Source organism: Sycon ciliatum, chromosome 7 (assembly GCF_964019385.1).
Source record: "Sycon ciliatum chromosome 7, ocSycCili1.1, whole genome shotgun sequence".
Classification (NCBI taxonomy): domain Eukaryota; kingdom Metazoa; phylum Porifera; class Calcarea; order Leucosolenida; family Sycettidae; genus Sycon; species Sycon ciliatum.
Window position 1 is genome coordinate 13,988,635 of NC_088649.1, and position 144,179 is coordinate 14,132,813.

At 47.7% G+C, this 144,179-nt stretch overlaps 7 protein-coding genes, 2 long non-coding RNA genes and 1 other non-coding gene across 12 annotated transcripts in view; 4 read left to right on the forward strand and 6 right to left on the reverse strand.

The window, feature by feature from the left end:
- Positions 1 to 3,906: 3,906 nt before the first annotated feature.
- Positions 3,907 to 16,414, reverse strand: LOC135821054 (uncharacterized). The gene is made up of 7 exons (XM_065334117.1): positions 15,727 to 16,414; positions 12,721 to 12,803; positions 9,402 to 9,678; positions 7,373 to 7,543; positions 6,187 to 6,240; positions 5,558 to 5,740; positions 3,907 to 5,122 (listed from the first exon to the last, which is right to left on the reverse strand). The coding sequence occupies exons 1-7, from the start codon at positions 15,913 to 15,915 to the stop codon at positions 4,430 to 4,432; spliced, it is 1,650 nt and encodes a 549-aa protein (XP_065190189.1). The 5' UTR covers positions 15,916 to 16,414; the 3' UTR covers positions 3,907 to 4,429.
- Trnan-guu (transfer RNA asparagine (anticodon GUU)) lies at positions 6,650 to 6,723 on the reverse strand. The gene has a single exon. It is a non-coding gene; the product is annotated as a tRNA-Asn (tRNA).
- Positions 16,415 to 28,608: 12,194 nt separating the features above from the next.
- On the reverse strand, positions 28,609 to 46,102 carry LOC135821051 (histone-lysine N-methyltransferase PRDM9-like). Of its 2 annotated transcripts, none has more exons than XM_065334115.1 (9): positions 45,461 to 46,102; positions 43,595 to 43,721; positions 41,842 to 41,994; positions 40,850 to 40,911; positions 39,391 to 39,482; positions 38,011 to 38,210; positions 34,462 to 34,745; positions 31,981 to 32,260; positions 28,609 to 30,231 (listed from the first exon to the last, which is right to left on the reverse strand). In XM_065334115.1, exons 2-9 carry the CDS (start codon positions 43,698 to 43,700, stop codon positions 29,069 to 29,071), a joined length of 2,340 nt encoding a protein of 779 aa, XP_065190187.1. In that variant the 5' UTR covers positions 43,701 to 43,721; positions 45,461 to 46,102; the 3' UTR covers positions 28,609 to 29,068. The 2 variants fall into 2 exon arrangements, with proteins under 2 accessions (XP_065190187.1, XP_065190186.1); XM_065334114.1 differs by having other exon boundaries at positions 43,595 to 43,724.
- Positions 46,103 to 50,723: 4,621 nt separating this feature from the next.
- Positions 50,724 to 53,996, reverse strand: LOC135821058 (uncharacterized). Its single transcript, XM_065334120.1, has one exon. The coding sequence runs from the start codon at positions 53,277 to 53,279 to the stop codon at positions 51,543 to 51,545; it is 1,737 nt and encodes a 578-aa protein (XP_065190192.1). The 5' UTR covers positions 53,280 to 53,996; the 3' UTR covers positions 50,724 to 51,542.
- Positions 53,997 to 65,602: 11,606 nt separating this feature from the next.
- Positions 65,603 to 68,810, forward strand: LOC135821920 (uncharacterized). Its single transcript, XR_010554416.1, has 2 exons — positions 65,603 to 66,103; positions 68,129 to 68,810. It is a non-coding gene; the product is annotated as an uncharacterized LOC135821920 (long non-coding RNA).
- Positions 68,811 to 70,187: 1,377 nt separating this feature from the next.
- LOC135821921 (uncharacterized) lies at positions 70,188 to 73,151 on the reverse strand. The gene is made up of 2 exons (XR_010554417.1): positions 72,520 to 73,151; positions 70,188 to 70,659 (listed from the first exon to the last, which is right to left on the reverse strand). It is a non-coding gene; the product is annotated as an uncharacterized LOC135821921 (long non-coding RNA).
- Positions 73,152 to 73,906: 755 nt separating this feature from the next.
- LOC135821059 (mucin-4-like) lies at positions 73,907 to 87,980 on the reverse strand. The gene is made up of 6 exons (XM_065334121.1): positions 87,576 to 87,980; positions 85,194 to 85,317; positions 82,866 to 83,069; positions 81,800 to 81,988; positions 77,012 to 81,094; positions 73,907 to 75,744 (listed from the first exon to the last, which is right to left on the reverse strand). Exons 2-5 carry the CDS (start codon positions 85,297 to 85,299, stop codon positions 77,049 to 77,051), a joined length of 4,545 nt encoding a protein of 1,514 aa, XP_065190193.1. The 5' UTR covers positions 85,300 to 85,317; positions 87,576 to 87,980; the 3' UTR covers positions 73,907 to 75,744; positions 77,012 to 77,048.
- Positions 87,981 to 100,280: 12,300 nt separating this feature from the next.
- Positions 100,281 to 103,085, forward strand: LOC135821060 (uncharacterized). The gene is made up of 2 exons (XM_065334122.1): positions 100,281 to 101,399; positions 102,090 to 103,085. Exons 1-2 carry the CDS (start codon positions 100,995 to 100,997, stop codon positions 102,657 to 102,659), a joined length of 975 nt encoding a protein of 324 aa, XP_065190194.1. The 5' UTR covers positions 100,281 to 100,994; the 3' UTR covers positions 102,660 to 103,085.
- Positions 103,086 to 106,859: 3,774 nt separating this feature from the next.
- LOC135821061 (serine/arginine repetitive matrix protein 2-like) lies at positions 106,860 to 121,965 on the forward strand. Its single transcript, XM_065334123.1, has 6 exons — positions 106,860 to 107,038; positions 107,164 to 107,265; positions 112,339 to 112,505; positions 114,506 to 114,572; positions 116,665 to 116,835; positions 117,190 to 121,965. The coding sequence occupies exons 2-6, from the start codon at positions 107,202 to 107,204 to the stop codon at positions 121,554 to 121,556; spliced, it is 4,836 nt and encodes a 1,611-aa protein (XP_065190195.1). The 5' UTR covers positions 106,860 to 107,038; positions 107,164 to 107,201; the 3' UTR covers positions 121,557 to 121,965.
- Positions 121,966 to 133,761: 11,796 nt separating this feature from the next.
- LOC135821062 (uncharacterized) overlaps positions 133,762 to 144,179 on the forward strand; it is a 21,976-nt gene continuing 11,558 nt past the window's right edge. Inside the window, exons 1-3 of one of the 2 annotated variants that reach the window (XM_065334124.1) lie at positions 133,762 to 133,947; positions 139,057 to 139,159; positions 141,244 to 141,537. In XM_065334124.1, coding sequence (XP_065190196.1) covers positions 133,903 to 133,947; positions 139,057 to 139,159; positions 141,244 to 141,537 — 442 coding nt within the window. In that variant the 5' untranslated portion in view covers positions 133,762 to 133,902. The remainder of the gene's footprint in view (positions 133,948 to 139,056; positions 139,160 to 141,243; positions 141,538 to 144,179) is intronic. The other variant, XM_065334125.1, reaches the window with a different exon arrangement.

The following is a 144,179-nucleotide window of genomic DNA, read 5'->3' on the forward strand; positions in this document are numbered from 1 at the left end:
ATAATTACTCAATCTGCGGACAGAACTGACAGGCTTTGTGGACTCACAAGCGCAGCGCAGAAATTAATTATAATGATGTGTTTTGTACGTGTGAACTTTAACATGCGGTCGGCGTAATCTCTCTACATACTTAGTAATATCTGTACAACCTCGCCGCAGGAACCGGAGTTATGAATCCGCGGCAAACCCGGCTTCTGTTGAAGCTCTGTTTGACGTCCCGTCCAAAACAGGCGAGCGTCCGTCCAGTCGTGTAGGATCGTGGTATACTCTTGTAAAACAAGTAGCAGAGTGGTTATACCAAGAGTACATGCACATGTACTAGTTTGCCCTCTTGATAATACTAACAGCGCACAATAGGGCAGTGTGCAGGACACAATGCATAATGCCGCACAAGCACGTGTAGTAGTATTGTCCGACGTCCAGACCTATTGTAATGCGAATGAGCTTGATAATAATTATTACGGTACATGTACATGAACATTGAACAGTACAATCATGTATGGCACATTGAGAATACCCAGACCTTGCTCGCAGCAGGGAGCCATCAACGCTGCGTCGCCAACGGCATACAGTGACAAGTAATACATGGATCACACAGCAATGAAGCAAACAAATCTGTTTCCGCCATTACTCGGAGTTTCGTGTGAAAACACTCATCAGACAGCATATAACCAAGACTAACAATCACTAGAATTATAATAATAATTATATTATACGGAGGACATGTACATGTAGAATCAGTAGTACTACCTAGTAGCTTGCGACTCAGCTGCTTTGCTGCAAAGGAAATAATGGTAGACCGTTTAGTGTTCGACCGTCTCTGTTCGGAAGGTGCGTGTGGATAGCGACCACTGATAATACTAGCCACTGTAGCGTCACTGGCGTCGCTACTAAACCACTACAAATGGTAAAATGTAAATCAATAATAGAAACAAAGCGATGACACGAGGTTTAGCCCCCCTCTAGCTCTGGGAACGAACTACTACATGACTTGTAGTAATGTAGTCACACCAGGGAGTAATAAAATACACTACTCCCTGGTCACATCGGATGCACAATGAACAGCACCCCCAGTCATACATGTACGTTGCAAGACAGTGCTGTCGCGGAACTATTATTACTTTAAAAATCTTTAAAAAAAATAGTGTTAACGGTGATTGACTTACATGTACATGTACATGTACATGATTGTACCTTTCAAATGCCCCGCCGAGTGTCGTTATTCGCAAAGTTGACTGTACACGTGCATTGTAGCAAGAGTGTACAGTCATGTAACCCTCTCGCATATTATACTCTTGATTGTAGTATTATTATTAATTTTTGTACAATGCCATGTACATCAGAATTGATTTTGAATTGATTTTGATGTCAAAAGGGGATTAGCGATTCTTGGATCTTTCCTCTACCAAATGGTACCGTTTACACATACAATTGTTTTTATTTTTTTGGTGTTGTGTTCTAATCATTCGCCATGCCACTGTCAATTGTATTCTGTTTGCCCGTAAAAGAGGCCTTTTCTCTTTGTGTGCTAGAGAAATCTTCCCCCCAAAAAAATAGTTGCCTGGATTGTCTACATGATACTACACGTGGTAAGTTTCAGACGTCGGATTTGTCTAGGTGTCCGTGAGACTCTGAGGATGGCTTCAAGCACCATCAGTGCCATGTGGTGCTAGCCGCGGTGCTTGGTGACTTCGTGAAATCCCAAAATACAATGATTGTACAGCACCTGGATTGGCCATTCCACGTTTCGGACGTCGGGCTGTCTCCGTTACATTATCCATGACTGACATCAGTGCAGTTGTCCGAGGATTTCCTTAGGTTTGCTATGTGCGCGGAACGCAGCGTTACAACAATGACCTAGCCAGGTGTCTCTGTTCTCTTCTGCCGTTGTGTTAATGCTCCATCCTTGTGGTGTTGAGCACTCTTGGTAATCTGGGAACTCTGGCTATTGTGCCAGATGAGGGTGGCAATCTGTGCCATGTGGTATGCTGTCGACAGTTTGGTGAGGACGAGTGATGTCGGGTGATTATAGTCTTATGAATGCTACCACTAAGATACTGACACAGGTGAAGGACTTGGTGTGGAGGGCGATCATACTTCGAAGCAGGCTGTTGCAATGCTGTACATGTACGAACTACTTCAGTACATGGACTAAGTGTACAATGCGAAGAATGTAGCTTGGTGGTGACCGTGTTCGAGAGCAGATCAACAAAACACTGTGTGGTCCCTTGTGCAAGTACTACGTATCTACGTTTGTAGCCATGAGTGACATGATTCTTTATATCGGATAAGCGCAAACCAACAAATGTTTGTTTTTGAAGTCATTGTTTTGATGACTGAGTCTGTACCCGGGGGGGAGGGGTGCTGGCAAGTAACTGTAGTTGATATCGTACAGGTGTGTAGCACTGAACATCATTCAGTACAATGCACTGCGATCAAGTGATGCCACGGGGTTTAGCGTGAGAGACTGTGCTAGGCTGCTTACACAACGCGTTCTGGACTCGCCGCTTTGAGGAATTGGCAACTGACATACATGTGCAATGCAACAAGCACGAGGAAATCAGGAGTCACCCGTCCTTCCCGGCTTCCGGCTGTGATGAAGACAGTGGATCACTCAGGACAGTTTCCGGATAGGAAATAGGCACGACATGTCATTGAATTTCAAGTGCGGAGTCCATCCGCTTGCCTGCAGGACAGTGTATTGTAAAGCCTCAGTGAAAGGATAACACCGGAAACAAATTGAGAGTTGTGCTACAGTGCTGGCAACTGAAATCCGACCCCTGAGCGGTGCGCTCACATCGCAAAGACTCAACACGGGATCGTAAAACTACGAAATACTAGTAGAGACCGCTAGAATGTGAACGCACCGCTGAGGGGTCGGATTTCAGTTGCCAGCACTGTACATTGTACTTGCCTGGCGGAGAACATACGAGCATACGCACATACATGTAACCTAAACTGCTCTTTATCGCCGTCACCGCCACCATCACAGTCTCCTACATGTACTTCGATTTCAACGGTTATAATCTCCAAACAAGCTCTTTGGTGTAACAACTGATATACAAAGTCATGCACATAGTGTAGACATTCACTACAATCACTGAGACGAAGTGAATACTGTAGGAGTCATACTAGTACAGTGTAGCGAGCAGCACTGTAGTCTGTACGGGCAAGGTACCAGGGAGTCGTAAAATACCGGTATTTTACGACTCCCTGCTAGGTACCTACATGTACATGTACATTACATGTACATCTCGCTTATCCGGAGCCGGCCGGCCTTTGCTTTGCTGCGTGCTAACATCATGTGTCTGCGGGGGGCTCGCTCACCATTTCCCTGGCATAGGGGGATGGATGACGCCTCTCCAGATGTTCCTGTTGCTGAAGCCTGCCTTGTTGGCAACTAGCTAACACGGGTAACGGATACTGACTGATCAACAGAGACTATCTCAAAAATGGAGTTGTCATTGTGTGCAGATTGTAAAGTTTCATTTTATTTTTATTTACATTTTTTTGTTTTGTTTTGCTTTGCAGTTGTTGCCGCGGTCAGATCAGGCCAGTGAAATCATGTTCTGTGATTGCCCGTATAAGAGGCTTAGCCATTAACTGGGAGGGGAAAAAACATGTACATGTACTTGTAGATGTACAGTGCCTCTCAGGCAGTGCAATCTGATCAAGAAAAGTGAATGCCACACCGGGCGCTATGCCATCCCAGACCTGCAACCCGTGACTGGGATGTGAACTGGCGTGGACCATGGGGGTGAAAAACAATGCACGGTTCATTTTAACTCTATTTCAATCTCCATGCATTACTTAGACAGAAGCAAGCCAGTACACAAGATCGAAGGGTCAGAACCTATCAACTAAACTTGCAAGCGCACACACACAAAACACACACACACACACATCTCTGAATGCGGCCATACCGTTATGTGTCTTTCCTACCATACCATTCAACCATAAATACAGCTGCAGTGTCATCTTGAGACTTATTGAGTTCGTAGCTATAATGATAGTGATGGGTCTCCTTGCATTTCTGTGCCTATGAACAAACTGCAGGCCCAGCATCGCGCGTGCATAGTCAGAAATAGGCCAGCAAAAATGCGAATCCATCACTTCCTTTCGAGTTGGACTTCTCAGTACACTTGTCCTGGGGAATTGTAGAGTCAACTTCCTAGCTGCTACAGTAACATACACGGCTGCTCTTGTTCACATTGACCGGTCACACACACACACACAGTACATGTACAGGGAATGATGATAAGCGGAAGCAGACACAGACTCAACATGCATGATACAGTACTATTATTTATCACAATGTTTTTATCAGCACAAGAACCTGTTCCAAATTGCTTTGGAAAATGGTGACGTCATCAGTGACATCACCGTCGGATACTGTGACATCATTGGTGACATCATCATCAATTCATCATCATTTTTCGTGCATGTGGACGTGCACCACCATCTGACGGCCGCCGTGTTGGTCTTGTATGTGCTCCAGGAAGACGGCCAGGTCGCGCAGTGTGCTGGGCGTGAGCGTGGTGTTCACGTTTACTTCGATCGGGTCACTCTGGCTGTCGTCGTCCTCTTGTGACGAGATGGCGGAGTCGACCTGAGGAGGGCTGTTAGCGTCGTATGTCACCTCCTCTTCGGGTGCACTGCTCGGATTGTAGAGAACTTCCACTGAGCTGGCGCGGCCAACGGAGAGCTTCTTGAACGCGGGGATGGGGTTTGGGAGGTCTTCACTCAACTGAAGGTGGCCAACTCTTGTGCCTTCTCTCGCGTCGTCTTCTTCTGCCTCCTCTCCGGCACTATCCACCTCCTCTCCGTGATCCGGCTGTGAAAGATCCTCCGTTTCCTCCTCTTCCAGCACGCTCCGCTCATCCACTCGATCCAAGGCCAAGCCATGCGTCTGAACCGTCTCAGGAGCTTCAGTGGTGGTGACGTCATGTGTGATGTCATCAGAGTAGAGTTGATGTGAGTCTTGACTGGCCTTGCGTCGAAGGTAGCTGTTGGTGCAAGGTGATGACCCGGAGGATGAGGACGACAATGGTGCCGGGTTGTAGAGAGATCGGCTGCGAGCCTGGCGCATCTCAGCAAGTTGAAGGTCCTCCAGTGTTGGTGGCTGAGTTGGGAACAATAATTATTATAGGAAAAAAAGTATTCATTAGAAACCAAATAAGTCAGTGTATGTAGTGGGGTTTAACTTATGAGAAGTAGGGGAGGGGATTTGCTAGCATGAGGACATCATATTTTTAATTTGTTTTCCCGAAAAACTTATTCTAATAATTCAATATATTTGTTCGCATCAGCATGAGGACTGCCGGGGCTTTGCCTAAGTCGGCTCTTCCTACCTTGTTTGGCTGTTTTTGTTTTTACTTCACCAAATATGGACATCACGGAGAATTTCAAAGTATTACTGAAGTAGGAAATTGGAGGCCACATGCCTCATACTGCTCTTTTCTCTCCGAAGCTCAACACTTGCACCAGATACAGAGGCATGTCTGCCTTCTCGTCTAAGCCTAGCGTATGGCTAGACTCTCAATAAAAGATGAAGTACCTTGATGGTCTGTATGTTGCCGTCTGAAGCGCCTCTCTCCTGTCGACTCTGCCGGCCCATGGCCAAGAAGAGGCTGGTTTGGCCGATACCCTTGACCAACGTCTCCATGGCCTTGGAAGGACGGCGGTGACGGGCGCGGCTTTGCTTGGTGTTGACAAACATTGGTTGGAGGCTATCCCTGCGCTGTATGTCAACACACGGTGGAAGACAATGAAATGTCAGTATCACACACCTCCCTGGGCTGTAAAATCTGTACTTTACTCGTTTAGCCGAGATAATGCAAAATCATGGTCAAGATATATCCACTCGTATAGCTCAATTGCTGCTATGTTGGTATGTATACTTGCGCTGTATGTCAGCACAGTAAAAAAACGAGAATTATCGGTGTAACACATTATCTCAATACAAAAAGAATTGATCAAAACGCCAAGAATCTGAAGAAAACGACTCAATCCTGTGTTGCCATAACGGGAACTGAAACCCAACACAAATCTAAACAGGTAATATACACTCGTCATCTCTGACATCACACAAAACCCCTATCCCGCATTTCTTTCCAGTTGTCGGCCACATGCACCGTGAGCGGTACTGAATGTGACGTACATGTACATGCACTACGAGGAACTTACGATTCTGCCCTCGAACCCCACTTCATGATGATGTCCCGGGCGGCCATACAGTAGCTGCACAAGCACAACATGAAACCCGGTTAGTACGAACGCCGGTCCTAAAATCATTCGCAAACATCACATTTTGCATGGTTTGGTTCACGGTGCATGGAGCAAACATCTAGCAGCATGTTACTTGGGGATGGCGACCTCCCTACAGATGCGGAACAGTCACTCCAGCTGAAAAAACACACGAACATTTATAAAATATTTCGGAAACAGTAGAAGTGAAATGATCCAGTGGAGAGCCCAGACCAGAAAGTACAAATTTTCTTGGCTGTACCTTCTGGTGGCACGTGAAATGCCGCACAACTGAGAAAAAATGGGATCAGTTCTCACTCTGTTGTTACTAGCCTATTCCTAAGGTTCACTTCCTTTTCTTTTCCGAAAAAAGCTAGATAGAAAGACAAAAAAATAATATGCCCGTCCCCGGGTGGGCTTGAACCACCAACCTTTCGGTTAACAGCCGAACGCGCTAACCGATTGCGCCACGGAGACAAGTCGAGAATGCCAGCGCAAGCATAGGTAAAGTTGCTGAGAGAATCGAATCTTTCAATGTGATTTTTCCGTATGAAGGCAGAAGGGCGGGGGGGGGGGGAAGGGGGGATTCACTTTTGCGTCCTCTCCATTTCTCTTGCTGACCAACATAACCAGCTTCTGGCTGTGATCAAGCACAAGTACAAGGCAGAAAAAGAGAAAGAGAGAGCCTAACAGAAACTGACACTGAAACAGACACATAGAGACAGCGAAAGAGAGAGAGTGAGTGAGTGAGTGAGTAAGTGAGAAAGAGATAGAGAAATAGAGAGAGAGAGAGAGAGAGAGAGAGAGAGAGAGAGAGCGAGCGAGCGAGCGAGCGAGAGAGAGAGAGAGAGAGAGAGAGAGAGAGAGAGAGAGAGAGAGAGAGAGAGAGAGAGAGAGAGAGAGAGAGAGAGAGAGAGAGAGAGAGGGGGAGAGAGAGAGAGAGAGAGAGAGAGAGAGAGAGAGAGAGAGAAAGAGAGAGAGAGAGAGAGAGAGAGAGAGAGAGAGAGAGAAAGAGAGAGAGAGAGAGAGAGAGAGAGAGAGAGAAAGAGAGAGAGAGAGAGAGAGAGAGGGAGAGAGAGAGAGAGAGAGAAAGAGAAAGCTGCCAACTACATTGTTCCAAACTCACTGTTGCTTTATCCAAAGTAATTGAACTGCGCTTCCTGTTGAGTATATCCGACACCAGACCATGCGGTTTGTATATAGTCAGTCTGGGAACCTTGATGAGCGGACATGTACCGACGTTGTGTGACATTCGGCATGGCTCCACCGTAAGGTCAGTTAGGGCTGGGAGTGAGATCTGCAGAAGATGAACAACATGTCGTGTAATGTTAATTTTATTTTTGGTTTGAATCGCAGTGAAGAGACCGTTTGTTGGAGTTGAGAAGTGAAGTTTGCTGAATGTGTAAGTAGCTGCGTTGGAGTTTGCGGACAATAAGAAAAGAACAACATAATATCTGTTGTCTAACCCCGTGTGTCGTGAAAGTTATGATGATTCTTGGTTCAGTGTTGTTCGTTCTGCAAGTAGTTTCAAGCAGTTGAAAGTTCTAGAAGCAGTCTACATTCGCATTCGTGATCCAAATCTTTGTAAACAAAAAGAAAATGTCACCGCACTTACGCTATTCCAGTAAATTCGCACTCACACACACTTGCACATGCATGTCCATTGTCACACTGCACTTGCTGAATTTCCTATCATTTCTCACCTCACCTATAGTTTATTACCTGTGCAAATTGTTCCTAGGTTTGTGCTATTTTTCTTACTATGCTTGTATCCTCGCTGTTTCACTCCAAGTGTATAAATCCTATTGTAGTTTCATCATTCTCTTTAGTCACGAATTCCATTGATAATTGTGACAAGAAAACGTTCTGGAATACATTATTCGTCCCCATGGTTGTGATATGAGTGCGCATTTAGTTAACTGTCAGTATATAAAATGCATTACTCTTCTCCTCTTCACCTCCTGAATTTCGATCATCCATCAAGACTTTCTTAGGGTTCCCTGTAAAAAGGTGATGACGTTTGTTGGGAATTCCCTAGTAAATAAGAATAAAAATTAAAAAATGCATTACAGCAAGTTGACTTTTGCCGGCCGGGTACATGACTATATCTACTTTGCGAATGACTGGAACGTAATTTTGTTGGAGAAAGACAAAACACACACGTAGTACAGAACCTGGTTCGAGTCCTGATGGTGACAGTCACTCTTTTTCTTCAGACTTTTCCCGTTTGTGTCTTTCTCTCAAACCAGTGAATAGTACAGAACCCACTCGCAATTCAGATGAGGCTTTTTGCGCCATCGCTCTTCATACTCAGTATATTGGTGATATGATCAAAAAAAGAAGAAGAAGGAAAACAAGTCCTTTATCCAGCTCTCTTCGCAATCCAAGTAGTGACAGAGCAATTCCAAACCAAGACTGTGACTGGGAGGGAGGGAGGGAGGAAGAAAGAGAGGTAGCTTGATAGAAAGGTAGGTCGGAGATAAGTACAAAGGAGTTCTGCCGGAAAGTGCTCGACGCACAAAATGCAGAGCGCTTCAAACGAGAAAGAGGGCCAGTTTGGATTCGTCGTAACTCAAAGTTTACCTTATCCCTCACATCATCCATACCATCTGTGTGATACTGGCCTTTCTTCGTGAATCGCGTAGAGCAATGTTGAATATGTCAATTTAAGCACCAAGTATCACGCATGATCATATCCATGATGATTAGTCTCGGGTTTTAGTATCAGTCGTCTGATGATTGCAGTAGCATGAATCTTTGAGTTACTGCGACGAATCCAAACTGGCCCTCTTTCTCTTTGAGAGATACCGCATTTCCCCGATTATAAGTCGCACCCCCATTTTCAGGTTTGAGCCATATTTTTCGACATATTCACTTCAGTAGTAAGTCATGCTCGACTGTAAGACGTACCCCCAATTTTACCCCCAATTTTACCCCCAATTTTACCCCCAATTTTACCCCCAATTTTACCCCCAATTTTACCCTTGTTTTTTAATGTAACAAGGTGCTACTTATAATCGGGAAAACACGATAAGTAGATTGAGAGCAACAGAGAAAAGGATAGATGTGATGTAGGGACAGACTGGCATACAGAAAGAGAGACAGAGTGCATAGAAGGGGATGCTAAAAAGAAGACAATTATCATTTCCACTCACTTGCAGCTGGTCGAGTGTGGCACTGTGTTTAGCTATGTGAATGTCGGCATCGGTGCGTTCCTTTGACTCCTTCTCCATGCTTGCTTTCGTTGCGAGAGCCGTCTTGTACATGTCCCGTGCCATCTGCTGAAGACCCAGCAGTTGCTGGACGGCTGCCAGGTTAAACTCAACATGATGTCGGCATAGCACAAAGTCCAGTCCGAGTGTGGAGTAATTGATATACAGACCACGCATCAGCTGCAGACACTTCTGAAAGTCCTGCATAGCCTGCTCGTTTCTGAGGGATCAGAAGTCAGTGATTCATGTACGCATGACCACGCGCACAAGCACACACACACACACGAGTGCACACATGCACATACACACACGTACACACACACACACACAAACACATGCACAAGCACACACACACACACACACACACACACACACACACACACACACACACCATGTACCATGTTTACACCCGTCGCAAGAGAAGCACGCAAATCTGCAAATGCACTGGATGTGCACCCACAGATTTTCTCTTATAGCAACAATAGCGAACAAGATCTGAATGAGACAGATCAAGACTAGCCCCAGATAACTGTCTAATCCACACAACTGGCGAAGCCATGTGAATCGACCACCAATGCACACCTGGTCTACACCACACGGAGTACATCGGCATAAAACGGCCAAGACAGTTACCTATGCACACCCTACACTTGCTGGGGTAACCAGTATAGACAGCATGCTGCTTTGATAGAAGCAGACACTAGATGCACTGGTACCTTGAAGTGAAATTGGAGTTACTTTACCAACCAGCCTCGGCTACTGAGTACTGGGAACCCAGAGTCAACAGACATACCAACAACCTCAGCCATGAAAGCTATTAGGCCATCATTTTTTATATCTATGTTTCGCGTCAGTTCAACTTCCAGAATCATATGCGAGAGGTGGAAAAAAATAAAAAGTTGCAAAATAATAAAAAGGCTCATCAGAGGTGTATAGAACTGTACACAGCACAATAGCTCGTGCATGGTGTACATCCGAAAGAAAAATCGAACATCGAAGCACAAAATCTGCATCACTTTGGACAGAGGAGGCAACCGTTGGTGCCCTTGCTTCTCTGGATTATTGTACTCAGCCTTCAGCAGCGGTGCAAAGAGCTCCGGAACGACGCATCCTCTCAGCTTGAGGCGATCGATGCGGTCTGTTGTAATATTAATGTTGTAAGCTCATAGAATACTGGTCGCAGATGCCGAACAAACGATTTACCAACGCTGGTGGCCGGCCTCGAGGCCATTTCTGAATCCCAGCTTCGCCGTATGCAACCAGTTAACAATGATGACTCGCACGATCGTACACTAACTGTGCATGGTTGATTTTTTGATTTTTTTCCGAAAAAAATCAAAACGTATGCGTGCAGACGACGCGAAACATAGATATAAAAAATGATGGCCTTATAGTAACGACACACTGGATTGTGGAGCCGAAACTAGTCCAACTTCCAAATGCTTTGGCAAGAAGGTAGCCTTCCGACATCCGACACACACAAGCACATGGACATACATTATGGTATATCAAACAATTTGTGCTGCCTAGCACATTAAATCCCCTGCATTGAAATCTGATGCTATTAGACATGCAGAGGGAAAGTCTTAATCACTCCGGATTCTGCGTTACTTGATTTTCAGCACTCAGCTGCCACCACTCAGGCTGAGGTATGGACCATGGAATCTGTGTCATTACATCAGTGTTTGTAATGGTACAGTCCATGGGTAATGATAGATACAGTCCATGGGTCATGATAGGTATTGCCTGCTAGTGGCATGCAACCTCACTGCTTTGTGGCCGGGAACTCATCATCGGCGCTGTCACCGTGTCATCTATTGTGAGATGCTGTGACGTTTCAGAGGACCCACTTTCAGATAGTAACTTTTCAGTCAATGGACACGTCCATTGGTCATATCAGCCACCTGTGCACTTAACATAATGCCCAACCTACAAATCCCTTGATCCCGAGCTGCAGAGAGTGCTATAATTATGTCAAAGACAGAGTTTAGAACATAACGGACTCGGCGGAGGACATTAATGTTGTAACTCTGAGTTGCAGGCGGCTAGTTTGTCATCCGACAACTGGTGATGACCTGATAAAAACAGTTGCCTGCTGATTGCCCAGCAGGATGAAACTGAGAGTTACAAGTTACAACTAACGTGACGTCTTCCGCTGTGTCTGCTATAGTACCCATCCTACATAATATACGGAAACTTCTAAGAATGTCACTGGGGTTTATGCCACGACTTCTTGTTAACAGTTACCTTAAGAGGTGGTTTGGTACAGGGCAATTTTAGGAATGCATACAAGTCATCTACTCATTGGAGAACTCATTCCACCGATCAACCGGCCACCACACTCAACTATTCAGCTGTCTGGGGGTTGATGTTGACAATCTGCGTGGGTAACCGGTTTGCAATCACTTATAGAGAGACCTTGACTTATGCGCAGTGCGGGATAGTGGAGTGGGAAGTGCTAACCTTGAGAAGGCATTCCTATTGGCATTGTTTTGTGAATGCCATCACGAGTGCACTCAAGTTAATACTGTGTAAAAGCCATACGTGTATATATAGCGAAGTGCTAACTCTAACGAGTTAGCGAGGAGAAATCTGTTGTTGAAATAGAAATCGTTATACAGAAATCGACAAGTGTACTGTTCAATTGAGCGTTGAGAATGGGTGAGAATCGTCACCTTTGGTACACGTAAACCAGTCGATTTTGGGAAATCGTTATATATGCGCCTCGTTAGAATAATGGCTTTTACGGTAGGCTGTTGCTTTTTTTATATTCAACAGTGCGGTCATTCATACTACATGTACTGTGTACAGTGTTTGCAAGGGGTGTTGCGCAACAGAGATGCTTTCTTTCTTGGAAATAATGAACTGCAAGGGAAGAACACATGATTCTAATACAGCATGTTTTGATAGGACCTCAAGTTGTTGTCAAGAAGTGAAATCAAACAAACCATGCCATACAGTAAGTTTAAATAAAGGGAAAGCAGCAGCATTTGGCCCTGTAAGGATTATTCACCAGCTACCACACCACACCATAACTGTGCTCTCCAGCCGAACTCGACACGACATTCCCACAGCACACCACAGGCAAAGCGGCACGAGTTCAGCTGGAGAGCGCAGTTATGGTGCAGTGGTCCATGACAAATCTTTTCAATAAGTTTACCTTTCTTCCTGCTGGTATCCCCTCCCCTCCCCTCCCCTCCCCAGATAATTATATACTCACATGCCGCTGGGCATGCGAAATCAGCTGAAATTCACCTCATACCTTTGCAGCCTGTGTGCCACAAGACCCCGCTGAAACCTAGCCACGACCAGGTATGCATCCTGGCTCAGTGCTTCCGTCAACAGCTGAACAGGAAAAAGTCAAGAGTAGCAAATGCCACACAAAGAATAATTATTACCAACATGTCAAGGACTGTAACTCGCTGCAAACTAAGAACCTCTTCTGTGTACTTGTACTAGTATTATGTATTATGTATATGACTGCAGATTAAACTTTCTCATAATTATCAACCTGGAGTAGATTTGCATGTATGCAGACGGGAAAGTGCTAGCATGTACATGTACATGTACAATGTAGCAATGTAGCGGATTACTCTGGTTAGTGATCACCATGCAGCAGAGCACAGTCATTTTCGATACACGACTTTGCGTATTTGCTACCGATTTCTGGCTGCTTGCAGGCAGCTCTGGTGTCCGCTGTCATCGCCACTGGCTTCTGGGATTCCACACTGTTCCTGTCAATGTGATAGGTTGTACATGTAGCTGAAATCCAACAACACTGCTGCACGGCAGACTAGAGAACTCAGTAGTTCATCTCTCTCTCTTCACTGCACACCGTGGCTATCGACGATTCAGACTTTTAGTTTCAGGCCTTTCCTCAGACCACAGCCGCCCCACTGATAAATCTGCCACAGGCCCAGGCCAGGGACAGCGAATGATGAAGCGAGCTCCAATCAAGTCAACTCCAATTAAACAGCCACTCATGTCTCAAGTCCAAATCACAACAAGTGCTCGAAAGGAGGAAATGCAACAGACATCCACCGTGCGTAATGAGCGACTTGCATACTCTACAAACTAACTTCTCGATGAATGCCATCCACGCCCTGAGTGCGTGCCCCCTTCACTAGTGCACTGCCAGTGTACATAGCGCGGCGTCCTGTCTTTGGACATGTACTCCTATTTTACCCTTAGTCGTGTCAGCGTTGTGAATCGCTATCAGTCTGACGTTACCCTCCCTGATATGGCCACATTTGTTGAGGGTTCGCAACATGTTGAACAATACATCTTTAGACTGCAGTCATGTGCAATGATTACAGTAAAACCTGTCAAGGCGACCACTCGGATAAGGCGACCACCTGTCCTAGAAGACCACTTCAACCAGGACCAAGGGATGCTGTTCCAGTCAAATGACCCTGGATAAGGAGACCACCTGGTTCACTGTATCGGCCACTTCAGCAGCAACCTTGCAGTACGTTACCGGTTACCATGGTTACGGGTAGGCGGTAGCTAGTGTATCTGTACTATTACTAGGCTGTAGTCTGTACAGTCAGTTGTGGCCAAAAGAAATCCGACGCCTGAGTGCCGGACAGCGGACAGCAGTCAGCAGTACCAAGGCTCATGCCGACCCTGCTTCCCTCGTACGGGATTTCGGACCGTGAATAAAGCAGAAACGCGGCGCTGCTCTTGACTGACGGGCTGGATTTCTTTGTTCACGACTGACTTCATACGTTCATAGAGAGTAGATCTACATGTACGTGTACTGTCGTGGCCAGATCATGGCAAACCTGATTGTACAAGGCTAGAGCCCGCGGCTATTGTACATGTATTTACTTCAACGGCATCATTGGACATCCCGGAGCACTTGTAGCGACCTCGCTGCATGACGTCAGCTCCCTCACCAGATATACGCATGCGCATGACACATTTCTTCCTCTTTGCTCTAAAATAAACAACAACAATTAGACAAAGTTGCCCTCTCCTCGGAGTTGTAATTTATTAGGCCCCAGGGTGGTATGTCCCGGGATTCATCTGTCTCCCCCGTGAACAGATACGACCTCTGCCATCCTGGGTGCCTAAATTGGTGACCCCTGACGCTGCGCTCGCGGAGTATTTGTATACAGTAGATTTGACTTTCCGGATTTGGGAATTTGTGGTGCCTCTCGCCGCCCACCCGCCCTCGGCACACCTGGAGCTGCTGCGGACTACGCCCTCCTGCCGCCGCCATCCGTCGTCATGCTGCTTCCGCCCGTCAGCCTGCCAGCCATCACTGGTTTTCGCCGCAGTCCGTTCCTGCGTGCACCGCATTCTGGCTGCCTGTCAATCACCGGCTGTTGACATTAAACTTGAGCCTCAACATCCGCACCTCACCGCCTGGACCTGGAGCAGCTGTGGAGCAACCACCCTCCAACCACCGTCCAGTGTGCGCCGGCCACAAGCTGGAGCTTGGCCCCCTCCCACCCGCAAAGCCTCCCCAGTCGTGGAGCCAGCACTGCTGCTACCTACTACAAACTTGTATTGCTGACATGTTCCGTACCTGGATCGGCTGCCGACTACCCAGTCGCCGCCTCGCCACATTGATACACGGCTACATGGGCTGTTCATCGGCAAGTTTTCCCGCAACTTATTACTGCGCGTCTTTGCCTCTGCCTTCACAGCATGTATACAGTTTTTTTTCTCTCTCTCTCTTTCTGCCTCTGACATGCTCTCCACCTCTGTCACGTTAATCCACCTCTGACATGTTAACCCGCCTCTGTCACGCATCTCTTTTCGCTTCCTGCATTTTTCCCTCTGTTTCGGCCTTTGTTAGCCTCGTTAACAAACATTGGGTACGCCACATGCAGCGCTCTTGCTATTTCCTTGTTTTTTCTCTGTCGTTCTCTGCGCTCCGCTTGTTCTCTGGTGGGGGAGTACTGTAGCGACCTCGCTGCATGACGTCAGCTCCCTCACCAGATATACGCATGCGCATGACACATTTCTTCCTCTTTGCTCTAAAATAAACAACAACAATTAGACAAAGTTGCCCTCTCCTCGGAGTTGTAATTTATTAGGCCCCAGGGTGGTATGTCCCGGGATTCATCTGTCTCCCCCGTGAACAGATACGACCTCTGCCATCCTGGGTGCCTAAACACTACAGCTATGAAGCAAACCGCAAAGATAATATCACCTACTTGTACAAGTAGGTGAAATTCTTTAAACACATCATCACAATCGCCATCATCAAATACAAAGAGTATAAGGTTTTTACTCTTGATAACACGGTGTTACTCACCAAATAAGCCTCGTTGAAGTTACAAGCAGCAGCCAGTATCATAGCTTTGTTGAACACGATGGGAGCAGGCGTTTCGTACATGTCACACAGACGCTCTATGGCTAGTTGCAGGTCATTGCTGTTGACAGCGTCCGTACTCTCATCGAACTTGAGGAGATCCTCGCGACCAAGCTGTGCAAGTGCCGCCATTGCTTACGGATTACTGATAAACACACGCTAATCACACTAACTTTCTTGTCGGGGGAAGGCCACGTCACTCGAGACTGCTCGTGGATTTCTCAAGTCGCAGATAGCTCAGTCAATTGGAGATACAATGTACTGGTCTGGGAGGTGAGGCAACGACTATAGCGGATCAAGGAGCTACGACAGGTTTCCTTCAGCGCAGGTACGAGTTTGTAGCGCTCCACGTGATAATGAATAGAGATACCAAGTACGACTGTGTGCTGAAGACAGCACCGGCCTGCCTGAGATCCTGCAATTCATATAATAATATTAATTACACGCTTTCAAGGTGTCCTGCAGTCGTAACTGTTGTGGTCATCACTTGGTGTGAGTACACCGATCTAGAGTAGAATCAGAAGTAGCCGCCACCTCTGCGGTTATACCCGCTTAGCGTCAACAGCACAAGTAGAAGCTTCACTTTCCTCTACCTTCTTTCACAAAGAGTAACAACTCTCTCTACACATGGCGATTAGAGGTTGGTGCTGAGAGCGATGTTGCTTTTATGCAAGTCTTCAGCCCTGCAAGAAAAACTTGGTCATAAGGTTGGGTTTAGCTAAGCTCTGCCAGCTGTTTTCCTCGTGCACCGTGTGTGCGGAGTACGTGGTGTTGGTCTACTTCATGCGAGCGGCGGGTTCTCTTGCGCAAGTAACAGTTCATCACTCTAGACTCTGTACTGAGTGACATCATGAGTCAGGATCATGGGCTGTCTACATCTCTAAAAGGTAGCATTGCCTGTTGGCATAGGCAGGGTGTCCCCCAGTGGCCCATCCGGGAAGTCTTAATTGACGTGGCACGCAGCACGCATCACGCAGCAGTCCCATGCCACCATCATGTTTAAGCCAAAGTTTGAAGTCACCTCAGCATGCACTCGCGGTACAGTCAGGCGGATATACCCGCCCTCTAGGCGTTATACGGTTAAGTTATGCCACGAACAAGCCAACACATGGCTACAAGGTAAAGCGGTAGGAATTGGACCACGAACAGACATGATGTCGCTATCTACTTACTACAACAACTTACGGTGAGGAACAACAGACCGGTTTGTTTGATGGCTTCAGACTTCAATGTCCAAAGTGCCGAAGAAAATGAGCACTTCAAATCATGAAGCCACCTTCAGTTTTGGAAAGAATGCTCTGAATGATGAATTCTAAGACACGATATCTCTCGTATACATGATATGAATCAGTTCAATCAAGAGTACTCTTGGTTCAATATTTCCAGGCTCAGGGTGGTATCCTGTATTGTCTGATTGTCGGATGAGCACTACCGGTAGCAGTAGTACCAGCAGTGTGTTGTCATAACAACAAGCCCCGATTACATTTGAATCCGCTGAGTTCTTTGTCCATTGTTGTTCTCACATTTTGCTGATTGTAATAAAAAGTTTGTGTCGAGGAGTGTGCAGATGAAACTTTCAAACGCATAGAATGGATACAATTAGGTTGTGACCATTGTCTGCAGAACATGTCTGCTGTTCTATATCCACGGTGTGTATGCTCGTGCTCGCGCGCGCGCGTGTGTGTGTGTGTGGTACATGGGGTACTGTGTGCGTGTGTGTTTGTGTCAACTGGGACTACTTGTAATTGTACATTCCCACATCATGTCACGACTAGATCGGTTCGGGTCTCGCCATCCTTCTCAACTTACCTCTACTCTCCCGGAAAGCCACTTTCAATGTTTCACGAACACGCACACGCCAGCACTTTGCAGTATCACCTGCGGTGTCGGTACATGCGACAAAAGTGCTGGAGCGTGGAGAGCGCTTTTAACAAACTCTTCATCTCCTTGCTGACCTTAGCCATTCTGCATCCTGTACGCATATGACACGTGTCGGGAACGTGCTACAAAGTTACTTCAATGACCATAATGCATTGGGTACTTAACTACAGGATCCAGGATGCCATGAATGGACAGAAAATTAGTTTTAAATTAATTAACCAAAAGCGTTATGGCGTTCCGAAGATACAATGTACATGTACATGTACATGACGTCATGTACTAGCCTACGAGTCGTACTAGGTATTCTAAGTACATAACAGAATGAAGATGGTCATGTGACTGAAACGTTGACGCGACGCGCAGCTTCTGATCGACTGTATTGAAGCTACAGTGTGACCGAGCGTCGGTATACCCAATTATGTTGTACGCAACGATACTGGCCATAAATCTTCACAGCGCTCTCCAAACGGTCTCTGGGCTACATGATCAATCACTGCAAGAAAGAGAATCTGATGATCATGCGAATGTTCGGGTAAGGCCCATCTTCAGTTTGGACAGTATTGTGAGGATGTATGGATATACTGGATAGCTACATGTACAGTCAACTTCGCGACACTCGGCGGGGCATCAGAAAAGTGTCCTTATTCGCGAAGTGTCGTTATACCCGAAGTCTCATTATAATAATTATGTGTCACAGTTGGATGGGACTTTGCTCTGGGCATGAAAATTATGTCGTTATTCGCGAATTGTCGTGTTATCCGCAGTCGTTATTAGCGAAGTTGACTGGACAGTGGAGTCTTCGCATGTTGACCAATGAGAACACAAGTAAAGTTCACACGTTCGCGTTACCACCGGTTGTATTCTTGTGTTGAAGAACACGACCAGCTTAGGAAGTTTCGCATGTGTCAGGCCCGACTGATAATGGTAAGCGAGTATACTGTACTGGCGGCGGTGTAATGCAGCAGGGTGACTGAGTGAATTGTATCTAGAGTACATAACGGTGTACATGTACAGTATATCTAGTGTAACCCCCCTGGAGATTATGACTGTACAGTGTACTACTCCTGATCGTAGTTTGTACATGTACATGTACATGTACATGTACATGTACATGTTTGTCTAGCATACCGTCTCAAGTGCATGACTGTAGAGATTGCAGACAAACTCAATCAGTTTTACATCACCAGCACCTCGTCCGACTGGCAGCACAAGCTACTTACCTTGTACATGTGTCAGCGCAGCTGCAAAGCGCAAAATGGACTTTCTTTCTCGAGATCTCTGGGCTGCTTCTTTTACCCCCCCCCCACCCAGTCGAATTTCTCGCGGGCTGGGGGTCACGTGTTCCCTGCTGGTAATTCGCCTATGATCTACTAACTGTCATGGATGTCAGGGATGTGGCAAATGAGATTTCGGCCTTGGCCTCTGGTTGGCGGATCTGATCTATCCTACCCTACCGTTTAGGAGGCGCATCTGACGCCTGGTCATGGGCTGGTGGCGTCCCACGGAAGCGGAAAGATGTTTCTTGACCCGCCCTGTCCACGAACCCGCACATTTTTTTATTATCTGTCATACCAAGAAAACATAACCCGGGTTATGTATTCTTGGCCATACATGTACCTCCTGTGATCGATGCTTGGAAATAATCGCGTTCAAGTGTCAGCTGGCGTAAGCACTGTTTAAGTAACAACCAGGGAGTTGGCAACAACTGGCAACTGGTCGGTATCATGCTTGTCAAGTACATGTACATGTACAGGCTGTTCATATTACACAATAATGCATTATGTACAATTATGTAGTCCTGTTTGCTACATGCACATGATTGTACAATGTATAATGTGCGTCTTGGTGTTGCGTGCGTGCACTCGATTTGAGAGGGGTAGACTGGGAGACGAGAGCCACTCAGAATAAATAATTAATTCGTCCTCTTGGACGTTATCTCTTTTCGTGCTCTCTCAGCACTCTGTACAGTAGGCAGAGAGGTCACGGAAAACACTGTGTACATGTATTACAGACTAGGTGTTACTAGTATACCTGAAGAGGAATGTTCGGAGGATGTACTGGTCGTGGACCGTTCCACTTCACCGCCAAACCAAGCACATAAGAGTACATACATAGCAGACTCTGCGGAGGACGTTCAGGTTGGTTGTAACTCTGAGTTTCATGCCGCTAGGCAATCATCAGACAACTGATACTCGGGTCTACCCAACAGTATGCTTATAAACATAGAGCCACAAGCATAAACAAATTTAGCGCTAAATCTGGTGTGAGGTATGGGGAGAAAGCGGGCGCGGGCCAAGGCGCGACAGGGGAAGTGCCAGGATGGTGGCGGGCAACAGGCAGGTGTGAGCATGAAAGCGCGGAAAGAGGCGATGGGGAGGCAGTGCACAGCAGATGGGTGGAGGTGCCAGGAGGGTGGCGGGCAATGGGCCAGTGAGATCGCTACAAGTAGGGAGTCGTTTGGTGACGGGCAGGCGTGAGCAGAGTGGCATCGCCGACTACAGGCCAAGGGATTTTGTTATTAATAATAATGGGTGCTCAGGCAAAGTGCAGTACAGTACTTGGTCAGTTCATTTGATAGGTGTGAAATTTGCGAGGCGGAACTTATTCTCGTGCCTGCATTTCGAGACCATCTCAGACCGCTTGTTGAGTAGGAGCTTCTTGGGTGTAGTCAGGATGTGGAATTTTTCCGCGGTACAAAGATTCCGCGGAAAAATGGTAATTTAATTAAGGTAATTATGGTATTGAAAAAAGGAGAAGGACAAACTGTTACAAGTTATGACTAACTGTCCACCGACGTAACCAGATCATAGAGTCATAGAGTGCGACATTGTGGCACAAAACATAACTCGTAACATTTTGTCCACCTCCTTTTTTACCAAAATTAAATTGGCTCACCATCCGAGTTCGCCAACAGGTAATACCAAAATTAAAGTTGTATTTTCTTTCGTTTTTCGGCCCTCCAGATTGCTATACATGTAGATCCGACGAACTGAATTACCCAAATGTCATACCAAGAATACATAGTATTATTTACTCTGGAACAAACCAATTGTGTGTTGCTCCCTACGTGGGAGCTTGCGCTATTCCTGCCGACTTGAATTCTCACTTGACTGACTCACGACTGCCATCCAGAGCACACGAGAAGTCCATCGAACCTTCCACTCGGAAACCTGCAAGCTGGACAGCACTATAATTATAACTTATAAGTGGTGCTCTTCAGGCACAATCTTCCTCAGCCTACTCAACCTCAACTGATGAGGGGTGAATTCCCCGAAACACTGTGTATTGAGCAGGGAGTGGTGCTTTCTTGCAGGTTTGCAGAGTGGAAGGTTCGATGGACTTCTCGTGTGCTCTGGATGGCAGTCGTGACTCGTGAGTCAGTCAAGTGAGAATTCAAGTCGGCAGGAATAGCGCAAGCTCCCACGTAGGGAGCAGGCATTCAGAAGCGAAACGTCGGTGTGTGTGTGTGTGTGTGTGTGTGTGTGTGTGTGTGTGTGTATGTGGAGGGCGGGGGGGGGGGGGGGGGGGGAGCAAAAAATTGCTACGACCCAGCGGTCATGTGGGTGACTACTACTTCAGTGAGGACAAGAAATAGATGGAGTAACGTTATCGCGAAAAGTATCAAATCGACGATTTTGTAAATATAGAAGGAACCTCTTCGGGTCAGTCGTACCAAAATGTGTACGACACCAGAAATTACCAAATTCTGCTGGTTCTTCTGCAGCTACTATCCAGCAAAGGCTGCACTTGCTCGATAGGCTTTTCCTTCCTGCTGGTTATTCATGCAGGGCGCATCATGGCCGCTGTATCTGAACCTCTATCCAAATGTTCCTCACCCGGTTTCTCACCTCCCTAAATCCAGACCATACTTGAGATAGAAGAAGAAAGTGAGCTACTAGCAGTAAGAAAGTGAGCTACTAGCAGTAAGAAAGTGAGCTACTACTAGCAGTAAGAAAGTGAGCTACTAGCACAGTCATGTATTCTTTTCAGGGGCAGGTCCAGGAGGGGCGGGGTAGCCCTTTCCCAAAGATGCTCGCCCTTTTTTCGCCCTTTTTGGCCCTTTTTGGAAAAGCCCGTTTCGTTCGCCCTTTATTGCGTTTTTTGGTGAATATCGCCCTTTTTGAGCTTTTTTAGCTGAAAAAGTGTTAAAATCTGTTTGCTCATGCATGCGATCACAGTTTGAGCAGTTTCCGAGTGCTCGATGGGCCTTGGCACGCCGATTTTTTGGTGGGCAACAAGTATTAGCAAGAGTACATAACCCCCCAGAGTGTGCAACGCCGATCCAGCTCTGTGTAGGGTCTTGGTCGAGCGGAATCGGATCTTCTGATGTCATGCGTACACTTCACACCAGCGCAAGGCCGGTCTCGAGGCAGGGCACCATTGTTTTTGATCCAAGAGTACCCGCGACTCCCCGGGTTCCCCTCAGATGTGTACGGTATTATGACGCAAAGATCCGATTCCGCTCGACCAAGACCCTATGCAGAGCTGGATCAGGCGTTGCACACTCTGGGGGGTTATGTACTCTTGGTATTAGTTGGTGAAACTTGTGACATGCTGTAAAAGCTTGCACAATGCTGTAAAAAGTGGGGGTTTGAACTTTACTTCCTGGTTTGCCTTTCGTGGACCCATGAATGGAAGAGTGCGTATGCATTTCTCAGCTTGGGTTCATATCTGAACATGTATCATGGCTATGCTTCACTGAAAAAGAGCACTTTTTGCCTGCTTTCACTGAAAAAAGAGCACTTTTTCAGCATATTTTGAGGGACGCGAAAAGAACTAAGTGCGAATTAAAAGAGCACCTTTGGGAAAGGGCTACTCAGCACTTGTGCCAGTGATTGTGAGACGTATCCCCTCACCCCCCACCATTTTAAAAGAGCTGCATCTGCCGCTAGGGTTAAACGGGTGTTAGCGGCAGTCGTGAGTTCTCTTCGGGGGTGGACATGATAATTTACTTTATCCAGCTTTTCCTTTTTTCTTTTTTTTCTGTGTGTGAATCAGGGAGTCCTGCACAAAAGTGGTTTTGGGTTGATCCGAGGTGTACATTGCACGCACACAGCAGTGTGGAAGTGCATGGTTGTGTTTGCATGACGCTGTCCTCCAGCAAAAGCCCTTACACTTTTTTTACTTTTAGAGATAAATATTGTAATTGCCTGGTTTATCACTGGTTTCATACAAACAATTCACACCGTGCGGACACACATCACTTACCTACTAGTACATACCCAATGCTGTACCTACGCTCTGCCTCCACGGTGTTGAGCACTGTCGGCTAGCCCTTTCCCAAAGATGCCAACATATTTCGCAACTTATGCTTTTCGCAACCATGCCAAAACAAGCGAAAGTTGCTGAAAAAGCATCAATATTTTCAGAAAAAGCTCGAAAGTTGCTGATATCGCCACTCAAAATGAGCGAGTTCTTGTGCATGATATTATAGTATCATTGCTCAGTGCTTACTACAACCACCCACGGTTGGCAGAGCCGGTTCATATGGTCACAAGACTGGGGCTCTGCCAACCGTGGATGGTTGTGGTAAGGTCACTGTTTCCAAACACAGTGGTCCTCCGCCTTGTAACATGTTTTTGTTGTTGACTTATATTTTACTTCACCAATGGCACAGGCATGGTTGCCTTCTCACCGTCCCGTAGGCCCGGTTCTCATAGAAAGATGAAGGATGCTGTCAACCAACAATGTACTTCAAGAAGAGAAGGATGTATACAGATGTACATGACTTTTGTTACATTTTGAATATGTACATCATGTACATGTTCTTCGAGAAGTACTCTTGTTATGTGGATTTGATGCAATTTTTCAGCGCTTCTTGTTGAAGCGGAGCATCACGGACACTTCAATGGTTTCCTACAAGGCGCTTCTCTGCTCACGGCTGCGGAAAGTTGCGAATCAGTTCACCAAAAAGAAGAAAGTTGCGAAAGTTGCGATCTCTTCCAAAACAACCAAAAGTTGCTAAAAAGTGGCGAGCATCTTTGGGAAAGGGCTACTGTCGGCACACTGGGTACATCCTCCGGTATGTAAATACATAATGTACAGTGCTGGCAACTGAAATCCGACCCCCTGAACGGTGCCTTCACATTCTAGCGGTCTCTGTTTCGTAGTTTTATCATCCCGTGTTGGGTCTTTGCGATGTGAGCGCACAGCTCGGGGGTCGGATTTCAGTTACCAGCACTGTACATACATGTATGTATTTATACCGGAGGATGTAGATCTACCCAGTGTGCTGACAGTGCTCAACACCGTGGAGACAGAGCGTAATACACAGAACAACATTCTGTTCTGTATCAGGGCCTGCTGGAGAGCCGGGTCAGCCGGGTCACGCGCCCGGCTGGGGAACTGCACGACCTGGCTGGACAGATAACACCGGGTCCAGTCTGACCCGGCTGAAAAATGTCTCAAACTGACAATGGATTCCTAAAATACCGGCATTTTACGACTCGCGGACCCCATCTGTTGCAAATCTAGCGCAACCGTACACCAGGTACACACTACAGTACAAGCGACAGAAACTCGGCTAGGGTAGGGTCAACCGGTTCGAGCACGATCAGCTCTAACATGTGAACGTGTTCGTCCTGCTACTAGCACTAATTAGAAAACAGAATCCTTTTTTTTCAAATTGTTAAATCAGAATCCAATGGAACTGCTTTGCATTCTTCACGTAATGTCGTTTACCTTCTACGTTTGCGGACTTTGATAGTTCACCTTGTTTTTTTTTTTATGCTACGTAACTTTCTACGTAAGGTGCTCGGTATTTTTTTTTTTTTTTTTTTCTACCGAGAGAAAATGAGCTGAAATGGCTGTGAAAACAGTCTTATACGGAGGAAGCTACAATGGCTGTGAAAACAGTCCAATAAGGAGGAAGCTAAAATGGCTGTGAAGACAGTCTAATGCGTAGCAAGGCGAGCCTCAGCCTGGACGAGGTCGACAGGCACAAGGTTGATGTGACGGCGGCGAACGGAGCGTGATCCTCGAACGCACCGGATCGCAGACCTAGCAAGAGAGAAAGCCAAGCAGCAGCGCATCCAGCAAACGACTTTGCTGTAGCTCTCCTTGCGCTTAGAAGCCAGAGCATCAGCAATCCGCTTGACGACGATGGCTGCCTCTGGACCCATTCCGCCGCAAGAGGAGAAGACCAGTGGTGTGAACGAGCCATGTTCAACTTGGTTAACTCTTTCGCCATACTCCCGCTTCTTGGCACCTTCCAACTTGCGATAAATAGATGCAATGGGCTGGGACCGATAGCTCGCTGCGTGGGGATAGAACACCCTCGTATCGAAAAATGCATTGCGGCTATGGTTCCAAAAGCCCCGCACCCGGATGTCCGCTCGCGCATCGGGCTCAACATTGGCAGTACGATAGCGAAAGGCTTCACCGGTGATGGGTTGGAGTGTCGGCTCAACTTCCACATCGTTGTGGATCTCTTTCATGCATGAGGCTAGGAAATTGGTGACCTCATCATGGCGCATGTGAATGAAGCCCGACAGCTTACATATCTGGGCATGGTCCCCAGTGAACCGCTCTCCACAGGGACAGGTATCCGGCAGCCTATCCAAGGGCCAGCCATAGCGCAGGTGGACATGATCATGGAAATCGGCTTTCGCGTCGAAACACAGCCCATGTTCCGATACTGGGATGGACGTGAGCGTACTAGAGCCCTTGTTCTCTAAAATTTCCGATTTCCGGTAATAAATTCCCCTTTCTGTTTTCTTGCGTTTTGAGAAGGCTTTTTGGTTGTTTTTCTGCCGGATGATCTGACCCGGCTGGCCTGCATGCGCCAGGTACACTCTGACCGGGCTGTGTTGAATGTCTAGAGCAGGCCCTGTGTATGTATTTATAGTTTATACCACAATGATGATCCCACAGCAATGACGCAACCAAGTCCTTTTCCGTCGTTACCCTGAGCTTTGTGTGAAACACTTATCAGACAGCATGATATGACCAGGGAGTCATACCCAAAAAATGGCTTGGGTAGTTGGCACGACTCCCTGGCACATATTCATTCTTGAAGAATTTCACTCCATAAGCAAAAATAGTACTATTGTAATACTACTACTAGAACCAAGAGTAGATAAACAAGAGTGTGCAACTCCGGATCTCTCCTGCATAATCTGCAGATACCCCCGCCCACGGCGGAATTTTTTGTTGACGTCACCTTTTTTCAGAAGAACGCGCATTTTGCCGCAGAGCATGTGAGCGCACGTGCTGGGCACCGACCTTGTAGTGTAAAGCCGGCCAAGAGCACGAGGGAAAACTTTCCGAAACGACTCGCAGCGCGTGCGTCGTCGAAAAGATTACGTCAACAAAAAATTCCGCCGTGGCCGGGCCAACCCATCGCGGAGTTGCACACTCTTGTTTATCTACTCTTGCTAGAACCAATAGCAGGCTTGGAGTATGAATTATCTCCTCACCCTGGCCACTATTCCCAATTCACTTCTCCCACTTCTATGCTCGCTCATAAACGACACTTTCCGATCTTTATGAGCTCCCCTCACCCAAGCAGTGACCATCAGGAATACTAGAAAAAGGTGTTTTAGACTTTTAGCGCATTCGAATTGCCACTCTTTGACTTTTCGAGGAGTTTCGTTTCTGAAGAGGTGGCCTTATTGGGCTCTTCAGAAAAAACGAAGCTCCTCGAAACTCCACAACCTCACCCGATGGGAGAGGTGGATTAGTTTCGAAGAGGTTGGAATAGCTACGTCACGTAGTACGTGGAGATGGTCGATCGGACCGGACGTCATCATCGCCATGACAATTCCACTGAAAAACTCTAAAATGATAGAAACCGTTCTAATGGGACAGTTCAACTAATCTCTTTATAAAATTTGCTTGAACAGTTGATGAAGACAATTCGAATGCGCTCTTAGTATACTCCCTGGTGACCATGCATATACATGTAACCATGGCATTATTTCCGCCGAATCAAAACTCGGACTTGCAACAAACTCTACAAATCTCCTTTGTCCCTTTTGTGTATGGCAGAACCATGAATAAGGGAATGATGCCATTACAGTAAACTGTAGTTGTTGGTGATCAGTAAACAGCTTGAAATTCAGAGGATATTTTCTACAATCCAACATGTCCGCTGCAACACTCGTGTACCATTATCAACTGCTGTGTGCCGTCAGGCTAGCCCTTGGCGGATAATGCTCGAAAAGCAGTGAAATTGGCAGATTCTGCTCGAAAAGCAGTGAAATTGGCAGATTCTGCTCGAAAAGCAGTGAAATTGGCAGAACCATACAAACCTTATGACGGGCAATTCCTCGAATTCTGCTCCATTTCTTTATCCACACACCAAACATGCATGAAACGTACCAGAAAAAGTACCGAATTCTGCCAATTTTTCTGCCGGCATTATCCGCCAAGGCCTACGTCAGGCACAATCTGCTGGTACTTTTGCTCACCTCACAAAGATTCACCTAGGGTTCCCTGTAACAAGGCCATGCCTGTTGGGACTCCCCTAGTCAAATAATAAATACCACTAATACTACAATTGTGTAAGTACAGTTGAACATCGATTATCCGCACATCGACTATCCGACCATTCGATTATCCGTAACAGTTTTTCTGGGCGCACGTGCCGTAGAGTACGCACTGTGCATGTAGTGAGCCATTCAAAAAATACGAAAATTTTGAAAAGTAGCACTCTATTCTATTTACAATGTACATGTACATGTATTTACAGTGTGTTTTCTTATCCGGAACATTTGCCTTATCTGAACACCGCCTGACAGCTGTCTGCCCAAAGGTGGTCGGATAATCGATGTTCAACTGTACATGATTGTATAACCTACAAAGTTATGGCCGATCTTAAAAACAAACAGCTGGCCACCATTTTAAAACTTTGGCCACTAGAGGTCATAGTTTTTGAAGAAGAATAAATCCGCCGATATTTCTTGTACTCAGAAACTGTCATGATTCTCATTTGCACTGTTTCGATATCTTGGCAAATACGGCACGAGGGAAACCTGGATGCAGCGAATTATAACTGCTTATTAAGCAGCACAATCAGTGAAATTTGATCGATAATGAAAATGTGTTGATATAGGGCACAATGAACTCAGATGGTGAGCCAAGGAAACGCTATCGTCGTATCGAGCAGTGTTCAAGCTCACTTTCATGCCGTGGAATGTCTCAGTGCCCCTTTTTCAGCTTTGTGCTCTTCCGACTGTTCGAGATCTCGTCTAGTTTGTGAAACACTCTTAACATGTAACATACCGGTATGCCTAACTTGTGCCCGGCTGTTTCCTCGTTTTCACCATACACCCACAGCATATTCCAGTTCCTGTTTTCACTCTGTTTTTGTGATATTTCACAAAATACAAAGATGCAGGGAACATTTCATAGTAACATCCTAAAAAATAGACTGCGCTAAATTGATAAATAAAAAACAAGAGATGCGGAGGCAACAGTTTTTAAAAGAAGATGGGTCAGCAGGATCAGCTGAATCGACATTTCCGAAAGAAGCGAATCAAGAATAAGCTAATAGGGCTGTGATAAAATCTCAAACTTATTAAAACGTTTCTTATATATAACACAGTCCTCTTTTTTCTGACTCAAGCGTGTAAAACAGGGAAGCGACAGGGGGAAACAAGGGGCATACTCACAAGTACAACTGATACCACCATTGGTAGTGAAAGACAGTTCATGCAATTCAAAGTAAATAGCAAGCAATTACAGAAATGTCGGGCGCCGAAGAACGGCCAAGCTAGAATGTCACATGTTTTTAAAAACGCTGTAGGCTGAATTTATAGTGCAGATAAGAACGAAAACCGTAACACATGTACACACAATAACGGACACTCAGACGTATAACTCTGTATAAATGTACATGTAAGACTGTACCATAGGATAAGAGCAAAACTGCTGTGTTTGCTAAAAATAAGAACGGGCTAGGCTAGAACCCTGACCCCCCCCCCCCCCCTCTCCAGTTCTTCGATGCCCCACAGCACTGTAGTCCAAGTGTTTCTTAATCACCATGGCAACAATTTGATTGCGTTGCATATTCACTGGCTAAGTTATGACCACTGGATACCGCAGTGATTTGAAAGCAGGTTTTTGAAATAGTTAAATATATAGAGTTTCTGAAAATATCTTGTGCTCTGTTCTGTGGCATATGGCAGTGTGCCTTGCCTTCAGCTTCTTCAGAAAAGGGGAATGTGACCATTAGCTTGCCTTGTTGTGGTGAATCAGTGACGACCTATCACTAAATCCTGCATCACACATTGCATTTATATGGCTTCTCTCCAGTGTGTGTTCTTTGGTGTCCAGTAAGGTGACTACTCCGAGTGAATGCTGCATCTCAGTTCTTCACTGCAGTATTCAATATTACTTATTCAATCATCACATAGACTTGATGATAACACAATGAGTGTGGTTCTCTCCTCTGGTTCAGAACTCACTTGTCAGTGTGCCTTCTCTTGTGATGTGTAGCAAGGATACTACTTCTACCGTATGCTGCATCACACACATTGCATTTATAAGGCTTCTCTCCAGTGTGTATTCTTTGGTGTGTAGCAAGGCTGGAACTCTGATTGAATGCTGCATCACACACATTGCATTTATATGGCTTCTCTCCAGTGTGTATTCTTTGGTGTGTAGCAAGGCTGGTTCTCTGATTGAATGCTGCATCACACACATTGCATTTATATGGCTTCTCTCCAGTGTGTATTCTTTGGTGTGTAGCAAGGCTGGAACTCTGATTGAATGCTGCATCACACACATTGCATTTATATGGCTTCTCTCCAGTGTGTATTCTTTGGTGTGTAGCAAGGTCACCACTCTGTTTGAATGCTGCATCACACACATTGCATTTATGTGGCTTCTCTCCAGTGTGTATTCTTTGGTGTTTAACAAGGCTGGGTCTCTGATTGAATGCTGCATCACACACATTGCATTTATGTGGCTTCTCTCCAGTGTGTATTCTTTGGTGTGTAGCAAGGCTGGAACTCTGATTGAATGCTGCATCACACACATTGCATTTATATGGCTTCTCTCCAGTGTGTATTCTTTGGTGTGTAGCAAGGTTACTACTATTCGTGAATGCTGCATCACACACATTGCATTTATATGGCTTCTCTCCAGTGTGTTTTCTTTGGTGTATAACAAGGCTACTACTGCATCTAAACAGGTCACCACATTCTCTACACTGGTACTTGTACCCAGCATAACAGCTAGCAACATGTCCCTGACCATGCTTGATATGATCCTCGGTGGTTTTGCTGATTACTCCACATGCCTTGCATTTCAATTCCTTCTTCCTTGCGGTCAATTGGATAATGCGTTTCACTTCACTTTTCGGCACATACACTCTATTGCTTTCGTTACCGTTATCAGTATGCAGTGGAGTATTCGTTGTGTGGGTGCTGATGTTTGGATCAGGAATTACCTTGGCTTGTTTGGCTGTCTGTGTCATGCTGCAATGTTGTGCTGCATATGGAGGTCTCTTCCGTATCAGACCAGAGAGTAAGAGCGGTTGCTCTGGAGAAGTACCCTTAGGAGCTGGACGTGGACCGACTTTCCTTGTTCGTTCCATTTGTGGTTTCCTGAAACGGTTTGGCTCTGCATTTGGAGAGAGCAAAGTAGAGACAGAACATTCTTTTTAGACAATGTGATCTGCTGCCTGGTAATGCGAGGCACGCTGGGGTTGTGTGGATGAAATAGAGCTCGGGGGGGGGGGGATCGGTTTCTTGGACTAGCCAAGCTCCGTATTCTGTAAAGCAGCATATCTCATCTTGCTTCCCTGAGGTTCGTCATTGTCTTTTGCTACTTTGAGTAGGTAAGCAGCAAGCACATTAGTTCACAATATGGAATACAGTACTGCCGGGCGCCGAAAAACAGAGCGCCGAAGAAGGACCAGGCTAGAATTTCACCAAGCACAGCGTACCAGTGTATACACGGTGACTCAACTGTGCATAGAATGTGGTACATGCACAGTGCAGGAAACTGAAATCCGACCCCTGACCGGTGGGTTCACATTCTTTGCGATGTGAGCTCAGGGGGTCGGATTTCAGTTGCCAGCACTGTACATGAAAATACTTGGTCCGCCCAGTTAAAATTGGCGCTTATCTTCTCACTTGGTTTTTCGGTGTTCTGCCTGTGCCACACGGCATGGAACCACCGATTCACCATCCGAACATGACCATTGACCATTGCATCCGACGACATGGCAGCACAAACCATCACAGAAGTTGCGATCGGTTCGTTTGAGTCTTTTTGACGGAGCTGCCGCCGACAAACACTTCCGTCAGCGCAAGAAAACACTGCAACCTCCGCTCGAGTCCGTAAAATAGGTCAGGATGTTCGCATTTCAGAGCGATGGAGAATACAGTTTCTGTCTACTTCCAGCTGTCTGATGGCAAGGATTGTTTACCCCGGGGAGGTATAGAAAAGCTGAAAAAGCGCTTCGCAAGCTTGAATTTCAGTGCTTGCACAGTACAGCGCCTAGTGAAGGGCTATCACCAGCAAATCGCTGACGAAGAAACTGCAGCTCATGTCGATGTCTCCAGTAAGTGAGACCAATCCGGCGGACACACTTTGAAGCTCACAGAGGACAGGGCAAAGGAGCTAATCAAAGGAAACACCAAGTCCTGAGAGAAACACTCGTGCAAAGGACTTTCAGGAAACTAGCCGAAAAGCCTGGTGCACGGCGTTGTGGGTGCAGTACGCACAGGTGCTACATCAAGCGGAAGCTATCACTGCGCTGCATGTACAAGCACCAGCGGCTCGCGTGGGTACGGGTGCTGATCAGCAAGTACGACAAGCGCAAGAGGCGATTTGAAAAAAGGACACTGATATGGCGTTGCCTTTTTGTCTCAAACAAAGTCGCATTATTGCGACGAACGGGGATAACACTTACAGTCAACATGCGGGCAGTCTCACTCAGCTTCTGATGGGAAGGTGACAGGCACGCACTGCCTTTGAGCGTGATTCGAGACGAGGAGAAGTGGAACAAGCTATGAAACGACCCGTGCAGCAGCTGTCCGGATCGTACGTTTTGAGCTCTTCCTCCAGCGACGATAGTGGCGAGGAGGATGTGTAACTTGCTTGAATTTTCGACTGAGTTGCTTACTGACATGTAAATAATCATGTATATAGTGCTTTGTGATCGTGGCTTGCTTCAAATATTCGTATTTCTTTCCTGAGACAAGTGTGAAGATAAGCGCCAATTTTAACTGGGCGGACCAAGTAGGAACTGCCTAGTAACCCTGATACCCCAGTTCTTCGGAGACCAACAGTAAACTGTAGTAGTGAGAAAATCTGTGTGAACACCTACATGCCTTCAACATGAATGATTAAGGTAGAACATACCAATTTTCACATCTTGATTTGGTTCTGATGTCTGCAGTGATGATGCGCTTTCCATTGAAATTCCCAATTCCACTGCGTACTCTTTGCCATACCAAACAAGAAGTTCATCGTGTGGTCGAATGTCACGGAATGACCGATAGTAGATTTCACCCTTGTACTGGTAAGCGACAAAGTTCTGCTCTTCCTCGTTACGAGCACAGTTCACAAACCTCATCCAATTGGCATGTTTCTCCGATTTGCCATCAACCAAGCGCTTTTTCCCTGCCGCTGTGGGTGCAACCTATAGAGCAGGAGAGCAAGCAAAGATTAAACCGATCAAGAATGATCAGTATAAATTGTGCATGGTACATCCGTTGCGCATGGCACCACCTTTTGTGCCAAAAACTTAAAGATGGTGTTGGATTAGATTGCAGTCATTGCGGAACACCTTCATAATACAATACCCGTGGCCACTCAGAAAATGATGCGAGCTAGTAACAGCTTGGGGAAATCTACAATAAACCTGTTCGTTTAGTTTTCTGCACACACAGACTGGCATAAACCCTTTGAAATCTCAGCAATCTCATGGTTGTGGGGTGCAAAAACTCAAAATTGTGACAGATGTTCCAACCCTCTGTTATGCTTTCGTGAGCACATACAACACTGGCGGGGGTCAGAGAACTGGGGGGGGGGGGGGGGGGCAGGGTTCTAGCCTAGCCCGTTCTTATTTTTAGCGAACACAGCAGTTTCGTTCTTAATCGATGGTACAGTCTTACATGTACATTTATGCAGAGATATAAGTCTGAGTGTATATTCTACTTATAGTGTATATTACGGTTTCCGTTCTTATCGGCAAAAATCCAGCCTACTTCGTTCTAAAAAATGGTGAAATTCTAGCCTGGCCGTTCTTCGGCGGTCCGTTCTTCGGTGCCCAACAGTACTGTACTCCATTGTCTGGGCTGTGTTTACCCAAGAATTTTAACCAAACACGTACTAAGATGCATTGGAGTGTTTGCAAGACGCATTGCGCTCGACCCGGGTTGACATCACACCCGGCAGGATTGTATATCCCCGCACATGCACATATCCCACCACATCAGTCAGCATACCACACAATAATCCACAAGTGGAGTTCTGCACATGTACAGGCTACTGTAAAACGGATAATTTTAGCGACGGTGATACTTAAAGGCGATTTTACGGAAAGGAGTGTTTTCGCTGAAGTTTTTCCGCGCCAATCGAAATTTTGTATGTACAGTAGGTATCGGTTATAGCGTGGGTGTTTGAAAACGACATTCGATTCTTATTGCCGATATTTCTTACACACGATAAATCACGTGTGACATATCATATGCACGTGTGACATAATAAATGTTTAGCATGTGGACACGTACAATCATGTAGGTTTACACAATCATGATACACACGGATCAGACTCGCGGTCGTGCTAGGCGACTGTGGAGCAGCAGATAGGAGAGAAGTCGGAAGAAAGAGTCCGACTGGACAGAAAAAGTGATTCTCCAATGCTCAGTTGGACATAACTCTCTTTTTGTGTTGAATATTATTGTATTGAGCATGCACAGAGCACAGATGTTATTACTACAGGCGATACACTTTGCACTAATCTGGCATATTTTGCTACACAAAATCCATGCTTAGGGCCGATATATTCTACTATGCGATAATACTGCTTGTAAGAATAAATATACACATAAAATAGGTGTTATGATTATGAAAAAATGAGTGTTCATTCTTGTAGGCAGTATATTCTTGTATACGACCACACTATAACCGATACGCACTGTACAGTACAGTACTAGTCGTCTCTTTTTAACTCTGAAACTCAGATCACTAACATAATACTATTTCATCGCAAATGGGTCCTGATTCAGAAAACGCTAAAAATGTGCCCGCTAAAATTTAGCCGTTCTCCAGTATAACAATTTCTACCACCGCTGCCACCAATGTTGTAACTGTACTTTCTCTCATGCTCCCAGCCCCGTGCCATCTCCACACTTATACAAGATGACGAGATAATTACACTTGAAAGACGATATTTTATGGCAAGACGGCGGAAACACCACTGGACATGACAAACTCAAGACGAAGACTGCTTTTTACACCACAGCAGCATGCAAATACACCAACACCACGTACAGGGGCAGCCAATGGGATTTTCGATCTTTGATGTACTTTGATGTACATGTAGGTCAGATCTACCCCTCCCCCTTCCCCTACCTCGTCAATGCTTTAGCAGCTGCGTCTACATCTTGATCCTTGAGGGTTATGGGTGGCATTCTTAGGGATGTGGAAAACTCAGGCTGACTGGGTCTGCGGGATATGAACCGTGATTTCCTTTCCTCCAAATTTTGCAGATTTTCAAACCCGGGTTTGAATCCTCATACAAACAGTAACTAGCTAAACATGGACTAGGTGGTCATTAATCTTACTTTCTCTCTGATCAATCTGATAACAGCTTTCTCCACAAAATGATCATCTTACCTCCCACATGTAGCTGCTGTCCCGTTCGGGATTCAAGCCGTCCTCTTCAATCACCTCTCCAGTGTACGGACCAATCCGGGTGCCTTTTGGTATGAACGTCTTTGCAAATGCTCCCATACCAGCACCAGCAATTTTCGATTTCCCAATTCTGATCTCTGGCGGAATGAGCAGAGATGTGTGTTGACTGCGTACTGGTTTGCTACCCATTGCTTCACTGTTGAGCGGTTGCAATGGTCCGCAGTTGGGACAATCTCCACGAAACCAGTCATCGCAATCTTCACAATCTACAAGTCGGCATCAGAAATAGAGCACTGTTCCCATTGTATGTCACACAAAAGCATGTAAATATATTTGTGGTGTGTGTGTGCGCGCGTGCGCGCGTGCACGCACACGCGCGTGCGTGTTCGAATTTTTCGGCCAACAGGGTTCATTTTAGCCCTCTTTGATTGCTTTTTCGGGTGAATTGGGTGGACCATACTGGACAAAAAGTAATACAACCGTGTTCGTACTGGTACCTTGTGTGACGCCCTGGTCTTTTGCTTGATTGCACGCACAATATGCCTCGAATGCTGATTCCAGCACAGCGATCCTGAAAACAGCTCCTTGGTGGTGGTGAGGCCCCGAGTTGCCTACAGGGTCGATCATTTCCTCATGCCCAATTTCAACATTGTGGGAGGATGCATGTTTAGCTCTATGCACCAAAATATGAGCCGAGGCAGTGAAGTCAAAGACGAAGTCAATCTTGAATTTTTTGTTTGCAGGTTAGATTGATCAATTGATCGAATTGATCGATCGAAGGCAGTCAGAATGGCGAGTAACGATGTAGCATTGAGTTTGTTGGTGTCCCGCATGAGGACACGTCTCTCCTGGATGAGCACGATGACTCGTTATACTGCAATGTCCCCGACAGTGAGCACGATGATGGAGACGACGACCCGCACGCACCGGCGGCGGAGAAGCATCAGCTCCGTCTGCCTGACAACGACAAAGACGAGAGTTACAAAGACTTGGAGCAGGAAGGGTCACCTATCAAGGAAGCCCTAATCGGCGCAGAGATCGTGGACTGGATGTCAATCGGATGTAGCTACCCTGGTGACAATCACTTTGCTGCGCTTGACAGGGACCGCTTGAAAATCTTGTCATGTCGCTCCGCCAGCTGAAATGCTGCTCTCGCCAAAGTCACAGCCCGCTCTTCAAAAAGTAGGTACTGGATGAGCTGGCTGCCTCAGTGACCGCGGGATTCGCGAACCGCACAACAACTATGATACTGTATACATGTGCATAGCCAAATTATTCAGTGACAACTAGAGTGCATTCTACAATAATTATGGAGAATTCAAGGGACTTGTAAGGCTAGTATTGATGTGAAACTTTGTCACATGGAAGTCTACATACTAAAGTACATTTCCAAAGAAAAGCGAATTTAAAAAATGTCACCCCTATTGAAGGTCCATTTACTGAGATTATGGATCATAATTATATGGGTGCTTCTGCTACACATTGCAATAGCACGAAATATACTCCATGATGATCAGGCACTCCATTATTATGCATTGTAACATCAGACTACCATCTCTTCTACCCTTGGTATGTCCCCTTTCCTCTGATCATAATAAAGACATTGGCACGTGTAACATCTTGCGTAAAGTCACTTCCTGGGCACATGCTGAGTCAGACTAAGATGTGCACATAACCATGCAAAGGTGACCAGGTACAGCAAATCTATGCACTAGACCCGAGTCTGTATACTTTAACCCTTTGGAGTCCATAACTTTTTTGCTTCCGCAGAATGTGTGGCAGTCACGAAAATGCGCAATCAATTTCCAACATAACTTTGGTTCTACTTCACCGATTTTGAAGATCTTGGGCTCGTTGGAAAGCTCTTGATGAGAGAAACACAATGAGCCCAAACTCGCCAAGAGCACTACTCATTGTCCGCCACAACGCGCTCCAAACGCGAATCCAGCTCCAAATCTGAGACGAAATCGGTCTCCTGCAGTCATTTCACTGAATCTAGCTCGGACCTGTTCAAATTTTTCGAGTAGAAGCTTACCTTGCCGTGACTTCGCGCCGCGCCGGTCCTGGCACGTGCCGCTCATCGTGAAGCTGGGAAAATCCCTTTTTTTCACGCACTGCTGACTCGCAGCACGCAGCGCAGAAAATTCAAAAATGTTCGATCGCTCGCCGCTCACTCAAACTTCATCGGAGAGACTTTGGACCTGTCCGGGGTGATAGGTGAGAGTTTTGTCTACCACCTAGACCCTTCTATAGACCTTATGCTGGTTTGTACTAGTTGTACAGATCCACGAAATCCCGTAGAATCCCGTAGACCCGGTTGGGTATTCATTGTGTGCTATGCATGCGCATTTGACCTCTTATTGGCAAGCAATCGCTTTTCCAGGTTCTTCACTTTGGTTAGAACTAATGACTAGCTAGATCTTTGTCAGAAAAGGATTTCGTATGAAATTCCTTCAGGGCCCATTTCTTAGTGGAAATAGCAGAAAACACAATAGGGTCCTGCACATTCAACACCCAACCGGGTCTACGGGATTTCGTGGATCTGTACAACTTGTACTAACCGGCATAAGCTTTATTGTTGAATTTGATGAAGATTTGGCCGAGAACCGAAAGTTTGACTGCGCCCACATGCATACAAAATGCCCATGGTTCGAAATCAAACCATGGATGCCAAAGCGTTAAAGACAGCCCACCTTCCCCAATACACGTAATACATGCACAAGTTGCACACGAGGACAGAGATTCAGAGACGCATGCATGAGACATAAGTGAGCAAACAGGTGCCCAGACAGACAGACAGATGGACAGACAGATAGACGGACACATAGGCAGAGAGACAGATGGAGAGACAGACAAACATACAGATGAACAGATGGACATACAGACATACATACAGACAGACGGCCGGACGGACAGACAGACGGACGGACGGACGGACAGACGGACGGACGGACAGACGGACGGACGGACAGACGGACGGACGGACAGACAGACAGACAGACAGATAGACATACGCTCGCCCACACACCGATACTGGTGCTTGACCGAGACTGACACAGAACACAGCCCCCTCCCCCCCCCCCCCCCACACACACACTCCCAGAGAAGACATGATAGAATGAGGCGGGGTCCTGGAAATGTAACCCCACGCGGAAACGTTAAACTTAAAAAACCCTAACCTCTCGTGTAGAGTTTAATAGCAAGCCGGTGATACAGTACACTCATACCTCGGTTACCCAGACCCCGAAGTTACAGTCACTTCGGTCTACCGGGCACACTTTTGGCGAGTTTCAGTGGAAATATTACTACTCTTTTGTTACTTCTTGTTGAAGTAGTGACGTCACGTGCCATACCTATGGCCTTTCGCCGTCAAAATATATGTGACTCGGAGTTATGAACATTTCAGAGCTACGGGCAGTGGCCGGTAACGGACCGCCCGGATAGACGAGGTGTGAGTGTAGTTCAATTCACAACACCAGAGATCTGATATACAGATGCACAACCATTCACAGAGGCAAAGGAATGACTTACAGATATACTCATCATCATCTGACTCTGCTTCATTGTACGAAACCTTAGAAGCCGCTTGCCGTCTTGGATATCGTACACGTGAGCCACCATCGCTCGCAGGCTCGCCTGCTGACCTCTCAGTGTCATTTACTTCCTCTGGCTCCGGAACTACCAGCATCGGACATGCCAGATTTGGTGTCTCCTCAGAATCAAGAACAAGCCTGCAGAAGACATCAGTAGAAAATACTGTTTCCGTCTTTTCTCCCTGAGGTGCGTTTGTGCGGCTATGACTCCGAGACCAGTATTCTGATTAGCCTCACTAACGCAATCCGCATACGTGCCCGGTTTGGCCCTGTGCCCCCTGTCTCCTGTCTTACCGTATTTCCACAAATAGTAGGCCGGTCTACTATTTTTTCAACCTCGTCCTAACCCGGCCTTATAATCGAGGACGGTCTTTTATTCTTTCAACCCAGTTTGACCCCGGTCTTCTATTTCTGGCCACACAGTTTTACCCCCGTTCTTCCATTTTCTTCTACATAGTTTGAGCACGGTCTTCTATTTTTTCCCACAGTTTGAGCACGGTCTTCTATTTTTAACACAAGAACAAAGACTCATTTAGTAGGCCCAGTCTTCTAATCGGAGACGGTCTTTTATTTTTTCAATCGCCCCCTGCCCCGGCCCTGTATACAAGGAAGGCGTTGTATATGAGGACGGCCTTTTATTTGCGGAAATACGGTATGTCGACGCCAACCCCTTCTCCTCTCCATATTCTCTGTGAGGCTGTGCATGAGTGTGTCTCCTGGTGTGAAGAGTGAGGGGACCGCGGTCACCAGTTTCCCCAGGTTGCGGGAACGGTGATGCTGGGAACAGTGATGCTGGGAACGGTGATGCTGGGAACTGTGATGCTGGGAACGGTGATGCTGGGAACGGTGATGCTGGGAACGGTGATGCTGGGAACAGTGATGCTGGGAACGGTGATGCTGGGAACGGTGATGCTGGGAACGGTGATGCTGGGAACGGTGATGCTGGGAACGGTGATGCTGGGAATGGTGATGCTGGGAAGGGTGATGCTGTGTGTTTGGATGGGGGGGGGGGGGGGTAGATAGACTAAACCTGGTGCAGTTGTGGGACAAAACCAAGTTTCCGACTGTGCTCAATACTGACTCAGATAATTGAGGAAGCACGACAGGCACTAGGTTTGCTATGGCATTATATATCTGGCCTTTCTCCAATGTGACCGGACATGTTCGGATGTACGGAAGTTTTCGACTTGATGACTCCAGACTGCTGCAGCTCTTGAGCTGAATGAACTCATAGAAAACAGCATCACCATATAGCTAAGTACATGTGGAGCAAATTATGAAGGAAGTGATGTTTCTCTAGGGATCAAGAAGGACTTACGGCTTGTTTCTATCCGCCTTTTTTGAGTTCTCATCACCCAAAGATTCTGATTGGTCGCCCATGGCACTATGCACATCATCGTCAGCACCAGCCTTTTGAACAATTTACAAAATGCGTGCACGTGCACAACACACATGGCACGCACGGCATTCACTCACAAACGCGTGCGCACACACACACACACACGCACACGCACACACATACACACACACATACACGCACACACACACCATGTACCATGTATACGCCCGTCGCAAGAGAAGCACTCACATCTGCAAATGCACCTGATGTGCACCCACAGATATTCTCTTATAGCAACGATAGCGAACAAGATCTGCATGAGACCAATCAAGACTTCCACCAGATAACTGTCTAATCCACACACATTGTTTGTTTTGATCCACACAACTGACGAAGCCATGTGAATAGACCACCGATGCACACCTGGTCTACACCACACGGAGTACATCGGCATAAAACGGCCGAGACAGTTAGTTACCTATGCACACCCTACACTTGCTGGGGTAACCAGTATAGACAGCACGCTGCTTTAATAGAAGCAGACACTAGATGCACTGGTACCTTGAAGTGAAATTGGAGTTACTTTACCAACCAGCCTCGCCAACTGTGTACTGGGAGCCCAGAGTCAACAGACATACCAACAATCTCAGCCATGAAAGCTACTGTCGTGGACATGGAAATCCGGTCGCACCTCTAGCGGCCCCAGGGCGCTGACCATGCAGCCGTGGATAAGCGGAACATGCATTTTGCGCTGCAGCGCCCTGGTCCCATCGGTTTAACATGACGTTGTGCACTGCATGCAGCTTTTCTGTACGCGCCGAGGACGCCGGCCCCGGTCAATCGACTGGATTTCCATGTCAGCTACAGTATTATAGTAATGGCACACTGGACTGTGGAGCCGAAACTAGTCCAACTTCCAAATGCTTTGGCAAGAAGGTAGCCTTCCGACAGGTTGGACACACACACACACACACACACACACACACACACACACACACACACACACACACATACACACACACACACACACACACACACACACACACACACACACATGAGTGCACATATCACGAACGCATACTCTTATGAGTCCATAAGCGCGCACATGCACTCGCACTCGCACTCGCACACACACACACACACACACACACACACACACACACACACACACACACACACACACACACACACACACACACACACACACATACATACACATACATACACACACACAGACGCAGCTAGACACAATACTGCACACGCGCTTGCACATCTTCCTTGCCGTCCAGCTGTCATATCAGCGGGCTACATCCCTCTACGTCTGCTGGCAAAACGCAACTAATCTCTGAGAACTGGCAACTTGAGCAGAGAACACAGTGACAATATTTCTAATTTTCAGATTGCTTTGCCCCCCGACTGTAGTGTCTATACAACATACCTGTTCCTGATTGCGTGTTGCTGCTCCTTTGGCAACTTTCTCCTTGTACCTTTCCACCTCATCTGCAGTGACACAAGAAAACAAATCATTTTTGCGTGAGATGTTAGTGCAATGGAACCGGTTGCCATGGATAAGGCGCTACACACGCTCGTGCGTTATAAACTGAACTTACCGCCCATTGCACAGCAATTAGTTTCTTGACATGTGGCACCCTTGTAAAGGGGCAAATGAAAAGGTGTGAGTAGGGGAGGGGGGGGGGAGAGTAGGGGTGTGAGTAGGGGAAGGGGGGAGGGGGGAGTAGGGATAGTAAAGTGGTGGTCATACCACTGTCCGTCAAGAAGACTTGCCTCAAAGACTTCACAGAAATTTACTTCATGCGCAGCTACTAGTATGCAGGCACGTAGCACCGCCGTTGGCGGTGGTCCGGCCAGCTAGGCCAGGGGGGTCCGGGGGGATCTCCCCCGCGGAATTTTTTGAAATTAGGGTGCAAAATCCGGCATTCTGGGCACTTTTGGCATTGTTTTACTATGGTGGTCGTGGTCGGGCGAAAAAGTGATCCGGCCAAAGCCGGACCGGCCGGAGCGGCTGCTACGCCCCTGGTATGGTCGTGATTACATAACCTCCGAGACTAAAACTCCACTATGGGTGCTGTCCTGACAGAACTTCAAGTTGACGTCATGTTATGTTGGAACGCGCTTCGTACACATAATTATTACCAGACAAATCCTGGACCTGTGGCGGACAAGCCCCCATTTTAGGTACAAACTCGTGAAAGAACAACGCGTGATGTCCAACTTCGTATATCACTTGTGTGAAGAGCATTGCATCATACCGATGACGTGAACTCGAAATTCTGGCCGAACAGCGGGTATGAGTTGCACACTCTTGGGGGTTATGTATGTTTGGTATGGTGCTACATGTGGGCAAGATTGACAACGGGGGAAATAACACTGCTTCCAACACAGCTCCAACTTTAAAACACCATAACTCACCAAATGATGTTCTTGGCTGCTTCTTCATTCTCTTCTGCCATTCCGCCTGTGGTGTCCACTCTTCATCTTCGCTTGACTCGCTCTCGGACTCCATCAACAGCTGCTTCGATCGCTTCTTGGCTTGGAAAAATGATCCATTCGGTGCCAGCAAACCTGCATGTAATAGCAACAGAACACCATTAGCCATTACAATTAGACACATCAACGAATCTTGAAAGTTGAAACCAATACTGTGCTATTTTCAAGGTGTCCACCAGAAATTCGAAAATCTTTAAAAGAGTGTTGAAAAAGCTCGTGGCTGTACTGATGAGGCCTTGTGGCCGAAACAGCTTGCTGTCTACAGCATTGGGTAAAAGAGTGTTTTAAAAAAACCTGGCTAATTCCTGCAACTCCCAGCCCAGTGCCATATCTGGTCTCTCTGGTGGCATGGGTGTGAATCGCTGCCACCACTGCCATTACAAGGCCGTCACAGCCGGGGCGGCTGAGGCCGCCCCACTTTTTCGGCTGTTTTTTTTTAGCACACTGCAACAAAGCGCGATGATCGCAGCTCAGCGCAAAGACTCTTTGTCCCCGATCGTGGTTTGTTGCAGAATCAAAAAGTCTTTCATTGCAGCTACACTGAAATGGCACCAAATGCCTGGAAATGCTTGCAATTGGCTTCAATTTTTGAAATTTTTTCCCGGGGAGGGTAATGAAGAATCCTTGTCCCCGATTGTAGCGTCTTCTTGGTTTGTTGCGGAATCAAAAGTCTTTCATTGCAGTTCCACTGAAATGGCACCAAATGCCCGAAAATGCTTGCAATTGGCTTTTGCAATTGGCTTCAATTTTTGAAATTTTTTCCGGGGAGGGCCCTCCCCCCCTTCCATGGCCGCCCCACCTCCTAAGGTGGTGCGACGGCCTGCATTACTGTTGTGATTGGAGGATTCTTACTACTCCCAGCCCCGTGCCATCTCCACATTCAGATGGTCGACAGCAGAACTAAAGGCTTTAAAAGAGTGTCTTTAAAAAAATGGCCGATTCCTCCACGTCCCAGCCCAGTGCCCAACCGGAGAAAACACTGAGAAACGACGATATATTATACAGTGAGATGACGAAAACACAACTGGACATGACGAGCTCGATACAAAGACCGAATTTTCACACAATAGCAACAGTCGCATGCACCAACAACACATTCTGTGTGAGGTACCCAAAGTACCGTACTGCGACAAGAGTACACCAAAGTTCTTATTCTGTGCATTCTCCTCAAGCAGCACACTTTGCTTGGCTCATCTCAAATCATTCCAGCCTCCCGGTCCCTCTACCTCCCCCCCCCCCCCCCCCCCCCGCCCGTTTGATCCAAGAACACCACACACTTGCATGAAGTATCACCTCCCCATTTACAGTTTCTATTTTATCTGCATGGCTTTTGTACATGACATTGCAGCCTGTCTTCATCGACGTCAACACATGGTCAACTGAAAACTGATCAAGCCAAACTTTGGCACGCTCCTACTCTAGTATGTGGCCAGTGAATGTGTTCTATTATGCCCTCGAATTGAATCATGAATCCATTCTTGAATCACCCCTGGCTGTTCACATCACCCCATGTGAATAGGGTGAATGGATTCCGAATCGATTCCAGGGCTCATGACATGAAATCGAACGGCGAGATTCCATTCATGAATCAATTCAAGTGCATAATCGAACGCACAGACGTGGAGATTGTGGAAAAATAGAATGTCTGCTATGTGACAAACAGGCTCTCGCTTACCAAGGGATATCAGCATGTCTTCATTGCGACGAATGTTCTCTTCACGTTTCTTCTCCAGCTCAGTTAGCTGAGACCGAGGCGGAGGAGGGTTGAACGGAAGTGGCATGTTGCTGACACAATGATCGACCTGCTGTCAAAATGCACACACACACATGCACACATGTATACACACGCACATAAGCACACACACACACACACATTGAAAAAACTATATACACTCATACCTCGGTTATCCGGACCCTGAAGTTACGGCCACTTTGGTCTACCGGGCAGCCTTTTGACGAGTTTTAGTGGAAATATTACTACTCTTTTGTAACTTTTTGTGGGAACTAGTGTCACCATATGCCATATCTATGGCCTTTCCGCATCAAAATGTACGTGATTCGGAGTTACGGACATTTCAAAGTTACGGGCAGCGCCTGGTCCCCTGACGGCCTGTGTACACGAGATATTAGTGTACTACAGACCATTACACCAGTAACAACGCTTTACATTCATTCATACATCGACTCTATGTCAGGCCTGGTGGGTACCACTGGTACTTCGGGTAAAGCCAAGGTCATACTAATTACTATCAATTCCAGTGCACATGGAATGTCGAGCGTTCTATTTGGAAGTGCTAACAAGCTACCCAGGTGTTCTCGTGCACTCCTGAATCCGTTCTAGTATATCTTTCACCAACTATTCTTCTTGTTCCGGTCAGTTAGGACAACTCTGCTCGCTGTTTTACCTGTGCATCTGCTGGCAGAGGAACGTGTAGCTACAACAACCCTACATGATTCATAGAGGTAGTGATGCGTCCTCCGATGATACTGACAGTGTGCATGAGAAAATGTTTGGGCGTGTAGCTGAGCTGCGACTGCTGCAGACAATACCACCCATCAGGAGCTGACTATGGGTCTGCACGCCTCCTACACACACACACTTGTGCATGTGTGTGTGTGTGTGTGTGTGTGTGTGTGTGTGTGTGTGTGTGTGTGTGTGCCAGCTAGTTCGGTTGGTGGGTACACTTATGCCAGATAGTGTTGGGTCTGTTGCCGACAGGCTCGGCTGCTTGAAGGTGTATTGTTGTACCTACCACCTTTGTTGGTTTCAGGGTTTATATACTTTCTATTTGAAGTATACATACCTGTTAACCATGGACTACTTCTGGCTACTGTATAAGTCTTGTGTAATCAATGGTGCTAGTGAAGCTTATATCAGATCCACTCTGATTTAGCCACACACACTAGTAGCAAGTATTACCTTCACTGGGGGCAGGGGTAACTGCAGTTGGATCCCCGGACGGATACCCTGATGCCGTCAATCCTTTTTCTGCACCTTGTCCTCACCCACTTACTGAGGTGTGGTGAGCCCATAAGTGGGATCATTCCAAGTCCACCCTAGTTTGGGGATTTCAGGGGGTGTCGGCCGTTGGGCGGTTCAATAACCAATTGAGTCATCTTTCCAAGATTCCTTTTTGAGTCTCTCTCCCCTCTCCCGGGGAGACCCACGTGACCAGTTTTGGCAGTGAGCAAGTACAAGTACAAGTGTGTGTGTGTGTGTGTGTGTGTGTGTGTGTGTGTGTGTGTGTGTGTGTGTGTGTGTGTGTGTGTGTGTGTGTGTGTGTGAGAGAGAGAGAGAGAGAGAGAGAGAGAGAGAGAGAGAGAGAGAGAGAGAGAGAGAGAGACGAGAGAGAGTGTGTGTGTGTGTGTGAGTACAAGACATGTGGGTGCTTCAACTTCCTTCGGAAACACACAGCCTGGTGTCTCTCTCTCTCTCTCTCTCTCTCTCTCTCTCTCCGCTCTCCTTGTAGCCCCCAACTGGGCCCCTACATACACAACAATACATGTAGTACAAATTGTACAATGTACAAACAAAACTCACTCATTCACGAGGCAATGCTCCTTCGAAAGTCCTTTCGCTTCAACGATCCAAGCCGTCCGAAAGCTAGCCTTCCCAGGCAATACGCCGCTGTAACACTCAGCGGCACTCTTTTCTCTACCCTACACTTGCCAGTTCACCCCGTCAATACGGAATAGGGCTGCTGGAACCGAAGAGAGGCCCAATGGCCCGGCTCCCCACACCGGGGAGTCGGAAGACAACCGCCGGTGGGTTTACAAATCAAAACACAGCGTTTCACTAAATGAATGTAACGTCAATGGAAGATGACTAATAACAACAACAACAACAAAAAAAGGAAGATGACTAATCCACCTTGGAAGGGGATAATTTATACAGGTAAGCACTTCGCTACAGACTCTCGCAATAGCCTTGCACACGGAAAAAGATCAGACGGAAACTCTTCGACGAAAGAAAACCTCCAACCTGCCACCAGCACAACGCAAACACTTCTGGCCAGTCCTCTTCGACGGTGGAAGAGAGAAAACGAAGAAGTGCCTGCTTTCTTACGGGGTCAAAGTGCAAAGTTTATTGGAGGGTTTTTTATCGCCGTAGACCTAGAATAGGCTAGATCGTAGAGTGCACATGTAGTCAATATAGCCCAGATTAGCGGTCGAGTGGAAAGCGGATAGTGACCAAGGCGCTGCATGCATATGCGCACATGCGCATGCAACTCTGTCAAACTGTAGTCTACCGCGTGCTGTAGATCTAGAGTCTAGATCGTCCGTGCCGTTGTAGACCTACCGAGGCTAGGCGCCTGATAAGTGATAGTGATACCGCTATAATTATAGCGATATGTTGCCTATTGTTGGTGCAGAATACCGAGCATAAGAACTTTTGACCTTTGTACTGAACCCTCGTCCTGTTGATGTCTTTATCATCATCGGATCAAGCGAATCAGGAATCACACAGCTCAGCCACCATGTAGATCTTACAAATCTACAGAACTGTATCAAGCATCAAGCTAAAGCCAAAGGCAATTACAAAGTCTATGGCCCTCAAAGACTAAAGTCACAACTATTATTTCTTCAACAAGTCGACGAATCAGTAGACGTACAACTCTCCGACGTGCAACTCTCTATTCGGACCCCGATCTAGATCTATGCTATACAACGCCTTTGCCCATAGTCACACAACTCCTCAACCTTTGCCGTAGGGGCTTATGGCCTACTTGAATCACCTGGTTGCAAACAATCAGCAATGAGAACGGCAAAGACTTTCAGCTTGACCTTTGCTTTAGACTGTAGACTTCTTCTCGTAGACTGGCTCTGCTGAGAGACAACAAATTGTAGGTGGTTTCGTTTGAGCTGTTGTGCTGGATTAAATTTGGGGAAGCACTTCAATAGTATACCGGTAGATCTACATGTACATGACTTGTACATGACTTGTACACTAGTACTGTAATCGTGCGCATCCTACAGTGCTGGCAACTGAAATCCAACCCCCTGAGCGGTGCGCTCACATCGCAAAGACCCAAAACGGGATAGTAAAACTACGAAATAGAGACAGCTAGAATGTGAACGCATCGCCAGGGGTCGGATTTCAGTTGCCAGCACTGTAGTAAGCACCTTCTCAGTGAAATCCGGCTCTTCTTTCGCATCAGCTTCAAAACCTGAGCCTTCATGCCTCACGAAAAAGGTAGCATTCCGAACCAACACAGAATGTGTGAGGCTTTTAAACGGGCACTCAGCATAATGCCCAAGGGTTTTGTCTACATGATTGAAGTAGCAGCTCAACGAACCCTCCGTTGTGCATGTACCCGAGCCAAAGTCACACAATGGGCACGCCGCAAAGCATAGGCCATATTCCAGGCAAGAATATTCGTAGCCAAGTCTGTCTGTCACCAATATATTTGTTTATCCTCTGAGTTTGAGCTGCGTTGATCAATAACTTATACCGGCGAACAGATTGCACGTAGAAGCATGAACTGGTTACTGCGTGTAGTATACAAATAATTACAATGTAGAAGTTAGTTCTGCAAATGACACCATGGGACGCGACTGTTGTGTTGTCTGGCAAGCCTGTGCTTGTATCGTGGCGGCTTTACCCGTGATAAGAAGCATTGTCAGCAGTGACATCAGTGTAGTTACATAGTATAAATTAAAGGCGCCATCCCTCACACGGATCTTCAATGAGTCTCTTGAAACGGGCATTGTACCTTCTGCCTTCAAGAAGGCCCTGGTCCGGCCTCTGTACAAGTCTGGAGACCCAACATCCCCCGGGAACTATCGTCCAGTATCCCTGCTGCCGATTGCCTCAAAGCTGCTAGAGAAGCTCGTGCAGCGGCAGCTTGTGGCATTCCTCGATGAACACCATGTTCTACCACCGACCCAATTTGCCTTCAGGAAGGATCACTCCACTGAAGATGCACTTGTGCTACTAACGGATGGTGTTCTCACTGCAAAGGACTCTGCATTGCCTTGCTGCATCTGCCTACTTGACATGTCAAAGGCGTTTGACAAAGTCAGTCACCCTACGCTGCTGCAGGACCTGTTCGACATTGGCGTTTCTGGAACGGCATTAAGTTGGTTTGCCAACTATCTCAGCCATCGAACCCAGCAAGTGCGCATTGGAACCCAGGACGGACCCTGTAATGCATGCACATGCGGTGTTCCACAGGGATCCGTTTTAGGACCAATCTTGTTCAGTGTATACACGCGCGGCATACCAGAGGTTGCTGGTGACGTGCCCACAGTACAGTTTGCGGATGATATTGGCTTGTACTTCAGCCACCGGCTGCCTACTGAATGCTCCGCGGCGCTTACCCGGGCAGTATCTGCAGTGGCTGACTGGCTAGAGGATCGCAACCTCATCCTGAACTCCACGAAGAGCCAAGTCCTGAGCATGCACAGTGAAGCCATTCCTGTAAATTGCAATGGGACTAGTTTGCCAGCAGCAAGCACTGCGAAGTACCTCGGAGTTCTGCTGGACAGCTCCCTCAACTGGCAGAAACACGTGGACAGCATCGCCAAGAAAGCATCTCAGAAGATCGGGGCGCTCTGGCGATCTAGGCGAGCATTAAGTCTGAAGGCCCGTACACAGTTCATGAAGTCCATCATCATGCCTGATCTGCTGTACGGGTCGACAGCATTTTTCGCCTGCCTGCGACAGGAGCAAGTCTCTCGCTTGCAAGTTCTCCAGAACCGAGCTGCCAGGGCAGTGTTTGGCCAGCCACCCCGCTCTCATGCTCAACCCCTCCTGACCAGCTTGCAGCTCTACAGCATTCAGGAGCTGCACAAGCAGAAGATGCTGAGGTTTGTGTGGCGTTGCCAGCACAATCGAGCCAGCCCAGCCCTCCAGGACAAGTTTCGAAGTGCTCATGGAAACACCACCCGCCTCCAGCAAGGACAGGGTTTGCGCCTGCCGCTAGCCCGGTCAGCAGCAGGGACATCCCGTCCATCGCACTGTGGTGCCATCCTCTGGAACACCCTCCCCAGCGAAGTTCGCCTACTCAATCGTCCCAGAGAATTCGCCGTAGCTGCACTGCCCTTCACGCTGGCGGGCTAGATCTGCAAACTCCGTGAATTCTCCCGCCTTCTGTGTTCACAGTCCCACACTCCCCTTGGAGTAGTCTGCACGGCGCTGCTGCTGCTGCTGTTGCTGTTGTTGTTGTTGTTGTTGTTGTTGTTGTTGTTGTTGTTGTTGTTGTTGTTGTTGTTGTTGTTGTTGTTGTTGTTGTTGTTGCTGTTGTTGTTGCTGTTGTTGCTGTTGTTGCTGTTGTTGCTGTTGTTGTTGCTGTTGTTGTTGTTGTTGTTGTTGTTGTTGTTGTTGTTGTTGTTGTTGTTGTTGTTGTTGTTGTTGTTGTTGTTGTTGTTGTTGTTGTTGTTGTTGTTGTTGTTGTTGTTGCTGCTGCTGCTGCTGCTGCTGCTGCTGCTGCTGCTGCTACAGCAGCTACTGCTGTGGCTGTAGTTACAGCCCCTCTCGTTGTCAGGATATGTTTGCTTGTGCTACTTCTCATCCAGTTGACTTCTTATTATGACTTTGTACGTTATAATTTTGTTGAGCTCCGGTTTTCCCCTTCATTCTAACTCAAGTGCAGTTTAGCGTGTATTGGCTTGTGATTTCCTTTCTTCTGTTTGCTTGGCATTTTATCGCTCCACAGGTACCCCCGGTCTCAGGTGCTATCACATTTGTGCAATTGTTGATTTTGGTCCTGAATTGTCCTCCCTGTTGCTTTGCTGCCGTCCTCCTCCTTCCTCCACCTTTTTTTCTTTTCTTAATTGGCCTCATTATGGCATTCGCTTCCATGTAATTGGGCTTGTAGCCCGTGTGTACTTGCGAATTCAAATAAAAATATACATACATACATACAAAGGGGAAGTATACCCTAAAATCAAATTTTCACCAGTTGTAGTCTTCGGGGTGCTGAGTCGAATGGTCTTGGTCCGAGGAAGCTGAGACGCTCCCTTCCTACTTGAATCCCAATCGAACTCGCGCACTTCCACCGAAACTGGGTGACTGCGCCCTACTAGATGGGGATTTGTATGCAAAATGTCACTAAAAGCGCCATTTCGTTCTTATAAAAGCACGGATGACCGCGATTGGCCCATATGTTGTAGTCTTTTGGACGCTGAGTCGACTGGTTTTGGTCCGAAAAGGCTGCAATGCAGCGTTCCTCCTTTATTCCCAATCGAACATGGTTGAACAAGCGGTCACGTGCTCCTGCGTACACCAGTCACCTGGTCACCGTGCCTGCAGGGTACAACTTACTAGCCTGTTTGACCTTTTTTGGGTGCAGTCCTGTCACTCGAGTTGAACTCGAGTTGAACCTTGGTGTGAAAGTTGTCGCCTGCTGGCGCGGTGACCAGGTGATTTGGGCACCCAGGAGCACGTGACCACTTGTTCAACCACGTTCGATTGGGAATAAAGGAGGAACGCTGCATCGCAGCCTTTTCGGACCAAAACCAGTCGACTCAGCGTCCAAAAGACTACAACATATGGGCCAATCGCGGTCATCCGTGCTTTTATAAGAACGAAATGGCGCTTTTAGTGACATTTTGCATACAAATCCCCATCTAGTAGGGCGCAGTCACCCAGTTTCGGTGGAAGTGCGCGAGTTCGATTGGGATTCAAGTAGGAAGGGAGCGTCGCAGCTTCCTCGGACCAAGACCATTCGACTCAGCACCCAGAAGACTACAACTGGTGAAAATTTGATTTTAGGGTATACTTCCCCTTTAATCGCTGCAGAATGTTGGAATGCTGTTGTCTCGAACGCGAAGAATTCTGGAACGGAGAGGGAGTGAGTGAATGAGTGAGTGAGTGAGTGAGAGAGAGAGTGAGAGAGAGAGAGAGAGAGAGAGAGAGAGAGAGAGAGAGAGAGAGAGAGAGAGAGAGAGAGAGAGAGAGAGAGAGAGAGAGAGAGAGAGAGAGAGAGAGAGAGAGAGAGAGAGAGAGAGAGAGACAGAGAGAGAGACAGAGAGAGAGACAGAGAGAGAGACAGAGAGAGAGACAGAGAGACAGAGAGACAGAGAGACAGAGAGACAGAGAGACAGAGAGACAGAGAGACAGAGAGAGAGAGAGACAGAGACAGAGAGACAGAGAGAATGAGTGAGTGAACGGGAGAGCAGGTGCACGTAGTTGCACGTAGTTGGTAGCCATTCACTACTATGAGGATTGTGAATAGAATGATAACGATCTCTTCGAGCCAGTGTCACGATGTAACTTATCTCAGGGTATACAGCAAATAAAATTAGTTCCAAGCTGCACTTGCAGTGAATTTTGCAATTAACGCAGAACAGATTCTTGCAAGACAACATGCCACCTTATCTTTCTGGACATAGAGGGGATGAAGCCAGGGCAACCTTGCTGTGGATCAGTTCCAGACCTTCGATCGGCATCAGAGAGTCGCACCAAAGCCACTCCGGCCTTGATCTGCTTGGAATCTCACAGGGGATTTCCCCATTTGTGATCGTTACAGGCGTGTGCTGGGAAGTTCATCGGGGGACGCCCCCAAGTATTTCTAGTCAGGCCCGGCCAAAGGAACGGGCAGATGGTGCCCCTCGTCCATGTGCTCGCGCTGGAAGCCATACTGCAGAATTCTCTGTGGGGGGGGGGGTCCCTAGTATATCTAGTCAGGTACGACCAAAGGAACGGGCAGACATCGCCCCTCGTCCATGTGTTCACGTTGGAAGCCATACGGCAGGATTCTCTTGGAGACTACGGCAACGGGACTGCGCTGCATCACGATCCAGTCGTAGGAGATCTTTTCGGAGAAGTGCTCGGACATCTTGTTGTAGAGGTGGAGTGCAAACACCTGCGTCGGCGAGAACCCGATCTGCTCCACGTCGTAGTTGAACAGACGGTCCAGGTACTCGGGCGTGTAGCAAAACGGGAAGAACCCGTCCGCGGCCTTCAGCACCTTCACCTCGGGGAAGATGTGCTCCTCGAAGCGGACCATGCGCGTCAGCGTCCACACCGAGTGTGTAGTCCAGCGCCCATCAAAGTTGTGGCAGGCGCGCCGCGCGTACCCGCAGATGAAGCAGCTGCGCGGCCGCGACACCATCAGCCCGTTGCCCATCTCCTGCGAGATCTGATAGGACACCACAGCCTCCTGGAACATCAGCGGGTCGAACGACTTTGTGATCAGCGCGTCAAAGTCCATGTAGATGCCGCCGTATTGCCAGAGTAGCGTCAGTCGCAGGAAGTCCGCTTGGTGCGCCAGCTCGCTGATGTTGGCGTGATTCAGGGCATGGGGCACCAGGCTGGTGCTCATCGGCTGAAACACGACCAGCGGATGTGCCTTGATGCGCCGTGCCCAGCATGTCGTCTGCCGGCCCATGTAGTGAACGATGACCAGGTCGGGGCGGATGAAGCGAATTGCAGACATCACGGACAGCCAGTGCAGGAACTTCATGTTGTCTCCCACCTGCATGAAGTGGACCAGGCGAGGCACGCGTCCCTTGCCCGATGCGCACGTCTTGTAGCAGTTCCGCGTCCAGGCACGTGAGTCTAAGCAGCGGAATGGCACGGTGTCCGGTACGAAGTACGTGCGATTCAATTTGTACACGCGTTGCTGCATGGCCATATCGAAATGATCCCATTCGGCGTCAGTGAAGTTCTGCGCCAGTTCGCTTTCTTCTTGGTAGGGCCAGAGAAATGGTGGACGTGTGCCTACCGGACTGGCAACTGTCGATTCACCGTTACCACCGACACCGACACCACCACCACTGCCACCACCAGCAGCAGCAGCGGGAGCAGCAGGATCTCTGCCCTTCCTGTTGTCAGCACCACCCAAATCGCTTGCTCGGATAGATGATATTTTCTCTAGGCCAGGGTTCAGCGTACGATTGCCAGCGGTGGCGTCTGTCGAGTTGTCCAGGCTCAATCCTGCGCGCAAACTCTCCGCATCCGGCATCACAACGAGCCTGTGTTCGACTCCCAGTCCATCCGGTGATAACGCGGTGGGCGGCTCATCTGTTGCTGCTACCTCTGCGTCCTGACGATCCGCCAGCTCCTGCTGCTTCGCCTTGCGTATGCGATTCAGAGTTTTCTCCACGAACTCGAAGATGTCGTCTCCGTCGCTGCCCGTTAGTTCCAACTTGCGCTGTGCCGCGCGGAGCTCACTCAAACTGTTCGCTTCCAGTTTCGCTTTGCGCTGAGCGGGTTGAACTAACGCAGCCAGCAACAGCAGAGTGACCAGCGATACACCTAATATGCACAGTAGGAGAGAGTGCAGAGATAGAAAGCCGCGCTCCGCGCTCGGCAGGATTCTGAACAGGAGTCGTATCGTTGTGCCCGAACTCCTCTTTCCTTGGGCACGAGCTGGACCGCTGACCTTTTCTCTACGCCCTACAGACATCTCCATCTTGCCCCCCTCACGCAGCTATCCCGAGTTGTGCTGATGGAAGAGCTAAGGTCTGCAACGTGCGGGACTCCCAGTACAGTGTTGAACCAGGTCACACCTGCAATAGACGTACCACCCTGATCGGCTTGAGCCGAGTTGAGGCGTGAGGTGAAGCTACCCCGTCTGCTTCAACCGCTTCACAACAGAGCTTTGTGAGAGTCTGAGGACGCTATGCGGGCTTCTTGGTGGGCCTAGTCTGGTCTAGATTCTAGCAGTATTAGGAAATTAGAGGCCACATGCCTTCTTACTGCTCTTTATTTTCCTAATACTTTGAAATTCTCCGTGAAGTCCAAATTTGAAATTAGATTCCAGCAGATCACTAGTAAGTAGTATCCTCTTCTCGCCGATCACGAAATCACTGGACTTCCTCCAATTCGCCTCTGCGCTGAACTGGGGACGCGCGGTGCAGTGTCGTGTACTGTCCGCTCAACAGGTAACAGATACATGCAAGTAGATGCAGTGTGACTGGGAGACTGGAAAGGGCTGACTTTCATTTTCAGTTCAGAAGACAGTGTGATACGGCTGCATGCTGTACTGTGCGGCTTTGTAACCCACGTGTCACGCACGATGTCACACTCACAGTGCACCGCATAATTCCTGGTCCCTTTCGTATGCTCCAAGGACTTTGGGTGCAGCGTTCCTCTCGAGCCCGTCATCTGTAGATTTGGCACATGTTGGCCAGGTAGATCTAGTGGGGAATGTCCGTGTGTGGCCTGTAGCCTATAGCCTAGTATCTTGTGCCAGAAGCACGCATCCCTTGCCTCCTTACTCTTGCTCTTAGCGCTGATGATGTCTAGGATACGGTCCTTTGCTCGCTTCGGTGAGGCGCACCGCCGAGGCCATTCGATGTGCATGCAGATTATTGTCCTCGCACATCTTCAGTCTGTGACGGGTTAACGTTTATCCTGCAGGCCTGGTCATTCGTGTGTACGTGTGAGTGTGTCGTTGCAACTGCTGATTAGCGGTTAGAACGACACGTACACACTCATACGTCGCGTAGTAGGTGAACTCAAAGCCACGTGTACGGTTCGTGTCGACACTGTCAAAAAAATTAAAAAGTAACGTTAGTTCGCACATTTGCGTTACCACCGGTATGCAACTGTTACTACCATACTTTGCTGAGAAGCACAACCAGCCTAAAGAATTTCCCCTCTTGACAGGCCACCGGCGTCATGCCTGGCTGTGTAGTGTGTGCACATATCCTGGGCCCGACCACTAAGCAGAAGGTATCGTACCACAGTGCAGCGTAGCGCATGTGCGCCAATCGGTAACTCAGTGAGCCGTTTGCATGTATGCATGCATGTGCTCCAGTAGGCCACTCCAGTCCCCAGCAATGTGGGCTTTTTCAATACAATCATGTATGCATCAGAAGCAGCAGCAGCCACACGCACATACATGATGTACCATACACACGCACACGCGCGCGAGTGCGCATACACCACACACACACACACACACACACACACGCACAGCACACACACACCACACACACACACACACACACACACACACACACACACAAGCACACACACACACACACACACACACACACACGCACAAGCACACACACACCACACACACACACACACACACACACACACACACACACACACACACACCTCAGACCTCAGACCTCAGACCTGCCCATCGCGGAAGCGATGATAGCGAACAGCTATGTTGGACATAGCAACTTGTGCTGGGATTACACCATTCACCAGTTTGCAAGGCTGATGAATTGACCGCCACTATTTTTAGCCTGGTACACACACCATGTACACACACACACACACACACACACACACACACACACACACACACACACACACACACACACACACACACCATGTACACACACACACACACACACACGCGCGTGGTGCGCGCACACACACACACACACACACACACACACACACATAGACACAATAATTATAACCCCACAGACAAAATATTTACATTTCCCTGGTATGATATCAGCACGTGGGTAGAACTGGGTACTGTACAGCGTGGCTGAAAGACGCTATTGGTCTTGCAGCGTGGCAAAATTAATTCACAATAGGTTACCTAATTGCCTCGGGTGTGAAAAGGGGACGTTACCTTGCAACCGTTTCATGTTCTAACATGTACTACACTGTGATACCGGTACACGACCCAGCCATCTTTTCCCAGTCTTGGAAATCTATAACGCTGGCATGCGGCACGTATAAGCTGACATTGTAACTGTTTTTGCGCTAAAGCAAAACAATGTGGATTGCCCGTTCTTAAAGTTTCGCCAAAAACACAGTTTTCAACACCATGTGTGTGCAGGGCGCCGGGCGTTGGACACGCTACGGTCACTACGGTATCATGGGTATTGACCGTACCATTATTTGTGGCAAGTACCCCGTGAATCAATAAAATGCACTGATTTAGGCTCTAAATTTCCAAAATTTTCGGCTCTGCCACCCCTCCCTCACGCGCAAATTGTTCTTCAGATAGCTGACCGTACCACACTAAATTACCTTCCGACACCCCTGAATTGTGTGTTGGATAATGCACGTCTGTGCCCAGGAATACGGTGCTAGGTACTTGCAAAGCCATCCCAACTACACTACAGCAAAATCTGCAACTAAAGACCACTGTGACTAGCGACCAGCCTGGTACTACAGACCACTTTGCTAGGCGCGGACGGTCTCACATTATCGTGGTGCGGTGCAAACCTCTAACATTATCGTGGTGCGGTGCAAACCTCTAACTATTATAACGACCACCTGCCACTAAAGACCGCTTTCTCTGGCCCCCAGGGGTGGTCGTTGGTCACAGGTTTCACTGTACTTCAGTACTCGTATCAACCTATTCAGATTCTGATGATGTGCGTGCTGCACTGAAGTGCAGTACATGTGCTGAGAAAAACTACTTATCTGGTGTAGACATCTAGATCTACTACCGGTATCTTGCCTTCTTGGGTAGACTGTACTACCGTCCAGTCGTCACATCACCGCTGCGCTGCGCTCTTGAACTACTCTAGTTGAAGTCATCGCACGCACGGCTGATGACCGTAGACTTACTAGCATCGCCATCACCACGATGCACACCACCAGCAAGCGATTCCTGGCCCTGAGACTCAGTGAGAGTGGAGCTGGGCAATGTTGCCTTCACTGCCATACAGTCATATCCATAATCAGCCTGTCCGACTATGTCACTTCCAATTGACTGGCCTCCGTTCAAAATGGTGGTTAAACATTAGAGCAAAGGGGCCTTCTACCTGATTAACACTGTTGCGATCAATCAGACCTCAGAACTTGAGTGATTGTAAATACCAGTACTGGATAATATTGAAGGTCTGGAAGAAAACAGGCACCAACTTTGAGGACTCGCGCACTGCTGAGGTGCGCCTGGTGCCTGGTGCACCGGTGACGATCCAGACCAGGCGCTAACTGATAACGTTAGTGAAGAACCGCAGTGCTGTACTGTAGCGCAAAAAAACACACTACGAGTAGTGTGCACATGTACCAAAAGTATCAGCAAGAGTGCACTAAAGTATTGTTATGCATAATATCTGGGCCTGCTCGCGCTCGTAGATTCGATAGTAAATGCTGCTGTCTGATGGTCGCTGAAATGCGTGAAAGTTACAGTTATGCAGCCTACCGTACCGGTATTGTTATATGGCTGTACTCTAAGCAGGGGCGTCGGAACCGGTGCGGCAGGTGCGGCCAAAGCCGCACCAATAATTTTGGAAGTTTTTTTTTTTTTTTTTTTTTTTTTTTTACATTTTCAACCTGACTCTTGTACAGGTACCATGTTTTACATCGACAATGCGGTGTGTCATCAGCATGCATATTCTTATTTCTCATAATATTCGGTAGCATTAAAAATATGGCCTTTTAGGCCCAATTTTCAAAAAAAATCCCGGGGGAGGACCCCCGGACCCCCTCTCACACTTTCGCCGCACCAATGTTAAACTGCTTCCGACGCCCCTGCTAAGTCTTGAGTCTTGGTATTAGGCCTTGACGGATTATGCTAATATTTTCGTGAAATTATGCTTTTCGCATTGCTGAAAAAATTCCCGAATTATGCTATTTTTATGCTAAAAGTTATCATATTATGCCGCATTATGCTCACATATGCTGCTACTGTACATGATGGTTCTGTGCAAAATAACAGGGGAATTTTATGTAGAGGGCGTTGTACTGCAGTAGCAAAAGTTCAACGGGGTCAACGCACTGTCCGACCTACATGTAGCTACGAACGTCACTGATTGTAGTTGACTGGGCATATTATCAAGGGAGTCGTAAACCTCCGATTTCCTGGTGCATCTACTTGTACTTGTATAACATGTACATGTACTGTATGGAATTTGATGCGAAAAGGCGGATTATTCCAATTTATGCGATTCGTATGCAATTAGCCTCGAATTATGCGATTATTCAATCTTGGTAAGAATTATGCGAAAAAATATGCTAGCATAATCCGTCAAGGCCTACTTGGTATAGCTATGCTCATATTATGAGCCATATCAAACATAGCTATACAGTAATGTAAGTAAACAAGTACCAGTGACTACAGTTCTGGCCAGAGAAATCCGACCACATGAAAAAACTGCTATGTACTGTATGTAGTACCAAGAGTCCATAACCCAAGAGTATGCAACTGTGATTAGATAGGTTAAGGAGGCTCCCACCTAAAGAAGCAAAAATAAAAGGTCCATGAACACCCTGTTTTTTATGCATAGAATGGTGGAGTGATGTCTCCTCTTCAATTTGGTATAGTTTTTAGGTAGGGTCACCAGGCATATAAGAGGTATTCTGGTGTATTTAGTGAGTGTACAATTTCTTGATTTTTGGCAAAAAAATGGTAAAAAAAATTGGTTTTTGACCCAAAGAAGCCTCCTGGAAGGAGGATACTAAGTATTTTCTTCGTCATGTGTTTAAGAACCACATTTGGAGGTATCTTGGGTACACAAGATAGACTGTGTCTTGGTTTTGCCCTTGGCGAGCCACTTTTTCGAAATTACGGGTACCGAAATTTCCATCGGGTGCTGAATTGTGAAATGGTTCAGCCTGCAACATTTTGTCCATGGACATATTGATTTTTGTGGCTTTCTGTGATCCTTGAGCCCCAAGGAAACCGATAATGGACAGTTTTGATGGTGTCACCAGGCACTTTAGGCCCCTACCAAACAATATAGGTATCAAAACATGGTATTTTTAGGCCAATTCTGAAAATAGCATTTTTAGAAAATCTGACCATTCTTGCCTTCTTGACTAAATATCACTACCAATGACATGGTAGTATGGTAATATTATTTTAGAAGAAGTTATTTTCATGCTGCAACCTCCTTTGGACATACCAGACAGTCTGTGCTTGGAAAGGTACATGTATCATTACATGTATGTCATGCAGCCTTCAGTCCTAGCACATTGATATACGAGTAGTGTACATGTACATGTAAGGTAGCGAGGTTTCATAACAACCTCGACCATGAAACTGGCTCATGAATAATGTGAAAGCAGGCATTCAAAATAAGGCACACTAAACACTCAAACGCGTGCGCGCGCATGCACATAAACACCCACCCACACGCACGCTCGTGCACGCATCATTGTAACACTACTAGTCCATAGTAGGACTTAGTGTAAATAAAAGCATGAAGACCAGCCACTGCACTGGGCATGCATTTGCTGGTTGTCACTTGCGTTGATAGCAGCAGACTCCAGAAAAACATAGCATGAAGGGCAATATGCATCTACATACGCTGGCGTGCACACATACGATATACATGTGTACTGTCATGCTCTCTCGGCAATTCTTTTTGTGTCTCAAATACGGTTCACAAATGCGCATTCACATGCAACTCCTGTAGTGTAAAGCCATTACCACACTGTCCTTGCGGACACCAGAGAGGAGAGGCATACAGAACCAGCACCGTGAGCCCCTCCCCCCCCCCCCCCTTCCACACCTAGCTTTGCACACGCGCGCACACATGCACGTGCATACACACATACATGTACACAGACATTTGCATGCACATGCACACAGTGCACTCGTGGGGACATGTGCATAACCCAGATCAACATTGCGTGCGAACCCACACATGCGGGCACGAGCACGTGCCCACACACACACGTGCGTACACACACACTCATACACCTGCCCAACGCTGAAGCGAGGATAGCGAACAAACTACGTTAGACATAGCAACTTGTGCTCGGATTACACCTTTCAACAGCTTGCACACACACACACACACACACGCGCGCGTGCGCGTACGCGCGTACACACACACTCGCGCGCGCACGTACACACGCGCGCGTGCGTGCGCGTACACACACACACACAAACGCATGTATACACGTACTTTCGCATAGGAAAGGATTCAAAATAATCAACCACAAGCATTTACCCAATACACACCTGAGTGTGCACATCTTAGTTGTGGTATCCCCATTTTTACAAAAGCAGGATTTAGAAGTTCGTCCCTGGTTCAGAACACAAGCTTCTGGCCAGCGTTTTCCTTACACCATCAGTGCAGTACAGTGGTTGACACGAACCTCATTCCTACAGGGACAGTAGCCCAAGTTCAGCAGCCCTGAGATGCGTCGTCCACTGAGCTCAGGATACTCTAGGATCCACAGAAAGTTTCAAACGGTACTCGTGCGACTGGAGCTGCAAGTGGGTCCACTTACCAGCGAGTGGGCAGCCACTTCACGCTCCACAGGTAGTCCATGCTAAATTCCAGTACCAGTACTAGTATCACTACGTTCGACATCGATGTCTTCACTGACTTCAGCCTGCTTTTCTCACCCTTCTTCGTCAGTAATAATGTTCTTCGTGGCCACATCGTACCGCTTCAACAAAGTTTTCACAAAAAAATCAAGCAGCGTAGGAACTGCCTTTGTTTTGCATTAGCCATGGCCAGTGATTCTTTCCAGCGTAGAAACAGCCACGGCTACAGAAACACTGCAACGAGTAGAACTACATCCTGGAACAACTGCGAGCACAGAGAAATCAAAAAACTTCTTTCTGAACAACAGCTTGTTTCCGCATGGAACACAACATTTTTCGAATCTCGCGGCAAAAAACAGATTTCGGAGGTGCCCTTTTTGCACTGCGCTGCGCAACTGTTCGGAGCCTCCTTAAGTTTCACGTAAAAGTCTTACGTCCGTGAACTTTTACGTCAAAAAGTGAAAAAACTCACGTAAAATTTGACGTGTTTTACGTGAGTTGACTGTCCCGCACGTAAGTTCATGACGTGAGTTTTTGGAAGTTTCGCTTGGTTATTCCGACCGAATTTGTGTGAGTTCCCGGAATTTTATCGAGTTTTATCGATTTTGTTGGAAGATTTGATATTTGTGCGAACTAAACCCGAATCCTGCCAGGCAAAATTTCACGTCACGTCGCACGTGTAACTTAACCTCTAAAAATTACACGTAACGTGAGATTTGCACCGCGTTTTGAAAAAGGGCAAAAAACGTGTAACTTAACCTCTCTATTATGGGTGCATGCGTGGCGCGCTGCCTTCATGACGTAACTTGCCTTCATCACGCTCTGAAAGCATGCATTCAAACTCTCAATTTCTCGCACGAGCCCATCCGTTTTTGCTCGATTCGTTCCAAGAGTCCATAACCCAAGAGTATGCAACTGTGATCTCTTTTCTATCATTTTTTTCATTTTTTTTTACTATTTCTATGTATGGGCCAACCGCGCGGCGCGCGCGCTGCCTTCATTACATCATTCAGCTGCAGTCCGCGCACTGCGGAAAATCAAACACCGCACTTTCCCTCTAGTTTGAAATGAACTTTCGTACGGAACTGGAGTTCACGCGCCAGAATTCAGAGATTGTGTAGGTACTGGTAGTACAGTACATGTATCGCCATGCTCCGGTGCGCAGACTCGCAGAGTGGTGTGTGTGTGTGGTGGTTGAACCGCGTAGCGCTGGGCGCATTCATGAGGTCGGATTTCTCTGGCCTGGGCAGGACTGTCTGTAGCAGGAAGTAGTACAATATGTTATTACACGTCAGGTGACCGTTTCCAGGTCTACAGCCAATCAGCGACCAGATAGAGCGGGCAATATTTCTCCATACAAGCCCGCTCAGGCGGTCCAATATTACACGATATTGCCCGGCATTTGACCCCATACACACTGTACACATACACATACAAATCGTACACGCGTACACTTCCGCACCCACCACACCCACCCCCCCCCCCCCCCGCACCCCGGGTCCTTTCATTTCTGCACCACTGCACCACTGCACATATCAACAAAGCAAACCACACCACCAAAAAGGTTTCATTGTTACTTGTGGTGTGAAGGAGCGCTGACGATGGCTGAGGAAGAAGGACTTCTGTCTGACCTTCCTGACGATGTGTCTCAAATATTGGACGTACACCCGGATGTCCTGACCGAGATGCTAGCTGACTTGGACGGTGAACCAATCAACCAAGTTCAAGCTACCAGCGTCGTTCGAGTTGAGACAGAACATGGTGTCCGTGAACGAGCTGTCAACTCACGATTTGTGAGAGTGAGCGAGCAAGATGTTGAGAAGATGCTGTGGGAACAGGAAAACAAAAACACAAAGAATTCAACGAAGAATTGGCTGAAAGTGTTTAGTGACTATCTTGTGGCAGAGAAGAAACAGTGTGATCTGAAGTCAGTTTCCGCTTCACATCTAGCTAGCATTTTGAAGTTTGCGTATGTTTCGCTCAAAACACAGAAAGGCGCCCCTTATGCGAAGTCAAGCTTAGTGTCGTTTAGAAACGCTATCCAACGAGAGCTAAACAATCACAAGCGTAACATCAACATCATAACCGGCATCGAGTTCGTAGAGTGCAACAAAGTGTTTGCTGCCTACATAAAGAAGCTGAAATCTGACGGTGACCTGAAAGCGGTCAGTCACAAGCCCCCCATCAGTGAAGAAGACAACACAAGATTGGACAAGTACTTCACAGACTGCACCAATGATCCGCTTAGGCTTTCGAGATTCGTTTGGTTTGTTGTGACCAAGCATTTCTGTATGAGAGGTCGGGAAAGCCAATCAAGTCTGTGCATAGAGGACTTCGAAACTGTCAAGTCTGACTGCACAACAACCTACATCCGGATGACCACTGCCAACAAAGAAAAAAATCACCAGGGTTCCCTTACCTCCGCTGACGAAGTGTCCGATGGTAGGATCGTGGACAGCTTTCAAGTGAGTGCGTTCAACTTGTATACCTCCAAGCTAACGAAGGGCACAGGAGAGAAAACAAGATTGTTCCAGCAAGTGTCAGCAGCAACCCGTCAGAGAGATACGTGGTACAATGGCAAGCCCCTGGGCAAGAACACCCTCGGGTCCATGATGACTCAAATATCAGAAGCCGCTGGACTAACCGTAAAGTACACGAACCACTCGGTGAGAGCCAGCTGCATCACTGAGCTTCTTCGACAGGGTCTAGCACCGTCCACTGTTATGGGCATTTCGAAGCACAGATCCAGCGCCAGTCTTGCGTCTTATGACCAGCCATCTGAAAAGGACAAGCTACACGCAGCAGCACTACTGGATCAACGTTCATGTGCAAAGCGAGCATCATCATCAGCATCCATTGCATCTTCAACGCCTCCGGCTAAGCGAGCACGCCAAGCCACTCCTTCCATCCAGGATGATGACGGGGATGATGATCTTGATCTGATCCTGTCTCAGGCGTCCCAGAAAGAGCTGGATGAACTCGAATGCCACCAGGAAATGCCTGCAGCAATGCCTTCAGCTTTCAAGACGTGCACTTTCAACAACTGCACAATCAACTTTGTGAAGAAATAAAAAGCTTCGATGTGTTTGTTGTAATTTGAACTACAAGTAGAAGTGTGAGCTGAGGCAAGCGAGTGAGTACACATGGCCAGTCTCATGTTTGTGGTGCATGCATGGTGTTTGGCCTACGGTGCCGGTGATGAATGTCGCATACAAACTTATCAGAATACGGATACATGTATCACCAACAAGGGAGGGAGGGAGGGGGGGGGCATGTACTCTTGATATCACGGGGGGTACTCTTGGGAGGTTATGTACTCTTGCCAATATGAATGACAGTGTAGGGTGATTGGATCAACTAACATGGGAAGTACATAGGTGCGCATGTAATACCAGTTGGATACATGTGCCTCGTAGTTTTTCGAGTACTGATCCCGAATTCCACGTGTGAAGGCAGTGTACGTTGATGAGTACATCAAATTCGGGAAGTATGCATGTAATAAATGTGTTATTAGCCTCGTAGTACGGGCAATACCGGCTACGATATCTGCCCTCACGGCTGACGCCGTTCGGGCAGATATCGGCCGGTATTGCCCTGATACTCGGCTAATAACACATACGTATTGTACTACTCGTACTCCCTGGTCTGTAATGTGTAGAGTGTACATGTACATGTATGTGCTAGCGTCGTGGCGAACCACAGTCCAGTCCTGAAGTGCTAGAATTCACTGTTGTCGATCAAAAGTATTGTAAATCAGGTATTGCTATTAGGGAGGTTCTGCTCTACGTTTTGGGAACGCGACGCAAAGAATCACGCGAACTTTCTTCGCGTTCCCGTAACGTAAAGAAATGCTGTTCTGCTCTACGTTTCACCTAGAGAAGTCACGTGGAGTGCGTACTGGGACTTTCCCCTTCCATATTTGGCAGTTTTCTGCCTGCAGTTGATCGATATATGCGCGATACCCAGCAGATCCATACGCATTTTCTCTGCGTGTGCCACAACGTAGAGAACCCCATCTCTGCGTAGAAATCTGGAGACAAAACACGCGAGGCCGTAGACTCTAACCCAGACACCTGCTCTCTACGTGATTTCTCTACGTTTCACGTATAGCAGAACCTCCCTATTTAAAAAAGCACTTGATGTAATAATATTATGTAAGAAACCGTACTAACATAGCGACACTAGTCACACTGCACGTACCGTAAAACCTGTCAAGGCGACCACTCGGATAAGGCGACCACCTGTCCTGGAAGACCACTGCAATTGCAACCGGGACAAAGGGATGCTATTTCCAGTCAAATGACCCTGGATAAGGAGACCCTCTGGTAACGGAGACCACGTTTTGAAGGTCCCTTGAACGGTCGTCTAGACAGGTTTCACTCTACTACCACACAGGCGTACAGCACATATCACGTCATAGAGTCTACCAAGAGTAGTACAGAACGGTTATTGTACTCTTGGTCTTACCAAGTAAAAGACTAGATACATAATGCAATAAGGGGGGGGGGGGGCTCCTGCCCGTACAAGAGGCCAGTTCCATAAGAATAAATTCGAGATCATAATATAGCTCTCATTCTGGGCATACACCCCCCCCCCCCCCTCTCCCACAAACAATCACAGCGACACCAATTATTACAGAGGACTATCACATTCGTGTGTGTGTGCAGATTGGGGCACACACAGTCACACACACACACACACACACACACACACACACACACACACACACACACACACACACACACACACACACACACACACACACACACACACACACACACTTGTACTTGTTGCTCACGGCCAAAACTGGTCACGTGGGTCTCCCCGGGAGAGGGAAGAGAGACTCAAAAGGAATCTTGGAAAGATGACTCAATTGGCTATTGAACCGCCCAACGGCCGACACCCACTGAAATCCCCAAAACTCTGGGTGGACTTGAAAATGATCCCACTTATGGACTCACCACACCCCAGTAAGTGGGTGAGGACAAGGTGCAGAAAAAGGATTGACGGCATCAGGGTGTCCGTCCTGGGATCCAACTGCAGCTGCCTCTGCCCCCAGTGAAGGTAATACTTGCTACTACTAGTGTGGGTGGCTAAATCAGAGTGGATCTGATATTAGCTTCACTAGCACCATTGATTACACAAGAGTTTAAGGGGAAGTTAAAGGGGAAGTTAAGGCAAAAATTAAAATTTCACCAGTTGTAGTCTTCGGGGTGCTGAGTCGAATGGTCTTGGTCCGAAAAAGCTGAGACGCTCCCTTCCTACTTGAATCCCAATCGAACTCGCGCACTTCCACCGAAACTGGGTGACTGCGCCCTACTATAATTTGTAGATGGGGATTTGTATGCAAAATGTCACTAAAAGCGCCATTTCGTTCTTATAAAAGCACGGATGACCGCGATTGGCCCATACATGTATGTTGTAGTCTTTTGGACGCTGAGTCGACTGGTTTTGGTCCGAAAAGGCTGCGATGCAGCGTTCCTCCTTTATTCCCAATCGAACATGGTTGAACAAGCGGTCACGTGCTCCTGGGTGCCCAAATCACCTGGTCACCACGCCAGCAGGCGAGGTATATTATGCTCCGCAGGCCGCGAAAGAGAGCCCGTTACCTGGACCCCTACTCGCGCGGGTAGAGCGAAACTGAGCACCCTGGGATGCGAGCAGCTTTTTAGTACTCCCGGGTCCAAAATCTCACCACCAGGCCGGGATGATCAAAACGTCTGCCGGGTCTGCAGCCTACAAACGTGGATCTGCCGACACTGTGCTGTCGACGACATGTCCGGCAAGGCACCTCCTTGCGTGAAAGCAAGGAACGCTTTTTTTTTTAGAAAGGAAGCTTCTTCTCCAAAATTTAAAATTTTTGAAAATTATTCCTTCTGAAAATATCATCGCGTTCTTGACCTCGAAGCTGACTGCTGAATGCGATTAGGAAAGAAGATTCCTGAAGATACACCAGACTGATTCTGGCAAGCCGTCTGTCGTCTAGATATGCAGTTGTTCGTCATGCATGGTCAGCAATCTTCCTCGTTCGTCCTTTCGTTTTCCTGACCACGATGATGACAAGCAGCTCTCATGCTCAGGTTAGTGCTGTACTTGTATGTCTGGGCACACAACACATCTGAGATTCACCCACTGACGTTATCGAACTGAAGAATGCAGCAAGGGTTCCTCGGATTCTCTTGATTTCGGAACAAATTTCCTTCACTTTCACCCTCTCAGTCTCTTCCCCATGCCCTCCATGCATGCACAATGCAGCTTGCATTTCAATTGCTGTTTTTTATACTTTGGCAGTGCCTCTGCTACACTTTCATATAGAGTGAGGTCCTGTAAATAGGATCGAACATTGTTGGTGGTGGTGTGTGTGTGTGTGTGGGGGGGGGGGGGGTACGTTTGCAGCCAGGATGTAGGAATGACACTTCTGCACAGCAGGTGGCAATAGTCAAAACTGGTCACTCTACAAATCCCATACCTGCCAACCTTTGCAAACCTGAGATCCAATGACATACCTAGGCATGAAAATGTATACAAAAGAAGCTCGCGGTGAGGCATGGAACTAGTGCACTTTTGGGTGCCTATTACCGCCCTCGATATCGGGACGGTCCCGGCCAAATCGGGATGGTTGTCAGGTATGAAATCCCAACCGAGAAAACCATTTAATTAAAAGATAACTCGGCCAGGACATAGCGACTTTCTGTTTGCCGGGGGGGGGGGGGGAGGGTCATCGTCCGCAATATTGGTAGAGTTACGGTTACATTGTATATGTAGATACATGTGCATCAGGGATTCATAGCACCTGGGGAGACGACATGAGACCTAAGTACCCAAAACGTTGTGAGTTGTGACCCCGGATGGGGTAGTTCTACGTGATCTGTGTTTCTATAGACCTTATTCGATAACGTGATTTTTGGACTCGCCTCCAGGGATTTGTTGTAAGCTGGGGCACGCGTACGTGAAACGAGTGGCAAGAAAGGCCCAGTTCGTACAAGGGAGTAGTAAAATACCGGTATTTTTCTACTCCTATGTTCCCACGCCGAGTCCACTGTGCACTGAGTGCAGGTCTCTTGCCGCTCCCTGGTTCCCGGGACCCTGGTTCACGTGATTGTGACGTTTATTGAATAAGGTCTACATGTATATGCGGGCATGCATAAATCAACCCTTCCACAAGGACGGCTCAAACAGGCAGCCAAGGATTGAAAATTTCGCTCCTGGGGCTAGGAGTGAAACGAAGGCCTCAATTTGCCAGATGAACCTTCTCCATCGAAACGAACGAAGGTGTCAAATAATTCTTTTACCAGTTCACAGTTGCCGTTCACGCGCACTCCCCGGGGTGGGGGGGGGGGGCTACTATGCACTTGTAGTGATACTTACCGTAAGCCAAGTGGAACACGACTAGTTGACTGCACAGACTACAGTACAGTATACATGCACATGTATACAGTGAAGATCAGTGCGTGCATGCCTGCCATAATCGTATGTTGACCTTCGTTCGAATTGAAAAGAGAGGGTCGTTTCGAAAAAGAAAAAAAGCTCGATGGAAGTATGATGCTGCTGACAATTCAAGACTCACTGAAGTCGCCTTTCTGGAATGGATCATGCACTCTAGGTTCATCCAATTGGATATGGAATCAAATCATTGTTACACCATTATTGTTTGGTTAGTTATTGTACATCCCATAGCATGTACAATCAACCTTGTGAATAATCTACCTCGGGTTTACAAAACAACTCGCAAATAACGACACAATCTTCAGATCTAGTGAACATTTGATTGCATACTTCCAACCTCACGAGTAACAACAATGCGAATAGCGACACTTTTCTCATTCACAATCGAGGGTCAGTATTCCCCAGGTTGACTGCAATTGCCAATCAAACAGGAGGGGCGAAAGTCGACCACGGCTGAAAAGGCATAAAGAAAAATTAATGTATATCATGAGCTAGATGGCTGAAGGAGGAAGTAGGTTTTCTGAGAAAGCAAGAAACAGAGGTGAATGAAGCACCAGGTCTGTCCATGCAGTGGATAGAATTATTGCATTGAAAGACAGGCTCTTTACATCAGCTTGCTACTATTATACCTACATTTGCTTTCTGCCTTTTTCATGCAGGATTCTGAAAGCTGGAGCAGCTCTGCTTACCTCGACCACTGAACTTACAACTAACTTCCAACCAAGTACAAGGCAATATTATGATGAATCAAGCACGCTTGCCATCATGTCATCATTGCAAAATACATCGACAACATAGATTTGGTGCCGACTATGTATGATGTAGAGTGTGCTCTATGTATCTATACTACTGATTGGCCTACATTGTACTTATGTGGGCTGAGAGTAATCGATTGTGCTATATGGCAGTTTACTTGTATGTCATAGATGTTAACATTGCACACAGCTTCTGAAATGCTTTCTGTTGCACTGGCCTACTGCGGCCCACTGCAAATAGATTGTAGTGGCATGGGCCATGCCATAATTATAGTAGTATACCGGTACTACACCAACAATTTCACTGGTGCACTGTACTTACTGGTACGAGTAGATCTACATCATGCACAGCCTTGTCACTGCTTTTCTCATTTTTTATTAATTTACTGTACTGTACACATTTTGGCACAGTTCTTCCACAAAGAGTTACTAGTATTTTCTTCTGCATACCTACTGTATACAGTGACCTGACTGGTAACATCTATGGCTGTGAAATCACAAATTTCTGGGTTGACAGCCTCGAACCTATACGATTTGTTTCTAAGAACGTGCTATAAGAAATTTTCTATTGAAGTATTCTACTGTAGCTCGCCGGACATGGAGTGCAATTACGTAAAGTTTGGAACACCACTCTTCTGTGATTTGGATGTCAAATTATGAAATTCAGTGTGTGAGGTAAACCCATGCATGGCATACACTGCTATAGTATGACTCGGGGTAAAGTGTTCCAACGCATACTCATTATAGTGAATAGTTGTGTGACCAACGTTGTTGCTGCTGGATAAATAGTACATATTCTGAGATAACTGAAGCTACACAGCCATCTAATGTTCAGACATGCATCGAAGGGGCCGTAACGAGATCTGCAAGGCATGATTCTATACCTGTATTTGATGCTCTCTAGCCTAGGACATTCACCTGCCTCATTTTCTCTGTGCTGCATTGATGAGTCCATTAGTAACTAAAGGGCGAAACAGCATGCTGTCTGCAGATTGGTAATTGTGTAAAGACAGACGTGTATGTAGTGGTAAAGCTCAGATACATGTGCAACATAACAATCCCGGTGTTTGACAACAGCACAAACCTACACCGCAATTCTTAATTTTGGGCTGTGGTGTTCTTAGTATTCCAGGTTGGATGTTCTGTAGGCTTCCACGTTCTTGGGCGCACGACTTTACTGTGCCGAAGAATATTTTCAGCCAATGAACCCAGAGCTTGGTGGCAGATGAGTGCCATGGAACAGCCTTTTGCATGTGGCTTTCACTACATGCACATGTATAACGTTCAATTGATGCGGAAAAATCAGACGAGGACTTTTGCAGTTATGAGCAAGGTCCCCACGAATGGTCATGTCACTTCACAGAATACATGAACTGATAGAGTAGACCTCGGTCCCCTCAGAGAACGCTTGGGGAAGTCGGGTTCAACCATAGATTTATACTTAACAGAGAACGCTTGGGGAAGTAGGTTTCAACCATAGATTTATACTTAATATTCTTTACAACAAGGATCGATATGTTCCTTCGGATGCCCTTTATCGACTTTCACACACTTCTCCTCTCTCCTTTCGTCATAAGCACCATCTCTGTACACTGGTTCATAAAATATTTCTTCCTAAAACCCCTTCACACATAATGAAGTACAATTGGTTTTCGACAAGCTCAACCCGTAACGCGCTTATCCTGCCTCTTGTTAAGTCAGCCCGGTATCTAAAGCCCCCCTTGTTTTCCGGTTATTCTCATTGGTTAACTGGGGACATGTCCAAAACCATACTAAGTACTTAAGCTGCTCATGAGCCCCACAATTATCAGGCCCGCCGGTCTGGTTGGTCAGGTTATCACCAGACCAACTTGTTGGCCACCAACAAAGGTTTCCTACCGTGGAGGACGTGTGTACCCGCCGTGAAACTACCGGACCAATCAAAAACTGCTTCCGGCGGTACTGATTATAGTACAGGTTTAAGTTAAAAAGCGGCTCCATTTTGTCATACATTAAACCAACTCTGTCATTGCTATGCTACTCAAAAAGAGTAGTGATGTTTATTCACAAATGAATCACAATGCTATCAGAGAAATTCGATATTCTCCAATTTTAGGGGCACTGCAATACTATCCAAAATTAATGCTGCATGGTCATTGTTATGAAGCAGTCACCTCAGTACAGCAATTAAACAGGCTGATTATGTGAACGAGATTCACGGCAAATCTTCTTCCATCAGTGCTGTTCAGTCTTGAGTGGTCCACTGAGACAGGAAAACAACCTGTTCGGTCCTTCCATACGAGAAACAGAAATTGAACATGTTCCAGGGTGGAGGTGGCGAGTATCGGCAATGTAATGCACCTTTAGGCCAACATGACCATCATTCCGACATGGATTTTCAAACACCTTCGCTCGTGAGAGTGCCTCAGAGTGGTATTCATCAACAGATGGCAATCCTGTAAAACACATGAAAAGACATAGCAGCAACAGAAAGAAACCTAATGTTATAGAAACGAATTCGAAAAACAAAGTCTACTATTATTCTAATACAGTGAACCAAGGTACAACCACACTCCAGGAGGCAAGCAAAAGAGCATATAATCCGAAGGTTGCGATGCCTGTATGTATTGTATTTATGTATTTACGGATTCTCCACAGGCTAAATCGAGGGAGTCTTTGTCATGCCACACTGGATACAACATGCTACCAGAATCACTTTCCCCAGAATTGATGATCTTTTCTTAGGGTGTTATATAAGACACATCTGTAGCCACTTCATCTTGCTCACGAAATCATACACCACCACACAAACGGGTCCTTCGGCTATTATACTTTGGGTGGTACATGGTGATGTATGATATTGATAATCTATTGATACCATATTCAAGTCTGACTCTCACCGTGAGATCCTGGCAACAATATTACCTGGTACACGACATATTCAGACACTGACATAAGCATCTTTTTGGAACAACAGGTGTGCCTATCTGCTAGTGTAATGTGACACACATGCAGAACACATGCAGAATCAGTCATAGCTAATTTTACCCCCTCACTGTTGTATGCGCAGACTCCACTTCGCGGTGTCAAGTACTCTTCTTTCGGTGGGCTACTCCACTAAGGCGCTTGTCTAAAAGGACTCACATTCATCCTGCAAACCAACACGACTTGCATAGTTTTCACTGTCGGCCAAAGTGCGTGCATTGCACACATTGAGATTCACTCCCTCCGTATAGGCCAGTACAGAGCTGCCCACCAATTGAGTCTGTTTTGCGTACTCAGACTTCTGATTTTCCGTATCTTGCAGTGTTTTGCGTACTGCCGTGTACATTGCATGCATACTTGCACTGTAATGTTTTTTGACACGCACATGCATGTCGGTGGCTGCATTTGGTAGTGTAAAACATGTGTGACTTGCACTCACGACATTATTATTTTTGTGCTACATGTACATGTTGTTGTGGTACGGCATGCACTCGCTTTGGTACAAGACTATTCATCACTCAGCTTACACTTGCAATGCTTCTACACAGCTGATTGATCCTCTCCGATTTTCTATACCATTTGCTCAATTTCTGTAGTGCGCACAAGGAGTGATTTTCCGTACAAATACAGAAAATATGGAGGGCTGGTACTTGGTAGCACTGCTAGTATGGTAGTACCAGGCTAAGCTGGCTGGAAGATCAAATACTTCTTTGGTTCTTTCAGTCATTTTCACGACATATGTTTTCTTTATCATGATCCCCGCGGTGTGACATTCTTATGAATGCAGAAACTCAGTCTTTCTAACCGAGTCTCACGTGCAATGTGAATTTGTTCTTCTTTTCTTCACAATGCCATGTATCGATTCATCGCTTCTTCCCACCCGAGATCCTATGCAACAGCGATTTAAAGATTGGCTTTATCAAATAGTTAATTCAGAGAGAGAGGATCAGTTGTGGATGCTGTGACAGCATAGAGTGTAGATTGGTGTAAACATCATTGCCCAGCAGAACCGTATTCACAGGGATCTGCGTTTAGCATATGGAAGCTATTAGAATTTGTACACGTCCAATAAGCCTGAAGAGAAGAACACCTAACTTAGACTGTCCTAACGTTATCGAACGCACTGCCAAAGTAAAAACAACATTTGAAATGCAAACTCGATTGTGCATGCATGGAGGGCATGGGGAAGAGACTGAGAGGGTGAAAGTGAAGGAAATTTGTTCCGAAATCAAGAGAATCCGAGGAACCCTTGCTGCATTCTTCAGTTCGATAACGTCAGTGGGTGAATCTCAGATGTGTTGTGTGCCCAGACATACAAGTACAGCACTAACCTGAGCATGAGAGCTGCTTGTCATCATCGTGGTCAGGAAAACGAAAGGACGAACGAGGAAGATTGCTGACCATGCATGACGAACAACTGCATATCTAGACGACAGACGGCTTGCCAGAATCAGTCTGGTGTATCTTCAGGAATCTTCTTTCCTAATCGCATTCAGCAGTCAGCTTCGAGGTCAAGAACGCGATTATTATTATTATTATTTATTAAATTTTTAATAGGGAATTCCCACAGGCCTAAGGCCTTCTTACGGGGTACCCTATATGTTTTTGTATAGATGAGCGGAAGTCTGATAGCGTGGAGCAAATACGAACGATGATATTTTCAGAAGGAATAATTTTCAAAAATTTTAAATTTTGGAGAAGAAGCTTCCTTTCTAAAAAAAAAAAGCGTTCCTTGCTTTCACGCAAGGAGGTGCCTTGCCGGACATGTCGTCGACAGCACAGTGTCGGCAGATCCACGTTTGTAGGCTGCAGACCCGGCAGACGTTTTGATCATCCCGGCCTGGTGGTGAGATTTTGGACCCGGGAGTACTAAAAAGCTGCTCGCATCCCAGGGTGCTCAGTTTCGCTCTACCCGCGCGAGTAGGGGTCCAGGTAACGGGCTCTCTTTCGCGGCCTGCGGAGCATAATATACCTCAGCAGGCGACAACTTTCACACCAAGGTTCAACTCGAGTGACAGGACTGCACCCAAAAAAGGTCAAACAGGCTGGTAAGTAACTTAGTTGTAGTACCCTGCAAGCACGGTGACCAGGTGACTGGCGTACGCAGGAGCACGTGACCACTTGTTCAACCATGTTCGATTGGGAATAAAGGAGGAACGCTGCATCGCAGCCTTTTCGGACCAAAACCAGTCGACTCAGCGTCCAAAAGACTACAACATATGGGCCAATCGCGGTCATCCGTGCTTTTATAAGAACGAAATGGCGCTTTTAGTGACATTTTGCATACAAATCCCCATCTAGTAGGGCGCAGTCACCCAGTTTCGGTGGAAGTGCGCGAGTTCGATTGGGATTCAAGTAGGAAGGGAGCGTCTCAGCTTCCTCGGACCACGACCATTCGACTCAGCACCCCGAAGACTACAACTGGTGAAATTTTAATTTTTGCCTTAATCTAGCCAGAAGCAGTCCATGGTTGATTGGTATGTATACTTCAAACAGAAAGTATATGAACCCTGGAACCAACAAAGGTGGCAGGTACAACATTACACCTTCAAGTAGCCGAGCCCGTTGGCAACAGACCCAACACAATCAGGCATAAGTGTACCCACCAACCGAACTAGCTGGCACACACACACACACACGCACACACACACACCCACACGCACACACATAATTATATAATACATTTTAAAAGACATGTTATTATCGAGTCGCAAAGTTAACAATTGTCCAAAATTCAGACTTTAACGAGAAGATCAGTTAACCAGAATTCACTATTCCGGCATAGCTGCACATAACACATATGAGGCATTACAGCCTCAACAGAATTTATTATCATAACGTAGAAATGTCATTCATTTTAAAACGTTAGATTTACTTTCTCGCACACGTCTCACAGCATGTACAGGCACACACACACACACACACACACACACACACACACACACACACACGCGCTCACAGGCACGCAAGTGCGGTATACATGTAACCAGAAATGCATTGTGCTGCACTCTTGCCCATATGGAAAGTAGAGGAGGAAAGCGTCTGAGGCAGTAAACTTGATGCTGTGACCTGTCCCCGCTGAGAAGGACGAGGCAGAGAGAGAGAGAGAGAGAGAGAGAGAGAGAGAGAGAGAGAGAGAGAGAGAGAGAGAGAGAGAGAGAGAGAGAACTTGTGTGATGGTAAAAAAAGTTCTGCTCGTGCCAATAGAGGGTGTATCTTCTTACACAAAACAGGTATCCTAGATCTATAGTACCATTAATGGGAATAGAGAAGAGAGAGAAGAAATTATCAATGTCTAAGAAAAGTGAGAAAAAACCCTTAGAGTTTTAAAATGAGTCAAATACGGTGGGAGAAAATAATTATCAGCCGTCCTTCGATAGAGTTTAACACAGAAAAAGGTGCAAGCAAGAGGAATGCAACCCAATACATCACTAGCAATTGACTACATCCATTGTTACAGCAGATCTTCCATTCGTGCACAGCACTTTCGGTGCTGAAGAATCGGTAATCCTCACAGGGAACACAGAACTTGTTTTTACTGGAAGAATTCAATGCATTCGGGACAGGGAAAGATGTCGATACGGTGTTACTCGAAGCACACACCATACTCTGGGAAAGGTCTGGGCAGGAGTAGCGGGCAGCTGCCGCTGTGTCCGGGAGCAGCCGAGGATCAGCTCTTCGGCTGCAGTCACGGTGGACATCACATCATCAACAATGTTAGAGAGCACTACAGGTGACAGCACTGGCTCTATGGACACTGCATGGCCGGCCCTTGCACTGATTAAATCTTTTTTTTTAAGCATCGAAGTAGTACAAGTACAAGTAGACGGTTCTGCTGAAACACAAACTAAGAGACAACGATGTGGACTGAAAAATCCGTCTTCAATTGTTCGAACCCCACGAGTGTAGCACATCAGACAAAAGGACAGGTGGAGTGGGGGGGGGGGAGGGATTGTTCGTAACAGTGAGACTTATCCATTTATGCATGCAAACAATGCAGCCGCGCTTCAATCCATTAAAAAAAAATACATGCCATAAGCTGTGATGTGTATGTACATGTATGTAGACTAAGCCGGTGGCAGTTCTCGGACAATCCCGTAAGCGAACAGAGAGCGACACCTTGGGCACCTCTTTGCATGCATCGCTACAGGTCTAGAGAATTCGCGCAGTGACGGCAGCTCAAAACGCAGGCCGCGGCGAGGTTAGATTCGCATTCCGTCCTCGTGAGTCTGCTATTCGCGATATGCCCGGAGATTGCGTCCGTCCGCGATGCGTACTAGAATGACCACACATGCTACGAGTGTGCACACATCGGCACTACAACGGGGGCTCTGCACGCAAGACATTCTGCACATGTAGGAGTCGGCAGCACAGGCTAGCCTAGCGCAGTACTCTCCGGCAACACGGGCATGTTCGGTGCACAAGCAAGCGTGCATGCTCAGCCCGTACAGTCTCCACCATTTTTCTGGAGATGAGGGTTGCAGCACAGTGAGATCTGCCTTGAAGATTGACGTTGCGGAGCGTGGCATTTTCTCCTCGCGGACAGCTGTGTTGGTCTGAATATTTCACACGCAAAGAGAAATATATAGACAGAGAGACAATGTCAGAGGGAGAGATGAGATAGATAGGCAGAGAGAAAGAAAGAAAGAGAGACAAGGAGAGAGAAAGAGAGAGAGAAAGAGAGAGAGAGAGAGAGAGAGAGAGAGAGAGAGAGAGAGAGAGAGAGAGAGAGAGAGAGAGAGAGAGAGAGAAAGACTGTTAGGGAGGCCAAATCAAAACAGTAGAAGCACTGGAAGCTAATAACACTAGATGCACCAGCACAGTTATAGGCGATATCCAGCTAATCGCCATTATCATACCAATCGCCCATATTCAAGTATTCGCAACCCAGATGTTATCCTTACTAGGATACAGTATAATCACACTGCAAAAAACAAAAAAATCTACTAGTAACTACTAAACATACTCAGATGGTAAAAAAAAGTAAATTATCGTGTCCGTTCCCGAAGGGAACTCACGACGGCCGCTAACACCCGATAAACCCTAGCGGCAGATGCAGCGCCTAACGGTGAGATGGTGAGCCAAGGATAATAATAATGGAAACAATGAAAACGGTGGGGCACAAGTTATGCGTTAGAGTCCACCAACTAAACCAGATGTTGCACAGTCAGACGTGCACAAGGTGGTTCTTTGCCGTGGATTATCTCAGTGCTACCTTGTGCATGTCTGACTGTTCGAAGTCTGGTTTAGTCGGTGGACTCCAACGCATAACTTGTGCCCCACCGTTTTCCTTGTTTCCATCTAACCATTACACGTTGCTAAACGCTCATCATACAATTTAAATACAAGTAAAAACATGCAAAGGATTTCTTAATGTGCGCAAGCTCCACTGCAGCCACTTCATTACCTGGAAAGCCTTACACACACCATCTTCAATCCAAGTGGTCTCTTCGCTGCAAATTACAATAATTATCTCAATCAAATTTTCGGCCAGGAGCCATCATCAGGATCTCTTGGATTGAAGATGGTGTGTGAAAGTTTTTCCAGGTACAGTCGTCCCTCTTTAATCCAGCACTTTACAAACCAGCACCCTCGATAAACCAGCACAATTTTCAGTAGCCAAAACGTCCTCTTCACGCACGTTGCAGCAGTAAATCAGATTTGTTAATCCAGCACCCTCCCTAATCTAGCGGATTTCCGTGGCACAAACGCGGCCGGATTAGAGAGGGACCACTGTAACATGCATTTTTTTATTAATTTTATTTTTTGACGGTTACAACATGTAGCGGGGCAATTCAATTACAGAATCCCAGGTGCACTCACCTCCAATACACGGTCTTGTCACTCCCATAGTCACATGCTACGTACAGTTGCCTTTGTTCCATTCCATCACGGGTAGGGTTGGCAACGACACGCGATGCGACACGGATCTCCCAGCAGCAGCAGTATTGTTGTTGTGGTTGCTGTTGTTGTTGTTGTTGTTTGGCTTTGGCGCCGACAAGCCCAGACTATCAAGCACAACGTCCAGCGAGGAGCGCTTTTGCACTTTGAACGGCGGCTGGGCTGCAGCTGACGGCACACCCGGCAGTTCGGGCAGAGACGCCCGGCGAAGGTTGTCGGACAAACACGGTCGGTGGGCAAACACCGGCTCGGAGTACATGTCCAGGGCAAGGCCGAGGGCATTGGATTCGGCCGCTGACGACGTGTCAAGGGTGACTGACGGTGCAGCCCACTCCTGATCCTCATGGAGGATGTCGTCAACGCTGCGATTCGAGATGATGGGCACCAGACGCAGTTCTCTGCCTTTGTTGGCTGCTGGCGGCAGGATGGAACTGGCGGAAGTGTCTGGACAGTCTAGCACGCTGTGTCGGCTCTCCTGGATCGTAATGTATGAGCCTTCGGAGCTGCCATCTGCGTTGCTGCTGGGGCAGGTACTGCCTTGAGTGATGGCCAGCGGCTCCATTCCCCACGTGCCCTTAGCAAGCTGGGACACTGGGTCGACGGACTCCGCCTGCGAGCTCAGGTTTAAGCTCAGCGTACTGCTGGACTGACGGGACAGGGTAGAAACGGCGGCTGACGAAGGCGCAGACTCCAGCAAGGGTCGATTGATCTCCTGATAGTGGCGGGCTTGGTTGGCGATGTATCCATAGTTGCAGACATTCGACAGCACATCGGCGCTCTGCGCAGGCAGCGAGCGGTATATCATATACGGATCTTCTTCCCCGCCGTCCTCACCCCCGGACCCGTCGTCGAGGAAGTCCACGGTCGTCGAGACGCGAAACACACTGTTACCGGTGACGGAACTGGTGCCTGCCGCACCACCACTGCTGCCATCGTCGAGAATCCCGTACGCTGTCGACCCTATCATTGCGTCCGCATCCAGGCTGCGGGCCCCAGAATGCGCGCCCCTGAAGCTCTTCGCAGGCGCATACGTTGAGCTCTTCGCCGGCGCATACGTTGGGCTCGGTGGTGGGTTGGCGGCACCTGTGCCTGCGGAAGCGAGAGGCTGGATCGCAGCCATGCTCGATAGCGACGCCCTGATGCCGGTTTTCCCCGCTGCGCGCAGCGGAGGTGGCGGTAGAGCGGCCTCGCCCACGTTACCGTACTGTGCGGAGCCAGGACCGTCCATGGGAGACCGCTTGACCTCGTCCGACTTGGCCGCCTTGCCCCTACGCATCTTCTTCATGGAGCTGTACCTGGGAGTGGCGATGGCGGTGGCGGTGGTGGCACTGTTGCTGTTGCTGGCACCCGCAAAACCGGTCGAAAGTGAGTGAAACGACATGGCTTGGCGGAGCGGGCCGGTCGATTGTCGCTGCGGCGTTGGCTCCTCGTGGTAGTTGGCGGCGGCAGCAGTGTTGTGCTTGTGGCGTCGCACGATGATACTTGTGTAACGTTGAAGCGCCGCGCTCAAGTTGCTACTACCCAGCGTTGTGCTGGCACTAGTGGAAGCACCCCCGTTGCCTGGACTCGTGCCCAATGGGGAGATTGCCCGAGTGTGCTTCTGCGACGACTTTCCCGGCTTTTTCTGGCTGCCATTCGCCCGAATGCGCCCGTAGACCGGGCGCTTCCCGTCGACGGCTGCTACGTCCGACGATGCGCCCGACGTTAGGGACGCCAGGGGTGTCTCATCGCTGATGCTATCTTCACGCATGCGCACGTCGCGATCCTCCCAGTCGACTTTCACATAGCCAATACTCTCGTTGTCGGACAACGCGTCCCCGGCGGTCGCCAGAGACGGGTTGTTTGTCACGGAGACGGCCAGTTTCTTGCGTGTGATGTGTGGCGTGGTGCTGCGTGACGGGGGCGGAGCGAGGCACTCGGCGGGATTCAGCTCCATCGCCTGCGGTCGGGATTTCGGCTCACCACCCCGGGCGGCTTCGGGTGGCGACAGGGTGACTGGGCATTCGTACTCCTCGGATATGTGCAGCGCGGCCGCTGCCAACGTCATCGAATTCCCTATCGCCGCGGTCGTCGGTGTCTGGCTGCGACCCTCTTGAGTGCTGAACACACGGGGGAACTGCAACGCGCCCTCTGCTGAACCATTGTGTCCCACGACCTCACCGGTGTCGGCGTTCGGCGGAGATTGAGCGTCAGAGCGCAGGATCACCGGCGCTGCTAGTGCCGCTGCTGCGTCGAAGGGACCCAAGGACAATTGACTGGGCAAGGGTGGTGGCGGCATGGGCAACCGTTGCTTGGAGGTTGTCGGAGAAAGCAGTTTGCGAGACACGCTCACCGCGGAACGAGACTGGGACAACGCTGGGGTGTGAACCACGTCAAAGTTGACGCGAGCGCGAGCGCTGGCGCAACGAACCAGATCCCCGGTGCTCTTGGAGAGGCTGTCGGTGCGACTGCTGTGAAGTCCCTGCCCCCCTTTGCCCCTGCCACCTCTCCGGTGCCTCGGTGGCTGGTGAAGCGGCTGACAGCGCGAGTCATTGCTGCTGCTGCTCGTGTGGCGAGAGTACTGCTGGCTGCCGGAACGGCTAATGTTCAGCGTGTTGAACGGTTCCTGATACGGGTCCTCCTGCTCAGGCCCTCCATCATCAATTGTCCCGGTTGGAGTCGTCACAGCCGCTGGATTCACTGCCGGTGCCCCGGCCTTTACCAGCATGCTGGGAAGGGATCTGCGAGGTTCGTACGATACATTGCCGTCACTGTGCGAGTTGCGGTACGTACCAAACATCGCGAATGGCTGCTGGTACGGGTCATCTCCTGTTCGGTCCACGGGCGCGCTGAATTTCGACTCGTTTACGTTCAGCAAGTCTCCGGCACTCTTCGACAGCGAACAAGCAGGGCTCTCCTCGCTAGTTGCCTGCTCCTTCGACAAGCGGCCGTCGAGGATGTCGTGGACTGAAATGGAGTTGAAGGGTTGCTGGTAGTTCCTGCCGCCTTGCTCCTCGTCCTCGCTGGTGCTTGGGTTAACACGCGGGTGCAGGGAGGAGCGGCGTTGTGACCGTGTCGATACGCAGCTCAGTATCGTGTCGGCGCTCTTGCGTCGTCCCCGACCAGGACTGTGGACGGGATTGTGCACTGGCGTCAGTCTTGTCGCCTCTGCCGCCGCCACTGCTTCATCGGTAACATGGGCGCCGTTGCCGCCAATCTTGCCGTTCAGATGTTGCTGATGGAGTGCGAGATACGATGGACGGCTCGATTGCTGACTCGCAATGTTGTCGTCATCTACCTCACCTTCGCTCAGTCTGCTCAGCGGCAGGTTATGCACGGAGATTCTACGCTCGTCACCACCGGCCCCGACCGCACCAGCACCTAGCATTTCGTCGTCTGTGTCGTTGCTGTGATTGGCCCTGACCAGGACGGCGTAGTCACGACCACCGCCACGCTTCCGCATCTGCATGGGACTACAGGCATGCGCGACGCGGCTACTGGGATCGGCCATACTGAAAACGGACGAGCGTAGCGACATCAGTTCCAGAGAGGAGATTTCATCGGAGCTGATGTACCCGGCCGCCGAGGAGGCGTGAGCCGCATCGCTAGACGACGCCGTGAACGAGTCCGTCTCGTCTTTCATGATGGTGGCCCGCGCCTCCCACTGAGGAACGGCCGATGTCTCCATGCTGTGGCTCCTGTTGGCCATCGTGTGCTGCTGCTGCTGCAGGTGACGTTTGTTGCGAACAACACACGGCTCTTCTTCCTCTTCGCTTTCCGTCGCAATGATGAAGAGCGGCGGCTCGTGCTTGCCTGTCAAACTGTCCAGGACAGGAGCGCTGTCTTCACTCTTGCTACACTGTATACTGGTTCTCTTGCCCTTTCTACTTCTTCTCCATTTTCGTTTCCTCCGGTGTAAGTAGTGCGCAAATGCCAGCATGATGAGAAAGGAGCAGGTTGCCGTGGGGACAGCTACGTAGGCCAGCTTCACACCGCTGATCCTCGGCACGACGACGTCGTCGATCTCTGCAGTGCGGCAGAGAAGACGCAGACAGGCATGCGCACACGTGCACATACAGAGACACATGCACACACAAACAGACACACACACACACACGCAATTTGTCAGATACAGTGCTGGCAACTGAAATCCGACCCCCCTGGTGGCGCGCCGCGCCGCCAAGGGGGTCGGACTTCAGTTGCCAGCACTGTACATTAGACCAAGGCTGCGACAGCCGGAAAGGAGACCACATCAATTTTCGAGTAATTATCAATCTTTTATACAAAACGAAAAAAGTTTCGTTCATGGGTACCGGGTGGGTCGAGGAGAGTTTCATTATGAACATGTTGATAGTTGAAACAACAATCCATTTTTAGCCGTCAATCAATATATTTTTCATTCAGGGGGGGGGGGGGGGGTAGGGGTGCGCGGATTATGCTCGCACGCACAAAATTGACAGAATTCCCCCAAAACTCTTCTGAAGGTCAATGGATCTGGCAAAAGATCGATAGAATTCCCCTAAAATGCCCAAAACTTTCTCAACGATAGTATTCCCAAATTATTTCGGGAATAATCTGTGCGCCCCTATGGGGGGGGGGGGGCAGAACTAAACTTTCTCGTTTCGTGAAAATTATCGATCATGCCGGATGGCCCATATTAAAGGGCATAATTTCTACTTTACAGTTCAATACACAGTCCTGACTGTAGTGAGAACGAACAACGATACGTACCGGAGCAGATGGTTTCGTTTGAACTCCATCGCCCAGCCTCGGCAGTGACAGCGTTGCAGGTGAGATACAGAGCGCCAGAGCGTTGGTAGCCTGCATCGCAGTCCACACGCACCACACTGCCGACGCTAGCATCCTGGCTAGATACGGATCCTTGCGGTATATCCAGCATAGGGCAGTAGGCGGCGATTACTGAACAGGAAACAACATCACCACCAGCAGCAGCAGCAGCAGCAGCAGCAATGCCAGCACAAGCAGCAGTACCACCACCAGCAGCACCAGCAGCAGCACAAGCAGTAGTACCACCGACGAGAGCAGCAGTAGCAGCAGCAGTAGCAGCAGCAGCAGCAGCAACAGTAGCAGAAACAGCAGCAGCAGCAGCAGCAGCAACAAGAGGAAACAGTAAATACTAGGTGCACGGCGAGCACAGCCTTGCCACGAGTGGCTAGGTGTCATCCTCATTTCTTTACAATGATTATGATTCAGGGGCGTTGGACATGGTGCGGTCACTACGGTATTAACCGTACCACCTTTTGTCCCAGGGTACCCCGTGAATCAATAAAGTACACATTTCTGGGCTCTAAATTTCCAAATTTTCAGCTCAGGAGCCCCCCCCCCCAAGTAAATTGTACTTCAGATGGCTGACCGTACCACACTGAAATACCTTCCGACACCCCTGTAAGTTTGTGCTTGTGTCACGACATCCAGATAACAACTAAGCGAGTGAAGATATCGTAGCCTCTGCTGACCTACCAAAATTATTTTTCCAAACTGTCACATCACTTTGTCAAATCCTGCTCAAAACCTGGTCAAATCCTAGTCAAAACTGTGTCAAATCCTAGTCAAAACCTGGTCAAAACCTTGTAAAATCCTGGCCGAATATGAAGTTCTGCCTATGCACATAATTATCGCAAACCTCCACAATCTGGTTTCCAATGCAGCCAAGCCCGACAGGAATTACTGTACACACGCATTGTCTTACCGTTGCTTGAAAGCTTAGCTCCTGGCCACAAGCAGTTCCCACACAGCCAAACCCTACAGAAATTGCTGTACACACGCATTGTCTTACCGTTGCATGCAAACCTAGCTCCCGTCCACAGGCAGCTCGCGCCTTCACGCGTGCCCGCGGCTTGCCTGGTGCAGACGAATGTAGAGCCTTGCGCCGGTCGAAAGCCATCCTGGCACGCGAGAGTTGCTGTGCCGCCAACCGCTCGACTTGAGTAAATCAGATGTCCGTGTATATTGGTGGAGTTTGGTATCAGCGGGCACAGCCCTGGATTGGAGCGGCAATGCAGAGGGCAAGCATGTACGTGTGAACGCACGCACACACGCACACACACACACACACACACACACACACACACACACACACACACACACGCGCGCATGCACGCACACACACACACACACACACACACACACACACACACATGCATGCACACACATACGCGCACACACGCACGCACACACACGCACGCACACACACACGCACGCACACACACACACGCACGCGCACACACACACACACACACACATCCGTACCAGTATCAACGGCAGTACTCCCAGCAGCATCGGTAACAGCAGCATCAGAAAAAGCAGCAATAGCAGAATACCGGCATGAAGAAAATAGCAAAATAAGCCGAACCACAACTGAGTAACATACCACATATTCAGGATGGTGGTGATATTTCGCTGATGAAACTTACGTGAAAATCAATTCTGCAAACCTGCTCCTCCGTTGGTGTATAGTGATGGCAGCATAGCTGCCTTATTTTATTGCTGTTCTAAAATTGTCTTGACGTGGTCTTTTCGTACATGTATGTTTACTAGTCTAATGTTCAGGATAGCTGACACAATTCTTACAACAGTCCATTCAGAAAATGATGATATCCTCGCTTTTGGCCATAAATGGGTCAAATTTCGAGGTGCACATCACATCCGAACCAGTTCCGTTATTTTTACGACGTTTCGGCACTTGGCCATCATCAGGTAATAACAATGAATACCGTGGAAGCCACACAAGAGCAGTATATATACGCAGAGTGTAGCGGCAAAAAAAGATGCGAATTATGTCACCTACTTCAGTAGTATGCAGAGGGGGGGGGGGGGACAGAGAGAGAGAGAAGGTGCAACTAGCACATCATGGAGAAGAAGCAGCAGAAGGTAGCGCACCATTGCATTGTGCTCTGTGAAGGGTGCCATGGCGTTACGCAGAGTGTAGCGCCAAAAAAACAAAACTCTGCGTATATATACTGCTCTCTGCGTACAGTCAACTTCGCTTATAACGACACTCAGCGGGGCATCCGAAAAGTGTCCTTATTCGCGAAGTGTCGTTATTCGCGAAGTGTCGTTATACCCGAAGTCTCATTATATGTGTCACAGTTGGAAGGGACTTTGCTCTGGGCATGAAAATTATGTCGTTATTCGCGAATTGTCGTTATATCCGCAGTCGTTATAAGCGAAGTTGACTGTATATAATTATACTGCTCTTGTGTGGCTTCCACGGTATTCATTGTTATTACCTGACGATGGCCAAGTGCCGAAACGTAAAAATAACGGAACTGGTTCGGATGTGATGTGCAGCGCTATGGGAATGGGTGTGTCCACCCGAATTCCTTTCAGAGATGAAGCTGCAGGAAGCCTCAGCCCTGCTTCAAATTTTGAGGTTTTGTCACAATATTTTTGGCAATCCCTATGGACTGATCTTCCAATTATGTTTTTGAAGTCTATTTCACCAAAGAGCAAGCCATGACAAGAACAGGATTTCGGCCAGGTTTTGCCCCTGAAGCACTGAATTGGGGGAAAACCATGAAACTCCAGGCTGTTCACTCCACTTGCATAACAGTACATTTGAGGTTCGAACCCCCAGTTGAGGTTCCGTTTTTGGACCCTTTTTCAAGTTTCAAATCTCGCGGCACTGCACAGTGTACCACAAAATCACGAAAAATCACCAAATACAGGAGCTCTCCAGAGCCAGGGCTCATCTTTTTCTGAATGGATTGTAGGGCTGAAACGAATGCTCAAAGAAATGAGCCACTAAGCCGGGCCTGTATAAGCAGAAGATGGGAATTACATTGCAGGATACGGTAAACACGGAAACCTTAGCGGTCCGGAACCCTTCGCCGCTTTCGAAATGGGCGTAACATCGCGAAAAGTAAGCCGGCACGAAACGTGGAAACATGGTAGAGAACGCTCACACACACAAGCACACACACAGGCGCGCGCGCACACACACATACACATACACAAACACACATACACAAACACACACACACACACACACACATACATACACACACACACAAACACACATACACACACACGGGCGCGCGCGCACACACACATACACAAACACACATACACAAACACACGTACAGTGCAAACCAAAACATCTCACCATTCTCGCCACAGTCATCACTGTTCTCCTGCTTGGTTACCGTTGGCAACGACAAAGCGATTGAGAACAGGAGCACGAAGCTGGGACTGAACAGTGGGGTAGCCATGACAACCAGCTGTACAACCTGGACCAGAAATGACGTAAAGGAAGACTATAGCTCAGTCTGTGAAAGTTTTTTTTTTTAACTATACGCCTGCGCAAACGCCTACCCTAAAATCGGCCCTCCCCCAAGGAAAACTGGAGTGGGTAGCACGGGGGGTAGGCCCAGACAGATCCTGCCGGCAATTCTTTCGGCAAAATATCGAAGAATTGAAAGAGCAGAAATTGCCGGCAAAATCGGAGCAAAATATCGAGATGTTGGATAAATCGATGCCTGATACTTGGATTTCCTTGTTTCTTCCCTGTTCAGCATGATAAACTGCCCAGAACGAGATCATGTCACCGAAATATCACTGGGATTCACTGTGGATCGACATGATTTTGGAAGAACTCAGGGACACGTGCGTGGAAACCCGTGTTGAGAAACCCGTGTTAAGAAACCGACCATGCAAGTTTTCTGAAACGTTGGACGGGATTGTACGGGAAGTGGATAAAATATACGTTTTTCCGGAGCAAAATGGAGCAAAATATCGAGTTTCTAGTGCCAAGCTCGGCAAAATATCGAAAATTTCGCAGCAACATTTTGCGGCAAAATATCAAGGCGAGCGGGGCAGAATCTGTCTGGGCCGACTGGGGGAACAAAACACATGTCATTTCACAGTCCAGATGCCCATGCCATCTCCTTAGTTTCAAATGACTCAGTGCTGGTAGTCAAACATTGCCCTGGACACCTTCAGCACTCGTGTGTACGTGCATGGATCAACCACGATGCAGACCCTAACTGCAAAGCTCCTCTTTTTTTTAACTACCACCTCGCCATCCTAGCCATGGCACCATTTTAGAAGCTGCATCTGAGCCTTGATCCTTGAGGACATTCCCAGTACGGATGTGAGAAACTCAGTGTTCTTGGCCGTCAATAATCATCGAACTTTTACACGAAACGAAAAAAGTTTCGTTTCTGGGTGGGTGGGTCAAGGAGAGGTTCGTTTTGAAAGCTATCGATAGCTGAAACGTCAGTCCATTCTCGCGCTCAAGTCAACTATATTTTTCGTTCATGTGGGGTAGTGGAGGGTTGAAACTAAACTTTTTCGTTCCGTGAAAATTATCGATTATGCCGGATGGCCCCTAACTGTGTCTCGTGCAAACCGTCAATTTTTTACATCCTAGCAAATCACAGCGCACACACACACACCTACACACACACACACACACACACACACACACACACACACACACACCTACACACACACACACACACACACACATGCACACCTACACACACACACACACACACAAGGCCGTCACAGCCGGGGCGGCTGGGGCGGCTGGGGCGGCTGAGGCCGCCCCACTTTTTCGGCCGTTTTTTTTTTTTTTTTTTTTCGAGCACATTACAACAAAGCACAATGCATAATCGCAGCTTAGCGCAAACGTGACAAATCCTTGTCCCCAATCGTGGTTTGTTGCAGAAAAAAGTCTTTCATTGCAGTTACACTGAAATGGCACCAAATGCCTGGAAATGCTTGCAATTGGCTTCAATTTTTGAATTTTTTCCCGGGGAGGGTAATGTTTGTCCTGATTGTAGCGTCTTCTTCGTTTGTTGCAGAATCAAAAAGACTTTCATTGTAGTTACCGTACACTGAAATGGCGCCAAATACCTGGAAATGCTTGCAATTGGCTTCAATTCTTGAAATTTTCCCGGGGGAGGACCCCCGGACCCCGCTTCCATGGCCGCCCCACCTCCAAAGTCGGTGCGACGGGCCTGACACACACACACACACACTTCGTCTCTGGCTACACAATATTCCGCACTCAGTCTTCAAAATTTACGGTGCCTGGCCTGGGTGAGAAGTTGGATGACCCAAGATTGTGTGGGGCCACGGATGGAGTGCGGGTGTGTGCGAGATAATTATTATAATTTGCTATGACAAGGGTACAATGGAGTTGTGCTACACTTCGAAATCTTGACATCTTATTACTAGCACTTCCTCCACTGTAGGTGCCTGGTCATTTTCTATGATTATTATTATAAATTTATAATTGTCACCGTAATCATTCATGTATGCATGATCCACAGCGAGAAGACAGCAATGCCTGCCTGTACCTAAGGTGGGGTAAATTTTTAGATAGATAATGTAACCCTCCAACGTATCTACGACTGTGTGTTTCTTTGTATGAGAATACGATTACGAAAAGACTCTCCGCTCACAAATGCTGAGTACTTGCAGGATCAAAGGACGAACTGTGAACTGACCTCTACAACAAATGCAGTCCCTGGGAGCTCACCTAATTTAGGCCCATTCGTCCATACTTGCAACACTTCGACTTCCACTGCACCTCCAACCACGCGCAAATCGCGCTTCGTGGTTGTCAACTGCTCTCACCACACTTCGGCTATCTGCTGCCAGGCGGAACAACCTCAAGGTTTGAAGTATTTTGAGCGGATTTGGTCCTGAGCAGAGCAGGTTGTTCTTCGATTCAGCTCATCAAAACTTATGCCGGGCTCCGAAAACCCCAGCAAGGATTATGTCAGACAGTGCAGCAAACTAGACCAGGCAAGTTTTAGTTCCTGGTCCGCTGCCGCCATTCCATGCCTGGGGAAGATGCTGTATGTCAAAATGCAGGCAGCCAGAAAGAAACTCATACGAACTTCGACTCGGGACTTGATGATGATGTACGGCGGAGAGTTCAGAGATGAGTACAATCATGTACGTCTTTTTGTACTTGACCTTTCGCAGTTTTGTGATCTTGCGAGGCAAGGAACAGCCCTGCTTTTTACCATACCAGCGTAGATCTACTCGTAGGCGAGTCTAGTCTACGTACATAGTCAGTGGTCACGGACTAGTGGCACGTGCATGCGTGATAATTATTTCAGTGATATAAGGTCGGTACAATTATTATTGTAGCGACCTCGCTGCATGCCTATAATATCCGACCAGTTCAGATCTTGAAAAGAGGAATCATGAATAGGCTTTGGCGGATTATGCCGGCATAATATTTGGCATAATCTTGGGATTTCGTCAAAAAATTATGCTCCGGCATAATATACGGATTCCAACGTGTAAGGTCGGCATAATCTTTCGGTTTAGACAAAAATTATGCTTAGGGGCATAATACAGCTTTGTCAGAAAGCCTGCAGATGTTTTTTTTTTTTGTTTTAATACCCCAGTTACGACTCCTTGTCATAGCCCTTGGCGGATTATGCCGGCATAATATTTGGCATAATCTTGGGATTTCGTCAAAAAAATTATGCTCCGGGCCATAATTATACGGATTCCAACGTGTAAGATCGGCATAATCTTTCGGTTTAGACAAAAATTATGCTTAGGGCATGGCCGTGTGTGTACGCGTGGTTTCTCAATCCTCTATATACAGCGTGAATACATAGTGGAACCAAGCATAATTCAGCATATTTGTTGGCATAATTGTGGCATAATCAAAAGCATAATTTGAGGATTGGCCGAGCATAGTCCGCCAATGGCTAGGGTGGACCGTGGTTAGGGTCCGGCGGATTCTGCCGGCAGAAAAATTGGCAGAATTCGGTACTTTTTCTGGTAAGTTTCATGCATATTTGGTATGTGGATAAAGAAATGGAGCAGAATTCGAGGAATTGCCCGCCATAAGGTTTGTATGGTTCTGCCAATTTCACTGCTTTTCGAGCAGAATCTGCCACCTTTTCGAGCAGAATCCGCCGGTCCCTAACCGTGGTCATTAGTCACAAGTTAGCCAAGTTACAGAATTGATGGTCAATGTTCTCGCTCAAACTTGTCCGACGTTATAAACACAAAAATCCCAACACAAAAATCGGCCACAACAAGGCTTGGTGCGCAAAAACTGCTTCCACAAATCGTGCTCCCGCTTTATGGAGTTTGGAGACCACAGCATAGATTTACGGTGTGGGTCCTGCGGGATAAGTAACCTTATGTCCCTTGTTGCTGCTGCTTCTGCTGGTCAGCTGCAACTGCTCAACGGTTGTTGTCGTTGTTGTTGTTTTTGCTATTGTTGTCAGCGGTGGCTGCTTGATGTACTACACTGTACTACTGGCAAGATACAGCACGGTCAGACTTCGCTTATCCGGTCCTCTTTTATCCGGATCATTTGCCATCTGGGAGAAAATCGCCCGTTACCGATTTACAGCGCAATTATGTCATGCATACAATACAGTATGCGTGTTCGATTATCCGGTTCCCTCGACTATCCGGATATTTTGTGGAACACAGATGTGTGCCGCCGGGGTTATGTGATGTCTGACTATATTCTCTTGCTCAGAGTACCAGCCATGCACAGTCAACCTTTCGACACCCGATACAGACTGTTAAAGTTCTCAGTCTTGAGGTTGAATACTGTGACATGCAGTGAAGTGATCGACTGTAGGTATGAAGGTGGTGTCATTATTCGCCATACCCGAGATCGTTACTCTTTCGAGGTTGTCTACACCAGGAGCTCATCTACCCAGTCAGTATTATGTCTCCTCTATTCACTTCTTTCGAAGGCGATAAGCCAGACCCACCGGGAAATATTTCCATAGGTGGGACAGCAAAAATAAAGTGAAAAAATAAAAAGCTAAAAACCAAAGGGACAAGAAATAGGGGAAGGAAGAGGAAGAAAGGAAAGAAACTCAATCCGAACTCCAACATCAAAACAATAATAAAGAATTTGCAGCGACAGGCAAAGTACATCAACCAATGAAGGGAGTAACAAAGGAAATAATCAGTCTTTATCAGTCGTTATTCAAGTCTCTTAGCTATTGAACATGCAAACGCAGCAGAGGTGCATCTACATGTTAAGGATAGTTCTTATTGTTATTTCTCTAACTTAGATTTTCTATAATAGGTCAATTTTGTTTTCATTGTCCTTTAGTACAACGAAGATTCCTGATGAGTGTTGTACGAAAACTTGTTTGAATCCTCATTTTCTCTACACCATTTCTTCACATTTTCATCGTTTTATTGCACATTGTCTCCACAGTTTTACATTACATAAATAAAGTGTACACAAATGTCGATCCAGCTTGCATTACTGATTGCGGTTATCAAATTATTATCACACTGTATTATTATTATTTTAAAGAACTAAGCATGACAAGTGTGTATCAGCAACAAAAAAGTGAGAACGAAAAAGTGAGAGATTATTATTACATGTATTATTATCTTTATTTCCGGGATGACCGTATAGGCTGGAATACATTTAGAAGTACAAGAACTTGATTTCAAAGACATAAAGTTACGACTTAGGCCTTGACAGATTATGCTAGCATAATTTTTCGCATAATTCCTACCAAAATCGAATACAGTCAGACCTCGCTTATCCGGTCCTCTTTTATCCGGATCCCTCGCCATCCGCGATATCCGGAAGAACATAGCTGGTTACAGATTTACAGTACGCATAGTGCATCCAACATAACCGGTGTTCGGTTATCCGGTTCCCTCGCCTATCCGGATATTTTTGTGCAAAACGGATGTGTGCGGTTTAAGCGAGGTCTGACTGTAATCGCATAATAGATGACTTGCACAAAGATTGTCTGGGTTCGAGACGGGGCAAGTGGACCTTCTGACTCTGACTTCCCCACCTTTTGAGTTCGTGACTTTCGAAGTTTCGCTTTTTGCCTGACGAACACTGAGCTAGTTTTTTTGGCTAGAGAGTAGAGTTGTTTTGATTCGGCTTGTATCGTCATGCCGAAGCGCTGCTACGCTCCTGAATGCACTAGCAGACGAGAGATGGAACTGAGGCTCCCATTCCATACGTTCCTTTTCGAGCCGGCCGGCCGGGAGGCAGAAAAAATGAGGGAATATTATTTTAGTATCATTGGTGTAGGCTGCAACAAGCACGTCGTGGTCCTGAAGTGTGACTACTTTCCCGCAGTGGAAGCGAAGTCAAGCACAACGAAAGTTTGTGGACGTCTGAGAAAGAACTCGATTCCCTTCGATTCGGCTGCACTAGCTCCAGAGCGACCCCAGTCTCCTGAGGACAGACTGCGGAGAGGCCAGGAACCTGTCGAGTCAAGAGTGGAAGCCCAAACCACGAAAATGAGGGGTGGAAGGACTGAGTGTGTGAGCCAGATGGCCTTTAGTAGTACTTCAAGTAGTATCTGAGTTGAAGGAGAGAACAAGTGTGCTGGAGAAACGCTGCGAAGTCCTCAGTCCTGATGTGTACTAGCTACTGTTGAAGTCTCACTTCCGATATGAACACTTCATCAGCCCTGACTCTGAGCAGCTGTATCTAGACTTGGACTTAGGCCAGAGACATAGCATTGTAAACCTTACTGAAGCCATTATGTATCCAATGCCTGGCTCTAGTGAGAAAGCAGTTTGGCGCAGGCTCGCAAACTATGATTGAATCAGGGAGTGGTGGAAAGTCACATTATACCTCCCCATGATTAGCTGGTAATGACGACGATGCGGCTCCGGCTGGGTCTCAGTCTTAGAAAGGATTTGTTGGAGCATCATCAAACAGTGCATTCGCCTTCATCATACACTGGCTCCGTTGCCTACAGTAATTCACATTTTGACGGGGCGCGCTGGGACGATACGGAAGGAGCGGCGGGAACCATTGGAGTGCTCATGATGCTGGTTAGCGGAGACCGATGTGTCAGGAACGGGAACGCAACCGCACTACTGTACAGATCAGGAAGATGGAAGAGTTGAAACTGCTCAGCCTTCCATGCCGTGTACAGGGACACAAGCGTAAAAATGGCTACATTTCAAATGTGAACTGGCGATGGCATTGTGTGGCGACGAACACAACTGCAACTGTTCAAATTTCAGCATTTCGAACATTATGCTTCCCATGATAACTCACCGAATGGCTCACATGACGGAGTTGGACATTACCAGGCTAGGATTATCATTTGCTGTATTTATGGATAGTCCTTGAGTTTTCAGATGAAGTGCTTTATCTTTTACCTGTCGTTCCTTTAGTATGGCACAATGTCCATGGCTGCTTCCTTGTCTTCATAACAGACTGGTATAATCAGCATGATTCTGCTTTTTTTGAGAAGAAATAAAACTTTCCTTTCGGAAAGGAAGCCCAGAAACGTCAACCCCCATGGACTGTGCTTTATGACTCTCGTCCGTCGACGTTAACCGTCGCAATCAAAATAATAGGAGATCCTCCAGATAGGCGTTAGCCTTTGGGTAATCCTGAAATAAAGATTATTAATATTATTAATAACTGCTGCATGTATGTTGTGCTGTGCGAACCGTACAAGATTTTACAGCTCACCCACGCCTTCCCAACAGGCTCCTATATCCCGTACCGTTGGCGTTACATTGAATATGAACTAGGCTAGCACAGTTATCCTTCGTTCTTTTGATGGCGGCGGGTAGCATGGAACTTGACGTGTTCTTGGGATCCTCGTGCAACACTTGCTGTTCCCGGATGCCATATTATTGGGTGCATCGAGGTTGCTTCTATGCTCACTGTTGTTTAGTAAGACAATTTTTTATAACTATTTCACCGAAGAATAAGGCAAGAGTATTTTGGGTTGGTTTGGACGCCTGGCTTCTCTTCACATAATGATACAGTCATGTACTTCCACTCAGGGAGTAGTACAATACCTGCTTCCACTAACCCTACAAGTGCACATGCATGACTCATGAGCTGCTGAAGACAGTGACGGTACTGATCATGTACATGTACATGCCGTGGACCGTTCATTCATGCTGACAAAAAAAGTACACTGCACTAGTCTACAGACGGTGTAGGGTGCCCGCAGTATAGCCTGGGTGCACAGGGTGCACTTGCCCCGTCTCACTCGCGGCTCGGATCTTTGTGCAAGTCATCTATTCGAGACAAATTGCATACGAATCGCATAAAATTGGAATACTCCGCCTGTTCGCATCAAATTCCATACAGTTGTACATGTTCTACAAGCACAAGCCCGTAAGAAGGCCTTAGGCCTGTGGGAATGCCCTATTTAAAAATTTAACGAGAGAGCTTTGAAGCTCAGGGCCCTGCGCTATGCTTGTTGCCTAGCTCATCGTGCATGTTGTTAGAACTGATGAAAATGCTTTTTCCTTTGATTAGCTACATCATTGTATTGCAAAAACGTTTCAATGAGATACTACGGAGCATCAGCAAATCGAATTTTCGATTTGATTATTCGAATGGCAAAAAGAAAATCAGAGAGAAAATTCGAATGAAAAAGAGGTTCAGCATGTAGCGCAGTCCAGTATTTTCGAATCGAGTTTTTTTTTAGCTTGAGCAGTTGAGGACTGGGATTTTGGGATGTGCAATGAACGGAGTTGCTGTTGTTTCTCATTGCCTTTGGGGATGACGCGAAGCGGCGGATGCTTCATCCGATTCAGGCTATTGGCGATAGGATCTCTCTTGGAGACCCCTTGAAAAGGCGGATCTCGGCCGAGCTCCTCCGCTATCCCTTGCATACATGTATCAGGAGATTTGCGGACGAATAGGTGAGGGTGGGCCCTACACTGCCTCAGCAGAATGAGATACATGGTAAGGTCGACCGCCTCAAATATTTGGCACACTTTGAGTTGCCCTCTCCCTGCGGGGAACTCACGATAGACGCAGATGCCGAGACAACGCCAGCAGGGCTACTGCAGTACTGGGAGCAGGAGGCATACCGGGGCTGGTAGTTGGTGACAAAGCCATGATTCCAGGATACTTGAAATGAAACAAAATGCACACTTGATAAAACGTTTCACAGTTCGAGAGAGAGGAAAGCGTCAAGATTGACAAGAAGTCCGGACTAGTACTTTAGTAAGAACTAGTAGCTACATGCGCAAGAATGAGTACTCGTAGTGCGCCGTGTACTAGAGCACGCGCGGAGCATTCGAAAAGTATTCGAAAAGTATTTTCTGTTTGCGGGCATTTTTCAGTCGAACAAAGCCCTAGTTTCGACTGATTGAGTGCTTTTCGTGACGATTCTCGAATTTCATTCGAATATTCGATTTGCTGATGCTCCGTACTGAAGTAACGCCTTCTGCATAGCTGACCCTGCCGATCACGGGCGTTCTGAAGTGGACGGGATGTCTGTCCTGACGTTTCCTGGGACCGGCGCTGACTCTGCCGATCACGGGCGTTCTTCTTCTTATCATTACTATACTGACGGCAACTAACATCCATTCTGATTGCATTTACTCGTCTCCCTACTTCGTATTTTTTTCCAGAAAATCTCCCCATACAGCAGGGAGTCGTTTACATATTATGACTCCCTGCTATACATCTACATGACTGTATATACGTTATAATTATTATGGTATCGGCGTACATGCGATTCCCGGGCTGGTCGACAGGCGGCCCAGCCAGCCTGCTAGTGGGATCTCGGCCTCGCACACAAATCCACACAAAATGTTACTGCACTGAATGCATTCCCCCGATACACTTCGCATTATAGCAATAAAAACTGCTTTATGGCAGTTTTCTAAAAAAAGTTATTGTGTTCTAGTCCATGGACCCCGTCTAAAAAGTAAGAAATTAACGAAATGTGATAGCCGAAAATTAAAATTTCACACAAAACCTCACAATAATCACAACACTTGAAATGCTGCTTTCAACACTAAACTTGTACTGCACAACAATTGGCAACATGCATGTCATGCATGCATAGGAAAGAGGATCACGAGGGGAAAAGGTCTTATTATTATTATTATTAAATTTTGAATAGGGCTGTCCCACAGGCCTAGGGCCTTTTTACAGGTCTTCTTTCCTTGGCGCTGATAGGTGGAATTCTCTGCCTGTCTCGTGTCGTCAGGTTGAGCATCTATCCGTTTTTGTTTCGCTCTGTAAAGAGCACTTAGGGTTCCCTGTAACAAGACGGCAACGTCTGTAGGGCCTTCCCTATCAAAATAATAAATTCTACTACTACTATTCTACTTCTGCATGTAGCCTTTCATTCTGTATGTGATTATTGTGAGGTTTTGTGTGAAATTTTAATTTTCGGCTATCACATTTCGTTAATTTCTTACTTTTTAGACGGGGTCCATGGACTAGAACACAATAACTTTTTTTAGAAAACTGCCATAAAGCAGTTTTTATTGCTATAATTTCTTTTGTTTTTTCTGTCACCAATCAATGGAATGCCTTATATCAATATGTAAATGATGGCCTTCACATCATATCAATTACACCGTATCATACGCAATGATGTGCAAGCCTTGTCTTGCAGAAAATGGCACTAGCATGTTCTTCTGCAGGGATACATGTGAGTAGTGGTGGACCGTGGTGATACTTTTTTTATACGGAGGTCAATCTGTGCATGTTGCTGTAGCAGAATTTCATGACTCTGTCATAAAATTGTCTTGCCTTTCAGATATTTCAGATTTCCCCACCCTCGATCAGATTTATTTGAGAAATGTAACCAGGTGCGTGTCGCAGATGTTTTTGTTGATTCTGTGTTTATAATGGTTTATAATCATGGGTTATCGTGATAAGGTCATCCTGCATCATATTGCACTGAAATCGTAATCCTGTTGATGTCGATACAACTTTTGGAAGTACAATGTCGTTCAAAGACTTCAAACTGGTAGTCCACGATTTTCTAAAACAACACAGCAAAGGAGAAACAATAAACATGTATAAAAATGTAAACAAATACATTGCTCAGTCCGACACCTGGTTCCAACAACTACACTGATCCTGAGGATAAAAGGGGCAAGGCTATGGTTGGAGGTACTGAGAGATAAACAAGGCACTCCATAATAATAAAATCTTACACATATTTTGGTGAGTATGAATGATATCCTCTTTAGGACGAACACCAAGCTACCAATGGTATTTATTCTGTGAGTTTGTCTTAACCTATTTTATAACCAGTGAATACAATTATTTCTCCAATAGACATACAAATAGATTTCTTCTACAGCGAAAGATTCTAAGCCACACCAACTCATTGACTTGTCTCGTATGAAACAAATGAGTCACTAGAGAGGTTCTGCAAAACGAAAATGCGTACAAACGTTCGTTCATTGTCATGAAGTGCAAAACTTCGCACGAACTTTCGCAACTTTGGACGCGAAACTTGCAGGGAACGCGAAATGAACTGTCGTAGGACATTTCGTGAGATCGGGTCATGGCGTACGTGCACTTGGCCCGCGCAAACTACGAAAATGTGCAGAACACAAAGTTCGTGCAAAAATTCGTACACATTTTCGCAAGGACTGTCGCGAAACTTCGTTCGAATTTTCGTTTTGCAGAACCTCTCTACTGAACGTTTCTTTAGCAACATGACGGCAACTGAAACAGCAACGAAAAAAAGTACGATACATGTACAGCACATTCTTGCAGGTACTACAAACAGATTGCAGATCGTAATTCTTGCTTTGGCGGCACGAAACTTTATTTGGGGCAGTGCAATCCCGGCGGTACTCACAAATAATAAATCAAAAGCCCAGACTTGAGTAAACAAACCCAATCATACAAGTACGAGATCTTCACGAGACGAGACTGCACCCTTTGACTTGTTTCGTATGAAGCAAACAAGTTTACTTAACCTCTCCACAATGGAGATTTTCCCTGATATGCGAATTTATTTTGCAAACTCGGTCAATGGGTCCTTGAACCTTTCCCTCCAGATTGGGAACTGCCAACGATAGTATGTCACTGACCAGTGCCTTACTTGTAACGTACCAATGTACAATGAATATGAGTATTTCGACAAAAGCCTTACCGTCAAGAAGGTGAACTCGCGTTCTTCGTACACTGTAGACAAGGGCAAAGAGATACAAATGGATCTAAATCCGAATAAAATCAGCACACGTTTCCGTAAATGAAAGGGTGAGCATAAGAAAATGAATCGAAGGAAACCGGTCAACTCAGAGATCACCTGTCATCGAGTATTCAGTAAAAGGAGGCCTCGGCAGCGGAAAAGCTAAATTTAGAAAAGAGATCCTGTCAGCTTTTCCAATATTTATTGCATTCCGCCCAAAATCAGCACACTTTTCGTAAATGAAAGAGTGAACACAAGCAAATGAATCAAAGGGAACTGGTCAACTCACCTGTCATTGAGTAATATTCCGTGAAAAGAGGTCTCAGCAGAGCCGAAGCGAAATAAGCCAGGACACGAAATATCCGAAACAGCTCATGCAAGAAGCAGTTCCAAAGAAGGAAGTTCCTCGCGCATGCACATCCGAAAACGGACTGCACAGCATGCAACACAATGTCTGCCGTGCACGTGCACAGCACGCGGCTACCACCCGTTGGTAGATCTAATACCGAGCACCTTACGTAGAGACTTACGTAGCCTAAGTGAAATACCGAGCACCTTACGTAGAAACTTACGTAGCATAGCGGTGTCGTTTTTCTTGCCATGTGAACACAATAATAGAAAAGCTGACAGGATCGCTTTTCTAAATATATACTCATTCCCTTCATGGTACCGTACTCTTGATGGTACGGGACAGGTACGGGATAGCGCCAGACATGTCGATGGCACAAACAAACAAAAATATTGTGGCCAGCTGTCTTTGCTGGTACGGTACAGTACGGGACAGATACGGGATAGCGCCAGGCGTGACACAAACAAACAAACACACAAACAAACACCAAACGAGAGAGCTTGGAAGCTCAGGGCCCTACGCTATGCTTTTATGCTTTTTTGCCTAGCTCATCGTACATGTTATAAGAACTGATGGAATTGTCTTTTTCCGTTCATTGGCCACATCACTGTATTGCAAAAACGTTTCAATCGGTTTGAATATTATGAGTTAGGCAAAAGTATTTGCAGAATTTATTGCGGATTGTTGTTTCTCTAATAATCATCTACTTTTGTCTTGCTCCTTCTTTAATTTTTATCTCCTTATATTGTAAATCAACAAATTTTAGCCGATGAGAAATAGAAACCTCTCGATTAGAGAGGTTAAGATGCACGTTATTTCCGACGTGACGCGCAGTTTCACGTCAAATTTGAAATCGATCGGTATTTTTGCTCTCACATGCATCCATTGCTCAATCATGCATCATTTGCCTATATGACAAACGTTGGCCTGCGAATTACTTTGGCCGGTTGGTACCAAGCGGCGAAATCAGCGAAATTAAATCGCCAGCGATCATTAGTTGATTTTAATACAGGAATCGGATTTTCTGGCCTTTTTGTAGTAATACATCTACATGGACCTGGTGAGCCAATGACGACGCCGAATGCATGGTTGCCTGTGGAGCACATTACATAACTTTACAGTCTCCTAAAATACCTATCCTGTCCGACGGCAAAAGAGGCTGCAGATTTAGTTTTTCTGCGCGTCGACGGGATGTCTGTCCTGACGTTTCCTGGGACCGGCGCTGACTCTGCCGATCACGGGCATTCTGGACTCGACGGGTTGTCTGCCCTGACGATTCCGGGGACCGGCTTAGACTCTGCCGATCACGGGCGTTCTGGACTCGACGGGATGTCTGTCCTGACGTTGCCTGGGACCGGCGCGGACTCTGCCGATCACGGGCGTTCTGGAGTCGACGGGATCTCTCTTCCGACGTTTCCTGTGACCGGCGCTGAATCGCTCGTTCACGCTTATTTTGGAGACGACGGGATCTCTCTTCAAAAGTTTGTTTATGCTGACGCATCCTATCACCTATTCGGCGTCTATTCTAATTTAATTTCCTCCTCGTCTCCCTATTTCTTTCCAAATCTCCCTCTACATCAGGAAGTCGTACACATAATACGACGAATATTGGTACGGTACGGGACAGATACAGGAGCCGGTACATATTGTGGACAGCTGTTATGTACAATCCTGTAGAGCCTTTGTAGTCACAGATACGGGACAGATACGGGACAGATACGGGACAGATACGGGATAGCTCCAGGCGTGACACAAACAAACAAACACACAAACAAACACCAAATTAAAGCTGTGTGGACCCTGGCTAGCGCCAGACGTTACTGAAGTAACGTCTTCTGCATAGCTACGGGAATTAAAGCTGTGTGGACCCTGGCTAGCGCCAGACGTTACTGAAGTAACGTCTTCTGCATAGCTACGGGAATAAATAATAATAATAAGTACAAGTAGATGCACCAGGAAGTCGTAGGTCACGACTCCCTTGAGAACATAATTATCCAGTCCACTACAACCAGTGACGGTCGTAGCTAGGTCGGACGGTGCGTTGACCCCGTTGAACTTTTGCTACTACAGTACAACGCCCTCTACAAAAATTCCCCTGTTATTTTGCACAGAACCATTATACATTAATTAACAGCATATGTGAGCATAATGCGGCATAATATGATAACTTTTAGCATAAAAATAGCATAGTTATGCAATTTTTTCAGCAATGCGAAAAGCATAATTTCACGAAAATATTAGCATAATCTGTCAAGGCCTATTACGACTGCTACCTGCAGGTTTTCCGTTGCCATTTACGGCTCGGAGGCATAGCGACTGCCACCAACGATGGAACATGCTTCCACCTGGATGTCGTCAAGCTATGCCCCTTTCTGCATTTGTCACAAGCACCAAGTCATTCCTAGGGTTCCCAGTAAAAAGGCAACGCCTGTTGGGAGTTCCCTAGTAAAATAATAAATTCTACTACTACTACTACTACTACTACAACGACGAGAAAGGAAGATAGCGTGCAAACCTTTTTTGGAAATGCAGCTATCAGCGGCTACTGCACTACTGAGAGTGACTGGACTAAAGAGAGAACAAACAAGGATATCCTGGAGGAGTCGGGCATGGAGAGACCGGTATAGACGGATAGAATGTATGGCAAGAGACTCCGGTACTACGGACGTATCGCGAGAGGTTGGAGTAGGCCTTGACGGATTATGCTCATATTTTCGTGAAATTATGCTTTTCGCATTGCTAAGAAAATTGCAGAATTATGCTATTTTTATGCTTAAAGTTATCATTATTATGCCGCATTATGCTCACATATGCTGCTAATGCATAATGGTTCTGTGAAAAATAACAGGGGAATTTTTTGTAGAGGGCGTTGTACTGTAGTAGCAAAAGTTCAACGGGGTCAACGCACCGTCCGACCTAGCTACAACCATTAGTCCAGCGGCCCAAACTTCAAAAAATAATTCCGTTTCAGTCTCAAGCAGACAACCTGGGTTCTTCACTACGGCCTAAAGTATGTATACCTGACCTGGATTCCGCTTGTTGTCATCTTCAGAGTTAGGGCAGAAGCTCAGGAGAAGCCAATTTCTCCGCTCTCGTCGGCGATACTGCGCACCATCTGGGGGTGCACAGTTCACGGAAAGGAGCGCCTTTTTCAAATTTTTGAAGATGACGACGACACCGACAGGATACTCTTTGAAATGTAGAATTGCATTTTCGTTTGGTAGTTGCATAGTAGTTGCGTTTCGCGCTGTTTGAGTGCCTCCTGCCCACCGCTCACAGCATGGTCGACACCTTTTGACATGATGGAGGAAGAGGCCGTGGAGCTTCTTAGGCCTCGTCCTGGGAATGGCGTTGTATCGCGGGAATTTTGCTTGTGCCATTGCGTTCAATGCATCGCAGGAAAAGCAAACCCGATTTACTTTGCAGAGTTGGGAAACTTTGTTTGAAGCTGCTAAATGCAGGCAGGACGAGCTATACCTCCTTGTGCGAGAGCCACTGCACCGAGGAGAGCGTCCGCGGATGGTACCACCGCAAGTGCTACAGTACATACACTAACAAAACGTTGCTGGGTCGGCTGCCACTTGGACGTGGCCATGACTTTTCAAGCCATTCTGAATTGGAGGAGATACATGTATGTGATGATGGGACACCATGTACCAGCAAAGCGTAGAACAAGGAGAGATGTACAATGATTGAATCCACATCTGCAGACTTGTGCCTCATGACATGTGCATCTAGCAGAGTTGGAGAACAACGCAAGAATTTTGGCTTTCGCTCCAGAATGGCCCAGATTGCGTTGCAGCGGAAATCCACTATAAACGTCGGAGCATGCTACAGTGCCTTCACCCATCTGGCCACTATGCACCGGCAACGAAGTGGCAAAGGGAGTGACCAGCCGTCGGCCTACGAAACATTTGACAGCCTGGTGCTGTATATACAGTCCGAGTTGAAGTCTGCAAGGGCCTTGCCCATGAAGCTTCTCACGGATAAGTACAATAACTGCAAACGGCACCAGCTTGGCCGACCATCACACTCCGCCTTAGTATCCAACTTTCATGCTGAAAAAGAAGATAATGAGCTTCTTGGGGACCAGGTGAGTTCTTGGCATTGTTGAATGTGTAGAAATAATTTGATCATGTTTTATTGTTTGGTCATGACCAAGGAAATCCAAATAATACATACGCTCAACTACAAGATCACATGATCGCATGTACACACCAGATCATGAGTCCAGACTCAACTCATGCACAGCAACTAAAAGCTGCTAAGTTCATTTCACACGCGCGTTCGGGAAACGGCACATGCTGCATGCATAACATAACATGATGCGCTACTATCATGAATGTCTGGGTGGCCAAGGAATGCCACAATGTGTATGTAGACGTGAACACTACAGTGCCTGACATCTACAACATAGGAATGTATTAAATGGAATGCAAGTGTTCATGCTCATGTAATGTGGTAGTCTTCTTTGGTTGAATTACGTTCTTGGCTGTTACACGTATTATTACGACCAGCTTGGCTCTCGCGCTACTTCACACGGTACACATGTAGGTCAGAATAAATCAGGGCTTGTGGTCCGAGTCAGAGTAATGTCCAAAGCTGACGTCAGTATTCTAGGCTGACTGTATGCAAGAAGAGACAGAATTATAAACTGGTTGTTTTCTAAACACAATTGTATAGCCCGTGGTAACGAGGACATGCGAACTTGATTTGTTTAAGGATCGAATTTTATTGGCGTGTTTCATTTGCGTTTTGTGTTTGAACTGTGTGTTTCCTTCAGCAATTGACATGTATGGTAAGTGGCATGGGTATACAGGCGCACTCTTCGCGGAGCAACCACTTGTCTGTGTCGTCTGCAAACGGTCCGATGGCCGGTAATACCCAGTCATTGACGAACAATCATACTAGTAACGCACCTGGCCCGACTCCAACCATCCCAGTCCAGCCGGTCGCCGCAGATTTCCTGCCCGCATCCACGTCCACTCCGCACCCCAGTGTCCGGCAAGAGAACGGGCCCAATGCCAGGAGTTACGACGGGCCCACTGCCAGGAATTACGATAGGCTCACTGCCAGGAGTTACGATAGGCCCGCTGCGATATCCGCTGGGCTTGTCCCCGCCAATGTCGTGTTGCCCACTCATTTCGGCTTCAAAGGATCCGCTACTCCGCCGCGCCAGGTGAACACCAGTGGATCAGTTTCATCTCTGGGTACTACATCAGCCTCCAGTACAGATGTGTCGGCTAGTACGGCTTTGACTACAACCTCGGGTGCGAGGCAACCAGTGGCGGCTGCGGTGTCTTCTACAGCGCCATCTCAACCACGGTCGCAGCAGGTTCTTGCTGATCTCTAGCGTGCTATGTGGTGTGTGAGTGTGTGCGCGCGCGGACGCACACACACAATGCCATGTGTTGTGCGGTGTGTGTGTGTGCGTGCGTGTGGGGTTTGTGTATGTGTGTGTGCAAGCGCGCGCGCACAATGCCATGTGTTGGGCGGTGTGTGTACGTGTGTGTGTGCGCGCGCGCGCGCATGCACACAATGCCATGATGAGGGTGATTCTGAAGGCAGTTTCGACAGTGGATTGGACTGTAAGTCCGACTGTGAATCGGACAGTGAGTCTGAAAGCTAAGGCTGGTGGACCGCACTATTGAAGTTTTTGAATTGATTTGAATTTGAATTGTACTTTTCAACTCTGCAGCAAATGACAAATACACTACTGCGCTATTATTTACATCTTCCATATCGCTCGTTTGCTAAGATCAGCTTATGATCGCTATCACTCTGCCGTTTTCCGGTGTCCTTTGCTTCGCTCGTGCTAGCTCTCTTCCGCTGGTGTTGTGGAGATAGTGTCCCAATAAATGAAATCCTCTCATACGAAAGATCCATGTTTGGGGTGATTTTGGTCAAATGTTACAACAAATCAATCTGTGCCATCTCTAATCACCATCAATAGGAAATGAACGCTCGGCAAAGGGCAACCATGATCTACAAATCATCCAAACACAAGAACAAATTCACATCGACTGCACTAATTTTCAATAAAACATCGTATCACATGCTGCCAATTTCAATCAAGGAGTCGTAAAATAACGACTTCCGTAACGAAACCTAAAATAATTTAATTGGTTCTCCCCAGCTTATGCCCTAGTTCTGGACATGACAACAAGCCGTTTCGACATCCCTAGGACATGGTCTTTCCACCCATGCAAAGCTCAGGTTGTCTGCTTGAGACTGAAACGGGACTTGCAAAACAACGTCTTTTTGATTTGGGCCGCAGGACTACATCACTGATTGTAGTGGACTGGACATGTTATCAAGGGAGTCGTAAACCTACAACTTCCTAGTGCATCTACTTGTACTTGTACTTGTAGAACATGTACAACTGTATGGAATTTGATGCGAACAGGCGGATTATTCCAATTTTATGCGATTTGTATGCAATTTGCCTCGAATTATGCGATTATTCGATTTTGGTAGGAATTATGCGAAAAATTATGCTAGCATAATCCGTCAAGGCCTAGGTTGAAGCGGCCTCGGGAGACTCGTGGAGAGCGATCTGGTCAATAGTGAGGTTTTGCATTCCGAAATTCGGCAAAAAGATTCGGCACGCGGGAGCGAGGTCGAAAATGCACACGAAGATTCGGCATGTTTGTTCGGAAAAAGCTCACTTTGCCGAAAATATTTTTCGGATGAATTTTCTTGTAGAAGAGCGCTAGCGCGTGATTTATTCAAAGAGGTTTCTTATCTCGGCATCGCTTCGCCTCCGTCTTTGGCGACATCAGCATCGTCAGCTACCTCTGATTGCTCCTCTGAGTCCTCTCCACTGCCTGTCTACTCTCTTTCGCCTGGACTGGAGTATCCTCACCGTCATCTGTGTGGCTGAAAAGACTATGGCGATACGCATAAAATTTGACTTGGCCATGGAGTTGGTTTTTCTGAGGTGACTGGGGAGGCAGGTTTGGCCCTCGACTCTTTGGGCGATCAAAGTTCGTTGGAATCAGCAAGAAAAGGAGCACGGGACAGGACATTGCTGATGCAGGGGCTCACGAAATGAAAACACATCATTTTCGACTTGCAAAACAAACGTTGGTGCGAAAATTCGGCATTTTGATGTTCGACAAATGACCGAAGAACGCCGAACCGAAATTCGGAATGCAAAACCTCACTAATGACTCATGGTTAACGAATTCTTGTTGTTTATTTTAGAAGTAACATCAAGAGTTATGTAACATGCACATCGCACTGCCTGATGTACTCCTCGAAATCAATGAGAGAAGGCGCGGGAAAGAACCCAGGATTAGGCCTTGACGGATTATGCTAATATTTTCATGAAATTATGCTTTTTTTTTTTTTTTTTTTCGTGCTAACTCATAATCGCAGGCTCAGAGAGAGAATGAAGGCCAGAATGGAAAATGAATCAACTCTTCAGTTCAAATGCAAAACTACAGTATCTCGAAAGCTGTCTCATATCGATCATATCGATAATGCATGTTCAGCGTGGTTTCACTCTTTGAAAATTTTTTTTTTTTTTTTTCAAATTATGCTTTTCGCATTGCTGAAAAAATTGCAGAATTATGCTATTTTTATGCTAAAAGTTATCATATTATGCCGCATTATGCCTCTGCTCACATATGCTGCTGCAGTCCATTCATCGGAAACTGGCCCGCTGGCTTTTGAAAGTCGGATTTGGGCCGAATTGAGGATCAAAAACCCACTTTAAATCTCAAAAATCTGGGTTTTGGATCTGCTTCTCCATACATTTTGCCAAGGCATACCTGTCCTAATTTTGTAAAACCTGGCTGAATTTCTATTTCCCTGGTCTTGGACTTTTCTGGCCTCAAATGTGGCAAGGAGTAACGGGTCACACAATGCAGGATGTACTGTTGTTTTCAAGATATCTACAACTATGTGAGAGAGACACCGAAAAGTTAGGGTGCCAGTTTCCAATGAATGGACTGTAGTACTACGGGCCTGGTCAGACTGCGGCAAATTTTGGTTGCCTGACGAAAACAGAACAGCGTCCAGAATTAAATATTTGAATCGCGATCACACTACACATGTGGGGAGAGTGAAAATTCAAACTTCATTTCGAGCGTCAAGTGGTAATCTCCACGAACGACGTCAAATTCCTTCACCTTGGGGATCGCCAACACCTTCAGTGCAATCCTTGCAACCATCGGTATGAGTTTTGTTGTTGTCCGTGGCCAATTAGCTCCTCGATATCGAGATGAAAAAATCAGTGATTATCAGCGTCAATGGCGTATCAGCGTCAAATCCTGTTTGGAGCGGAAAAGCGTGGTCCGTTCTTGCTTTTTTTTTGGAGCGTCTACTCTCGCTTTTGCCGCTCTGGCGGCAAGTTACTATGGAGATTCGGATTATAATCCTAGGATTATTTCGATTTTGCCGCAGTCTGACCAGGCCCTAATGTACATGTATATGATGGTTCTGTGCAAAATAACAGGAGATTTTTTGTAGAGGGCGTTGTTCTGTAGTAGCAAAAGTTCAACGGGGTCAACGCACCGTCCGACCTAGCTACGAACGGCCGTCACTATTGGACTGGACATGTTATCAAGGGAGTCGTAAACCTACGACTTCCTGGTGCATCTACTGTACTTGTACTTGTACTTGTAGAACATGTACAACTGTATTAATACGGAGGATTAGCAAGACGAAATTCGCGTTCGCGTTCGCACTCCAAGGAAAGTCGAACTCGGTGACGGAATTCGCGTTATGAGAAGGATTAGCAAACAGAATTCGCACATGCATGACGTTGGCACGATGTACAGGTACAGCGTGGTAAATTTATGACTGCTCTGACACGAATCCGCGATTCGTGTTCCGACTACTTTTCCGAACGAAAACTGCGAAAGTTCGCAATCCAGTTCGCGACCTGAAAAATGTTTGCGAACGCGAACACGAATTTCGTCTTGCTAATCCTCCGTAATATGGAATTTCTTCTTCTTCTTCTTCTTCTTCTTCTCTGTTCTTCGGTAACTACAAGTCATAATAAATATGAAAATGACTGTGAGAGTACAGTGTACATGTATTAGGTATGGAATTTGATGTGAACAGGCGGATTATTCCAGGGAGTCGTAAAATACCGGTATTTTACGACTCCCTGGATTATTCCAATTTATGCGATTCGTATGCAATTTGCCTCGAATTATGCGATTATTCGATTTTGGTAGGAATTATGCGAAAAATTATGCTAGCATAATCCGTCAAGGCCTACCCAGGCCACTGCAGGATTGACCAGCGACTCCCTCGGAAATTGACCAATTTGATGATGGACTGCTGTAGTACAAGGTCCACTGTATACATGTACATGTAGCACGAACATCTACGCGTATACGCTCTTCCAGCTAGTTGTACAATTTTTTGATCATTCTTTTTCAATGTTTTTTTGGCGGGCATACATAATGTGCCGTATTTGGGTGTACGTACGATGACGTTCATTTCATGATTATTGTAGATGCGTACATCAAGTACACGTGCGAGTTCATGTAGTCGAAGGACTTGGTTGCCAAAAAATGGATCTACAGGAAGCTTGACCACCGCGTACCGGTGCACCGTTCCTGGACTTCCAGGCTGAGTCAGGTTGGGTGCGGTGTGCGGAGGAGTTTTCCGGGCAGTCGTTGAGGAGCAGGAAGTGATGGCGAATCTTTGCGGATCTACAGTTGGATGGATGGCGGCGGAGTAAGCTACTGGCAGCTTTCTCCAACAGGAGCTACGGTGGGTAGAAAGTGGTCAAGCGTGCGAATTCAAGCTCCAAATATACCCAGCTCGTGCGTACAACATCTCATGCCATAATTAAATAATTGTCAATCTGCCAAATTTGTCGTTTGTTTGGAGCCCAGACCAATGTTGGCCTTGTTCCGCCAACCTTCTCTTGGCGATGGAGCTCAACTTGCAGTCTGGCGACGCCCAATGCATGGGTGTAACGCCAGCATCCGGATCAGGTGAGACGAAATAATGACCTCTTTGACTTTCGGCCTCGCTGATTATATTTTCTCAAGAAACAATATTTGCTGTAGAACATTTTTTAAGTCACACGGATTTCATTATTGTTTCCCATGGAGCTAAATTCCGAAATCAACGAGAGAGGTCGGGGGTGGGGGGAAAGAAGCAGCAACAATAAATCTGGCCAGTGGTCAACCACGTACTATGGTGTAGGAGAAGTTGATAAGAAAAATATTTCTACATGAATATTGACATGACTAGAATAGGTTGTGCCATTATGACGGTACCAGATACACACATACACACAACCTTTGACCTTTTGACGCCCATCGCCGGAGGCAATGATAGCGAAGCTATAGCAGAAGCCATAGCAACTTGTACTGGGATTGCACCATTCAACATACACCGATAATCACCATTGTATTCGACCTGAAGAGTAATGGAATGAAAGGCCTAGTCGAAAAATTATAATCTTCTGTGCTTTGTGTGCTGACATATACACATATACACACATGCACGCATGTACACACACACACACACGAGCGCGCGCGCACACACACACACACACACACACACACACACACGCATGTACACAACATCGTAACGTAAGTTTGGTGTAAATGTCATGGCCGCTGTAGCGGGCCGCAGTCTCTCGGAGGCAAGAACGCACAAGGGTCTCAGTGAACACACTGTAATTGGCAATTGAAATGTACTGGCAACGAAATTAACTCATAATGGAATTAACTTAACTGGCAACTAAATTAACTGACTGGCTACTAAATTAACTAACTGGCAATAAAAGAATCGTGAGCAGCAGCTTTTATGCAAAGGCAGACTCCGTACGCTAATGTACGGGGATACGCTAACGTATGGGGATACAGTACGGGGATATGCTAACGTACGGGATTACAGTAACGTACGGGTTATGCTAACGTACGGGGATACGCTATACGCTACACCTCCCCTCTCAAATACAATCACGTCCTCGTGATTCGAATACTCGGTGATAGCTAGCTGGACACCAACAACTGGCTGTTATTTAGAAGAAACTGGCGGCATGCATGGTCGCGTCGGAATAAACTCGACGATAAGAGAAAGGCAGAATGGATGTCTTGCATACTATAATACAGGTACATGTATGTAGTCGTGAACATTATAATAGATCGCGAATTACTGGGAGAGCGTCAACCGGAGTATGGCAAATAATATCGGAAATGATAACGTTTGGAATAGACAGAAGAATGAACTGATAAACAAATCATAAAGTAGAAGCACACCAGGTTCACACGATCTCACGGGGTCAAAAGGGTAAAGAAACGTCCTCCAAATAGGACCTGAAAAACCACAGCACTCTTGCTGCACAACGCTGGCATAACCCGCCAGGAACATCGCAGTTCAAAAACCGAACTGAATACACTATACTATATAATTATCACTATTCACTATACGGGGCATTGTCACACACATTGTCCCAGGTTAGCTGGGTAAACCGTGGCTCACCATGATCGGACGTCTACCAAACTAAACTGGATTCACACACTCGCATAAAGGAAGACTGAAGAGAATAGGAAGACTGAAGGAAGACAGGAAAGAAAAGGCCATACCTGGAATCAGCGTCAGTAACCATGGCGGCGGCTGGAGCTATGGCGGAGGGCGAGCCAGGTTTTATCTTCATCTTGGTTGAGCCGGTCACTTATAGCGGCTAGCTCGGCGTCACACAGATCACCCCTCGTCTTGAATCGTGGTCTTCACATTGTCGATAGCATCGCTTGGCGCGACGTAAAGAGCGATGGTCTAGCCAGGAAGAGTGGTGACGAAATTCTGCATTCCACCACAGAGACGAAGTACCAAGTGAATAGTGGACTCGTGCTGAACGTTGTAGTCACTCAGGGTTCGGCCGTCTGCCAAATGCGTGCCGGCGAAAATCAAACGCTGCTGGTCTTGGGGAATACCCTCCTTGTCTTGGGCAGCAGCCTGCCTGTCGTCGTCCTCATCAGCTTCGCCATCACCACCGGTAGTATACATGTAGGTAGCGGGTCGCTTGGAATCGCCATAGGAGTCTCCAGTGAGTGCCGTGCGGAGAGAAGGGTGATCCACGCTGGCACCCTGACTGTGCTGCAGGCTAATAAGCAGGGCCAAGCCCAGGAAGGCAAGAAACATGATTCTCATCTTGGTTCGTCGCACGGAGCTGTAGCGGGTTGAGCCATGGGGGTCCGAGAAACGTGTAAAGTAACAAAGTTAGGTATAGAATAAAACAAAATGAATTTACCACTGCCACCAATTTGTAGCACGTAAAACAGGTGGGGTCGAATCTGACAAAGTTGACTTTAACCACCGCTGCCACCAATTTGTAGCGGGCCGCAGTCTCTCGGAGGCAAGAACGCACAAGGGTCTCAGTGAACACACTGTAATTGGCAATTGAAATGTACTGGCAACGAAATTAACTCATAATGGAATTAACTGGCAACTAAATTAACTGACTGGCTACTAAATTAACTAACTGGCAATAAAAGAATCGTGAGCAGCAGCTTTTATGCAAAGGCAGACTCCGTACGCTAATGTACGGGGATACGCTAACGTATGGGGATACAGTACGGGGATATGCTAACGTACGGGATTACAGTAACGTACGGGTTATGCTAACGTACGGGGATACGCTATACGCTACAGCCGCGCGTTGGCGGGTTTGTGACTTGGCTTAGATCAGTCTAGTGGCTACCCAGGTAGACGACCAATATAGTCGCCATCCAAGTTGCTAGCTCACACAGAACGACAGGTTTCTAATTCCACTTGAACAGTGTTTATTGAACCATTGCAATGCTAAATCGAAAGATCAAGCGTGAAGAGTCAAAGACCCAAAGCAGGAGAGAGTCGGAGGAGTAGTAAGCTCCCCGAGAGTCGAGAATGAATGTTAACAAAACAGCTCCTTATATGCTACATTATGCGATCAAAAGTATGCAACAGCGACAAGAATGTGTACGTGTAAGGATTATTTCTATATTTCAAACAGTGATGCAATCAGCCAAACTAGGATATACGTCAGTACAAAGATCAATACGGGAGCCCGCTCACCCAAATGTGAGTACAGTGTTCTCCAAATGCTGGCATGATCTTGGTCCGTGATCCGGTGGACTGGGATGTATTGCAGCAGGCGGGAAGCGTAGCTGTGTCGCTCTTGCGGCTTCACCCAATATGGGCTCTTCCCTCCAAACATAGCAGCAGACGGCAATGCCGTGTTCCCTCCAACGAGCCTGGGGTCTAGAGTACGCGAAGTACTGTCGGCCCTTTGCGTCTGACGACACGAGAAGAGGCGCCACTCTTGCTCAAACTAACAAAGGTATCCGCTCCCTTGCAGGACTAAGCGTGGTCCCCTCAAGCTCAACAGTGTAGTGAGTACAATGCTGACGACTTGTACTGAAGGTGTGGTCGACGTACGACCACACTTTGCGGCTCTAGACCACGAGTTGTAAGCCATGATTGCTCAACTAGCGAAAGTGCCAAATCCTTCGCAGGACTAATCATGGTTCTTACAGAACTCTAGTATATTTCGGAGCCCAGCTTTTGGCTGCTGAGCTCAATGCGTGGTCGCTTTCACGACGAGTCTGATCCGGGTCATGACAATTCCCCGGCCTCTCAAGAATCGCGTCCCAGTGATCTCAACTAACATTAAAGTCAGCGAGTCGTGACGGTAACCGCCTAGCTCTCGTTGGCCAAGCCAACTGGTTCTGTACCGCAACAGGTACGGGCATAGAGTACAAATGTGGCTCCACAGGAGGAACATTTCCATCGAAAAATTTGGAGTGTGGGTGCTCAACTGAAGAAGTTTCCGAAGCACGAAATCAAAAATATTCAATGAGCTTCGAAGCTTCGTCTTTGACCAAGTTTGGGCCTTTCGCTTCATGCTTTTGTTTGTTCCGTGTGACTAAAGACAACATTGCGAACATGGGTCCATTGCATTAACTTTACGTGTATCACCCACGTTCCCGTATCGGTTACGTGGGACTAAACCTCCCTAGTATTTTGAAGAGTGCACGTACTTAAGCTCCCAAGAGTGTGAAACTCTGGATACCCCATATATGGAATCCGCCGACGGTGAAAACTCACATCACGTGGTGTATTGTTCCCACTGTATGTTCCAAGCCCGTGTTTAGCGACCAATGGAGTAGTGAAATAGGTCAAAATTAATCGCACTTCCTGACAGAAACCCACGAACCTTACTGAGTATTCAAGTCATCAGCAAGATCATGATATTCGGGCTGCACGCAAGCTGGCCTTTCTTGAACCTGATCTGAGATGCTGAGCTGTGAAGGGCTGGGGACTACAACCACACCAGATTTCTGCTGCAAGAAATATTCCACTTGTCGGATCACGAGCTGTCTGCCAAGAACGAGTCTGCTGTATCCACTTCTGTCTCAGACTCCTCCACCAAATCCAGAATCTGCTCATCCAATGTCCCAATTATGGAAACTTTCGCCTTTAGCGTACCCACAAATTGCTGAAGGTCCACGATGGGTTCAGACCATGCCAGTGTCGATGACTCAGATTTCATTTTTTCAAGGGTTGATAATGCCAGGGTATTCGTCTTTGTTGCGGACGCTCGGTGGCCACCGCGTTTCCGCTTTAGACGAATCAGCGAAGCGACCTCGCTGACAGGACCAGCGCTGGCATTGGGATCTGTCATTGTCGCGAATTTCAAACTGATTGACGTCCGCGACTACAACCAGCGGCAAAATAAATCGATGGCTCGAAGGACCATGTGTGATACAAACAATAACCATGTGTGATATGTAAAAATATTCGTGCGAAGACGATCGACCCACAACCATAGAAGACTGTACTCATTACTCCGACACACAAGGTAGGTCAAAACTCAAGGGTTTCCAATAATTGTGGCGAACTGATGATCGTCACAGGAAAGCTATATTGGAAACCTCTTCACCTACCTTGCCTTGTGTGTTCGACTAATGGTTGTTCATTATTAAATATTTCTACGGAAAGGGACGCCAGGCACCTGATTGTGTGCATAATTGAAGTGATAGTTGCTGCTCTGCTGCTGTTTGTCGGCTCTGCAGCACAAGTGCTTGTGGTCGTTCTGATCGTGGTGATCGGCGGTATCGTGTTTGCCCTCCGCGGAGCTGACCTCCTGCCCTTCGGTCATGAGCGTTGGTACATGGTGTCGCCAGACGCCTTTAGCCCTCATCACTTGCTCTCCTTTTTCAATTGGAACAGGTGGCACATGGTAAGCTGTACAATTCCGGTCAGAGATATCGGAAATCCGTGACTAAAGTATCGCCACGTTCAAGTGAGCAGAGTGAGTGTTGTGTGTGTGTGTGTGCGTGTGTGTGTGTGTGCGTGTGTGTGTGTGTGTGCGTGCGTGTGTGCGTGTGTGTGTGTGTGTGTGCGTCAGCTAGTTCGGATGCTGGGTACACTTATGCCTGATTGTGTAGAGTCTGTTGCCAACAGGCTCGGCTGCTTGAAAGTGTAATGTTGTACCTGCCACCTTTGTTGGTTCCAGGGTTCTTATACTTCTATTTCAAGTATACATACCTGTTAACCATGGACTGCTTCTGGCTAGATTAACTCTTGTGTAATCAATGGTGCTAGTGAAGCTCCACTCTGATTTAGCCACCACACTAGTAGCAAGTATTACCTTCACTGGGGGCGGGGGTAACTGCAGGTGGATCCCGGGGCGGATACCCTGATGCCGTCAATCCTTTTTCTGCACCTTGTCCTCACCCACTTACTGAGGTGTGGTGAGCCCATAAGTGGGATCATTTTCAAGTCCACCCAGAGTTTTGGGAATTTCAGGGGGTGTCGGCCGTTGGGCGGTTCAATAGCCAAGTGAGTCATCTTTCCAAGATTCCTTTTGAGTCTCTCTCCCCTCTCCTGGGGAGACCCATGTGACCAGTTTTGGCAGTGAGCAACAAGTACAAGTGTGAGTGTGTGTGTGTGTGTGCGTGCGTGCGTGTTGGAAGTTGGACTAGTTTCGGCTCCACAATCCAGTGTGTCGTTACTATAATAGCTTTCATGGCTGAGGTTGTTGGTATGTCTGTTGGCTCTGGGTTCCCAGTACTCAGTAGCCGAGGCTGGTTGGTAAAGTAACTCCAATTTCACTTCAAGGTACCAGTGCATCTAGTGTCTGCTTCTATCAAAGCAGCGTGCTGTCTATACTGGTTACCCCATCAAGTGTAGGGTGTGCATAGGTAACTGTCTTGGCCGTTTTATGCCGATGTACTCCATGTGGTGTAGACCAGGTGTGCATTGGTGGTCGATTCACATGGCTTCGCCAGTTGTGTGGATTAGACAGTTATCTGGCGCAAGTCTTGATCAGTCTCATTCAGATACTGTTCGCTATCATTGCTATAAGAGAAAATCTGTGGGTGCACATCCAGTGCATTTGCAGATTTGCGTGCTTCTCTTGCGACGGGCGTATACATGGTACATGGTGTGTGTTTGTGTGGGTGTGTGGGTGTGTGATTAGGGATTCACTGGCCAGAAAAAGCCACTTCGAATAGCTGTGTGGTGTAGACCAGGCTGAATAGTGGTGGTGAATCCTTCAGCCTTGCAAGCTGTTGAATGGGGCAATCCCAGCACAAGTTGCTATGGCTTCTGCTGTAGCATCGCTATCATCGCCTCCGGCAATGGGCGTCAAAGGTCAAGGTGTGTGTGTGTGTGCTGATCTCGTCACGGCTGGTGTTGCTAATACTGAGCATTGCTGTGTGTGTGTGTGTGTGTGTGTGTGTGTGTGTGTGTGTGTGTGTGTGTGTGTGTGTGTGTGTGTGTGTGCGCGATTTCCAATCGAGAGGTTGCGGGTTCAATTCCCGACGATTATGGTCGCACACGTCTTTCTTCTCTTTCTCGGACTCTTCCTGACTTTTCTTTCATTCTCCTGGGTGGTTACCAACAGCCAGTGTATGCCGGAGTATGCGGTGTGGTGTGTGTGTGTAGAAAAAAAATTAAAAATAGGGATTCACTGGCCAGAAAAAGTCACTTCAACCAGCTGTGTGGTGGATACCAGGCTAAAATAGTGGCGGTCAATTCATCAGCCTTGCAAGCTGTTGAATGGTGTAATCCCAGCACAAGTTGCCATGTCTAACATAGCTGTTCGCTATCATCGCTTCTGCGATGGGCAGGTCTGAGGTCTGAGGTGTGTGTGTGTGTATACATGTGTGTGTGTGGGTGTGGGTGTTCATGTGCGTTTGTGTGCACGTACGTGTGTGTGTGCATGTGCGTGTGAAGATTGCCGGAGTACTGTTATGGTCTGCCTCTCCATCTGCTGCCGATTTGGACACGAGCATCATACCGGGTAAGAGCTAGACTAAGCTCGCTGCCAGTCTACCGTGCGGATATTGCGTATCTGTGGACTTTGCTCACACGCTGTCTGGCGTATTTGTCGGGGGACACATGCTGGTGGCAGTATGTAAGCGCATGTTTATGGGAATGTGGGTGCGGGTGTGATGTCACTGAGTGCATCTAAGCGTGTGATTCCCACTGTGTTCCACACGCATTCGTTCTTCACTTCTTAGAGAGGTTCCGTACTACGTAAAGCTGAGCAACTTTACATTAGTGGGCGGGAAAACCCCGTGAATTCGCGAGTTTGCGCGCCACTTACGGAAAGTTGTCTACGGAGAGTACGTAGATAGCAGGCGCGTACGCAGGGTCACCTCTAGGGGGGTTTCCAACCGAATCGCAAACAATGACTCTAATTTAAAGAGCCCTAGGAAATTTTCAAAATTATGCATTTTTTCGTGTTCTTTGGATCATAACTTCAGTTCTACTCACTCAATCTTCATTATCTTGGGCTTCCTGGAAGTGGAAAGGTACCAGGGAGAGAATGAGGTCGACCATGATACTCCAGGACACAGTACAGTCATGTACATATCCAGCGCTATGGCTATTTATCGCGGTAGAGTGCAGCGATGGTGCGAAAAAGGCCCAAACGCGTCCTGCTCCAGCGATTTCGTTTTTCTTGATCGCAGAGTTTCGATTTTTTGGCTGTGTACTCTTGAAAATATCACAAGTGAAGCCCCTGCAAAATTGAGCAAGTCAGCGCGACGAAAAGTCTCAACTAATTCTGGATACTCCAGTCGCACTGCGCGCTTTTGAAATTGCGAGATCGCGGCTCAACTTACGAATGATTTATCTTAAGAGACATTGCTCGCAGCGCGTTGAAAATTGTTTCAACCGACAGCTGAGAGTTTTCTATTCGACCTGGATATTTGGATCGTTGGATTTGAGCGAGATTTGACTGAGTTGCGATCTGTAGAAGTTTTGCATTCTTGCCAGATCGATCGTGCGCCCTACCAAAAATGCCCAAAAACGTTGCTCGTTTGGAACATTTGGGGGGTTTCCGGGCAACGGGAACCCCCCCCCCCCCCCTGCGTACGCGCCTGGATAGGGCTCTGATAACGTAGGTGGTCCGTTAGTGGATCGGGGTACAAATTTATGACTCTCTCCCCAGGTCGATTCGGTCGTACACTGCCGCGTTTGGAGTTGCCAAGGGCAGCTACGTGATTTTGAAAACTCTGTATGGCGGAACACAGATCCGCATGCAGTTTACGTAAGACTTTCCGTAGATCTACTACGTTTTTTACTGACTTTTAAAATTACGTTCTGCGGAACCTCTCTACTTTACTGTGCATATAACGTAAAATCCCGCCAGAGCGGCCCTACCTCCGCCACCCTTCGAGTAGGTCCAGGTGGGGAAGGGCGGATGGGCGAGTCCTACTTACTGCATTCAGTACTACATGAAAAAGTACTCACCCGACGAAAACTGTTCGTGCATCTCGTACACCGACCAAAGGTCAAGAGCCAGGAGTCGTACAAACCCATCAATTTTGTGCGATCCCTGGTCAAGAGGGTGGGCACTGTTGCATACATTTCCAACGGGGTTGAGCACGCGTCTGCAGTACATGTATACAGTACGGCATCACAGAGTCATACGAGGATACAATCAATCACTTCCCTGACAAGAAGTCAGGGAGGGGCGGATGGGAGAGACGGGGCGCTCTGGCGGGATTTTACGGTAACAAAACCCCATTCCCCATTACATAGTATAGCGTAATACTTTTTTGCCTGATGGTCGTGCAAGTGATGTCTTTACTTTCTTCACCTGCTCCCAGCCTCGTGCCATCTCCACACTCAGACAATGTACGACGAGATAACTACGTTTAGAAGACTGTTTATTGCAAGACGACGAAACACAACTAGACATGACGAACTGAAGACGAAGACTGCTTTTCACACCACAGCAACACGCGCATGCACCAACACCACGTGCACACGACGTACACAAAATAATATACTACAACACACATGTATAACACTCTGAGTTGCATTTAACATTCTGTTCCATCTTACTTGTTTGTGCGTCATACAATCATGTATTTGTCCTTCAGGCATGTGTCCATTTCTTGAAATCGCCAATCTGCAACCATCCTACGTATACGAGTCTAAGCAGCTATATGCTAATGTTGCTTGCCGTGACGGATACGATATTGTACCGGAGGTAACTAGAGCGATATGCGGCAGGGACATGACCTGGTACCCGAAACCCATCAAATGCGTCAGTAAGTCACCAGGCATCTTGTCCTGTGCAGAGTAGATGTCTCTCTCTCTCTCTCTCTCTCTCTCTCTCTCTCTCTCTCTCTCTCTCTCTCTCTCTTCATGTAACAATCTTGGTCATGTGCACCACCGGCTTCACTGTCAACAATTTACATGACCAGCCGTGTCATGTTATACTAATTGTTGGTGCTACTGTCGTTGTTTTTGTTGTTGTTGTCGTCGTCGTCGTTATCATTATCAATGCCGGCGCCATTGCCACTGTTTATTTTGCTGCCGTTGGTTGACGTGGCCATCGTTTTTTCCCCTCTCTCTCTCTCTCTCTCTCTCTCTCTCTCTCTCTCTCTCCTTCTGCACTGCAGATAAAACAGCCACAACGACGGGCGACACCAGCACATCGTACGTCAAGCCCATCATCTGCTCAGTGTGCGCTGTGCTCATCGTCACGCTGCTCGTCCTGCTGGTGTACTACCGGATGCACACACAGCCTCTCGCCAACATGGTGCGCGATCTGATGCGCGACCTGCAGTACCCGCACGGCGTTGCTGCGGCCGACCACCTTCAGGTCAACACCCTAGCCGATACGCCTGACTGTGTTCGCCGCATGCACACGGTCGTGCAGACCCTCTCGTCCTCGTCCAACACCGAGCTGATTGGCCAGCAGTGTCCAACGGCAACGACGGAGCCCGCGGCCAACGTGCAGCAGGCAGAAACGGCCACCACCACCGGCGGTCATGCCGGGTCGCCTCTGTACTGTCACTCGCCGATCTATCACCAGTCCAGCTCCAGCCTGCTGTCCCGCGATGAGTACTCCATGCCGCAGACTGGCAGAGTTGGCGGTCACGGCGCCTCGGCATCGCACTTCTCCGATTGGCCGTCGCCGCCTCAGCGCAAGAGCTCGCCCTCTCCCGTGCATCGGAAAAAGCTGATGAGGAGCCATCGGCTGATCTCCGACTCAAGCCTCCAGGCATCCACGTCGCCGGGAATCTCTCGCAACCAGTCCGTGGCGGTGATTGAGGAAGCCTCTGAGCCGGCAAGGTCGCCCCGTCGTCAGCACGTCTACGCCAAGCTGAACGGCATGGCCAGTTATCGCGAGCGGCCGTCCAGCTGCAAAGCCTCGCTGTCGGCCGATATACAAGTACGTCGCCAGCAGCCGGAGTACACTACACGGCTGACAGATATCTGCGCAGAATACTCCCTGCCCGACCTGGACCTTGCTGCCATGGGAACGGAGGTGGAGTTCATCATCCGCCCGACGTCGCACAGCAGTGGGGACAGCCATGGCAACGACTTGACCTCATCCCCGGCCACCGCCGCTATTCCCGCTCCGCCGCCGCCGCCCAGACACCACCACCACCAGGGACGTAGGCCACCACCGCTTGTTGCTGCAGCCGCTACTGCTGCCGCCGCCGCCGCAGCACCGATCCGTTCCATGGACGGCAGCGTGAGCTCGAGGCGCCAGCGGCCGTACATGCTGATACCCAGGTCTCTCACGCTCGGCGCAAAGGCGCTCAGCAGCTGCCCGGTTTCTGGCATGAGTCGATGCGGTGGCAGCGGTGGTGGTGGTGGTGGTGGTGGTGGTGGCGGTGGCAATGATGACTATGCAGCCATCTGGAAAAAGAACCGATCAGGCACCTGGAGTTCTTCTCGAGATCCGGGAAAGCACCACCGGCAGCAGCAGCATCAACACGAGCAACAACAACAACAACAACAACAACAGCAGCAGCAGCAGCAACCGCAGCAACAACAACAAGAACAACAACAACAGCAGCAGCAGCAACCGCAACAACAGCAACAACAACAACAGCAGCAGCAGCAACCGCAACAACAGCAACAACAACAACAGCAGCAGCAGCAACCGCAACAACAGCAACAACAACAACAGCAGCAGCAGCAACCGCAACAACAGCAACAACAACAGTTAAGTGCATCGATGCAACAATTCGACGACCCGGTCACTTGTCCAGTGGCTGTGTGCAGCCTTGCGGAGCAAGGCAGTAACCGTCACACACAGTGTCAGGTTTACTTGGGGCTACGAGAGGACTGCCGGCCTGCTTGCCCTGTGGCCATTTCCAGCGAACCGTGCCAGCACTGCTGCTTGGACTCGAGCTGCTGTGGCCGACAAACCGGCAACGAAAGAACTCTTCCTGCTGAAAAGGCTAGTAGTGGTTACGGCAGTTCGGCGTCACCACGTCACACCTCCTTACCACTCACACTTACATGTGACGGCGTGTTATGCACGCCTTCAGCGGCGAGGAGCGTGGGTTCACGACGGAAGTCTTCGCCACAACACATGCCCACGTGCTTTTGCGACGAGTGCGTCCTGCCGCCACTGGATGATGCCGATGAAGATGTGTTCGAGAGCGACGGAGGTGAACCGCACTTCGATCACCGAGCCAGGTGCTCACCAAGACAGAAACGTCAGCAGCAGCAACAGGAGCAGCAGCCGCAGGAAGAGAGGGCGCTGTTGCCGGACGAACAGCCCAGCAGCACTGAGAGAGCACCAGAATGTTACCAGATCGAAGGTGAAGTGGTTTGTGGTCCATCGACAGACGAGGGCCAGCATCCCACAAGCAGCGATGCACCGTGCAGCCAACAGTCTATGGAAGAAGAGCTGCTGGAAGTCTACCGGCGCCTGAGTTCCGTGTCCAGCTCAGACACACGGGCACTGCTGTCTAGTCGACAGTCGCTGTGCGACATTAATCAGATGCCCGCCGCCAGCCACCGGGACATGCTGCGCTCTGCGCGCGGCTCGCTAGAGCCGTGCCCCGCTGCGACGAAGGACATTCGCGGATCAACCACTCCCAGGCTCTCGCTGGAACTGTCGGCGGCAGGTGGAGGTACGGAAAGTGTCTCCGTGTCCCCCAATCACGAAAAGGTGAAGCAGCTGAACAGCGGCAGCACGACCATCTCGACCATGTCCGGTTCGTTCGACATGGATCAGTTCCAGCCCGACCCCATGATGCAGGAGGTGCAGGACACGTCTCCGCAGATGGCCGTGAACCGCTCGAAGGCCGGCAACTATCCACGCTCCAGCCCGTCCAGCACCTCCAGCAGCGGCGACCCGGCCGCTCGATGGCAGCCGCCCTCGTCGCATTCGGACAGCACTGGCAGCCTTCCCACACGACTGTTCGGCCCCAAGAGTCCCATGCTCGCGATGCGTAGCTCCTTCATGAGCAGCCTTCGTCGCAGCACTCTGCCCGTCATACCGCAGAAAGGCAGCGACGGCCAGTCCAGTGCCAGTGCCAGCACCAGCGGTAACTCCAGCCTGGCGGTAAAGGGCAGCGGGAGCGGCCTACGCGTATCTCGTACCACCGCCAGCGACCCGCTGAGCCCTGACCAGTGCGATGTTCCCGCATCAGACGGACCGGCCAGCTCTGCTTCCCAGCCCGACAGAGAATTGAACCCGTTAAGACTGTCTAGCACGGACGACACACCGGGCGCCAGTCGCACGAGCCAAGTGGCGGCCAACAGCGCATGCAGACGGACCCAATCAAATCCGTGTCAAAAGTCGTCTTCTCCGTCATCGCCCGTATCGCTATTCGCCCGGAAAGGCGACATTAAGCTTGACGTGCTGTCACGTAGTCCCCCTGTGACACAAGTCAGTGTGACTGAAGCGCTGCGTGACGTGAGCGGTGACAGGACGGCGTCTGTAGGCTCTCCACAATGCCGACGGGTGCTCCAGAAAGGATGGTATAAAGCCACTAGTAGCTGTGGCTGTGATACTGCTAGCACTGGCTTTGGCAGCAGTGGGACCGGCACTGCAGCGGTGAGGTGTTACTCAGATGACAACCAGTCGGCGCACTACGGAAGGAGACCAACGACCATTCCATTCACGTCTTCATCCTCCGCACGCTACGCCCTCGAAGGCGAATCGCCCTCTTACAGTGCCGCTCGCAGCCCGCCCGGTTTCCTGCGCGAGGCGCCCGGGAGCGGCGCTGGCCAGCACTGCCCTCTCCTGCCCATTGGTGGTGGTGGGGGTGGCAATGGTGTACGGCAGCAGGGCTTCCTAGCAACGGCGGACCTGTCAAGAGTCAGCAACAACAACGCGGACGCCAGTAGCAGTGGCGGCGGCACTCACTCCACAGTCCAATGCTACAACCTGGAGAGCCAGTCACGTGGTGCCAGCGTCAGCAGCTCTGCCCAGAGTCCAAACCGTTCTAGTACAGACGGGCATTCGACGACGCATGGTCCTGGGGCCAGGCTAGCCAACAGCGGCGTTGCATGCCATGCCAGCGGACATCATCACCGACACCGCAGTTGCCGCCACCACGACCGCCATCACCACTGCCAGTACCAGCAGCAGCAGCAGCAGCTGACGGCGCCACCACCGTTGCCACCGCCACGCACCAAGCTCGATAGTGTGTCACTTGTCGGAGGCGCCGGTAGCGGTGGCGACAAGAGTATCAACGCCCAGTTCAGCATGCAGACGTTCACTAGCGCCGACGAGAGTGTAGACATGGACCTCAATATCGGCTACCAATGCCTGCGCCACATCCAGGCGCACTGGTACGTCAACAGTCCGGGAATGGTGATGCCTAAAACTCGCCCCGGTGAGGTGCTGAGGCGTGATTTCTCCTCCGCATCGCCACGCCATCGCAGCATGTCCGACACCGGCCACGTTGCCGGCAGGAGTCCCAAGGCCAGGAGAGAGCAGTATATCCGTAGCGGACGGTGGGCGGCCGGTGAGAACGTTACCAGCGGTGGTTTTGAGCAGGCCATGCTGTAGGCGTACGGCTGAGCAAGTGTGTGCGTGCTTACAATTTTCATTCTTCGCCTCATCTCGTCCTTTGAAGCCATTGTGAGGAGCTATATCGAACAACTTGTTGACCTTTTTACAAACCAATTTCAATTTCAAATTCAATTCTGTCAATTGTATGTTGTCAAGATGGGCTTCAAACATGCACTAGAAGTTCTTCAGCCAATACGTGATTACCTGTCAGTTAGAATTTCATTTATAGGTACTGGTCATCTTAGCGTAAGACATTATGTTTACAAGACGTGTAGTGCTTTATCTCTCTTCTGCTTGCACTACACAACTTTTAGTAGCTTTCTTCTCAAACCGCCAAATTCGCTCGGTATAAGAAAATAAGAAGAAGAACTGTATGATAGACACCAACATGAGGTGTTCCCCCTTTCCCTTTCATCAACATATTTGCTTGTTATGTCTGCCTGTCTCTCTATCTATCTCTCTCTCTCTCTCTCTCTCTCTATCTCTCTCTCTCTCTCTCTCTCTCTCTCTCTCTCTCTCTCTCTCTCTCTCTCTCTCTCTCTCTCTCTCTCTCTCTCTCTCTCTCTCTCTCTTACATTTGCTAGCTTTTTGTACTGAAGTACATTCCTGGTGGGGAAGGTTATCCACAGTGTCAATCTGCTGTCTACCGATATCTCTCTTCACATCACGTGCCTGCGCGCGTATTATTATTGCAGCAACAGCATACCGTTCAACAAACACTTTTTATCAATAGAGCGAAAAGTAAGAAAATCATCATCGCGCAAATGATAGGAGTATGAGAAAGACTGTCCAAGCTGCTACTGTGCAAGCTGCTTGGCTTGGGCCTCTCCACACCGAGTGCGGCTTGTCCTCCAGAATCTTAGCTAGCTGCGCTTGCAGGGGCGTCGGAAGGTATTTCAGTGTGGTACGGTCAGCCATCTGAAGTACAATTTACTCATGAGGGTGGGGTGGCTGAGTCGAGAATTTTGGAATTTTAGATCCCAGACCAGTGTATTTTGTTGATTCACGGGGTATCTGGGGCAAACAGTGGTACGATCAATACCATAGTGACCGTCCCGTGTGCGACGCCCATGCAAAGCAAATCCAGAATAATCCGTGTGGAATGATACTACCGGTAAGGAGGCTCTTGAACAACATATTGAAAGTTTTCACTAGTATACTAGTCTATGCGGCAAGAGTACAGTCATGAAGGCCTTCATGTACCAGTGCTCAGTCTAGTATGCGGGTATACAAGTTTAAGAGCCTAGAGTGTGTCCTCCTCCTTCTTAGCATTGTTGCATTCCTGTCTCCAAGGAAATTATACCGAATACTCGAAATAGAAACCGTCACAAGCTAACGAATCGATTACTCGTAGTCGGTTATGCATAGAGCATACATGATTATGCACGTGTTATGTACCTCCTATCTATGATTGTAGATCGACCGATGTGCGAGAAAAAATTCTCTCTCCCACAGGATCAATTTTAAAATTCTAAATTTTCGCATTTTCAGCTTTTAATACTGCTTTTTATCTGTGGAAGAAATAATCGAAAAATAACCGATATTTAATCGATAAAGGGTTAGGTTATTCGGTGGTCAAAAAGTGCAAACGTTTCACCCCTAGTTTGTAAGTACAGGTTCCTGCACGAGTATGAGGGCAGTACCGTGGAATCCAGCCCGCGCCGCGATAGCGGCAAGGGCTGGATGAACAGCGGTACTGGCCGAGTATGAGTGACTGGAACGTGTTTCCCGTGTGCACCCAAGCCAAATGCTTTTTGGTCCCGTATATCCATAATCACTCTACTGTACTCTGTACTCTGTACGAAACACGCGCCAAGTTCGAGCCAATGAACGCAGTGGATTCCGTTCCTGAATCCGTTCCTGCCCGTCGTCACTTGACGACGGGCAGTGGAATCCGTTCCTGCCCGTCGTCACTTGACGACGGGCAGTGATTCAGTTCCATCACCTTTGAGCAGGCAGGACCGCGCTTTCCAGCCCGCGCTGTTTCATCTGTCATCGGTCAACTCCAAGGCGACAATCACGTGACATACGGGAACGCCCAATACTGTATGAACTACATGTATCTGCATGATGGGTAAGTTGACTGGAAGCTTGTATGGAAGGTCAGCGCAATGCCGAATCATGAAAATGCCGGCATTAATATCCGCTGGACCCTAGTCAATCACCGCATGCATGGACTCGACTACGCACTCCATGATTGTGATCTCAGCTGAGCAAGAGTTCATAAGTTGATTATTTATTTATTTCACCTTCCCGTGGCCAGAGAATATAGGCCAATATGGAGGATAAGAATAATACTTGTCATTATGATCCATCAATCAGGGAGTCGACTCGTCCGACTTCCATGACTTCCATGGCATGGTCCTTTTTATTTTTTCACTGTCTACAGCCTCGTTTACGGGCAAAAGCAACACAATAATTAATTACGATGAGAAACCAGGGTATGATGATGAAGAACATAACACACAGGTGTGGGAAATGTGTCTCATGAGAGCCACGGTGGCGAGAGTTTTACACTGTAAACCACGTGACTGGTTTAGATCCGGCTTTCAACCACCGCCAGCTCACTCAGCTGTTAAAGCTAGGCATTGGCGGATCATGAATGCTCGAAAAGGTGGCAGGTTCTGCTCGAAAAGTGAAATTGGCAGAACCATACAAACCTTATGGCGGGCAATTCCTCGAATTCTGCTCCATTTCTTTATCCACATACCAAACATGACATGAAACTTACCAGAAAAAGTACCAAATTCTGCCAATTTTTCTGCCGCCATTATCCGCATATGCCTAGTTGTTTTTGGCATCATTATGTACAAGAACTCGCTCATTTTGAGTTGCGATATTAGCAGCTATTGAGCTTTTTCTGAAAAATAAATATGGATGCGATTTCAGCAACTTTCACAAGTCTTGTTTTGGCATGGTTGCGAAAAGCATACCGGTAAGTGGCAAAATATTTTGGCATCTTTGAGAAAGGGCTAGCCTCAATCCACATTCAGGATTCGTTCCCCTTACTTCAGCAGTACTACACAGCTTTGGTTTTTTTCTTCTTCTGGCGCTCAATTGTGCTGAAGCAGCAGAGCATCAAGGGGTTGGGCCACAGGGGAGGATCCAGGGGGGGGGGGGGGGGAGGTTCCAGGGGTTCCGCGGAACCTCCTAAATTTCGTAAATTAGTAACTACTGGCAACCTTTGCGTGTCCATGTAAGTAAAAAAAGTAAATTATCGTGTCCGTTCCCGAAGAGAACTCACGACGGCCGCTAACACCCGATAAACCCTAGCGTGTCCATGTACATACATGTATATCAGCTATAAGGAGGGAAACTTCCTTCTGCCAGCGGATAGTCGCCTGATGATTGCATTGAGCAAGAAACCCCGAGTTGCGACAACTCTGTAAAACTCCATTGTGCCTTTTGTGTATCGATATCAGCTATTCAGTTTTGACTATAGTATCCTGGGACCCCCCTGTAGAGATCGCTGGATCCGCCGCTGGGCCGAGTACGCCGCCGCCGCATCATGCCATCAGGATGGAAGACGCGAACGTCAAAAATTGCATATTGTGCTCGGGTCCAGAAGCCACCAGCCGAGGCACGGACATCGGCTCCGGCATCCTCGGCGGTGTTCGCCGATGTAGCGGTAAATACCTCTCCAGAGAGAGGGCTAGCTGGGGCTCGATTGCCACTGCGTGGCAGACCTCTGTCAATAGCTCCTCTACCATGTCGCGAACTTCGTTATTATGGCGCGGCGGATTGTAGGGAAGCCACCCGGGGGCAACGCAGGGTGGCATGCTAGCAGTGGAGAACAGAACTCCACCGGCACACTTGGCGGGGACGTCGAGGGGAGGCCAGTGCAATGCAAGGCTGTCCCCGTGAACTTACTTCTGCTTCCGGATGTGGAAACCATATTCCTTGAGAGGAAGAGCAGTGAGCCAGGAAGAGGGCCTTCCATGATCCATGACCATGATCCACGAAGATAATGACAGATACTATTATGCATCTGCGCCTTTGTCCTAGAGGGTGGTGGCGTTCCCACGGTGGATGCGGAAAACTGGGCTTCCAGCCGAGTCTCACGCGAACCGTGAATTTTTTTATTTTATTATTATTATTATTATTATATGCTGCTTGATACGTGCGTTCAGATGTTCACGGTGAGGAAGGATGTCCTACCAACCCAACTTGCATCTAAATTGGTATACCAATTTGAGTGCCGACAATGCGGTAGTCGGTACGTTGGTAGGACTCTTCAACATCTGAACGCACGTATCAAGCAGCATGTCCCACTGCATATGCTGACTGGCTCGGCACGGGCACTGCGGCCCAAACGCGGCAGGCCACCGAAGAACCCTCGGCCACAGGCATCGTTAGCACAATTGCCGTCATCGGCAATAGTGCCTCCATTACCCGTATCGAGAGCCTTGGAGTCGGATAATGGGCATATTGTCACCACAACACAATGCACCATAACAACACAAGATAACACACCACAACAACATTCAGCTCAAGACCAAAGTGGACGCTGTGATGAGGTGATGCCCTCATCGCCGTCTTTGCCGTTGCCTCCCCAGAACCGCCACCTACATCTATCGTCCGCAGTGCTGGGGCTCAGTCTGTGGTGTCGGTGGCACGTGCATATATGGATGAGGTAAGCACTGAACGTGAAGAACCGTGAAAGAAGGCTGAAGGGAACGGAATTCGACAAAGAAAGTAACATTCAAAGACCTAGACGATCAACGGCTAATTATTCAATGAATTATTATAGTACTGGAGGTCAAGCACCGGCGAGGACACTGGGAACACAAGATATAACGACAACAGGAACAACAACAACAGGAACAACAACAACAACAACAACAACAACAACAACAACAACAACAACAACAACAACAACAACAACAACAACAACAACAACAACAACAACAACAACAACAACAACAACAACAACAACAACAACAACAACAACAACAACAACAACAACAACAACAACAACAACAACAACAACAACAACAACAACAACAACAACAACAACAACGACACCAGCACAAAAAGCGACACCAGCACAAAAAGCCGCTGCCCTCAACGAATTCTTCATTTCACAGAGCAAGCTGTCCGTGGCCAATGCGGATGAGCAAACTCCAGCCATCAACACCACCCCTGACATCCTCAGTCCCCTTCAAGAAATCTCGACTTCCCAAGCTGAGGTCGAAAAACTCCTCCGAGGAGTTGATACCAACAAAAGCCCCGGGTTTGACTCTATTCCAAACCGCCTCCTCAAAGAAGCGGCTAAGGAACTTGCACCGTCGTTATCGTCCCTCTTTAATCTATCGTTCCAAACCGGAGAAATCCCACAGGAGTGGAAAGATGCCACCATTACTCCAGTACCCAAGCCGGGTGACCCAACCCAACCAACAAATTATAGACCCATCTCTCTCTTGAGCACTACATCAAAAATCCAAGAAAAAATTGCACATCAACTCCTCTACAAGCACATCACACCCCACCTGCCCAACCAGCAGTCCGGATTCCGCGAGAAAGACGGCACTGAGCAGCAGCTCGCCCGTCTCGTCCATACCCTCTCCACTGCGAGAGACGACGGGAAACACGTCAATGCCTGCTTTTTCGATCTAAGCAAGGCCTTCGATCGTGTGTAGCATGCAGGCCTTCTAGCAAAACTCTCCCACTATGGTGTCCAGGGCAACGCCCTGGAGTGGTTCCGACGGTACCTGTTGGGGCGTCGGCAAAGGGTCCAGGTGGATGGCGACCTATCGCCTTTCCTCGAGATCCCTGCCGGCGTCCCTCAGGGATCTGTTCTTGGGCCGCTTCTATTCCTCGTCTACACCATAGACCTTCCACACGCATGTGAGAATCCCAGCACCACCTGTAGCCAGTTTGCAGATGACACCGCTCTGATTTCCATAGCGAGAACTCTTCAAGACTGCACCCGAAACCTACAACAGAGTGTCACAGCAGCTGGAGACTGGCTTCAAAGATGGCACCTGCTGGTTAACACAAAGAAAACAGTCATCCTCCCGTTCTACCACAATAACCGCCCCCCTGAACAGCTACCCCAGATCACCCTCAGGAATAGTCCGCTTACCGTAGCACAAAAACACAAACACCTCGGAATAATCTTTCAGCATGACCTCCGTTGGACGGAGCATGTTGAATACAGAGTCAAAAATCACTCAAGTCTTTCAATATTCTTTTTAGACTAAGGTCTACACTCACCAGTGATTCTTTATCTCACATCTATCAGACATACATACTACCTATATTCTCATATGCGAGCACTGCTCTCACACCGTTGTCCCACACTTCCCTTGACAGGCTAGAACGACTCCAGCGGAAAGCCGCCAGAATATGTCTCCACCTTCCCCTTTACACACACTTAGAACACTCCCACCTTTTGCATCGCATCAAATGGCCAACATTATTTTCACGCTTTAAAGTTAAACATATACTCTTCGCGCATTCTCTGCGCCACAATTATGCCCCACCACATATACTCTCGCTGCATACTGCTAGCAACGTGCAACCTTCGTATAATTTACGTCGCTCTCGTACTTGGCACTTGCCAACTCCGCGGACTGACCGCTGTCTCCATTCTCCCCTGTACAAGGCCCTTCATTACTTTAATTGCCTGCCCACCCAGCTTCGCGAAATCCCTTCTCGTACTCCCTTCAAATCCGAGATATCCCTGCTGTTGCACAACTCTGTATGCTCGTGTAGCGACCACCCCTGCCCGTACACTTAAGTACGCAACTCTGTATGCTCGTGTGGCGACCACCCCTGCCCGTACACTTAAGTAGTCATTAACCCCTAGGCCCTGCCCACCCAATTCTTCCTCACTCTTTCTCCTTTCTTACACTATTATCTCTTATTGGCCACTGGCTATCGTGAGAATAAAGATTTGAAACAATGGTAACAATTTACCATCAAGATCAAAGGAGGAGTCAACGAACAGAGGTTAAGAGCCTGGGACCGATCGGTGTTGATGAGGAGAATGACACGGAGGACGACACTGAGGACGAGTTGGGAGATGAGACGGAGGACGAGGTTGCGGTTGTTGGAGATGAGGAATCAGATGGTGATTGTGATCGTAAGAAGTCTGCCGTTTTTCTTCACTTGTTGTCTCACCCTAAGGGTGCGTTCTTATATTCTCTAGCTTCTAGAAGAAGAAGAAAAGAGAAGTCGAAGAAACTGGGATTACTCAAGAACGGGTCTCGAAGAATTCGGAGATATTTTGCACATGTCAAGCAAAATAAAGCGTCAAAGGGGCCGCGATCTTGAGTGATGAATGTATGTGCGTATGCGAAAAGGGAAATGCGTACACTCATGATGAACACGTGGCTTTTAGTCGTAGTTCGCATGCGCTGATCCCAAACCGCGGGAATCTCCAAGTTTCAACCACCTCTGAAGCTTGGAGAGCTCGGAGAGCTTTGGAGAGCCTCCTAAAAGTCGGAGAGGATATACCGTATATTCTCTATTATAAGCGCCGTGCTTATATTTTTTCAACACCCCTCTACCCCGTGCTTGTATTGGAGACCGCGCTTATATTGGAGACCGTGCTTATATTTTTTCAACCAATACATCCATACAGAGCAAGAAGAAATGCATGCTAGATATCATGCATGCCGCATTGATTTCCAACAGGACCGTGCTAATAATAGAGACCGTGCTTATAATGTTTCGAAAGGTGCTCACAGTGTGCTAGTATTAGAGACCGTGGTAGTAATGGAGACCTGTGCTTATAATAGAGAATATACGGTAAGAACAGCTCTCGAACTTTTCGGAGAGTCTCCAACTTTTCCGAGAGGATTTAAGAACGCACCCTAAGTAAGTGTCTGCAGGTGTATGATGATTTTAGTTTTTCTGTTCTTTGTCGTGCACGGTATGCTAGTCAGTTGAAAGTACTTGAGGCTGTTTGTATTCGTTTGCATAAGCCTGATCTTTTGAAGAAACATGTAGTTGCGTTAAAATTGTTTTCGTAGGTGCACAGCATGATTGTTTGTCTCACTACACAGTTTTAGCGTTATAATTAGTTTCTCACCCGCCGTTGCACTTAGCTCTCACTTCACTTCTATTGTCTCACCTTCCCTCATTCTATTTTGGCTCAGGCTGTATTTTGTTCTCGCAACACATCATTGAATGTATTTAACTAAAATGATCATTGTTCAGCATGGTTACCGTCTTCAGTCACGACTTTCCACTGATGAATGTGACAAGAAAGTAGTCTGGTAAACTTTCATGACTTCGTTGTAGTGTGGCGATGACTGCAGAATTTGTTCTCTTTATTGCTATTAAAAAATAACTAATTAAAATAATAACTAATTATTAGTATTAGTGTATTCTTTTTTCTTTTCTTTTTTGCACCTCATCAACCAACTCACGCAATCATCTTCATAATAGAGAGGTTCGGCTACACGTTTTTGGGCCAAACTCGACGTGTAGACCTATCAACTGGGTTCGAGGATGAAAAGTACGCAGTCTGGAGCTCATGACTTGACGTGAATCTGGTGATCTACACGGATCGCGCTCCGCGAAGAATTTTTCAAGAACCTTCGATGTCGCCATTTTGGTTGTCCCGGAGATGCGGCTTGGCTTCCCACAACGCGAAGCCGAATCAAACTCTGCGCCAGGGAGTCGTCAAATACCGGTATTTGACGACTCCCTGCTCTGCGCCCGGCCCGCGCGTACGCGTAGCTTTGCAACATGTGGCCAACACTTTCGTCACGTACGCGTACGCGTTACTTGTAGCCGATCCTCTCTAATTACACTATCAGCCCGGATCATCCATTCGCGCTATGATCCAAGCTTGCAGCCTATAATGCCCTATATCAATCATAATTATCTTCTGAAAATTGTGAAGTTGCTGTCAGATGATCGGTTAAAACCGTGAAACTCAGAGTTACAGCAGAAACGCTTTCGATCCTCTCAAGTGTGTGAAAATAAAATTATGTATGGAGTGCAAAAAACTCAAAATCTGAGATTTTGTAAGTCAAAGGAGAGGAAGAACATCAATAGATTGAGAACCAGGGGTGCTAATAGAACACTGGAAAGGCACTAAAACAAAAATAACTGCAGTAGCGGGTTAAGACTATAATATTGTTCAACACGTGAAACTAGGTACGCCGAAAACTGAGAAGCGGTAAACTTCAAAAAGCTTCCTTACCTGGCGATTAAATAACGTGGGACTATCGAGTGAACGTATATCAGCAGGAAGCTTATTCAAAGCAACAGCGATAAGGAAAAGGGATTTAGCGAAGTAACTGTTCAATAAACCTGGCCGGATGTATGAGCTCGTACAGCATTTCGTCCACTCATTGCGCGATATTGCTGCATTTTTTGGTCTATTTATGTACATGTACATGATCGCAGTGAAATCCAACAAAATAACAATCTGTAGCGCGAAATAAAAAAGGAAAATAATAACCAGTCCAGCGCTAAAGAACGAACATAAGAAAATGAAATCATAAGCCTCAAGGCGCTTAATTATATGGAGGGGTAAACCGGAATCCGAGAAAATACACGCATACCTCGGTTATCCGGACCCCGAAGTTACGGGCACTTCGGTCTACCGGGCACTATTTGGGCGAGTTTCAGGGGAAATATTACTACTCTTTTGTCACTTTTCGTAGAAATATTGACGTCATATGCCATATCGATGGCCTTTTCCCCATCAACATGTATATGATTCGGAGTTACGGGCACCCTCGAAGTTACGGGCAGTGTCCGGTCCCGAAGCGCCCGGATAAGAGAGGTATGAGTGTAATAACATACAAAATCATAGAAAAGGGGGGGGGGGAGGGGAATGAAACAGAACAGTAGCCAAACACGCCACGGATAGTTACCGAAAGCACTCTGCAGCAGCAAGGACCACAGGAGCATCAGAATCAATTACTCTCTGGCGCCTGGCGGGCACCTTGAGACCGTGGCCTGCGGTGACCTCGGAGGCTGGCGTGGGAGGTACGAACAAGAGAAAAGGAAACCCTTGACCTTATAAAGGCAAGAAGTGAGGAGAAGGGCTCCTTTCTCTTGTCGGCGAGCATAGAGGCGACACGCTTGAAGAAAGCGGAGGCGGACTTACCGTAACCGCCGGAAGCGTTGAACACAATGGGAGAGAATGAAGCGTGTTCAACTTCGCAAACGCTTTCTTCGTATGCACGCCTTTTCTTGGCCTCATGCTTCCGGCAGGTAGCCGTCATGGACTGCTGGCGGTTGGAGCGGGCGTGCGGGTTGAACACCCGGATGTCCAGTAGTGCCCATTCGAAACGTGAACCCCAGACACCCGAAGCAGCCACATCCAGGCGGGCACCATCCTCGGAGATGGCGGAGCGGTGACGGAAGGTCTCACCGGTTAGTGGCTGGAGATGCGGCTCGACCTGGACATCATGGGCCACTTCACGCGGGAGAGATGCGGTGAGATCCCGTAGGTCATTATGCTGCATGGCGGGGTAGCCACCAGTTGGGCAAGACAGCGCGTGTTCCGGTGAAAACGCTTTGCTGCACACACATTCCGTTGGCATGCCTGGAAGGGTCCAACCATGCCGTAGGCAGAGAGCATCCCAGAACGCCTGCTTGTGCAGGTTGAAACCATACTGACGAAGGGGCCGACAGGTCAACCAGCTGGAGGCGCCCTTTTCGGCAGCAAGGTTCAGGGTGTGCTCTGCGGTGCTGGTGGAGGTGGCAATGACCGAGGCAACAGCTTCCTTCGCCAGGTGCCAGGACTGGGAAACAATCTCTGCCTTGGCTGTGATGGTGGTAGCCGGGACGCCTTCTGTGGACTCATCTTGTTGGAGGATCTTCTGCACCATATACTTGGTGATATACATGGAGTCCTGGAACTGGGAGGCAAGGGAGGATGGGTTGACGATCCCCAGCCTTCCATCCCTGCACGGTAGGACCAGCATGGCACGCTCGACGTCTCCTGGCGGGACGTGGTTGATGATAGCAGGGATGAATTTGCTGCGGATTGTTTCCTCCAAGGGTGCAAGCAGGTCGGCCGTATTTGGCACTGTCCGGGCGACAAAGGACCACTTGTGGCGAACTCCCTGGCCGAAAGCAGCAAATGCCGCTTGTGGTTGGGTGCGAGCGAACTCAGCCAGAACATCCACTTCGCGACACCACTCATCCACCTTGCTCGACACATATGCCGAGCAGAATGTTGGTGTTCCGAGGACGGCACCTAGGTGGCGACACCCATCCGACCAGATGTCTATGCTGGAGTCCTGGAAGATTTCCCTGGCCCGGTCTAAGCACTCACTGGCTTCACCAAGAGTATCGACTTTTTGGCGTTGATGTAGTAGCCATAGGATGGACCTTTTTCCTCCAGGATTGACCACCAATTATGAAGCTTGGTGAGGGTGCTTGTTGCTGTGAAGTCATCCGCGAACCACGCTTGTACAGCCTGGCTAGAGGCTGCACGACGGATGAGAGGCACGGTGCCCAACGCATACATCGCCATTGCGAGCGGATCGCCTTACGTAGTTCCTTCGCAGGAGAGAATGGTCTCGCCACCGACGAACAGCCGAGATGGGGACCGGTACGTACGTGTTGACGATGGTGGTGGAGAATTCTGGGCACAGATGCTGGATGTTGCGAATGCATACGTTGCGGTTGATACGATTGAACGCATTTGATGCATCGGCTAGAAGCACAGCCTCAGTGTCTTCTTGCGCGAACGCGGACCGCATAGCTTTGATGCCGCTCTGTTGGCCTGCACAAAGTTGAAGGCACCCTGTGGCTTGCTGAATTTAACAACACTACTACGACACCATTTTTTTACGGGTTGATGAACAACCTCTTTTACGGGCAAAAGCAACACAATGGTGAGAAACCAGGGTATGATAGGAATAATAGTACACAGGTGTGGAAAATATGTCTCCGGAGTGGCGAGAGTTTTACACTATTAAAAACACAACTTACTGGTTTTTACATATCCGGCTTTCAACCACCGCCGGCCCTGAGCTCGTTAGGTACTACTACTACTAGGTGGACGATACAAGTACCGTAAAATTAATAATAGTTACAACGACACCATGGTTACGAAGTCCTGCACCCGGCCGGGGTGTAGATCTACGATCGGTACGAGTCGTACCTGTTCTGTACGGACAAGCACTGCAGCTGCGTACATGCGTGTACGCTCCTGCACTGCCAGCATTGCAGCCTGGGTTGAGTGTTGAGTCTGTTGACCCCCGGTTTCGTCAAATGCTGGTCATTTCAGGAAACGGCTACAGAGAGAACACTTTTTCTTTCTTCAATCCTAAAAATTAGCTCCCGTGGCCCAAGTCGAGGGAACATCTTATAATATGATTGACGACGACATTAGACAGCCGTTGCCCAGTGGGAAGGTGCAATGAACGTCTCTCCGGAGCAGCTAGGCTTTCGACTCCTTTCGAAGGTAAGACATAGGTTATCGAATATCAATTACATATTGGGCAATTTCTGCTGTATTTGTCGTCGATGAGTGTTTGCCTAGACCCGACGACCCCTGATCAACAGGTATGCCCATTTCCCTACAAATTATTTATTTTAGTTGGGGAGGATGATTATAACATAGCTGCATGCAGCTGTGCCGCCTCATATGCAATGTTGCTTTTGCTTGTTTGCGCTGAACTTGACGGAGCTAGCTGGGTAAATCATCGATTGTGCAATTTATTTCGCTGATCCGGCTACATAGTTGTAAAACATGTTTCCAAAAATGGTCAGTAGCTTGATGGCAGCTAGTTGCAGGCCTGATTTTACATCACTGACACTGTCTCGGCTTACAGCTCTGGGCAACACTGGATCGAAAGGGCCGCGTGGGGGTGAAACTAACCTGGAAATCTTGCTTTCCTGGTACATGTAGGTCACATCCAAGTCACCAGACAGAGATTGGAGAGATGTTTACAAAGTTCTGTGTGCTTGACGATCGCTGGTCTCTGAAATAGGAGTCGAGGCAGCAGTAGCATCTTGTAGCTGGATGTGATGTCAGGGCAGGAAAGTAGCTCTGACTCCGTCTCAGTCGCCAGACGTACAGTAAAAGCACGTCAGCAGGTGTCTCCTGCAGTGTCTTCAAGTCCCAGGCCGATGCCTAGCTAGTTCGTTGGCTGTAGCTCAGTGGCTGTAGCTCAGTGGCTGTAGCTCAGTGTTTCCTAGGAGAGTGATTGGGAGGCTCAACACCAGCACAGCGTAAGTGAGCATTGGACGGGGTTGGGCTGACTGAATGTGAACTGGTGAAATTTCAAATCCACGCCTTCCCTGATCATTTGCGACTGAGTGGGGATGCGGGAGAGAGTTAGCAACTTGTGGTGCACTCTATCCGCAGCTCGATAAATCTCTCGATGCATGATCGAGTCAGTACCCAATGGCACATACAGGCAAGCAGGCATCAAGAAGTCGCAGTACGCAAAACAAACCCAGTAGGTTGGCAGCTCTGTAGTCACGCCTGCAGTCCGGTGAAATGAGAAAGTCAACGACCGGGTGGCAATGCCCAATACAGCGTTCATGTTGCTGGGCTGAGGGTGGGCTGCAATGCACCTGGTACTGGCCTGGAGCGGAGTCGAGCGCCCAAGAACGGTGTTTTCAGGGGGTCAGGTTAGGATATTCTTGGTTGTTCATCCCTCTGCTGACGACCCTATAGCACGTGCACGTGTATAACAAAAGCTGTGTTCCAGAACAGCAGCAAACCGACACGGCCGTTAATAACTTACTGTAGCGTTCTTAGCAACCCTGGGTGGATGTTCTTGGGCTCCACATTCTTCAGCAAACGACCACTGTAATGCCACCCAAAACAAACAAGCATTGGTTTTCCATTCCATACAAGCTAGCACTGGTTTTCTACTCCATACAAGCTAGCACTGGTTTTCCACTCCATACAAGCTAGCACTGGTTTTCCAGTCCGTACAAGCTAACACTGGTTTTCCACTCCATACAAGCTAGCACTGGTTTTCCACTCCATACAAGCTAGCACTGGTTTTCCACTCCATACAAGCTAGCACTGTTTGCCACTCCATACAAACAAGCATTGATTTGCCCCTCCATACAAACAACCATTGGTTTTCCACTCCATACAAGCTAGCACTGTTTGCCACTCCATACAAACAACCATTGATTTGCCCCTCCATACAAACAAGCATTGGTTTTCCACTCCATACAAGCTAGCACTGCTTGCCACTCCATACAAACAAGCATTGATTTGCCCCTCCATACAAACAAGCATTGGTTTTCCACTCCATACAAACAAGCACTGATTTCCCCTCCATACAAACAAGCACTGATTTTCTCCTCCATACAACACGCACTGATTTGCCACTCCATACAAACAAGCATTGATTTGCCACTCCATACAAACAAGCACTGATTTGCCCCTCCACACAAACAAGCACTGATTTGCCACTCCATACAAACAAGCATTGATTTGCCACTCCATACAAACAAGCACTGATTTGCCACTCCATACAAACAAGCACTGATTTGCCCCTCCATACAAACAAGCACTGATTTGCCACTCCATACAAACAAGCATGGATTTGCCACTCCATACAAACAAGCACTGATTTGCCCCTCCATACAAACAAGCACTGATTTGCCCCTCCATACAAACAAGCACTGATTTGCCACTCCATACAAACAAGCATTGATTTGCCACTCCATACAAACAAGCATTGATTTGCCCCTCCATACAAACAAGCACTGATTTGCCACTCCATACAAACAAGCATTGATTTGCCACTCCATACAAACAAGCACTGATTTGCCCCTCCATACGAACAAGCACTGATTTGCCCCTCCATACAAACAAGCACTGATTTGCCACTCCATACAAACAAGCATTGATTTGCCCCTCCATACAAACAAGCACTGATTTGCCCCTCCATGCAAACAAGCATTGATTTGCCACTCCATACAAACAAGCACTGATTTGCCACTCCATACAAACAAGCATTGATTTGCCACTCCATACAAACAAGCACTGATTTGCCCCTCCATACAAACAAGCACTGATTTGCCCCTCCATACAAACAAGCATTGGTTTGCCACTCCGTACAAACAAGCATTGATTTGCCACTCCTTACAAACAAGCATTGGTTTGCCACTCCATACAAACACGCATTGAGTTGCCACTCCATACAAACAAGCATTGATTTGCCACTCCATACAAGCTAACACTCGTTGCCGTTGGAAGCTTTTTTCCTTCTTTTTTTTTTACGAGAAACCACGAACCTCGAGAACAGAATACTGCATGATGGAGGTGGCTGCAGTCGCAGCTGTGCCATGGTGCTGGTGAAACTGGAGTATCTCCGGCAACCGGAGGTCTCGGCTTCAGCGACAAGTGTGTTACTCTGCAGTTTCGCTGTCTTCTGAGAATTCATTCAGAAATAGAAGAACGTATAGCGACTTTGGCAGTAACAATCAAGGATGAATTTACTGTCATATTTTTTGCATAGCAGTTTCTGCTATACAAAATCACAATTGTGTAGCAGTCTTTGATGAGCATTTTATTTGAAGGTTGGGTGTTTACCAGATTGTCCTTCTCGAGAGTGATGCCTGAAAACCCATTTGCATTAAAAAAAACCCGACTGAAGCATACATGTGCACGCAGATTGAGAGTACCTGCACCACATGCATTGCACTATACGGTATGGATGTTACTTCATAGCGGAGGCTAAGCATGGATAGTCTGTAAGCATCGCAGTTTTCTGCGAGTCACGGTGACTTGTGAGTAGCAGTAGATCGATTTTGCATCGCAAACTGCGATGCGATACAGGATAGATGCGAAGCTTTAGTTCGTGAACAAAACAGTGCCCCTGAAGTACAGACTATCAATATTCTCTCAGACTCGGCGGGTGAGGGCTGAACTCTTCCAATCACTGTGTTAGAGCAGGGAGCGGTACTCTCTTGCTGGTTGCAGAGTGGAAAGTGTACCAGAGCTCCTTACGTGCTCCGGACGACAGTCGCGAGTCAGTTAACTGTACTCTAATTTCAGAAATTTTCGGTGCTCAATTTTTTCGGTATGAGGGCAAAAGGCCAGGTTAGGTGAACAGAAATTTTCGGTACAGAGAAGTTGTTCTCTATGGGATTATGCGTGTTAGTGTTTGTTCGGTGTATTGAAATTTTGGGTATGAAATAGCTGCACCGAAAGTACCGAAAATAGAAGTACACCGAAAATTTGTGAAATTACAGTAATTGCCTGTGCCAATTTGGCAGAAAGTGCGAACGTCAAGATGGGAGCGCCCAGCTTCTTCAATTATCAGGGATATGGCGTTCGCACTTTCTGCCAAATTGGCACAGGCAGTTAACTGACTCCCGACTGTCGTCCGGTGCGCGCGAGAAACTCCGGTGAACTTTCCACTCTGCAACCAGCAAGAGAGTACCGCTCCCTGCTCTAACACAGTGATTGGAAGAGTTCAGCCCTCACCCGCTGAGTCTGAGAGAATACTGATTGTCTGTACTTCAGGAGCACTGTTTTGTTCACGAACTAAATTTTGGCACATTTCTGTATGATTATTGTACACAAAAAGATGTTTTTCTTCACAGGGGAATACATTTTATTGTGGACCGAACGGAAGCGAAAAGGCGGTTCTTGACCAGGGAGTTGTACGACTCCTTGTTCTTGACATGCCCGGTACGCGAACCCGTCGAGTTTATTATTTTTTTAGGACCGAAACCAAAGCCAGGAGTGCAAGCTTCCACCTACCTACCTACCATATCCATGTGACCGCAGGAAAAAAAAACGACTACAGGTCGTCCCTCGTTAATACATAATCTCTGGGACTTGACAAATGTTATGTATTAACGGGGTTTTTGTACTAAACGAAAGTGTACATAACTTGCTTGTGTACCAGAATTTTTCACTTTTCTGAGTGTTTCTTGCTACCATGACTAGGCAGCGAGATATTCTTGATTCCCTCGATATAACATAAAAGTTATGTTATACCGGTCACAGTAACGTTAGCGAAGATTCTACAGTTTGCATGATACATGCCCAGCCGCGCCTGTAGTCACTCCAAAAAAAGACAGAGCTTTGTCGGTTTGTGATGTGCGCTCTGATTTCTGAGCTAATTGCGTCCACAAGTAGAAACTAGAACACGATGTGCCTCCACTGTAAGGCCAAAAGACCAACAAATTATGTACTATTGAGGTAGGTGGCATGCGGGTACGGAGGAATGTTATGTACTAACGGGGTTTATGTACTAACGAATTTTGTACTAACCGACAAAATTTGTATAGAAGTGACCACGTTTCGTCCGGGACTTGAGATTTCTTATGTACTAACGGGGTTTATGTACTAACCGGACTCGTATTAACGGGGGACGACCTGTACTGTGCTGCTCGATGAAGTCTGATCGTGTCAGTCAAGTTTGCTTCCTGCATCGGTTCACATCCGGGTGTTCGCAAGGCTAGGGCTGCACAGCGTCCGGTGTGGGATCACTCGCTTGACAGGATTGCGCATGTGTGTGCTTGTGTGTGCATATGTTTGTGTGTGTGTGCGTGTGTGTGCACATCCACTATGTGCGTCTGAATATAGCTCGTTGGTGCCAGGATCTTGGCGTCAACATTGCTGCTCGCAGTATGTCTGTTGCTAGCAAGGCCCACGTGTGCCAACCCCACCCCGAATGCCAACAACCAATGTAAGTACATGTGTGGTGGTGGTGTGCTCCGCTAGGTGCCAGCAAGAGTATACCCCCCCCCCCCCCCCCCAAGAGTGTGCAACTCCTGATACCCTTTCTATGGGGTACGCCGGCGGCGAAAACTCACATCACGTGGTGCAGTGTCGCAGTTGTACGCTCCCAGCCCGTTTTTAGCGAGCAGCGGAGTAATAAAAAGGCCCTCTCTGACAGAAACTCACTGCGCGTATGCCAATCCCCAGCATGCATCATGGCAGATATTCGGATTGCGCGCACGCTATCCTTCGTTTGTACGTAGTTACGTCCAAACGTATCTGAGACACGTGATGTGAGTTTTCGCCGTCGGAGACCCCATATGCAGAGTTGCACACTCTTGGGGGGGTTATATACTCTTGGTGCTAGTGATACCTAATACAAGGGTCGCTGCTACACTTGCAGCCCACATTTCGTGGCAAAGAAGTCATCGGGCCTGGTTTGATCTGCACGAATACTGTAATATAGTGCTGTTACCCCCCCCCCCCCCCCTCCCCTCCCTCCCCTCCCCCACCATCACACGCTCGTTTTTTCCCCTGTGAATCAGTTTCTATCAACATACGGTGTGCAGACACTGGGTGTGCTGCTGTGCATAGTACCTTCCAGCCCGGCTATTCCCCCGGCATGGAGGTGTGCAGACACTGGGTGTGCTGCTGTGCATAGTACCTTCCAGCTCTCCGGCTATTCCCCGGCATGGAGGTGTGCAGACACTGGGTGTGCTGCTGTGCATAGTACCTTCCAGCTCTCCAGCTATTCCCCGGCATGGAGGTGTGCAGACACTGGGTGTGCTGCTGTGCGTAGTACCTTCCAGCTCTCCAGCTATTCCCCGGCATGGAGGTGTGCAGACACTGGGTGTGCTGCTGTGCATAGTACCTTCCAGCTCTCCGGCTATTCCCCGACAGGGAACTGTGCACAGTTCAGTACGGCAACTTCGATGGCTCGTGCTTGATAGCGCTGTTCTAGTTGCTGTCAGTATTGTTTTCGTTGTTGGTGGCGGTGGTGGCGGTGGCGGTGGCGGTGGTGGTGGTGGTGGCGGTGGCGGTGGTGGTGGTGGTGGTGTTTGAAATCTTTATTCTCACGATGGTCAGTGGCCAATAAGAGTGTGGTTGTTTCAAATTTTTATTCTTGTTGCTGCTGCTGTTGTCGTCGTCGTCGTCATCATCGTCGTCGTCGTTGTATTTCAAACTGCACCGGGCAAGTCCCCCACCCTGCTATAGAAGTTGTGCAAATGGCATCTCCGCAGTATTGGGTGGCAAGCGCCGCGTGCTTATGATGTCACGGTTTTGATAAGCCTGCGGGCAGATGTAGCCGAAATCCGCCCCGAAATAACTAAGCACTTTAATAAGTTAGCTCTACCGAACCTGATGAAAGACCAGATTTGACCCAAGGCTCAGTTCAGTCACTGCGGAAAGTGGCTGTGTGGTATTTTGCGGGTTTTCATCTCACCTTCGGTGTCGCAGATCGCGATGCATTGCAACAAAATGCTTCCGTGAATCCCGCTTTTGTTATCAGAAATTCGAACACAAACTTCTTCCATGTCTGAGACGCGACAGTTAAAGCCAGCACGCACCACCACCGTACAGCCACATTCCGCCATGAGAGAATTGGGCCTCGAGTCGAATCTGGTCTTTCATCAGGTTGGAAAAAAAAGCGCAGTGCTTAGTTATTTCGGTGCAGTCTTCGGCTACATCTGCCCGTAGTCTTATGGCCCTGGCTAATCACCCTGGCTTAATACAGTAGATGATATGCCACATACCGTGCAACTAGACTTGAGAGGGCATCGCACACAAGTTGCATACAAATTATACTACAATGTGTACATGGTAGTCTCTGAGCTCTGCAGGAATACAAGTCGCAGGTACCCGTACAACTTTGAACTTTGTATGCAACTACTCTGCAATGCCCTCTCAAGTCTAGTTGCACGCTATTTGGCATATCATCTATTATATCCCTGGCTTATAGCCGTGGCTAATCACCCTAGCTTATAGCCCTGGCTAATCACCCTGGCTTTAATACTGGTTGTATGTGGGTTTTTTTGTCATTTCTTTTGCCAGCCACTAGCACCCCAGCGGCGAAGTTCTGTCCCGAACTGCATATCCCCAATGGTGTCATAACGTACACTAGACCTGAACCCCCGTCACCACCGTCTCCGTCGCCATGGCCAGAGCGGCATGCCGACAACAACAGCAGCAGCAGCAACACCACCAGCGTTAGACTATGGTCGCGCGGAACAATGGCCGCGGTCATCTGTGCTGCAGATCACGTCGTCACCAGCGGCACCACGGTGGCTACTTGCACCGAGCACAACAAGACTGCTGGCGTGTGGAACACTACACTAGGTTGCCAGTGTAAGTTAGTAGTTGTGCGTAGTCCATACATACATACATACATACGTGCAGATGCGCGTGGTTAAATCTGACCCGAAGTGCAACACTGACGCCCTGTACCAGTTCCCAATACATCATTGTATGTGTGCATGTGTACGTCCTCCAGTCCCATTCATTCCACTTCCAGGGCGTCACGGGCCGTACAAAATGAGGGCGCCAAATGTGTACTCGCGGACTTCACCGTACGCAACTGTACATATCGTGAGATGTCTGTCACTGCATCTACCTCAAACCTTCGGTATCACCCTGTGAGGTTTAGGATCACCTGGTCTGATCGACTCTGCACGGCTGTTATGCATGCATAATCCAGCGACATTATGTACGGTACGACATTTTCCCGTCGCCCCAGTGATCCATGATGCTGCCGTACGCGACCTTGCTGCCTTTTTCAAATCTCTGGAAATATTCGGCAAGGTTTCGCCTATGTTTCTGTCGATTCCAGCCGTTTTCTACGCTGGATTCGCGAAGTCTAAGCGAATTCATCTTCTTGCCTTCAAGCTGCGCATGCAGATATTTTGATCGTCAAAATGCGCAATGGGAAAGTGTAGTTACGATCTTTTTCGTTTCGTTCTTCCTCGTCGTGCCGGCCATTGGCGTTTATCAGAATTGGCTCACATTCGAGGCTTCCTCCTAAGGGGTGCAGAATTTTTGGCAGCCTTCACGCCAATTTTCATTGAAAGGTTTGTCCTTTTTCTACGTCGTAGTTATATTTTCATTGCCGCCCAGATTATCGTTTTCGTGCCCAAGTCGATTTGCGTGGCGTACTTGGACATCAATTGCAAGTGTTTGCTGATATATGCAGGACGAGTGGAGGTGTGTTCTCCTGCCTCAATGTCTAACGAAGACCCCAGTTTCGTCCGCCATAGGAGGGATCCGTGCATGCTTCGTTCTGGATGTTAGCAAGTACAAATCAGACATGCATCCAATGAACATTTTTTGAAATTCATGCTTTCGAAATGTATGTAGAAACAGGACATTGTGTGGAGATTTTAAATGTCAGAGATGCAAGATTCCCCATCTGTCTGAGGCCTTACGTGTAGACACATAGGCATGGGTTTTTTGTATTACTAGTGTTACTGCAGATTTAGGCCACGCACAATGTAGTCTGTCGACGATCCTGCTGAAAAGCACACACTTGCATGCGTCAAGACCATACTGAAATACTTCAAGTAATTGAACAACAACAAACGACAACCATGATGCAGCTTATAATATCTTGCACTACATCAGCACTAAGCACAGCAAGGCACTCAGGACAGGGCCGCAGCCGCTGGTGATGGCCGTACCCGGTTTTACCACTCTCGGCGTTCATGATAATTACATGTAACATGTTCAATATGCAAATGATTCTGTAGAACACTAATAGGCTATCCTCGTACACTCCTCACTAGAGTCCCTCCTAAACTGCTTTCTTCTTTAGTGAGGACTACTGTACAAGCTGCATTATGCAGAGTATCTGTTGCTACCGGAGTGTGTAGCCGAAACAACCAGGTTATTATTCTGATGCGAATAAGATACACAGCATCACGCATCTTCATGACCGTGCCATTCCTATGGAGCTGGCTCAGGGCTTGATGGCAATGCAGTTCACCTGCTGAATTGACAGATGTCCATGAATTCATTTTAAAATAACAAGTCGGTCAAGTGAGAATTCAAGTCGGCAGGAATAGCGCAAGCTCCCACGTAGGGAGCAACACACAATTCCCCAAGTATCGCCGAAGTCGCATCAACCTCTTCTTCACATTAATTACAATACGGCGAATTAAATCAAAGCTGTAAGAAGCTAAATAATTCTGTGACTTGAGAAGAATAACACCTATAGCAGGTCCATGTGCTTTAAAAGTTGGAGACTGGAAGATATCCTCTATTTGTACACTAACAACACCAACATGGAAGCGTTGCGGGCAACCAACTCCGCCATGCTATGACACTTGATGATGTATTGTGGTACTTTGCTTATCACTGCAAGCCCACTGGTTGACTTTATCATCATCCATTGCTTCTTTCATGACGAAGATCAGCAGTGCAACTGTGGCAATAAATATCACCGCCTACAATGCCGCACTTATTGGAGGAGCACATTCTACTGGAAATAAAACACTTCAGTTAGTGCTGATCTGGAATAGTATGGAGAGTAGGGTGGTGAAGGGTTACACGCAAATTCAACATCCTTGCCGATGAGCACTGTGGAGCATGTGCAATGCAGAAACTGCTGTCCAATAGTATACAGAATCTGATTTCCAGCAATCCTAAAATCCTCACATTGATCCCAAGGTGAAGAGCACACGCATGAAGAGACGTACATGTAGCTGCTATGTCATCAACTTTGCGTTGAGAGAGTAGCAGACGATCGAATTCTATCCTTCTCCAAGATGAATTGCAATCAGTCTAACGATTTATTTGTGCTCTTTTCTTATGCACGGAAATCTGGCTGTAAGCTGTCCTCAGGGGAGAACATGTTCTAGAATAAGAGCAGTGGGGTTCCATCTGTTCACGTCATGATGGTAGTGAGTCAAGCAAACGTGCCCCCTTCTTGTTCCGAAGTTTCAAACACAACTAATTCCATGATGCACTACATTACTAGAATTTATTACACTGCATCG

Coding starts and splice junctions, on each gene's coding strand:
- LOC135821060 (XM_065334122.1), top strand. CDS start 100,995: ATGATTGAATCCACATCTGCAGACTTGTGCCTCATGACATGTGCATCT. Junction 101,400..102,089: donor ATGAGCTTCTTGGGGACCAG/GTGAGTTCTTGG, acceptor TGTTTCCTTCAG/CAATTGACATGTATGGTAAG.
- LOC135821061 (XM_065334123.1), top strand. CDS start 107,202: ATGGAGCTCAACTTGCAGTCTGGCGACGCCCAATGCATGGGTGTAACG. Junction 107,266..112,338: donor AACGCCAGCATCCGGATCAG/GTGAGACGAAAT, acceptor TCGGCTCTGCAG/CACAAGTGCTTGTGGTCGTT. Junction 112,506..114,505: donor ATTGGAACAGGTGGCACATG/GTAAGCTGTACA, acceptor GTGCGTGTGAAG/ATTGCCGGAGTACTGTTATG.
- LOC135821059 (XM_065334121.1), bottom strand. CDS start 85,299: ATGGCTACCCCACTGTTCAGTCCCAGCTTCGTGCTCCTGTTCTCAATC. Junction 83,070..85,193: donor TGATGACTGTGGCGAGAATG/GTGAGATGTTTT, acceptor GCTCCAATCCAG/GGCTGTGCCCGCTGATACCA. Junction 81,095..81,799: donor AAACGAAACCATCTGCTCCG/GTACGTATCGTT, acceptor GCCGCACTGCAG/AGATCGACGACGTCGTCGTG.
- LOC135821058 (XM_065334120.1), bottom strand. CDS start 53,279: ATGGAGATGTCTGTAGGGCGTAGAGAAAAGGTCAGCGGTCCAGCTCGT.
- LOC135821051 (XM_065334115.1), bottom strand. CDS start 43,700: ATGCCACTTCCGTTCAACCCTCCTCCGCCTCGGTCTCAGCTAACTGAG. Junction 40,912..41,841: donor GCAGCCAAGAACATCATTTG/GTGAGTTATGGT, acceptor GTGTCACTGCAG/ATGAGGTGGAAAGGTACAAG. Junction 30,232..31,980: donor AAATCAAGATGTGAAAATTG/GTATGTTCTACC, acceptor CTCCAAATGCAG/AGCCAAACCGTTTCAGGAAA.
- LOC135821054 (XM_065334117.1), bottom strand. CDS start 15,915: ATGGCGGCACTTGCACAGCTTGGTCGCGAGGATCTCCTCAAGTTCGAT. Junction 5,741..6,186: donor TGGGGTTCGAGGGCAGAATC/GTAAGTTCCTCG, acceptor GTTGACATACAG/CGCAGGGATAGCCTCCAACC. Junction 5,123..5,557: donor GCAACATACAGACCATCAAG/GTACTTCATCTT, acceptor TTCCCAACTCAG/CCACCAACACTGGAGGACCT.